Genomic DNA, 144,179 nt, shown 5'->3' with positions numbered 1-144,179 from the left:
TCTGCCTAAGTGGGAAGAAATAATTGTTCATTTAGTTCATCAGTTCTGACTCGCCAGCTTCTGTTAAAAAGTATTTACCCCAAAATGGGCTGAATCAATGTGCTGCTATATTTAAGTTATCTTTAAATGTGTTTCTCCCTGACCAGGTATTACTCCAGGCACCCAGTTAATGTTGTCTCTCTCCATGTCACCCTCCTTCTCTCCTTAGACTGTTACCACTCTTTTTTTTTCCTTTATATCATCTGATAGAAGTTCAGAGCTTTTCAAGGGGCACTGTCTGTCCCCAGGCCATGTTAGTCAGAGAAATGTCCACTGCCCTACAGAGGAACAACCAAATGTGCAAAAATGCAAGGCCTCCTTCTTGAAGTGTACCTGAGGGTCCACAGGTATATTCCTGCTTTAAAATGAAGTTAGGGTACCTGGGATAGAAGTTTGTAATTTCTTCACTGGCAGGATAGTTACTGTCCAAGCGAAGCTGGCTTACTGGCCGTTTACCCAGTGCTCTGCATTTCCTGTTCGTTGTCACATGGTTGCTAACAAAGCAAGCATTTTTTATATGGAAAACCCCAGATTTCTATTGCACTTTTTTTACCTCTTTTGATGCTACTTAGAATTAAGAAGTGTAGAATGTGTGATTTTGCCAGCCTCACAGGTAGCCTTCCTGTGGGAATTACAAAGTGCAGGCAGCTCGCACTGGAAAGGTACAAGGATAACTTTGATGAATGCAGGTCACTAGCAGCTCTTTTCAGTTCAGAATCATAGAGTCATAGAATGGTTTCGCTTGGAAGGGACCTCAAACATCCTCTGCTTCCAACCCCCTGCCATAGGCAGGGACACCGCCCACTAGAACAGGTCGCTCAAGGCCTCATCCAACCTGGCCTTGAACACCTCCAGGGAGGGAGCATCCCCAACCTCCCTGGGCAACCTGTGCCAGTGTCTCACCACCCTCACTGGAAAAAAACTTCTCCCTAACATCTAGTTTAAATCTCTCTTCTGCCAGTTTAAACCCATTACTCCTTATTCTGTCATTACAAGACCTTGTCAATAGTCCCTCCCCAGCCCTCTTGTAGCCCTCTTCAGACACTGGAAGGCCACTATAAGGTCTCCTCTCTTCTCCAGGCTGCAGAACCCCAACTCTCATAGCCTGTCCTCATAGCAGAGCTGCTGCAGCCCTCTGAGCATCTTTGTGGCCTCCTCCAGACTCACTCTAACAGTTCCATGTCCTTCTTGTGTTGGGGTCTGCTGAGAGCAGAGTAAAGGTGCAGAATCCCCTTCCTTGCAGAACTCTGCTGCAGCTCACAGAGAGGGGAAAATACTATTCTGGGAAGCCATTATGGCCTGTGATTTTTAGGGAGTGCATGTCCTTTTGCCTGTGTAAATGCAAAGAGAGGATATTTCATTGAAAGAGGGCCAGCAAATATTGAAGAACTTCTTGTGCTGAGTTGGGGCAGTTCAGGCTGGAGAAAAGAAGGCTTCAAAGAGACCTTATTGTGGCCTTCCAGTGTCTGAAGGGGGCCTACAAGAAAGCTTGTGAGGGACTTTTTAGGATGTCAGGTAGTGATAGGACTAGGGGGAATGGAGCAAAGCAGATTGGATGTTAGGAAGAAGTTCTTCAGCATGAGAGTGGTGAGACACTGGAACAGGTTGCCCAGAGAGGTGGTGGAATCCCCATCCCTGGAGATATTTAAGGCCAGACTGGATGAGGATCTAGACAGCCTAATCTAGTGTGTGGTGTCCCTGCCCATGGCAGTGAGATTTGAGCTAGATGACCTTTGAGGTCTCTTCCAGCCCTGACAATTCTATGATTCTATGATTCCAGCTTCAGAGGAGTAGGGTGAAACGTGGGGGTGATGGGAGATTTCCTGGAGTGGGAATTGTTTGAAGAAGGACCACAGACCTGTAGCTCACTTGCTTGTCAAAGCCAGTGCAGCTCCCACCCCAACAGGGAAATGGTGAAAGGCAGCCTAGCCAGGAGTTAAAATTACATTTGACACAACTTTGGGGTATAATTAACACACCAGTCACTGCCACACTGGGCAGCACCAGGTGGCGGGAACACTCCCCCCTGATCTGGGTATGGTATGGGGTATCTACTGCCATTAAGGTAATTAGATCTATCTATCTTTATGGTTTCATAAAGTAGGATTTTTGCACATCTGCCCCTTATCAGCTGCCTGCCTGGGAAAACAAAACCCAAAAAACCCCACAAAACCCAAACAGTTCACAGACCTGAACATTCTTGGGGGTGACATCGCTGTAAGTGCCGTTCAAAGAACCTAACTTACACTTCACTGGCTGGTGAGTGTATGGCACATTGTGGCAGATTTACTCACTTCATTTATGCCCCTTAATGAAGCGAATGTGATCAGATGTTTCATCTGTGCTGTTCGGAGAAAAGCTCCAAGGGAAATACTTCGAGTGTGCAATGACCTATTAAGTTGCCTGATTTGTGGCCACAGCTCTTCCCTTTGTGGGAGTGCAAGCAACAGTGATTCATACATGAGGAAAAATCACTCTTGCATTTGCTTTGGTGGAAGTTGCTCTTTTGTATCCTCTTCACTCACCATGCCATCAGCAGGTTTAGGGCACTCAGAGCACTTCGGAGCTGCAGGAGGAGGCACGGCTGTACATAAGCCTTAGAAGGGCTGTTTTGAGGCTGCAAAGGACCCCTCAGTGGTGCACAGGAGAAAAAAAGCCCAAAACAACAAAACAGCTAGTTGCTGCATTTCTACTAGTCAGGTTAAGCCAGGAGACCAGAAACATGCCTCTTCGAGGAGTATTAAGCAAATTCCTGACTTTTTAAATACAGATCTGGAAATCTCTCTCCAGAAAGGCACAGCAGAGAGCAGATTGTGCAGTCTGAGCATCACTGCCTGTACACAGCTCCCATGCTTGTGGAAGAGAGGTGGGTGTGAATGAACCTGGCCAGAATTTGGCTCTGAGGCTTGCAGAGTACCAGGCTGGTGTTTATCTGCCTCTCATAAGCTTTTGATGCAAACTGGTGAACATCATGTACTGAGACACTGTCTCTGCTGGAAACACCGTGTGTAAATCATGGGGCTGTACTCCCCTGTACTGAATGGCAGAGGACGTAGGTGACTTATAAGGACATTGACAGAATGGCAATCTTTAAATGATTTCTGGAACAAAACCTAAAAAGTGCTAAAGTACTTCAGGCAAATTATAACACCCACTTTACATTTTAATGCCACCTTAAACTGTATTCGGCATCAGTCAGCTGTGGGAGGAGATGACATAAACAGACAATTAATGTTTCTTTTCACTTGCCAGTTAAGACTGAAAAATGTGGTCACCGAGCTGTCTTCTCCTGACATTTTCTTAACAGCTTTCCACTTTGCAAAGAAGTTGCTGTCAGTGCCCATGCTGGGGCTGTGCCACAAGCAAAGGAGGGAGCCTCTCTGCTCTCTGCATCAGCACTTGTGCGCGCCACATGGATTTCTACTGACTGGAACTCTCTGCTTGTTGCCTGAGGCCACGTGTTTTACCAGGTGTGGTGGGATTGGGACTTCTGAGGGCTGGAGCAGGGTTTACTTTTCCCTGGTTGGTTCTAAGCAGGGCTTTTTTTGGGCAGTCCTGCACTTAGCGTCACCCAGAGCTGGACAGGGCCAGGAGGTGACATCTTTAGCATCAGGAATCTGTGATGGCTGTGGTTGTACTATTCTGACATACTCCTGGGGTCTATTTAAGCTGTATGTGTAAGTACAAATGACAATCTGTGATTGAATACCAGTGGGAGAAATGTTTCCTGGAATAGACTCCACTTTCCCTCTGGTGCTCATCATGGCACAGCTACCTGGAAAATCTGAGTTGTCAAAAGCAAACTGGATGCATTCCTGTGTGGCCTACCTTAGGGGAGACTCCTTTGGCAGAGGCTTGGACTAGGTGGTTTCTAGAGGTCCCTTCCAACTTCTAACATTCTGTGATTCTACAATTTACCAGTGTATGTCAGGCACCTATTTGTGAGTTACGCCAGCCATTTTAGTTTGTTTGAGCAGAGCTCCTTAAAACAGTTTTGGATTCTGTGGCTGTAATCTGCACTGTCAGCAGTGACTGTGAGTACTGACAAGCTGAGCTCAAGATACTTTGTCTTACAAGAGGTGGGTGGTGGTGATGATGGGGAAAAAGATCTGTCTTTTATAAATATATCTGGATAATTTCATTTACCCAAATCACCTTTGTGTCCTTTCCTACTTGCTTCTGAAGATGAGAGTGTTAACAAAAGGAAGTCTGCTATTTCATTGCTCTTGGGATAACCAGATTCCTGACTTTTCAATCATAATTTAGGTATTTTTTCACTTAAATGTCATCCATATTGAGTGTAATTGAATTTCTGCCAGAATTTTATTAGATAATTGGCATAGAACTTCTCCCATCAGTGAGCTACTCAGGAGAAAATGCAGCAAGGGAAAAAAAAAAAAAAAAAGAAATAGCAAGGTGGAAGAAGCAAATAGGAACAAAAAAAATGAAGGAGCAATCTAAAAGGCAAATTTTTCTTTAATAAAAGGAGTGTGAATCACAGCCTGGAATCAGCTTTGCAGCTCAGTTTCACTCGGTTAAATTATGGTCCAGATTGAAAAAAAACACCCAACAAGCTTCCAGGTGTGATTTAGATCTGATTTAGTTACCCTGCTGCAGTCTTTCTACAGCCAACCTTCTTTCTGTCTAAAGCACTCATCTCTCTGATTTTTAATAACTGCTCAAAACCTGAATCAGTGTCATTTCAACCAAACCTAAATCAGTGTCATTTCAACCAAACCTAAGTCAGCATAACTTCAACCAAACCTAAATCAGTATAATTTCAACCAAACCTAAATCAGTATCATTTCAACCAAACCTAAATCAGCATCATTTCAACCAAACCTAAATCACGGTAACTTCAACCAAACCTAAATCAGCGTAACTTCAACCAAACCTAAATCAGTGTAACTTCAAACCTAAATCAGCGTAACTTCAACCAAACCTAAATCAGCGTAACTTCAAACCCAAATCAGTGTAACTTCAACCAAACCTAAATCAGCGTAACTTCAAACCTAAATCAGTGTAACTTCAACCAAACCTAAATCAGCATAACTTCAACCAAACCTATCCACAAATCACCACATACTGGTAGCACAGGAAAGCAACTCTGTGCCTCTCTAAAATGGATTCTCCAGTGTTCCTTGGTAGAACCGGGGCAAGCTGCTCCCAATGGTTTAGGGTGATCTAGTGAAACGGGGGAAAGACGAACAGGCTGCAGGGAGGTACAGCAGGGTGTGGACTCACAGCATGTCAGCTCTCCTGCCACAATGGACCAGTGCATGTTTGTGTCTGTAGCAGGTGGGAAAGGCAGAGCAGTCTCTCAGCTGCCTTGTGTGGGTACAGACATGCCCAAAGGTGCTTATCAAGGATGCACCGAGGTCCTTAGGACACAGGAATTGTTCAGCTGCCTGTAAGTAGTGAAACATAAGCACTCTGGGAGGAATGACTCTGGTCAAGCTGTGTGAATTTTCCGGAGTTAAAGCAGGAAGGACTATGCAGCAGCTCAGGTTGTCAAAAGTGCAGTAGTCTGAGGACAACTGAATGAATCTAAACAAATAAGCTTGATAACTGCCTTTAACATTGTTGTAAACAGGTATTAAAACCCTGCAGTGAAGCAGGGATTATAGGCATCTCTGCATATATCCTTCCACTAGAGTGAACAAACACAAGATGAAATGATGCCAGAGGACTGCAAGCACAGATAACCACATACTGATCCATTTAAATGCAACCTGGAGAGAGCCTGGGTTTGGAACATAATAAAAAGAAAACAGGGCTTATCTGTGCTAATGAAGCTGTTAGTCATGCTATCAGAAAGGTGTATCAGAAAGAATGCTAGCAAACCCAGAAATCCTCTTTTGGAGGAAACTGCACTGCTTAAACCCAGCAACTTTCTTATTGTGATCATATAACTTGGCTGTGCATAGAGCTATGTAGCAACTACTGGCATTACAATTGTGCATACAGTATTATTTAGCTTTGCTCTCTGTGTGTGTATGTACAAGCCTGCCTCCCTGCCTTCCTTCCAAATTCCTTCCTTTTGAATTCCTCCTTTCCTTCCAAATTCCTATCTTCCAATTTCCTTCCTTCTTTCTGAATTCCTTTCATCCTCCTGAATTCCTTCCTTTCAAATTCCTTCCAAATTCCTTCCTTTCTTCCCTCCCTCCCTTAAACCATCCCTCCTTCCCTCCCTACCCACCTCCACTCTTTCTTCTCTCTTTTTCTCCTTCCTTCCTTTTTTCTCTCCCTTCCCTCCCTTCCTTTTTTCTGAATAGCTTCCAAATTACTTTTCTTCCTCCCTCCCCACGCCCCATCCTTCCTTCCAGATTCCTTCCTTGCTTTCTCCCCTTCCCCCTTTTGGTGTGCTCTCTTACCTTCTACTTTTTATTCTTTAGCTTAAAAAATGAGAGTTTTTTGCTCGTTGGGTTTGGTGTTGTTTTTTTCTTAGGGGAAAGGCATAGAGACTATTCATAACAAGCAGGAAAAAAATATTAATCACATTATTCTAGGAAGTTAGACCATACATCTTCATATTTTCAAAGATCACTTAATCATTGTGTTCCATTCCCCCTGAAGGGAATCAGATTGCTAAACACTTCACTGCACCCTAGGGCTGTACAGCTTTTTGTCAGTCTCTTTATGGTTAAACTCTTTGTCATAATATTGATTTTTAACAAAAATATCTTTCTGCCTTCCTTAACTTTGATACTCCACAGAGCCCTGTAACTATAGCTATCTTTAGATCATTGTCTAATCTTAGCATTTGAAATCAAGTTACTATGTCTAATCAGTTCTTCTCAGAAGTGCTTTACTAAAGCCATGCAAGGGTTCATTAAATACCCATCTGAGTGCAGATTTGCCTCCTGAGGGCTCCTCTCAACCCCAAAATTACTAACAGTATTTTGAAAAAGACTAGACATGACAGCCTCCCTTCTTGTCTCCTTGCACCACTCTGAAGAGCAAGGCAGAGCCTGTGATGTTGCAGGGCATGTGCAAATTGGGGAGGGTGGGGATGTGGGCTTGTGTGCAGTATCTGTGGGGAGTAAAGCGGGCTGCTGAGCTCCAGTGGACAAGGAGAGGAAGAAGTGGCAACATCAGGGACCTGTGATGTTGATGTGACAGCTGTCAGGAAAAGGCAGGTCCACCATAGGGACTTTGGCACCAAATTGCTGTGATCTGGCTTGGATGCAAACTTGCAGGCAACGGAATTTGGTCTTGTCTGGGAGGGACATATATCCATTTTAACCATGCCTCTTGCAATTCAGCTGCACCCTTGCACCCTTCAAACAGTTCAGCACAGGCCATAGGAACATTTCCCACCAGCCAGGTAGCTGCTTTGATCTCAGCTGCCACCAACTGCTGTGGCTTGTCCCCTCTGCTCACCTCTGTCCCTCTGAAGATTGCACCCCACCAGTTGTGGTCCTGGCCCCTTGCTTTCTGAGTGTGTGCAGAGCAGTATTGTGCCATCAGGTCAATACATCAAACTGGGGGCACAAGAGGCACTTCAGGACAGCCTTCTCCAGCCTCTGTACCACGACTTTTTGTTGAACTGCTGCATCTTCCTCCTCCTTTTCTCACACTGTGCTGTTAGGAGTTGTGCATCAGCACAAGGGTGATGTTTCTTCACCTAGTGGTGTGCCATAAACAAAGAAAGAGTGTTGCTGGATGAGATCCATGCCCTTCACAGACTGGAGCCTTTCAAATGGCACATGCCCAGGGACAGCCATGAGCCCCCAACATACTGGGAGGTATTTTCAGTGGCACCATAACCTGGTGTTTATTTCTGCTTAGTGGACATGGTTTCTCTCGAAACAATCACTTCTGGCTCAGGTCCAGCCTTGGGCTTTTTTCCCTGAGAGCCTCCTGCTACAATGCTGCACACATGACCTTCAGTTTCTGCAGACCGCTGATGTTTTTGGTGCAGAGCTGATGTTCTGCAGCATGTGTGGCTTGCATGCATGCACACACATATGCACACACTTCTCTCCCATCTAGCCCTCTGTTGGAGTGTTTATGCTGGTTGCAAGACAGCAAAAAGTGGCACAACGCTTCATAATTCTGGTTTCATAGAGGCAATTATGTCGATCCCTGTCTGCGCCTACTGTGTCATTACTATCCTGAGCTTTGCTTTTGGCATTCTATTTCAGGGGGCATCTAATGAGGAGTGACAAACCTGCACACCAGACAGAGGTATTGCATCAGTTCATCAATTTGTAAACATTTCTGATTGGAGTTTGTAGTGCTCAATGAAATGCTAGTAATTAAGCCCAGATAATAATCCCTTTAGCCCTTCAGAACAATCAAGCAAAATGTTAATTAAACAATCGGTGTCCTCCATGTAGGAAAAAAAAAAAGTAGTTCAGGTCATGGCAATTAATTAGAGTTTTCTCTATTCCCCAAGCTGTTTTTATGGCTATGGTCTGTGAATATAAACAAAAAAAAGTCTGATGATGAGCGACCAGATGGCTAAGGAGGTTTAAAATGACATGTGCTGCATTTCGCCTGAGGATTATGCATTTCATTCAGATGTTGCTGCTTTTGATAGCAGTTGAATTGTCTAAATGAGATGAGTTGGTGAACCACAAAACTGCCCCGAAACAGGCCATCATTTGGACAAGGGAAGAAAAATTTCTTACCAGACTGTGAAGGTTTTAAAGAGAATTGCAGTTGGTTTTGCTTGGCTGCAATTAAGGATTGAATCAGGAGCAGTCTGGCCAGCAGGACAAGGGAGGTTATTCTTCCCCTGTACTCAACACTGGTCAGGCCACACCTTGAGTACTGTGTCCAGTTCGGGGATCCTCAATTCACTAATGATGCTGAGGTACTGGAACGTGTCCAGAGAAGGGTGATAAAGCTGGTGAGAGGCCTGGAACACAAACTCTATGAGGAGAGGCTGAGGGAGCTGCTGTTGTTTATCCTGGAGAAGAGGAGGCCCAGGGCAGACCTCATTGCTGTCTACAACTACCTGAAGGGAGGCTGTAGCCAGGTGGGGTTAGTCTCTTCTCCCAGGCAACCAGCAATAGAACAAGGAGACACAGTCTCAAGTTGTGCCAGGAGAGGTCTAGGCTGGATGTTAGGAGGAAGTTGTTGCCAGAGAGAGTGATTGGCATTGGAATGGGCTGCCCAGGGAGGTGGTGGAGTCCCCGTCCCTGGAGATGTAGAAGAAAAGCCTGGCTGAGGCACTTAGTGCCATGGTCTAGTTGACTGGATAGGGCTGGGTGATAGGTTGGACTGGATGATCTTAGAGGAATCTTCCACCCTGGTTGATTCTATGATTCTCTCTTTTTAAGGGATTATTCTATTTATTGAATACATTATCTTTGGTGTAATGTTATTATGCCTAACTTTTTTAATGATACCAAAATGACTCATAATAGCTTTAGGTTACTCATTTTATTTACTTCCAGTTATTCTTGATTACTTTAGGAATAATAACACTTAATCTTGATTTCTGAGTTGGACTAATTTGGTGGAAAGGTTTAACTGACTTCTGTGATTTTTGCCTCAGGCCTTTAGAAAACAGTATCATTTACACAGCTTATTTCTATTATGAGCCCTTGTGCATTTCTTAACTCACAAAACATATCTAATCTCTTGCCTTTTACAGGGCTTAGATATGTTTGTGGAGCCATTACACTGTGATATCCTTGACTTCTGGGAGCTTCCATTTCTAATGCAAAAACTTCCTAAGGAAGTGTTTTAAAAAGACAGGATAAAAAGTGAAAGAAGCCACTGCCATGCAAACAGTACCAAGGCAACAAAGCTGGGTATTGTAAAGGGGGGGAATGGAGCAGTGCAGCACAATTTTTTGTCTAGATCTACCCCCTTCCGCTCCATTTTACCTCTCTGTTGCACTTAGTGGTGGAAACATCCCCAGGTGTGAGATATTTTGTGGTTTTCTGCAAGTTTCTGAAAGGCTTTTTTGTGCTGCAAATTGTCTTTAATGCTCTTCCATAATGTGGTTTTTTTGGTGTTTTTTTTTTTTTTTTTGTTTCATTTGTTTTGTTGTTGTGGGGTTCTGGGTTGGTTTGGTTTTTGTTGTTAATGTTAAGGCTTATGCCCTGAATTGAGGTTTAGGAGGAACCTGAGGCTCCTACTTCTGTATTCCACTACAATTACTCCTAATGAAAGAAAGGGATTAAATTGCTTCAACGCAATTCCTTGCCAACAGTGAGAAATACTCTTCCAGTGATCCTTTGCCACCCAGCTGCCTGCGTTAGTGAGTGGTCCCTACCTTGTCTAAGGGGATACTGTGGTATGGTCTTCTGCCTTTTCAAGGGTCATTTCCCAAAGACCTCTGCAAGGAAAAGCCTTTGAGTAGTATCACTACTGCTTGTGTCTTTGAACTTCAGTTGTTCTATGATTGTATGAATTGTGTTTAAAATATGGATGATGGTGTGTGCATGTTTTAGGGATGTCTGGAGAAAGGCTTGTTGGTCACTCCTGATGATCCTGCTATGCATGAAGAGATGTTCCCTCCTTCACTGCAGAAGTGGCAGTACCTAATCTTAGCGTATGTGACCTCTTTGTTAGAAGAAGCAGAAACGCATTGCTTCTCAGGTTTGGAAGGCAGGTTTGAAATGAGCACATCTGAAGTGTGCTGGAGGCTCATCCAAGTCCATTGCTACTTCCAAGCCAACATCCCGAAGAAGTTTCTGGACTCTTGTTTCCTCTAAGAATCCAGTGGCAAATCCTTTATAGCCAACACATTGTGAAAAACTCAGAGGCAAGTAGTAACAAAAGATGTTTAAATCATTCTTCTACTCACATGCAAGTAATGAAGAAGAAGAAAAAAGAAAGAGGAAAGAAGAAGAAAGAGGGAAGGGGAAGAAGAAGAAGAAGAAGGAAGAGGAGGAGAAGGAGGAGGAGGAAATAGAGAGGAGGAGAATTATTTGCTTTTTGTAGAAAGCAAATCACTTAAGAAGCACCATAGATCTGGCATACTGAGTTATCCTTTTCGTAGCACTGCCATGTCCTATCACTTTGAAAAGCCTATCATGTAGAGACTCACTAGGTATAATTAAGTATCAAAAGAGGATACTTAAATGAAGACCATCATCACTGAAAACCATTTTACTTAAAGCATCAGCCCCAGCTCTGGAGCTGCCTCTGTGTACACTGATCACACAGTGATCAAAGGTCAAGGAAGTGATAATTCCTGGCCTCTGTCTCTTGGAAATTGAACTGCTGTAAAACAGAGATGAGGGTTGTTTTTCTTCACATCACAGAGGTTTTTGTGAGAGTTGACATTTGTGAGGCATATCTGAGAGCCTCAGGTCATCCTATATTGATCATATGATTCTCTACTTAAGCCATGACATTTATATATAGATTGATAGATGTAGTACTACTTTTTTTTCCTCCCAGGGCTGATATTTATTATATTTAAAATAGCAATACTTGATAGGCAATTAGTATATTTATATATACTGTAATTCTGCTTTGGCTGTTTAGTTCCTTTTCCCTTTGCAGGCAAAGGGCCAGAAATGCACAGTTCTTTTGTGGTTTTACCAACTGATGGGTCAGAGGAAGGTCACCTTCTCTGCTAAAAAAAATGTTCACTCAACACAAATGCCAATTTTCTCAACAGGAATGACAATGCACATACATTTTGCAGCTTCATATATTATGTGAAGCCTGTCATTTCTCAAGCTGTTCTGCTGCTGATGTTTGATTAACAGTGAGAACTTGTTACTTGTCTGGAGCTCTGGGTAGCCAGCAATGGCTGTTACAAAAGACTCACACACACACACAGAATCACAGAAACACTTCAGTTGGAAAAGACCCCCAGAATCATCAAGTCCAGCCATTATCCCTACTCTACAAAGTTCACCCTTAAAATACATCCCCAAGCACCGCATCCAAGCAACTTTTAAACACATCCAGGGTTGGTGACTCAACCACCTGTCTGGGCAGCCCATTCCAATGCCTCACCACTCTTCTGTGAAAAAATGTTTCCTCATGTCCTGTCTAAACCCACCCAGTGGCAGCTTGAGGCCATTCCCTCTTCTTCTATCACTATTTACCTGTGAGATCAGCTGCAGCCTCCCTACAACATCCTTTGAGGTAGCTGTAGGCAGCAATGAGGTCTCCCCTCAGCCTCCTCTGTTTCAAATCCCCAGATCTTTCAGTCATTCCTTATAAGATTTATTCTCCAGGCCCTTCCCCAGCTTTGTTGCCCTCCTCTGCACTCAGTTCAGCACCTCCACATCCTTCTTGTAATGAGATGCCTAAAACTGAACACAGTACTCTAAATACGGCCTCACCAGAGCAGAGTGCAAGGGGACAATCACCTCCCCATCTGCTGGACACAGCATTTCTAATACAAGCCAGGATGCCGTTGGCTTTCTTGGCCACCTGGGAACACTGCTGGCTCATATTCACTTATTTATCTATTACAAACCCCTGGCCCCTTTCTGCCAGACAGCTTTCCAACCACACTTCCCCAGACCTGTAGCATTGCTTGGGGTTGTGGTGGGCCAAGGGCAGGACCTGGCATTTGGCCTTGTTGAAACTCGTGCCATTGTTGTTGACCCATTGATCCAACCTATCCAAGTCCCCCCTTTTGGGTAGACCAGCTTTCCAGATGAATGAAACTTTGGGTGCCAATCTGTCGGGTACATTCCTGCCGTCTGGCAGGCACCCATTGCTCAAAGATTAGTCTTCATTGCTCTTTCTCAAAATCCAGGTGATTCTGGTCACTCTAAAAGAAAAGAACAGTCCCTTGAGACCTGCACACACAGCTACTAATTGAGCAGGGGTCTTCCAGTTCATTCAGAAGGTAGAAGTCTGTCCACAAGAATCAGTCTTGCCAGCAAACAAATTCAGTGTCTAAAGTGTATCTACATAAACGAATACTGAAATATTTTTAACCAGTAAGAAATCGGGAGGCATCCAGGCTGTTCAGCTACATTTTTCCTGCAGGAAAAAAAACAGCCTCAGAAACAAGGTATTGTCAGTATCAGCTTCTCCAGCTCCATTTTCAAGACAGAAAGCAGAGCTCTATTCCTCTTGCAAAGCTGTATATCCTTTCTATAACTGTTGCTGAAGACCAGATTAGCTTTTTATTCTCACAGGACCCATAAAGATGGGTTTGTGCTTATTCTCATGCTTAGTTTGTGAGTACATAAAGCAGAATATGCCTGACATTGTCTGACAAGTGGGAAGATAAAGGCCTTTCTGTTCCTTAATGTTTCCATAAAATAAGCAGTACTATTTTTCTTTTTTATTCTACTTCACTCCTGATTCTATTGTTAATAGGATGCTCATTCTGTTGTTATTAGGACACTCTCAGGATTCTTCGGCTTGCAAGAGTGCATTTTCTTTTGTTTTCCAGAAAGTAACCTCTCACCTTGGTCAGTGGTAAGGGTTAAAATCTTTTCAATCACTGGTGACAAGGAATCTGTTGAAGATCTCTTAAAATAGACATATATCTCCCAATAATTAATCAGAAGTCAGAGGCTGTTGGGTGTTTTCCAGTACATGGTATGGAAATGCTCATCCTCTGAGGAAAGGAAGAACTAAACTTAATGCCAGGACAGAAGCCCCGAGCTAGCAGTGATCCTATAGTCTTCTTCCCACAGCTATGAAAACAACAGCAGACCTGTGGAAGAGACCACGTTTGTGTTTAGTCACCTGTGGTCATTGTTACACACAGCTATAGCTACTAATGCTAATCTGACACCACATATTTGACTCCCTCTGGGAAATGTATTTACACCTTTGCCTTTTTACAGTGACACCTGATCAATTAGCAAACTCATGCTAGTGTCAGGCCATACTGATCAACCTTGTTCCCACTAACACTAGCAAGGACACAGCATGTGTGTGGTCATAGAATCAACCAGGTTGGAAGAGACCTCCAAGTTCATCCAGTCCAACTCATCACCCAGTCCTAGCCAATCAACTAGACCATGGCACCAAGTGCCTCATCCAGGCTTTTCTTCAACACCTCCAGGGATGAGGACTCCACCACCTCCCTGGGCAGCCCATTCCAATGACAATCACTCTCTCTGGAAGAACTTCCTCCTAACATTCACCTAGGCCTCCCCTGGCACAACCTGAGACTGTGTCCCCTTGTTCTATTGCTGGTTGCCTGGGAGAAGAGACCAACCCCCACCTGGCTACAGCGTCCCTTCAGGTAGTTGTAGACAACAATGAGGTCACCCCTGATGCAGGTCAGGATGCCATTTGCTCTCCTGGACACCTGGGCACACTGCTGGCTCATGTTCAGCTACTATCTACCAGTAGCCCCAGGTCCCTTTCTGCCTGGCTGCTCTCCAGCCACTCCACTCTGTCCCCAGGCTGTAGCGCTACTTGGGGTTGTTGCAGCCAAAGTGTAGGACCCTGCACTTGACCTTGTTAAATGTCATCCCATTGGACTATGCCCACCCATCTAGCCTGCCAAGGGCTCTCCTACCTTCCAGCAGAATGACACAGGTCATGATTTATAGCGGGATATTCCCTCCCCAAGTCTTCTCCCACATTTCCCTATGGGCCGTTTCTGTTGCCAGGACCTAGAGCACCTCTGTTGTTCTGCAGGAGCCTCTGTGTCTGATTTCATGACTGGCATTGATGGGACATTCCTACTTGGGCTTGGAAGGATGGAAATCCACAAAACACCTAAGTCTGGAGGCATTGCTGTGTCTTGATGTATTCCCAAATACCAAGAGAAATTCATAATCAGAAGTGTTTGTTATGGCTCAAAAACTGTAACCAGCTCCTCAATTTCAGTCTGCTGTTAGTTGTGGTGAGCAGAACAGCACAAAACCCAGGAAAGATACCACCTAAGGAAGACTGTAATCTAATTGTCTGCATTTGCTGGCACTCCAGAGAGACAAACAGAAGCTACAAACTTTCTTTCTAACCCTCCTCTTCCCCTACATGCATCCCTCCTGAGCGGACTTTGTTCACTTCCATTCAGAAAGATGCTCCATCATTTCAAAGTGCAGAATGTCAGACACCATTGCCAGAGGCTGGCTGAATTATTCTCTATCTTTCCTGCCCTGAAATTTATCTATCATCTGCTCTGTCCTCAGAACTTTCTCTCAGATGAGCCTGGTTTGGCAGAAAGTGAACTATCTTCAGGCCTTGACTGCAGTAAAACTCATTCTCTTGCACCTCAGAGACAAAGGATGAAGTTTTATGGTTGAAAGGCGGTAATGCCCAGTGAACTGAGCAACTGGAATTGTTTCACTGGCTCAGACTCAGAATTGACATTACCCCAGCTTTTCTGATCATTCAGAGAAAATTGTGTCTCTTGGCCTTCAAAATGCCTACTACCATATATCTGTCTAGGCACCTTATCAGAAATATCTTTATTTCAAAGTAGTCTGTGTGGAATAAGCTACCCAACGAGGCTGTGAAATCTCCAGCCCTGGAGATTTTAGTGTGAGTGACAAGGCTTTGAGTAGTTTGACCTAAATTGTTCTGTGTTCAGTTGAAGCATTGGACCACGTGACCTATGGAAGTCCCTTTCAATCAAAATGATTTGGGATTTTTTATGGCTCATACCATCCTAAGCCAGCTCTGAGTTCACTGGTGCCTTCCTTCCCTGCACCAGCTATGCAGGTTTTTATTCTATGGTAGCCTCTTAGCCAGCTACTAAAATGAAGTCCTTTCTGGGGCTGTGAAATACCTACATGACAATCCAGCCCAGGTGACACCTTAAGCCTGGTCAACTGCTAAATTATATGGAAGACACTGAACAGCCACTGATGCTTTGAAAGAAAACTAATTCATGACCTGATTGCACTTGATGGTCAGTGTTGCCATTAGATAGCATGTGAGGTCTGTCCTCTGCAGAGAAGCAGCAAACAGTGTTCTCCTAAATCTGCATCTCAATTAGTGTAAAATTAAATCAGTGTAAATTAGTGTAAAAATGAAATGATTAAATGGTAATTGCCTAAATAAATGAGAAGAATTCCTAGAAAGTCACGCCACTCTAAGAGATACCTTCCCATTTGTATCCATAAACATCTATACTTTTGACAGCATGAATAAAATGCCACCAGCAGGCCATGAAGGTTCTGTTCTTAGAAATTACATCAGTAGCTGAAGTTACAAAACGTTAGTGATGCTTCCTCATCTACCTGAGGTGTTTCAAAGTGAGAAATCTTTTCCCTCTCTGTCATTTCATCCCGTGTTTCAAGGAGCAATCACAAACCAATTGTGTTCAGTTGTGTTACTGTAGCAAGCAGAGTGCCCCACTCCATTAAGTGTAAAGCAAAAGGGTTAATCTTTTCAAGTTACCCATCACCAAAGCCTACATGTACTGTAATTGTTCAATTTCCTTTGATAAAAATGGAATCACTACAGCCTTGAAAGCGTGCTAGGATTTTTCTTCATGACAGAAATATGCTGTGTACTGCACTGTCTATTAAGTTCTTATGGGTACTTTCTTGGGAGATGGGGTCTGAAACAAAATTAGATTTTGTGATATTGGAAGGTTGCACTAAAGCACTTTTGGGGGAGGGAGGAAAAAAAAGAACTATTATTTGTACTTCTCTCTGTAGACAGCTGGAAAACATAACAGTCTGGTTTTGCAGATTTTATTGTGGTACTTTAATTTTTTCCTGGTGGACACATTGGAAGAAAAAATCCACATTTCTGAATCATTATTTTTTCAGGGCTGCATACTGATAGCAATGAAGCAGTGAGAGCTAACTCTACCAGTGTCTTCTCACCAATAAACGCGGACTTGAAATGATTATGTGAGCTGAAGAGGATGGAATTGATGCTTTGCTTCGGTTACCTTTCTCCCTGAATGCTGCTTTGTGCATACAGATAAAATCCACTTAGCCTTTGCCTGGGATGGTGCCTCCTCTGCAGGGTAAGACATCATCTTTCATCTCTTGCTAGCATTCTAGATGGCACCAAGCAAAGTAAAATAGAGCCCTACTTTATGCTGTATTTTTGGGGCAATCAAAGAGTATTGTCAAAAGGAGTTGTAGGCTTCAAACTTAATTAATTACTGATTTATTTCAGCTCAACACCCAGGAAGCCCCAGTGTCCTGGTACTGTTGGAATGTTGCAGATTCGTAGTCCGGAGTTTGGGGTAGCCAAAAGGCAACAGGTAACCAAAGAAATTAGTTTCTGCTGAGTGAGTCTAAACTACATTTTAATGCCCTGCACAAAATTCTGAAGTATCTTGCTGAATCACTCATGTGCTATGAGACAATACTGTGTTGAGAAGAAGAAAATCCATTTGGAAAGCATATAATGAGGTAAGATTTCTGGTGATGTACATTGCTGAGGAACAGAAAATTGCTGAGATATAAAACATTCATGAGAAGCATGAATGAAAAGGCTCTTGTTCAAAGCTGTAAAATCAGTGTTTCTATTCTGAACTCTGGGTTTGGAAATTGTGCCTTGTTCCTGAAAAATTGCTTTGTGCTGGAATTCAGTGATAAAGATGGTAGTGCTGGAGAAGGGTTGTCTTGTTCTTCTGGTTTGGATCTGTGCTAGAGCAATGTAAGAATGCACTATTTGAAGATCCATTCTAATGCTTTTATTCAAAAAACAAGTGCTCAATTTCTGATTATATTAGTATATTATTCAACCACCTGCCCACAGGAAATTGTATTTAGGAAGCAATATGTATGGGACTATCACCCAGTTGGTGTCAGTCTGCTCTGTGACTTCAGTTTTGGAAGCCAGACACTGAGCCTTAGCAGCACTTGGACCTACGTGGCTTGGTGCACCCTCCAGATGGGTCTTGGACATCAACACTACTGCACAGCCATCAGTAATCTAAAGGATGCTGGTCATGCTCTGTGGCTGATCTCAGGGAAACCCAGGAGGAAGGAGATGTCTTTCTGCAGGCTGGTGGACAGAGTTTAAAGAGCCTCCATCACTTTAGAAAATGAGGCAAAACCACTCATGGCCACTTAGGACCAGATATTTTTCCTTAAGGCATTTAGGTGTCTTGATGTGGGAAATCAAGTTCCAAGGCCCTCATGACAAGCTTGCCAGATGCCCATCTGCAACGCTAATTTGTGAAGTAGCTGTAAAAGCAGGCCCCTTGGCAGAACTGAACAAAGTTTCTGATCTGGGGCATGCACACTGTGACAGAAGCCAAGTGTGTCTGGATTGTGGTGCTGCTCTTAGGGACAATGTTTCTTTTAGAATTAGAAGACATTTGGCTCTACTGAGAAGTTGAAGGCCTGACCCTCAATATTTTCCTCTGCTTTTTAAATCGCAGCAGCAACGTGTTGCTAACAGAAGGAAGTTTTGGAGTATGTTGTGTCAGTGCCATCCTGATAGTAGGTAGACGGCAGAGTAGTGGTGAGGGTTAAAGGTGTCTAACACAGAGGCTTCAGCTGAGAATCTGAGGGTGAGTCTGATACAGATGCCATCTCTTAGCCTGTCTCAGTGGTAGCACTGAAGAAATCTGTGTGCATTCTTTAACTTGGCAAGTCACATACATTTATTCTCATAAAAGTCTATTGTGCAGATATTAGTATCTGCACCTTGCTTTAATTTCTGCTGTAATGATGCACTTTTATTACGTTAGAGTGACCTGAAACTGTGCCCTAGTCTCATAGATCCCATTTGCACAGCTTGCACTGTAGGTTTAATTTCACAGTTTTTAGTTTCCCAGCTTAAAAATATGAACAATTTATGGAGCAAAATTAAGGGTTTATTAGAAATATCACTCACTGCAAAAGTCTTAAGGGTAATTCTCAGCTCTATAAAAGGTCATGATATAAATAATTGCTTGATGAATACAGACCATGTCTGTTTGTCATTAAACACCAGCAGAGAGCTAATGCACTTTAATAGTCCTGCTAACTGCTATCTGACGGGCCCAGAAATCACAACCAAAGACAATTAGGCTGAGCAGTTTTGTCTTACTTTTTTTTCTTCCTCCTCACACAAAAGGTAGAATGATGACATATGTTGTTTTCTTCACACTTCACTAGTGGTCACGACTCCTACTGCTGTAAAATATCATAACCAACAGCCTAAATATCACAATGCTATTCCACTGTTTATCAAACAAAATGCCACATTAGTTCCCCTCTTTTACACGTTGAAAGGGCTGCACTCACAGTGTGCAAACTTGCAGTGCGCAACAGTGAAAACTGGTTTTGCCCTTCCTATTTGTAAGGAGCATGTTCAAGGTCCCTGGTGTAATAACTGTATTAATCCATGAGTAGTGATGCCCTGATCCAGCTCTACACCACTATGCTCTTATGACCAGCACCCATCTGTGTAGCTGGGCACATAGGAGTAGAACACATGGATTTAAACCTTACTCAAAGCAAAAAAAGCCAAAAGCCAAACAAAAATCTTCAAGGGAGGTTTCTTTAATAAATGTAATGATTTTTGTTTTCCTTAAGAGTTCATTGTATTCAGTTGTGACTGAACCTAATACCAGCACACCTATACCAGCCAGTGAGAATGAGGCCACAGTCTATTGTGTTTGGGAATAGATGCAGAACTGATCAAGGATGTTGATAGAGGTGGATTCTCTTTTCCAAAATGTTTGTGTCTGTTCCAGATGAATTCAAGCTGTACTTGGCCAAAGAGACTAAAAGGTAGCTCACTCCCTCACTCTCACTTACCTCATAGCACCAGTCCCAGACTCCTGGGACGATTGATCTGTCTCCTCTCAACTGCTCTTGGAGAGGCTTTTCTCCACACCACAGACCACTTTGAGTCTGCTTCAGGCAACACTGAACCCCATCCAGGAAAGTCTTTGAGTTTTCTCCACAAGGAGGTCCCTGCTAAAGACAACCCCATCATATGAAAGTCAGTCACTTTACAACAAAAATTTCTCACAGGTGAGCTGCATACTTCAGCTGACCTGCACAACAAAATTAATTAGAAGGTAGTCTAGTTGTGTAAGAAATTATTTAGGCCAAGGGAAAATATGTGGTGCTGTGGCTCAGCCAGCAGGATACAAGGCTTTAAGACATGGTAATTTCATTAATCACCATCAGCTGGAGGTTGCTTTTGGCATCTAAATCTGATAGTGAACTGAGCCCTAAGGTATTAAGAGGACAGCACTTGTAGAAACTCCATGATAAAATGAGCAAATCCTTATTCAGTTCAGGATCTGACACTTCCCCAGTTGATTGCTGTTGGCTCAGGGCAGTAAGATGTCCAGGAGAACCACAGAAGAATTTTTCATTGAGAGCTTTTTATCCTGCCAATAAGAAGTATTGGAGCTGAGCTCATGAGGTTTCCTTAAAAGCAAGAGAGCATTCTCTTGCCACAGCTAGTGTGACCAAGACTTCTGTCAGTCTTAATAAGTGAGTTCCCATATTGTCTTTCAGAACCTCTAAAGAAGGAGTTTCTATCTTCATTAAGTAAACTCTTCAGGATATTACTGGCTTTGCTGTTTTTTACTGGTATCCATTCTAAATTCCTTTTATTTTGCACATTATTGCTTGTGTTTCTCGGCATGGTTATGAAATAGAAGTCACTCACACTCTATTTACACTTGTCTTTTGCACATTTAAGTGCTGGTATAACTTCGACCTTCTCTTCTCTGGACTACTGCAGTCTCTCCTCAGAGCATCAGTAATGCTTTCTAGCCTTCTTTTTATCCTCACTGTTCTCCTCAGGTCCAGAACTGCTGTCTGGAACTCCTGTCCAGAACGGAACCCCTACTTCCAGGTATAGGCAGAATTTTGTTCATCTAGTTCAGAGACAGAAGTCTAGCTCAGGTACACCAGGATGCCTTTTGCCTTTTTTGCAACTGTATAATCCTTTTAGAGTCATGATCAGTTTGTGATTCACTGTGAAGCTTAGTGCTTTCCTGCAGTACTGCTGTGCAGCCAGGCATTTTTCATCCTGCATTTGGAGAAATAAGTGTAGAGCTCTGCATGTCCTTATTGCATTTTTAACCTATTGCTTTCAGGTCCTTTTCCTAATCTATCAAGAATGTTTCAAATTCTAGCTCTGTCCTCCTATGTGCCTGTAGTCTTCCCAGAACTGCTACTGCTTGAAAATATATTAAAGAATGCTCATTAATTCATCATCTAAGTCATTAATGAAAATATTGAATAACATTGGATGGAGGACAGATTCATAAGAGATCTCGCTTGATATATCCTCAGTGTTGACTGTGAGCTATGAGTAGCTATGACCTAAGAATGGGTTCCACAGTCAGTTATATAGCATCGGTAACATTTCCAGCTAGATTTATTTCACTCACTCATTTATGAGTCAGTTGTATAGGCCAATGAAGAGAGAAGGTAGTGACAGTGAAGGTACTAAAGCAATGACAGTCAGTGCCTCTTTCCAATTCACACAGCCTGTTACCTTGTCATAGGAGGAAATAAACTTTTATTCTTGACAAATCTCTTTGGCTGTCACCTGTGTCCTTTAAATGGTTACAAGCTGCCTGATTATTTCCTCCAGACTCGGGAGGAAACCCAGATAAGCTGACTAGTCAAGAATTTCTTTATCCGTCTTTTTCTCCTGTTTTCAGAGATAGGAACAGCATTAACTCTCCTCTGCTCTGAAATATTTTATTATTTAAGCTCTCTGGAACTCTGACAGCTCAGAGGCTGTTCTGAAGGTTTGCTTTGAAGAGTGACTTCCCAGCATAGATTGTGCCCACAGTCATCAGCTCCTCCTCAGCAACCCCTTCCCCATTGGGCATGGCTGAGCAGGGAGCTGGACTGGCCATTGTGACTGGCCTGAAAAATAGCTCTTCCTTTCACAGGGGAATGACAGCAAGAGTGCCTGGCTTTGAGCTGGAGGGGAACTTGCAGGGGACTGTGAACACCTAATCCTGCTTGAGCAATGCTCTCTCAGCTGAAATGTGTGACTGGAGCCCAATACCTCACTGGGTATATCTGAAACACCAGGTCTGAGAGCCTCTAACTTGCATGAGCACTGGCAGTCCATCCATTCTCTGCTCTACCCTGATTTCTTATTTTCATCTGCTGGTGCTAACCACATTAACTACCCAGTCCTAAGTGGCCCTTTTAGTGCCAACTGATGACGCTTTTCACAGTGTAATCGGTAGATAATTTTCCTGCCCCATTACAAGTCTGGACAACCCTTGCTTTAGTCATTCCAATATTATTAAAGTATTAATATATTCTGTTTTCCTGTACCCCTGGGGAACTGTGTCCTCTTTTGCTTCTGAGCTTCTCTAAGTGTGTCTCTGAACAGTATTCCTTTATATCTGCCAATAATAATGTGAGGTTTCTGGGAGCTTTCTTCTTTCCTTACCTCGAGACAGCAAAAGAGCTTGTGGCTGGCAGTACTGGTCTGTGACTGTGCCACACATCCTCCTCTGCCAGGAGGGGAATTGCACTTCTGTACTTCATGTATCTTCTTTAAGGAGTTGCCAAGTACTGCAAGCTCATTTTCCTTAAAGACTTCCATTAGGATTTTACTTAACTGCAATGCCTTAACCAATGCCTGAACATGTGCTCCATGGGGTTGTACAAGGTGCTGAACACATGAGGAAGTGTTATCAAGAAAGAGAGGAGACTAGCTGAGACATAGTCAGGGAGAGACATTTTTGTATTCTGAAATGGAGTCAGAGATGATTTTAGCCTAGCACTAAAGTAGGTAGATTAGCTTCCAGGAGAGCCAGGTGAAGGCAGACTTACTTCATCTGGATGCACTGAAACTCAGCCATTGCTGTTGAGTAAAAAGTGATGGTAAGGGTCGTACTCCTTTTATTCCATCATATCTCACATATATATGTAATTCTGAACAAGTTTTCACAACTGTCTCCAGAAACAAAGCTGGTTTTAATTAGCTTCTTTCTGTGGAAGCCAGTACTGCCCTGCGCCAACAGCAGAAAGCTTTGCTCATGGGGCTAAATGACAGATTTGTAGCTTATAATAAAAATGCCTGCAGGTTTATTACTGTGCTGCCATGCATTTCAAAAGCTACAGTAGAGCGAACCTGATCAATGTCCCAGCTACTACTTGCCGTATTTACCTGATGATAAATGTCAGGTCTCTGAGTTTTGGTGACAGAGGGAGTAATGACAAGTGAAAGAGCCTGGGTGAAAGAGCACCACCAACAGTTTGACTCTCTGAGACACCATCACCTTTTTTTTCATAGCGGGAAAAGATTGTACATGACGTCTGCAATCACTCCAATAATAAGAGCTGCAGGAGAACATGTCCCTTGCATTCTTGTTATCTAGGATCTTCATGAGAGTTATAAGGATGGGGCCTGTTTGCATTTGCCTTCTACATTTAAAGACTTAATATTGCCAGTTTAAGCCTGTCTACCAGTCGTGGCTCCACAGATATTCACAAAGATTTTATTGATGATTTCAGAGGGGCTATATTTGAATGATTTTTCATGCCAAGAAACATTAACACTTCTAAGGAAACAATGTGCTGTCCCTTAAAAAAAAAAAAAAAGTGACAAAAGCAAAGCCTATTAGCATCAGGACACCCGTAGGCAAACTGCAAAAGTGACCAATCCTGCAAACCTTATCAACAGCAGCTCAAACATGCACAGTGATTGCCCAGCGTGATGGCTGCGATGGACCATTGAATCACGTAGTCAAGATTTATATTGCTAAAGCACCCTCTAGTGGGGCAACAATAGAAGAGTTGCCTTCTGCAAAGACCTGGTAATTACTCTCTAGGTCAGAGAAGGGCCAGCGTAAAAACACTGGGTACATGTGAAATTTTTAGTTCAGTCAGTGCTTTTGCTGTCCATGCAACTTGCAGCATTCGCTGTAATATGTGAAATGTGTCTCATTTGTATTGCATTTAATCACAGAATAATAGCATTGTTTCAGTCAGAGGCCTTTGGAGGTCACCTCATCTGACCTGCTGCTCAAAGGTTGAGATAGATCAGGTGACACGTGGCCATTTCACAGAATCACAGAAGGTTAGAGGCTGGAAGGGATCTCAAAAGATAACCTAGACCAAGTCCCTTGCCAGAGCAAGATCATTTATACCAGATCACACAGGAATGCGTTCAAGTGGGTTTTGAATATCTCCAGAGAGGGAGACTCCAAACCCACCCCAGGCAGCCTGTTCCAGTGTTATGTCACCCTCACAGTGAAAAAAAATCCCCTTATGTTTACATGGAACTTCTGGTGCCTCAACTTCCACCCATTGCCCCTTGTCCTGTAATTTGGCATCACCCAGCAGAGCCTGGCTCCAGCCTCCTGCCACTCACCCTGTGCATATTTATAAACATCAATGAGGTCTCCTCTCAGTCTCCTCTTCTCCAAGCTAAAACCCCCCAGCTCCCTTAGTCTCTCCTTGTAAAGAAGATGTTCCACTTCCTTAATCATTTTCATGGCTCTGTGCTGGAGTCTCTCAATCAGTTCCCTGAGGTCCTTCTTGAACTGAGTGGCCCAGAGCTGGACACACTACTCCCAATGTGGCCTCACCAGGGCAGAGCAGAGGGGGAGCAGAACCTCTCTCAACCTACTGACCACAGCCCTTCTAATACAATCCAAAATGGCACTGGCCACCAGAGCACATTGCTGGCTCATGGTCAACCTTCCACCCACTAGGACCTCCAGGTGACTTCCCCTTGGTAAAACCATGTTGGCTGCTCATAATGATGCTCTTATCTTTGATATGCCTAAGGACAGCACCAAGTAGAAGTTGCTCCATTACCTTTCAGGAGTAGCTGAATTTAGAATATCTTTCCAACAGATGTTGCACAACTGCTCTGTGAAACATATTCCAGTAGTTGACCATCACCAGGTTGGATGAAGCCTTGAGCAGCCAATTCTAGTTGAGAGGCCTTCCTGCCCATGGCGGAGAGGCTGGAGTAGCTGACCTCTAAGGTCCCTTCCAACCTAAGTCATTCTGTGATTCTAAGATTATGGTGACAACAATTCCCTTAGGCATAAACAGAATTTTTGTTGCTGCAACTTCTCTCTGCTGCCTGTCAGCCTACAGGCATGCACCTCAGAGTTACAGTGTCAACACCTTCAAACACTAGAAACAAATATTCAGTCACCTCTGCATATTGCTTGTTGGTAAATGATTTCCTAAATGACAGTGAATTGCTGGAGACAAAGCATGATATAGTTAGATGCAGTACTCATGGCACAATGAGGCAGATTCCCTTCTGGTCTCATGTTGAGGTCCTCATTCTGCAAGACATTCATCCTGCCCAAGTTATTTCCAAGTTAAGAATATACATAAAAAGTCTAAGACATACACTTACACAGTTGCTTGTGAAACCTGGACCAAATATCCTGACTTCAAAATGTTGATGTAATACTAACTCCTTGACAGTTTTTGCCACTTATCAGGTGAAAGAGACTAAACTTTATAATTCAGTTTTAGAACAACATAAGTATCAGTAAGGCTTGGTTAAGCTTGTCCTGGAGTCTGGTATACCCCAAAATCTCTCTCCCTCTGTGGTTTGAATGGGAGAGGAAAGGCATGAACAGCCTGTTTCCCTCTCCCCCCCCCCAGCCCTGCAGGTGTGAAGGGGGGGAGCAAAGGGCCCTTCCAGCACGAGGGGTGCCTGTGCAGTGCCTGCGCTGGAATCGGGCTGGGGGTTGGTTGTGCTCTTCGTGCCTAGGCAGTGGTAACTCAGCTCTTTGTCTAGGCAGAGTGTAAATACTGGGGAACTTCCTGCCTTAGAGTTCTCCCCTGCCTGGATAGTTCCTGCAGAAGGAGTCCCCTGGCACTCCGAAGGACAAGCTCCTGAGGGACAGGACCCTCCCTGCTTTGGAGGGCTCCCCACCTTAAGCGCTGCCTTTATGCAGCTTTATAGGCCTAAGGAGCCTCTGATGTCTCTTGAAAGAGAGCGAGAGGACAAGCATCTGGGCCGCCCTTTCTCTCAGCCAGCCTGACTCACCTGTGAGTAAGCTTTTAGCTCAGCCTGATTAATAGTGGGGAATGCTGTGTTTAGTAGCTTAGCCTTTTCCATCTCCTGTCTTCCAAAGTAGTCAAATTTACCTATGGTATGCTCTTCCAAAGTAGTCAAATTTACCTATGGTATGCTTGTAAGATCTTCTCAATCTAACTGAATCTGCTAATTAAGACTAAATTAATTTCTGTGTATAGTTTGGGGGCAGGATTTTGGGAAAATAGGATAATTCTGATTTTATATACATTCCTGACTCGGCTGCATTAATTCCCTGCCGCCACAACAAAGCTGTACTGAAGCTGAGGAATGCAACAGTCACTTTTCCAGAGACTTAATTTTCCTTCACTTCCCTAAGACCAGGCTTTGAAGCTGCTGACATATGGATAGATGTGTATGCTAGGTGAGCACAAATGGACCTCTTCTAGACCTATCTGGGACCATATACCGTCCCCATGGATTTGGCATCAATCCCTGCCCCTCTGTGGCCTGGTGCTTGTGCTGGGCATGCCTGCTGCCTCCCCTGTGCCAACTATGGCCTGCCAAGCTGGCACAGGATGTTTAAAGAGAGGATTAGGCAAGGAGTAATGATAGTTCTTTCAAGCTGACTGGATAAAATTAGATGTGTATAATCGGTGGTCAGATGGCTAGAGGAAAGGAGCTTTGGTTGTGAGTGGTCAGCAGCTGCTGACATCTAAACTAATGGCTTCAGTATTTGTGTGCTTGCCTTCAGCACCTCAGCATAAAAAGCATGCCAGGGCCACACACAGGGACTGAGCCTCCCCTGGAGCTGAGATCCCACCTCTGCTTTCCACTTCCACCTGCTACTGCTCACCCTAGCAAGCTACACGCTTTTGTGCCCTTGCTTGGCAGGAAGGCCAGAGTCTCTGCAGGCAGCCAGCTGCCAGGGATGTTCATTTTTTCCAGTTAGTGGAAAACAGAGTGCTACTTCTACCCATGAATTAAAAATCGCATCAGAGAAGAAACCCATAGAGGACATCTAATTTACTGGTCAATATGTTGCTGTTGGAAGCCAACAGTGCTCTCCTGTGCGCAGCAGAAGGGACTCCTTTCCTCAGAAGCTTTGGAAAAATCCTAACAATAACACCTGAAAAAAGCTGGGTAGGGAAGCATGGGGGCCCTAAAACATGATTGCCTCTGGCTGTCATTGAGCAGAAGCAGCAAAGCAATGGACACCTTGTGCAGCTGAGGGATTTAACTCGGTAGGCTTGCTGCCCTGAAGAAGTGCCCTGAGTGCTCCTAAAGCTGTAGGACCTGTGCTTCGAGTGCTCATGACTCAGGGTAAAAGTAGATCTGGAAGAGCCCATGAAACCATGACAGATCCAAAGGCACCGAGTAGGTTCTCTTTTTCTTCTCTGCTGAATTTCAATAGTCCTTTCTTGGATTTTCCTCTGATTCTAGTTCTCCCCTTTTATTTCTGTTGCACAGTTTGGCTTTTCAGAGGTTCCCTTTCAAAGTGGCAGATTGGAATTAAAGAGGGTGGCAAAAAAAAACTGAATCAGAGACCAAGCTTTCTAATGAAGACAAGTTCTTATTTCCCCTCCCCCCCCCCACTGTTTAATAATACGTTTCTCTTCTATGGTTGCAGTGCTCAGGAGGCAGAACAGCAGCATGTAGGGCTGTTGTTAATTCTGCATGTCACTATAACTCACTAACCTTGAAATGTGGAGAAATGAAAATGAACCTTACTGGAGCATTTACAGCACCGTTTGATCAAACACGGTTTAATCCCATATGCACTTTCTGACACTAGAGGGAGTACATAATTTATTTTAAGGAAATAAAGAGCAACCCTTGCTTTTTAACTAGGAAATGCATCAAAAGCAGGAAAAAAACCCAAGGAGAACTTTATTCTCTCACTTCAAGTGATATTGAAGGCTGATGCTCAGCTTTATTTTATTACATGTTGCCCTTATCTAGGTAGGTTATGTAACTGGTGCCTGTAGTAGCCAGCGTTGGGCAGATAACTAAACAGCCTGTGTTCAATTTGTGTGTCTGCGTCTATCGAGTCTGAACACATGGGGTGAGTAAGCAACCCACAGAACAACACACACAGACATCTGTGCCCACAGGTTTCTATCTCTGGTGCTGCTATATTCCCACTGGCCCCCACAACCAACATGGTGCCTGAATAGCTAGGATTGCTCCAATATGTTTATCCTCTCAGTGTGCCTGGAAGCTAGGGAAGAAGTGCTAGCCTGTCTTATGGCTGGAAAATCAAGGTGCAGGGAGGATTAAAGATGCACTCATGAGCATTAAGAGCCTATGGCAAAAAAGACCATGACCCATCAGTGCACTCTTACCCAGGCTCGCAATTTGTCTCTTGGTCAGTAAGCTAGAAGGTGCATGTATGCTTTTCCAAACTGCAGGTGCAAAGGTTGCTCAGTGCTTTCTGTGCTGTGTTTTTGTGTAATTGGAGAGACATGTCAGAGTAGTTTTGTGACCTCCTCTCCAGTCCAAATATGCAGGAGGTGAGTCAGGCTCAGGTTAATGTGAAAACCATGAACTTTGCAGGGTAGTGTGGGAAGGGAGTGGCTCCCTTGCCCCTGTGGAGGTGAGAGGTCATGCAGCGTGGCCCCCACTGGCTCTGATGGAGGTTCTCACAGGCTGAAGCAAGTCACCTTATCCTCCTATTAAAATATTGATAACATTGTAGGAAAATACAAAAGCAGTTGTCCAGAAACACCTGGATGATTTTACAGCCCAGGCATCTTGATTTTCATGGGAGGTTGGTGTGAAATGCAGCATGTGACAGCATTTGTTGTGTGCTTATTTCAGTCATAATTATCTTATATGGGGATCACATAAAAGTCTCTATCACAGAGATTTCTTTTAAATGATGGAAACAAGATCAGTTCTGAAATGCTATCACCTTGTTGACACTGTACATGCCAACAGCTTCTGAAAGTCCCTTCTGAATTCTTCTGCTGAGACATCCTCTAGCCTGTCTGTGATTGCAGTTATTAAAGCAACAACTAACTTGACTTCATCCCATTTGGAAACATGATACAGTGAAATTGCACTACTTTTAAAATATGCCCTAATACCTTTAGTGAAGGATTTGGTTTGCTACACAGTGGGTCTGGGGACAGTTGTCCTACCCAAGTATAAAATTACTGCAGTGTTTGTGGGTGGATCTTGTCTCCTGCCAATAACAGACACCAAATTCTAAAGGCATGCCAATGAAAGGTATGAAATGTCATGCTTTGGCCTACCCACAGACACACTGGTCCTAGCTAAGAGAGTTTAATTAATAAATTCCTGAAATAAACCCCCTCCCTATTGCTCCTCCAGGCTGGTTAGTAATTCCCTCCTTACTAACAGTTGCTCCCTCAGTCTCCAGGGCTTCCTGAGAGATCAGCTGCAGCAACTCTGCATTTTTGGCAAGGACCCCATTTAATGCTTGAGATTTAAGGATCTGGGTCTCATTCCCACATATTTTTTTTTTAGCACCTGGGCAATGATTTGTTGCTGAGAATATCAAGCTGTCCCTTGGGACCCTGAAGAATCCATATAATGCAGTGCAGCTGCATGTAGATTTGATTTTTCTTTGCACAAAACTTAGAGTGAGCTTTGCATTTATAAGAAAAGCAAGATCTAAGGTATGCAGAGGGCACCTGTTGTTAAGCATCATGACCTTCCTGTTTACTTCACTCAGATATGGAGCATTTCTCTTCCTTTCCAATGATGCCCACTGAAAATACTGGGTTTTTTCCTCCTCCTTGTGTGCCAATTTAAAAAGAACCACTAAAAAAAAGCATTAGAAGTTAAAACCCCAAGTGATCAAACACAGTGATTAGTGTCTACTTGAACACCAAAGTGCAGAGTCTGTCTCCTCATATATCAAAATTTCATCTGGAATAGAAATGGAAGAGGTTCTTTACAGAAGATCATACCTCAAGGCATCACAGCTCTGTTTCCCCTGTGCTTGCATCCCTTTCTGCAGTGCAACAGCAGATTTGACATAAATGGTTCCTTGATGTTCTTATTTCACCTGAGTACTAAGCACCTTTCTGCAGCACATTTACAGAGATGACAACCTTCTGGCCCATGAGGCTTGCTGCTTCTTTCCCCAGGAGAGTGTGTGTACGGTAAAGGACTATTTTGTCAAAGCTTTTGTTTATGACTATTTTATCATTTGGAGGGACATAGGATATAGGTCCCTGTGGAGCAGTCAATCCTTCTCTGTAAACTCCCACTTGAAGGGGAAAAGTTAAACAGACCAGAAATATATCTCCTTATTGTAAGTGCATAAAGGAGAACTGAAATGAAAAGGAAGGGGGTGGAAACAGCGTCTTTTTCTCTTCCTCTTTCTCATTTTTCACAAAAGGAAGCACAAAAACCATTATGAGAGACTGGGAGCTAAGAAAAAGTGAGAGAATGACAACCCTAGCACAAGACTTCAGTGATGCGACTTGTCGCAGGATGCTTTGTTAGGGCGCCAAGAAAACCACTGCAACCCAGGACCATGAAAGAACTGAGTCAGTTCCCTCCTCACTGAACTCAGATTCCTCTGCATCTGAACGCTCAAAGCTTGATACACCTGAGTTTCTCATCTGTGAAAGGGGAAATATCTCCACATGTTATGAGAACAGACTTCTTAAAAGAATGTGAGACACTTTGGCCAAGCAGAAACAGATCACAGAAACAGAACCCAAATCTTATTAAAGAAGAGACTCAGTGAGAGGGCAAAGAAATTGAAAAAAAAAAACAAAAGCAAAAAAAGAGCAGAGGAAGGGCAATGGAAGGTCACAACTAGTTTTAGAAAGAGAAAAAAAGATGGAACAAATAAAGGCCTGGCAAGAGCAAAAGCCTCAGGGACAAAATGATAAGTTTTACATAATAACTGTATGTGCAGAATGTCATAATGAAAATACAGCAGCACTATCAGGAGACCAAGCTGCTTGGGAAACAGAGGCTGAGCAGTCTGGCAACGAGGAAATAGCTCCAGCATCCTGCATTCATTAGCTGATGACAGAGATGTTTAGTTTCCACATGGGTCTAGTACCACCTAAGCAGATTTTTGCGTGCTTGATGCATTTAAATATACGATTGGGAACTATGCTGGTTTGAGGCTAATTCAAATATTTTAATGAGAGAAATTAGGTCATTGGCTATGAGAAGGAAATAATAGTGATGTCTATATCACCCATTGGTTTTGCTTACAGATATAAAACCCAAGAAACAATAACAAAGTCAGTCACTACCTGGCTGCTGCTCGCTGTATTAACTGTCTATTCTTGAATCTGTGTGACCTTATCACACAGAATTAACCAGGTTGGAAAAGACCTCTAAGATCATCGAGTCCATCATCGAGTCCAACCTATCACCTAACACTTTTAATTAACTAAACCATGGAACTAAGTGCCTCATTCAGTGTTCTTTTAACCACGTCCAGGGAATGCGACTCCATCACCTCCCTGGGCAGCCCATTGCAATGGGCAATCACTCTTGCTGTGAAGAATTTCTTCCTAACATCCAGCCTAAACCTGCCTTGGTGCAGTTTGAGACTGTGTCCTCTTGTTCTGTCACTGTGTGCCTGGGAGAAGAAACCAGCCCCTGCCTGGCTAAAACCTCCTTTCAGATAGTTGTAGACAGCAATAAGGTCTCCCCTGAGCTGCCTCCTCCTGATCTAATAATTCTCCTTCCAACCTCTTGTTGACTTTTTCTGCATCCCACCCCTGCCTGTAAGCCTTCTGAGAGAAGGAAGAGAGTGGGAAGAAGGAGGGAAATTAATTTGGAGCCCTCTTGAGTAGTTCTGCTGTTTGGGAGGGATTTTGAATTTCTGTATTACTCTTAACTTGTATATAATTATATATAGTTGTAAATATCTGTATATATTGTGTATATATGCTTGTAAGTTTGTGCTATGCTGTAAAACATAGCGTCACCCTTAACTTCCAGCTGGCTGAGTTAGCTTGGTGAATTGTGGCAAGGTGGGGGATCTCCCAAACCACCACTGGAATATGTACAAGTTTGGTGCTCTGTGACTGTGGCCCACCTTTGCTTTCCACATTGAAAGCCTCTGGGTGGGAATCCCATGTCAAAGCACTGCACCTTCCAGCTTCTCCTTGGTGCAGCAGCTCCTCCTGAAGAAGGAATGATGCAGCCCACCTCCCCCTTGCACTGCTTGCACTGACATCATCCCCTTGTGTTTAGCTATATGCAAATTCATCTGGCTATCGATACTGATGTATTTATAACTATCTCTCATGGTTCTTGATTGCATTAACTTCGTCTAGATTGTTTATTATGTTCAGTGTTTTATTCTGCTGTTGAAACTGGTCTCTTGCCTGGCTGTATGTTGTACCACTCAGGTGCACTGACCTTTGGAAAAAATCAGTTAACCAAAATGGTGGGATGTAAGGCTGCTCTAGACTGTACCACCTAGCCTCAACAAAGCTATCAGCCTGCAGTTAGAATCTGGATCAGTGAGATATTTAACTTTCACCTTTTTCCAAAGACAGGGAAAGGATGTCCAATATCCAAAGATACTCAACAGGGACTGATTAACAGCCAGTTGTGGTGACTCTTTTCTCAACCTGGAAAATGCAAACCATCAGTGCTTTTTTGGGTTTGTCACTGAATTTAGTGCTGGAGCCAGACCTACTGTGGAAAATGTAACACTAACTCCTTGGGTCCTTGCTAAAGCACTGTATCTTGAATTAGATGCAACATGTTTTGCTGTCCTTGTTTGCACCTCCTTGGAAGAAGAGTACACATAAATTCTTAGTGCTCGGAGCACTTAGCATTTAGATTGAAATGGAAGAAAACAACTTACCTTTGCCTACTATTATCACATGGTAAAATTACACTGACCTTGACTGGACCTTTTGTTTTGCCCAAATTAAGGCAAAGGGAACTCCTGTGCCTGACACTGGATTCTACAAATCAGCCTCATGAATCAAGCTTGGTATGCTTTCTTCCTGGCTTTCAGATGAAGTCATCTGAGATTTAAAGTGTCCTCTTCCTGGTCATGGGCTGCTTTTTAGACAGCACCCAGAAGGACTTTTGCTCCAGATGTAAAACTTAATGCAGATGTTTTCCAGATATAAATGTAAAATAAGCCAACATGTCCAGTGCCGTACAGAAAGTCAATTTACAGATAAGACTTTAATTTCCTGTACTCAGGAATTATTCAGCAAGAAATGTGGGTGAAAGAAATTGAAATAATTAAAATAATTGTGTTTAGCTATTTTCTTCCTCTCCAGATACCCCATTATCTAATCTCTTGCATTTCTAATAGGTAGCGATCAGGCACCTAGTTTGCCCATGATTGATATTCTGTGGAAGAGACAATTCAATAAACCTTCTATAATAAAATCTTTAAAAATATAAATTGATAGGTGAGGTTGTAGAAGACAATCTGTTTTTACAGAGATAGCTGATGAAAATTTGTTTCATGTCACTATGAAACCCACGACAGGTGAACATCTGCAGGCAAAATTCAACCCGCCCAGGTTTCCAGCCAAACACTTTCGCTGAGAGATAACATTTCTGAGTTGCCCTTCGGGTAGAAGGAACATAAAAGCCTGAAGTACCAAGAAAGAAACAGAAGAGCAAAACCAGGCAGAGACTACAGCAAATAGAACTGCTAATTTCAGGATCATCCCTGGTAGCTGTCTTGGTTTGGCAGAAGGGTGTGAGAGATTGAGATATGCAGGAGATTCATTAAGGTTGTAAAACCAAGAGTAACACACGGAGGATATGGCTGTGTATTTGATTCTTTCAGGGAAAGAGTAGAATGCACACTCTTTGCCTTCTGAAAGAGCAAAATTTTCCCCAACGTTTTAGGATTATGAATGTACCCTTAAGCAAAGGGGAAGAGGACAATTAAACCTAAGGGATGATTTTAAAAGGAGGTAACTTCCAGAAGGATGGTTTTGGTGTTACGTTGTTTGCGACGTGCTTTTAAATGTAAGAATGGTTAATGAGAAGTTTTTGCTTCTCACTTTATCAAGGGAAATAAATAAGCTGTATTTTGGAAAAAAAAAAAAAAAACAACCCAAAACCTTAGGAAGTTGTAGTCATGGCAAGCTACAACCTATAAAAACTTTTCACCATCATTTGAAGGAAAAGCATTTAGCACTGTATTGGGGAGAGGGAAATTAACTGATGTGAGATGATGTTTGCCAAACTTAATATTGTTTATTAATGTTGTTATTCAGAACTCTGCCACCCCCAACCACTCATTTTAATAATACTTTGGTTCTTACGTGGTCATGGAAACATTCTGTGCATAATATCTAGATCTAGTAATAACCAGCAAAATATATAAACATCAATTGAACTGGAAGAGAAGGTTCTGTGGTCAAATGCCGCTTGCAGTCAATATGCCGCTTGCCCAGTAGCTGGGCTCAGGCTCTTTCTGCTCTATGGCAGAAGGCAGTAGAGAATTACAAAGAGGCATTTAAGCATTTACTCACAGATTATTATTTTTATTACCCTTGTGGGGGCTTAGTCACAGCCTAGACAGTGCCCAAATGCTTTCAGGGGACTCTGTCTTGTTGGATGTTGAGACTTCAATCTTCCCAGCTTCTGGGAACAGGATGCAGACAATCTCTGACCTTGTCTCCTGGCTTCTCCTGAACCATCTGTGTATATATGTCCAGGAATTCTAGGCAGGACCTTCAGGTGCAGAAGGCAGATGTGGTGCAGTCTCAGCATGATGTCATGCTGGCCACACAGGCTGATGGCGTACAGGCATGCAGGGTCTGCTCCTGGTAACTCGTGGCAGTGGAGTTTAGCAGGCAAGCAGTAAGGCAGTGTGCAATAGCAGCAGGGCTGGGCACAGCAGAGAGAGCAGGCAAAGAGCAGAGAAGCAAAGCAGTGAAGCAAAAGCAGGTTGTTTACCTGCATATCTCCTTTGATCAATGTGGGCAGAGATTAATTGCCCTTTGGACACAAGAATAGCCAATCAGGATGGCAGTTAGCCAAACCTTACCATATCAGGCAAAGCCACAGGCTTGCTTTTCCTTAATTTAGGAAAAGCACAGGCCTTGCACTAAAGTGTGTGTGCCTTACACCACAGGACCCTGGGCAGGCCAGACTCAGTGGCTCCAGATTCTTTTGTGTCCATTTCCCATGCTTGCCTCTCTGGTGGAGCAGAAAAACATGCCTAGGCAAGGCAGGACATGTATAAGCCTATTTTGGCCCTATCAGGCCTACCACAACATACTGAAAGACTGATCAGATAACACATCTTATATACGACTGGATTTTATTTTCTATTAGAAATCTTAACTTTTCAACCAAGTAAAAACTAAAAAGAAATTAATGTTTTGTGAGTTTGGGATGTTTGTAGTTTAATTAAATAATTAACATTTCCATTTCTTACACACAAGAATATATTTATTTCAGTTAAAAAAATCAATTGCTATTGAAGTATAGTTCATGTAACATCACCACCACTTGACATAGGATAGGACTTGGTGATAGGTTGGACTGGATGATCTTGGAGATCTCTTCCAACCTGGTAGATTCTGTGGTTCATGGAATTGTAGAATGTCAGGGGCTGGAAGGGACCTCGAAAGATATCTGGTCCAGCCACCCTGCCAGAGCAGGATCACCTAGAGCATATCACACTGGAACCATCCAGATGGTTCTCCCTCCAGTGAGGGAGACCACAACCTCCCTGGGCAGCTGGCTCCAGTGCTCTGCCACCCTCACAGTGAAAAAAAGGAAGGTAAGGAGCTACCCTAGATGGACTGGACATGGAGGGATAGGAAGCTACTGTGGGCTCACAGAAGTTATTGTAACTCAGCCTGCTTGATTACTAATGTGAGTAGAGAGGGCTGCAGCAGAAGACAGCTCAAGGGTACTCAGCTCAGGAGTTGGCTGCCATAGTGGATATTATTTAGCCTTTTGCAGGATCATTGCAGTTGATCACCTGCCCACAAGTACGAGGGAACATAAATCTGGAATTTGGGAATTCATCTGCTGTGTTTTGACAGGAGAGAGGCTCTTGGCAGCCAGTTACTGGAAGCAAACTCTCTCTTCAGGGCTCAGAGCCATGCTGCAACTGCTGGAGCGTATTTATGCTCTCTCATCCACTCTTTTCAGAGAGGCTGCAGTTCAACCAGCTGCAGGGCTCTAAATCGGAAGTATTGTTTGAGCAAGAGGGAGAAGTCCTTCAGCTGAAGAGACAGGGCTGCCAATTAATTGTTTCTGAAAAGTTTGTTGGGTTTTTGTGGGGTCTTTTCCCTTTTTTTTTTTCTGTCTAATTTTCAGGTGCTTTAGGAAGATGTGGATGCAAAACCTCAGTAATTGCATTGTATCAGGTCTAATTCTTGATGTTATCAGTTGTGTTTCATGCATGGGAAGTTTTCATCTTTCTAGAGGAGAAAAAACATAAAATCCAAAGTACTTTTCAGTTTAATTAAATCTCTGATTACTGAGCTACACCTTTAGTGTTGCAGAGTGTTGTCACTGATGAGGGAACATCAAAACCTTGCCAAGCTTAGGTCAATTAGATAAGTACCTCAAGCATGGCTGCTAATCTAAACCACTTCATAACTGGTTTTAACCACTCGAGACTGAAAAAGCAGCTCCCATATTCATATGAACAGATGCTCCCCATGCTATTTGCTTCCAGGAAGAATGGAAATCCCAGAGGAACTAGTCTTGTGCATTTCAGTATCTGTTTCCATTGAAAAAGGAAGAAGACCTTAAAAAAACACCACCACCACCACCAACAACAAAAAAGCAACCCATAAACAAAAATCCCAAACCAAAAAAAAAAAAAAAAGCCAAGCAAAGCCAACCAAACAAAAGGTGACAATTAGGCTTCATTTAAGTTTGTTTTAGGTAAAACTCTGTTGAGTGTGGGGCTCTGGCATCCTCAGACTTGTTACAGTAAGGTATAAGATAGTGCCAGTAAAGAACTCCGATTGTTCTGACTGCACTCTTTATAAACACAAAGAGGAACAAAGCAGGCAGGTAGAGGGAATTCAAAAGGTTAAGCCTGGAACCGTTCTAAGCTGACCTTGTAAAAACAAAGATGCACTGTTCTAAAGATAGTTTATAACTGTGGACTTCGAGTAGTTGGTCTTGGCCCTGTAATGGGGCTTAAGTCTGTGTGCAAACATTTTCTGTTGCTCTTTTAAATCTTCCAATGATACAAGCACCCTGTGACTAGTAACTAAGTGGGCTGGCTTTCAAGGTTCAATTGTTGCCAGCAGCCTCTGGATGAGGCCAGTACAGTTTGATGCATGGTAAGGAAGGGCTTTTATATTTGGCAACAGTATGTTATTTCTGGGTATTGTTGCATGTTCATCTTCCAGGCTCAGCAATCTTTGGGTGGATTTGTCGTGTTGCTGGGTAAGAAAGACCACTCTGTAACCCGGGCAGACTCTTAGCTGCCAGCAGAAAAGAGAGACCTCTAAGTAACCATCTACCTGAAGGAGGTTGCCAGCACATAGCAGCATGGAGCAGGTGACTGGTGAAGGGAAGTGTGTAGGCAGTGTTCTCGAGACAGGCTTTAACATTTCAGCATCTCTACAAAGCTGCTTACCCCTCCTTTTTTGTGTTGCTTGCCCCATCATTTTTCCCAGAGGAGCTGGGGATGCCTCACCCCTGGAAGTATTTGAGATCAGGCTGGATGAGGCTTTGAACAACCAGGTCTAGTAAGAGGTGTGTCCCTGCCCATGGCAGGGGTGTTGGAGCTATATGATCTTTAAGGTCCCTTCCAACTCAAGCTATTCTATGATCTCTCGCTCCTTATGGCTCTACACCAAGAGCCAATGTTTCTGCATGACAGTGGGAGAGGAGATGGAAAGGAATGGAGGTGCAGCTGTGTGTGTGGGGTGCAGATTATGCTTCTCCAGGCTCAATCACTCACACAGGAAAGGCCGAACTAGGATGGGAGTAAACACTGTGTAGCTGATAGCAGAAAGTCATGTGAATGACCACACCCATTTGAACCAAAACCTCAGCTAGACCAGTTTCCTCTATCAGTGCTTGAAAGTGGGTGTCTACTGAAGAATGTGATCAGAATGAACACACATGCTATTTCCCCATGACACTCAAAACACTAGTCCCTCAGTTTCAAGATACTTTCTGTCAGAAACTTCCTAACATAGTTGTGGTCTCTCCATATTCACTAGCTTCCAAAGGCTTTCTCATCTGTGACTCAAACGTCTTCTAAGCTTACTACAACTCCTTGTAACTTTGCAGTACCACTGCTCCCACCTCCCCCCAGTCCTTGTGCTGGAGAAGACAGCAAATGAATGATTCCCATGCAACCTTACCATGCCGCTTTTCATACTCTAGACTGCTCTCATCAAGTTGTCTCTCTTTCACACTGGAGGACCCTGTCCTGGTAAAGTCCTTGCCTGTTCCGTAGTTCTCTGAGCCTGACCAGCAATGGAAGCTGATCATACTTGTTGCTTTCCTCTGAACTTTGTCTGGTTTTGCTGCACATTTTTTTTTAAGATGAGATCTGAACCACACAGACTCATGGCTCAGTCAGAAGTTTACACACTAGCATAATGTTTCCCTCTTTTGTTCTGTATTCCTGTTCTACTAAGACCTAATATTTAGTTTGATTTTTTATGACCACTACAGAGTGCTGAGCTGGTGTAGTCATGGAACTGTCAAACAGGCCCCAAGGTCTTGCTCTGGAGTGCTAGCGGTCAGCTCCCAGCATGTAATTTTAGCTGTGAAACTACGATGGGTCTTCTCCCCTATGTATCACTTTATCTACGCTGCATCTCATTTACCATTTTATTGTCTAGTCACTAAGTCTCTTAAGGTACCACTAAAGTATTACTCGTAAAGTCAGCCCTTTTCTTTAACAGCACACATATTTTGCTGTTGCAAACAGCCTGCATCTCCTTTCTCTTCACTCTCTTTTCCAGGTTGCTTATGACTACCATGAAAGCAAGCATTGTGTTGTGGAGCCCTGCAGAATTTCTCTAGTCCCCTCTGTTTACTATCTTTTAAATGTAATTGTATCATGCAATGACTTTGCTTTTCATGATGGATCTGCTTGATTCCCTTAAAAGCCTGTAGTGGCGAATCAAGGCACAAATTTGGGGGAAGCTTTTGCGAATCCAAATAGACTACATCATCTGAATTGTTCTTATGTGTGTGTTTGTTGATCTCATCAAACAACTCCAATACTGTCATGGTAGGCCTGATAGGTCACAAATGGGCTTATACATGTACTGGCATGCCCAGACATGTTTTTGTGCTCTCCATCCTTCTGTTTTGGGGAGAAGCAACCACAGGAAAGAGGACAAAGAACCTGGAGCCACTGAGTCTAAGGACTTTGGCTTGCCCAGACTTGTTTACATCCTGTGGTAAACAAGGCACACATGTTTAGCTGTTTAGCTTGCTCCTGCCTTGTGCAAGGCCTATGCTTTCCCCAAATTTGGGTAAAGCAAGCCAATGGCTTCACCTAATATAGTCAAGCTGAAAGTGTTTGGGTACTGTCTGAAGTTGCAGCTAGCCCTGCAAGCCGAGAGAGGACAATTTTGTGAGTAAATACTTAAAACCTCCTGTAGTTCACCACTGCCTTCTGCCACAAGCAGAAAGCAGCTCCTTGAGTCCATCTAGTGGACAAACGGTGTATTGACCATGAGCAGCATTTGGCCACAAGAACCTTCTCTTCCAGTTCCATGAATGCTTATATTTTTTTCTGGTTATTTCTAGATACAGTTATTATCTATATAAAATTTCCATGACCATGCAAAGACTCCATTATTATTAAAATTAGTGGTTGGGGAGAATTCTGAATATCAAAATTAAAACACAATATTAATGTTGAAAAAAATAATCTCACAGTTAATTGATTAGCCCTTCATAACAAACACATAACAATGGCAAAGGGCGTACTGCCTTCCCAAGTAAATAAAATATATTGAATTAGCAGTTCATTTTGTCCTCAGTTACATTTTCAACTGCTTTGTCTAGTGCAGATTTCAGACTTTCAGGTCTACTGTTTCTCACAGCTATCCTGGAACCTTTCTGAAATGTTGGCATGGTATTTGATAATTACTTTTTGCATATCCAAGGAGCTTTAAACTCAAAGTTATAATCTGCTATTAGTCATATAGTGATTTCATCCTTGAGGTCCATTGAAACTCCTGGGTGATATCATCTGGTTTTTGCAAACCGATTGCTGTTCACTTTGTTAGAGTGTTCCCAGACCTGGTTCCTGGGCACAGCTATTTCAGGCAGACAGGGTCGTCCCAAAGAGCTTTCTGATATGGGAATCTATTCTTCTACACTGAACAAAGTGATGCAAAGGCTTCATTTAATTTCTTTAATAGCCATATTTTCTCTGAGTGCTTCCTTTGAACTCCAGTAATCAACAGACTCAACAGATTTTCTGGCAGGCTTCCTGCTCCTGATGTGCAGGGGGAAAAAAAAAGAAAAGAGATTTATTACTAGTTTTGATTCCTTTTGCTAGAAACTCATCAAACTCCTTTTTGACTGTCTAATTGTTTTTGTACATGTAATCTTCCAGAGTGTCTGTTACTTTCTAATTTATTCATTTCAATCCAACTTCAGCTTTTTGATGGATTTGCAGTTGTTCTTCTAATAACTTCCCTTATCTTGCCATTTTGCAAAGCTACTATATCCTGTCCATTTTCAAGCCTACTTGATGAATAATGTGTACTGACCTTGTGCTTTTAGCATAGTGTCCTTTAGCAGATTCCTTGCCTGCAGGAAAAAATTAATTCCCTTTGTTGCTCCATTTTGCTTCTTTTGAGCAAAATTCCTCTTTAATGTATGTCTCTCCTCCAAGCCAACTCCAGAATTGCCTGTTTTCTGATCAATATCCCTAACCAGTTCCTCCATGAAATAATTATTGCTTTACATAACACACTTGTGTCATATCTGTCCAATGTGCATGGAAATGATCGAAGTCTGATGTTTGATACTGCCTTTCCTGACTAACACCTCAGACTTCCCCCACATCCTGCAGCTGGTGTTACTACCCTGGCCACAAAGGCAATATCATACACAATGTTCTTCCTGTGCTATGATAACACTACCATTCAGGCATATCTAGGCCTGAAATTTCAATCCATAGAGATTTTTTTTCCATAGTGATGTGGTTCATTTCTTGACTCTACTGATCCTAGCATAGTCTACTCTAAACTTGCTGGGTATTTGGTATTAGTGTCGCACATACCGTCTACTGTCTGGTGTTATTCTGATGTCAGCTATATTGATGTCTTCACTTAGACTACACATGCCTGTTCCTTCATCTTATTTCTTAGGCAGGCATCAAATGTTCTTTCTGCTTCTCTATCCCTGGTAACACAAGGGTATCAGGAGCATTTCAAAGACAGTTAGTGTGTAAATCCTGATCTTCAGCATCTCACATCTTCTGCTTTACCTCTAGCACTTTGCATTACCTCTCTCCCACTTTCCCCCCTTTTAGCCTTGTCTTTCCTATAGTATTGCTATCCACATGGACTGCAACCTCTTGTACCTCCCTAGCATTTCCTAGGAGCTCATCAAGGCTTCTTATGAAGTTCTCCCTCTTTCTGCTGGGTGCTATCTCCACATGGAGAGTGCGGTTCCCCATTCTCACCCACATGATCCCAATGACCTTAATATCTTTCCTAGGCTTTGTGCAGGCATGTGTACCTCCTGTGAGTGCTGGCTGCAGGAGGAGGACCCCTGTTCAAGCCAACACTGCAAAAGCTGCTGAATTACAAGTGGATCAGAATGCATCCCAAGTCAAAAACTAGATGCACCTGGGGCGTTTTCAAGAGCCTGCAGGTACTTCAGTATGAATCTCTGTAAGTGGGGTATCCATCCTTAGCAATGCAACCGGGTAGCTCTGGCCCCTGAGGCATTATTTGGATGCATAAGAATAAGCGGGCACGCAGGAATTTACAGGATTCAGGTCTGGGCATGTAAATTTAAGGCAGAGCCTTTCCTCCTCTTCTGTTAAGTAACAGAATGCTTAATTAAGCGGAATCGCTCCGGCAGCTCAAATAAACATGTGGGGTTTTAATAAAATGCACAGTTACAGAGCTGATGATTAGGATGCTAGCAAATGCCATGTAAAGCTTTAAAACATTTCTCTGATTCAGTGTTTTCCCCTCATTGAGTTTTCCCTGGCAGAGGGATGGGATGTCTGGGCAGACTGATCATTACAGAAACAGTAAGGACAACTGAATGCTTTATGTAACTTTTCATATGCAAACTCTGTGTAGACTGACAGAGGAGACATGTGAGGAAATAGTAGGCAGTTCTATCAACATCTTGTGCTTTATCTTATATAGAGCTGATAACATCTAAAATCAGTTTTAAAAATATGCTACAAGGAGAGTTGTTGATCCTGCAAGCTGTTGTAATTTGTGCTCGCTTAATTAGCTCAGTGTTGATGTTGTTGTCCTGTGCACGCTGCTGACCAAGCTGCATAATCTCCTCCGTGGTTGTGCCGTAGTGCTGCTAAGTCCTGTGATGTGATTCTGCAGGAAGCATTAACCTTCTTTGTCTGACCCTGACCCTTTTATTTGCACTCCCACCGGGCTTTCATTCATCTCTTCTGCCAGTTCAATTAAGAAAGCAGGAAAAAAATGCATTTTCACTTGCTGCTCTGCCAGCATATATGTGTCTAACATGAGATATCCTGAGAAAGAAATACTTATAAATGCGATGAGAACCAAAATACTATAGAGTATATTTTAAAGACAGTGTTTTGTTGTTTAGCAGACTAATTCCCACTGACATTAATGGCAGGCATGAGGCTAAATCATAGTGCATTGCTTTCAAAACTGACCTCAGAAGACACTTCCTGATGGGAAAGGGCACAACCTAAGAATCCAAAGTTTGCAAAACCAGAGAGCTGAAATAATTGGATAAAAACTAGGAGGCACAGATGCAAAACCAAACGAGATGTGGTTCTGATAAGCCTGCGTGTAAGCAATAAATCCCTACGACAGGTGAAGAAAAGGGAGAGTTTAATCACAGCGGCAACATCTACGTTTTTCACTTAGTGGAAAATGCTATAGGCTTGGCCTCATTTTTATTTGCCCAGTCTCAGGACGTTGATGTCCTATGACAGGGAGCACTGATTGACAGGCTGCAAAGCTGACAAGCTGCAGGGCACGCAACTTCCCAGCAGGTGGCTTGGGCAGAGCAAACTAGGCTTGGGCTTTGGGGAAAAAAAAGACTTAAAATAGCTACAAAAGAAGTATCAGAGAGTTCATTCATGGCTTATTGATGCAACAGATCTCAGTTACTTTTCAGAGGCTGAGGCATAAGGCAAAAGATCCTTCCTAGCCCTGAGCGCTGCATCAATATTGCATGACCGCTTGGTCTAAAGCATTAAGCTTTTTTCTGTCTTTCATGATTTTCAGTCAGCAGTGTGATACCAGTTCATGTAGCTTCACATCCAGTCTGCAAAATTTGGAAGAAGAATTTGGCCTGCACTTGGGGGGCTGGTGAGAAGGAATGGATCCTATGGAGATGGTAGGCAGAGGAGGATGGATTTTGTGGCAGCGAAATGAAAGGCATTAGCACGCACCCACCGCAGGAGATCGCATGAGCCGACGCTGGGACAGCAGCTAAAGGAGCGAGTTCTTTGAGGCTGACAGCAATGTTTTGAAACGCTTTGTAAATTAGCAGCTCAAGTTTCTAAAGTTCCTTAAGTTCTCCTCCTGAGTCACTTGGAAGGTTTTTAAAATACACGCCTTGGGTTTAAGGGAGGCAGAGCTTGACAGAACAGTGAGACAGTTAGAAGGTGGCAGGAGACTGAGTTTTTGAAACAAAAACCTTCTATTCATCCCACACACTTTTCTGAAATATTAGGTTGTTTTTATGATTTCTAATTTATGGCAAGCCACAAAAAGGGATTGCCAGCATAAAGTAAGCAAAATCCCAGGCTTCAAAATAGAACCAAGTCACCATAAAAGTGATAAAGAGCCAAGGAAAGAAAACTGGTTTTTTAGAGAAGGGATAAAAGAATAATGAAGACCAGACTCAGTCTAGCTTTGTGGCATTGGCTTACAAAGAAAAAGTATAATCATATATAAAATCGGAAGCCAACAAGATGTAGAGTGGCCATACAGAAGACTACCCAGAACTGCAGTTTCCCTCTTCCAGCCAGAATAACAAATGTGACAGTTCAGCAGTAATGGTTAAAGAGCAACACCTCATACAAACTCTGCACTGAGAAGGGTTGCATGTCACAAAGAGGAGGAAATGCCTGCTAGACCATAAAACAAACAGTTATTGCAACCTTGGATGGAATGAGTTGGAAAATGAAGTTGTTTGTTGTGCTTCCTCTTCAGCAAGAGCTCTTTCCTTCTGTAGTTATGTGCTTAGGTGGGGATGAGGGCAGAATTTATCCTCGATTCCACCTGACAGAGTACCTGAGCTTTGAGTATGTTGTTGCCTACACTCAGAGATGAATTTATCTTATAAACTATGGGAATGTTTAGTAGAACATAAAAATATCCTGTTAAGCTGCTACTACACAGGCATGATCATTATAATTATGGGTGATGAAATGGCTGTGGATCCTGCTCTATGTTTAGCAATCGGAATTGGGGCAGTAGTGTTTTAGACAAAGGTAGGATCTGACTTCTCATCCCACAGTGGCTCCTCCTATCCCTCAACTGAGTAGCCACAACATCTGTATTCATATACTGATATTTTTCTCCAAATGTGGCCTTTGGCTTGCTTATTTCCATGTGTGGACTGCTTGCAGTCTCCTAACAGCCCCATGAAATTTCTTACCCTAATTGCAAGTGTATGCTGGAAAGAAACTCTACCACAGCCAATATAAACAGGCTCAAGGCAGAGCTGAGAAGCAAGAGTGACACACCTAAGAAAAAGGGAGACCTTTCTGGTCATAAAATGTTTTGGAGGATCTGCTGAATCCAAAAGCAGTGTCTAGTTTGACCTCTTATGTTAAGAGCCTTGGCATTTTCAGCCTTTTTGTGACACTGATCTGCTACATATGCTGTAAGTGGTTATCTATTTAAATGAGCATTTTTGACTTGGAGTGGATTGCATTTAGTTCTTATTTTAAAAAAAAGAAAAAAGAAAAGAAAGGCAGCTCTTTCAAAAGAAGAAGAAAAACCTCAGGGAAAAACCCTCTGTGTGGCAGAAGTCCCAAAATTCATCTCTGAAAACACACAGAGCTGCACTCTTTTCAGAGTGCCAGTTCTGTGAAATGCTTGGCAGTCCCTGCAGGGCACCGAATGCCCTTAGTTCTCAGGATAGTGCTTGCAATTTAAAGCTGCTCAGAAGGCTGCAAGATTGAGCTACTAGCTGCTAAAAAATAGCCCCTACTTCTTGCCCGTGCACATACTCCACGTGCCAGTGCTGCAGTCATTAAAGAATTACAGGCTCTCTCAGAAGGCACGATCTTATATCCTTGGGATTAAATCTGGTGCTTAGCCTTATTTTCCAAACAGAAAGATAAGACACCTGCATAACAAAACAGATTGGCAGGGAAAATATGGAGTTACTAAAATAAGGGACAACATCAAGTGAAAACAAAGCAAGGCAGAGCTCTCTAGTGATTTTTCAACTTCTAGCTTCTACAGTAACACCAAGAGAGAAATTACATCTGGTGATGACATCTGCATATGTTCAGTAGTTATTTATTCTACTGAAAAAAAAAGATCCATACAGACATTCTGAACACTCTCTCACAGAGCATGAAGATGATGCTTTGCTTTCTGTTATGGATGAAGAACTCAATTTTGCAGGGTTTAAGCAACATCCTTCCTCGATGAGCTTACCTGGTGCCATCTAAGGATGCTTAGCACATCACAGAAACACGTTTTACTTTCAAGGAGTGAAATCCTGGCTCTTTTGAAGTTAATGGGAGTTTTGCCGTCAATCTGGCTAAGATTTCACACTAGGCCTATAAAACAGATCTGTTTGCTCTCTGCATACAGATTCTTTGACACTCTGCTGACTTTGGCCACTGTTATGGTGGATGTAAAACTACAGGTCATGTTTTGAAGCTTACTCTATTTTATAATGATTACAAGGATCCTTTTTTTTTTTTTTACTATGATCTCCTAGAAACCTCCAAAAAGCCTAAGCCCATCTTCCATTCACAACCTTCTTTGAAGCATGGAGAAACGAGGAGGAGAATGTTTGCCATGATATAGACATCTATCAGCCTGCTTTGATGTGCCTTGCAGAGGGCTTTGGCCAGTAGTAGATGAAAACATATTAATCTGAATATGTATAAACATAAACAACATTCAGAAGCTAATGCCCAGTTCCATATCCTGCCCTCTTTCCTCCACATATTAAATTAGTGCATTCATAATGACATCTCTGTTTATTTAATAAATCTAAATTTCAATTAGAGACCACTAACAATTAGTCATACAGATGAGATATGACAGATGGGCCTCATCCATGGTTGAATACACTACAAAAAATACTATGTGAATCTATTTATAAAATACTATCATTCTAATACCCTTGCTGCATGCAAATGGATGAGAAGTCCATACCATGTTAGTGGTAAAGTCAACTTACTGATAATGCTGCAGTGTGCTCAGAATGTGGGGTTTATATTCTGAAAGGGTTTATTATTCTTTCCTATTATCCTAGGCTCATTACAGATAATATGTCAGTGTTTGTGTAAAGATAATCTGGTTAGGATTATTTCTCTATATGGGCTTGATTTAAAACATCAAATCACAAAAATGATCAAGCGTAGACAAATACTTGCATGGCTCATGGCAAGGGAACACCTCTGAGTAGTGTAAGCTTCAAGGCAAGCCCAATGAGGAGAGGCTGAGGGAGCTGGGCTTGTTTAGCCTGGAAAAGAGGATGCTCAGGGGTGACCTCATTGCTGTCTACAACTACCTGAAGGGAGGCTGTAGCCAGGTGAGAGTTGGTTTCTTCTCCCAGGCAACCAGCAACAGAAGAAGGGGACACAGTCTCCAGTTGTTGCAGGGGAGTTCTTCGCAGAGAGAGTGATTGGCATTGGAATGGGCTGACCAGGGAGATGGTGGAGTCACTGTCCCCAGAGGTGTTCAAGAAAAGCCTGGATGAGGCACTTAGTGCCATGGTCTGGTTGATTGGACAGGGCTGGGTGATAGGTTGGGCTGGATGATCTTGGTGGTCTCTTCCAACCTGGTTGATATTCTTACTCTTCTAAGGGCATGCCTGAACCATGTCAGGGGTTTTGTTTGCTTTTGACTCCTTTGCATGTCTGACATCTTGAAATTCAGCCATGAACAGACAGGTATTTAAGAACAGTGTTGGTGATAAAAACAAAAGATGACTTGTTTATTTTTTATGCGTACATACACACACACACATATATGTGTGTGTGTATATATATATATTAATAGCATCTGAAACTCCCATCTAATCCAACAGAGTAGGAGAAAATTGTCACCAAAGTGTTACAGATAGCAGTAAATTTAAACAGATAGCAGTAAATTTAAACAGCAGTAAATTTAAACAGCATCGAAATTCCGGTTTCTATTCTCTTGCCCTTTCAAATCTATTCACAACTGCTTCTTTTTTTTTTGTAGTTGTCTAGCAAAACTGACTTGTAACACCATACTTTATGAAATGATTCTGACAGAAAGATATCTTTCTTTATAAAAACCCAACACTTTTATAAAGAGATTTATCTGCTTTTCTTGAAATGCTTTCAGGGGAAAAAAATACCTGCATTAAAGAACACAAAAAGGTTAGGAAAAAATCCTTTTGGGGAACATCATTGAGAAAGTCAGGACAGAGCAAATCAGATAACACAGAACTACCCCAGATAACTACTGACTTTGAAAGATTCAAGATCATAATCAGAAAAATTAAAGGGGAAAGGCCATTTTAATATAAGATGTAAAAATAACCTAATTCAATTGCACTTATGTGTTTCATCTTTATGGAACAAATCTTTGGACTTTTCATTTATTTGTGTCAGTAGCAGTAAACCTTTAATATCTGGAGAGCCAGTTTGTCATCTGATAGAGTCTCCAATGGCTATGAAAGATGAAATATATATGGAATACAAATATCAGGCCAGAATGTTAGCCTCACAATACATATAGCACTTCTGCAACTTCAGTGTAGCAGAAAGGACCATAAAACTACTTAACTGGTCTCCTGAGGAGCCTTCCCATCCCAGCAGGACTCTGTGTGACAGCTCTCACCTCAGAGCAGGCAGGCAAGGAGGAGGCAGAATTGATGTAAATGTTACCAAAGGCCAGTGACCTCTCACTGCTGTAAAAGCCCCTTAGGTTTGACCACAAGTGAGGTCATTCCTGAGGCTGGTAGCTTTGTGGTATCCCTTAAAGACACCAAAAGAAAGGAATAAAGAGATAGTGAAAGTCCTTCTCTCTTTTCTCTCTCTTGCATCTGGTGCTGTGCTGAGCACAGCTTAGCTCCAGCAGCAGTAACAGGCCAGTATGTGTAACCCTATTCAGGAAAATCATGGTTGGTAATTCTGTTAAATCACTTTATCCCCGAGTAAAGCAAACATCAGAGCAGATTTTTGTATTCTTATTTTCATAGTTTGCTTACTTGGCTAGCAAAATAAATAAGGTTTATATGCCTGTCTGTCCATCTGAGTCAATGTGGGTTTTCATGTTTAAGCTGGCTGCCTTCCCTGGAGTAAATGCCATGTTGCCATTAATCACTATGTGATGATGTACACTAAAAACAGTGTCTGTGTATGTGGCAGGGGAAGAGCTGCATACTGCTCTGGAATCACATGCTACATTCATTCATTTGCATGGCTTGCAAAAAATCTCTTTTTTTCGGGTGAGAAAAAAAAAAGCAAGCAGTGTATGAAGGGAGCTCCAGGGGTGTTTCCAGGGCAATGTCTAACCCACGATTCGCTCAGCATCCCTTGGAAGTTCTTCGCTCTGCGTCAGCAGAAGAATTTTGCTGCTGCATTATTGATTGCAAATTGTAACGTGGTAAAGCCTGGGCTCCGTGGGTGAAGGTTAACCCCTTGTAACTGCTGAGGCAGCTCTGAGCTGATGTGGGTTGATATGCTCTGGTTAACTGGACATCCGGCACTGTACTAAGTTCCTGCTGAATATCCGTCAGCTTGCTCACAAGGCAGAAAATACCTATCTCTCTGCAAAGAGGAGAAAACATCCAGCTAAGGAGACTGCTGCCTGCAGTTCCTTCACACCTCTTAGCCTCCCTGGATTCTGGGAAAGGCTCCTTTTTCTGGTCTGAAATGCTATATTCCTCATCTGATCTCAAGAAATGCCTGTCTTCCTGCGCTCTCCTCGATGACAGATGCTGTAGGACCAGCTGTCTGGGAGGAGACCCTCATGCCTGGGAAGCCAGTGAGGCTGGATTACCTTTTGTGATGTGGGTCTCCCTGAGAGGCACCTGAGGTTAGGTGATGTTGCAGAGGTGATATGGGGAAATCCCAAGGAGACCACACTACAAGCATCTTGGTGTGGAAGTCTGGAGCAATTTTGCATTATTCTCTGTGTAAAAGTACCTGTTACTGCTCTCCACTGGAGATATATGTGCACAGTAAATTAGCAAACCTATGGAACAATGCTTTGCACCTGAAATGTGAGATGTTGAAATGATTGAGAAAGAAATTGTTGTGATGCTCTTGAGTGGTGCTAAACTGTTCATAACAGATAAAACATTTTCTTCAGTTGGATTTGTAAGAGAGAGAAAGCACTGCTATATATGTGTCTGAAGTCTGAAAGGGAGACAGAACTAAAAGTTTATTTTCTAGTTCCCTTTCCACTACACCCGCATGAAAGATGATACAGAACTCCTGCTGCTTTTTGCTGCAGACCATTGTTATTCCTGTGGGCAAGATATGAGAGATATATGATATTTATACAAGTTTAAACTACAGACCTTCCCTCAGTCTGTGCCCTGTGGGGCTGCAAGACAGATCTTTTAAGGGATTTCCCTTTCAGGCTTCTCCTCCGTCTTTCTAGTCTCCCTCACAGCATGACCCTGTGGGGAGCACACAATCCAGCTCAGATTATTTTTTCCATGGCAGCTCTGCAGAAGCAAAGAGGAGGCCCTGGGAGAGTTAATTCTGTGTCAAGCAGCATTAGCCGTAGCTCTGATTTCCAGTTGGAAATCCCTGGGGTCGGCTGAGGACAGTGGTATAGACAGGAATCGGTCTCCTGATCTCTCTCTCCTGTGTAGTGATTACCCCAGGCCCACTGAAATACCTCAGGGCATCTTATTTTGTATCCAGATGATGGAGAGACAGTGTAATGGAGGAATTATGGTCCCTGGTGTTGCCCTATATTAAGTCAGGTTTTCATCCCTTCTACTCAGAGTCAGAGGGAACAGTTTGATACTGAGCCTTGTAGCACAAGTATTCACAAAAAGAAATCCAAGTGTCTTTTTCCCCCCCTTCACATATATTTATTTTTAAAAAATGTTTTATTTGGTCTTTTTTTTTTTTTTCCATAATGAATATATTGACATGTGAGCTGATCAGAATAGAAACTTTCTCTCTGTGAAGCTACAAGCACTCATGTCCCTCCTTCCCCATAAAGCTGCATTGCTGCTTTTCCTGTGAAGGAAGTACCTGAGATTTCCTACCATGACTCTCTCAAGAGAGGCATTTCTAAAGAACTATTCCAGCTGACAAAAAAACCCACAGAAGCAGCCAGGAATGTTTCTTTTCAGCATGCACTGGGGAAGATGCAGGGCTTTCCAAGCCCTTCCTCTGACCCAGCCTCCAGAAGTTTTGTCACTTCAAGAGCCTGTAGATCTGATCATGAAGCTCTTGTGAGCTGATGACAAAAGACATTTCGCAGTCACCTGGTAGCCTTGTTTATACATGTGTGTATGTATATATGTATGTATACATACACATATATATGTTGCCTTTATTAGTGATTGACAGTTCAAGCTCAATCTAGCATTTTTAACAGCAGCCTCTTGTGATTATTCTAACCACCCTGGTAAATCTCAGGCTTTTCTTAAGTCCTGGGAGCTAACAGCAATCTAAATAAATGAATATTGACCTCAGGTCGCTAGGGATTAAGTTCATGCAATGCACAGATCTCACATTAATACATCAATAATTATACTGGTAAGTGGCAGCAAAACATAATCTAATTCTATTTAATTATCATTATTATTCTTCTGATTAGATGTGGAACCTTCATAGCACCAAAAATGCACTAATTTAACCAATGTAAAGTGGAGTGCCCCTATCTCCTGAAAATAGAACATCTTAGAATCATAGAATCATAGAATAAACCAGGTTGGAAGAGACCTCCAAGATCATCCAGTCCAACCTAGCACCCAGCCCTATCCAATCAACTAGACCAGTCACTTGTGCCTTCTGTTGTGCTGAGAATGGGGGCAATGGTTTAAACCCACAGTGACCACAAGGCAAAATTAATGGAGGTTTTTAAATAGAATTTAAATGCTATCTCATTCTACCTGTTTGCCTAGAAACGTTTTCTGTCTCAGGACAGGAATACCAAAGGAATTAACTAATCATTACATTTCTGACTTAAAAATGAAATTAATTGGGAAACTGCTATTTTTCATTCCCTCTGAGCTATCTTGTTGTGTAGACAGGGAAGTTTTTAACATAATATTTCAAAGAGATCTTATTTCCTCTTGCACTAAAGTCTGTCTCTGAGTAATCTCAGTAATGCCCGGTTATAGAAAGATTTGTCACCGCATTGGTGACACAAACAGTCTTGCAGTGTTCATTTCTTGTTATCTGTTGGAAGCAGACAATTAAGTTGCCCCGACAATACCCAAGTGCTTCTTTCCTGCAGCGGAAAAATGTAATCTTTCCATGAATTACTCAATTTACCTTTTATCAAATTAGAAGGATTTTCACTTCCATTCTCTACTTTTAAATTCACACAGGACTCATCCTGCAAACGTCAGGTGCCTGATAAGAGAAGCACATATTTACTCAGAAGCCAGAAGCAGCTGAGACCTGGAATCTGGGAAAGCTGTGATTCCTCTTTGCCTGAGCTGTAAGTCAACTAGTTAGTAGTGTTTATATTTGTAAATGGTTTGATGTCTCCAGTAATTAATTTTGAACCTGGTTGTGTGTACATGAAAATTACCACTGATGTTTAGAGATAATGTGCTGGTTTTCAGATTCCTTTCTTTTGAGTGATGAGAAGAGCATGGCTAAATGTACCCTTTTGAACAGCACTTTTATTTGTGTACCTTATGCCATTGACATAATACCTTGCTAGTTGTTGATTTGGGCACCAGCTGTTGATTGGGGCACTAGCTAATGATCAGGGTACCAGCTAACATACTGATTTTGTTTGGAAAACATAGAAAATCATGAACGAAGAGTTAAAGCAAACTTTATGAAAAGCCACCTCTGACCTTGGGGTAGAGAGTAGATGAATAAGTTTGTTCAGGTGTGTGTCATTCCAGAGAAATTGACTTTTAGCCACTGGACAGGTTGGGAGGTGATCTGCTGGAGAGCAGCCCTGTGGAGAGGGACCTGGGAGTGCTGGTGGATAACAAGTTAACCATGGCACAGCAATGTGCCCTTGCAGCCAAGAAGGCCAATGGGCTCCTGAGGTGTATGAAGAAGAGTGTGTCCAGCAGATCAAAGGAGGTTCTCCTTCCCCTCTACTCTGCCCTGCTGAGACCTCATCTTGAGTACTGCCTTCAGTTTTGGGCTGCCCGTTTTAAGAGGGACAGGGATCTGCTGGAGAGCTACAAGGATGATTAGGGGACTGGAGGGCCATGGCTTATGAGGAGAGGCTGAGGGACCTGGGGCTGCTTAGTCTGGAGAAGACTGAGAGGGGATTGAGTAAATGTTTGTAAACATCTGAGGGCTGGTCAGGAGAGGGGCAACAGGCTCTGCTTACTTGCTTCCTGGAATAGGACAAGGAGCAATAGGTGTAAGTTGCAGCACAAGAAGTTCCACCTTGATACAAGGGGGAACTTCTTTACTGTAAGGGTCACAGAGCACTGGCACAGGCTCCCCAGAGAGGTTGTGGCGTCTCCTTCTCTGGAGACTTTCAAAGCCTGTCTGGATGTGTTCCTCTGTGACCTGAGCTAGATTGTGTGGTTCTGCTCTGGCAGGGGAGTTGGACTTGATGATCACTTTGGGTCCCTTCCAAGCCCTAATATCCTGTGATCTTGTGGAGCACAGGCAAGTCTCATCTCCCCATCATCCTCCTACCACCTCTGTAGGATCAGCTTGAATTGAACAATGCCTCTGTGCACTGTGATTTGTGAAAAGTAAATATTAATGAGAGCTGAACTGGCACCACATCCAGACCTGTTCAGCTGTGGCTGCCCATTCCAGAGTCTCAGTCTCAAGCTGAAAATGCCCATATGCACACTCACATACACAGTTTCTTATTAATGGAAGACAGGGCAAAATATTCCATATCGTTATATATTCAGTTGCATATAAGCTGCCCTTCAGCAACTGGCTGGCTCACTGCCTTTGTTTCAAAGTCCTTGCTTGCACTCTGCTGCTGCTATTAGAGTACTGTCAACAAACTCAATCAAAATTTCAGCTATGACATACTTGCACTTTCATTTCCTCATTAAAATACTTTCCTCAGTAGTTAAAGGAAATTCCCCAAAGATTTATAGAGTTCTTAAAGGTGTGGATTTTTTTTAACATCTCAGACTAATAACTTGTGTATCAATCTCCATTTCTCTTCAGGTAATTGCAGCTGCATGAATAAAAAAATAATAGAGCATAAATCCACTGCCAGTAGAATGAATTTCATTAGCATGCTTAATGTTTACTGGAAATTTGTTTTTCATTAACAGTAAATGATCAAAATCCTCTTGTTTACCGAAGTTAGGTCTATGTTCTTTGAGGTGCTGCTTACCTTTCTATTCAAAGTCTGAGAGCTCTGACACTCAGAAATTATTCAGCAGTAAAAGCATCCTGCCCACAATACAGTGAGTCTCTTAGTTAAAAAAATACATTTAAATATTTGAATGAAGAGCCTCCCTCAACTTTCTATTTAGAATCTGACTTGGAGCTTTTCATGGATTTGCATATTGCTGTGAATGTAGCCAAATGACTCTATTGATAAAACTAAATCTATGGTTCTTGCACATAGAAACTGGGGATTCAATGATTTATATCACTGTACACTTTCCAGTATAGGGTTATGCTTTTAAACTCCCTGAACTATCACACCAGGGAATTAGACTAGTTATACCAGCTACACAGCAAGCAATACCAGCCTGGTTCAGCTGAGAAGCATCCCAGATGAGAGCAGGATATTTATCTGCAAGCTGTGGTTCCTTTCTCCAGTAAGCAGTGAACTGTGATGCATCTAGGAATGTCTTGAAGAAGGCAACATTGTAATCTGGTGATAGTGCTAAGAGGTGTGATTGGGAAAAATGCACATCTGAAATCTCCCTAGAGAGCTCCTGGGTACCTTTTGCTTGCAAACTGTCATCATTACATAAGAGTCCAGAACAAATTCTGCACAGTGATTTTGATGACCTCTGTACAGATCACCATATCTCCTAAAGGCTTCTCTGTTCAAGAATCAAATGGTGTTATAGATATGTATGTGTGATGCCCTCTCTAGCAGAATCATTTACACTTTAGTGTTTGTAATGGTTAAAGGGTTCAACTTAGGTTTGCACTGGCATTACCTGGTGAAAGCCAGTGATGTCTACAGGTGGTAGAATATGTATAAATACCCATGTTTGGTGTGTGTGAGCAATGGGGGAATGCTGCAGCAATCAAATCAAAAGCAGATAAACCCCAGCTATATCACTGGTGAATCATGACTCCACTGAAGTCAGCAGCAAAACTCCCATTGATCTCAGCAGAGATATCACTTTACTGACCCTGCTGTAATAGCAAATTCTTGCAGCACAGGGATCAAGCATTTGAAAATAACACAGAGCATTGGGACCATCTCCTGAAGCAGACTGATTAAAATCAGGCAGATAGGAATATTCTCTGCCTCTTAAATCAGTCTGACTTTAATCAGCTGTGTTTGGGAGCCGCTCTGAGGATTTTTTTGTACGCGTGTAAGTGCTCTGCAGGCTTAGCCCCTCTGTACCAAACACCGACTTTTACGAAGAGATGGCAGAAACAAACACACAATACAGTTCCTCTGCTGACTTTGGGGGAATGAGAAATCACAATTCATTGGAAAAAGCCAAAGCATGCTTAATATCCCCTTAGCAACTCAGCTGAAAAACGTGATCCTGGCAGCACTGGATGTTTTTCAGCTTTATTTTACCACTGATTTCTGTATAAGAATTAAAGCTAATCTAAGTCTATAAACCCAAGCAGCAAAAACATGCAATTTAAATAGAATAGCCTCTACCAAGAAGACTCCTTTGTTTGAGCTTACAAAAGAGGTATGCAAGGTAGCACATTTTCAGAAATTGTCCTTTGTACTATGGAGTGGGCATGAACCTCTTAAAGGGCAGTGGTAGAGTGAAAACAAACAAGCAAATAAATACTCAAAAAGGAATCAGAGCGAGCATCCAAAATGAAAAGAGAGCTGGTGTTCTCTACAGGAGTGTTTTCACTCTTTTCCTTGCTACATAACCAACCTAAACCTCTTCAGCTAACAAACAGTCAGAGCTTTAGAGGGACTTGGATGGCTTAGAGGATTGCTTTTGGCATACAGAAGCTTTCATCTCTACGTCATTGCTTCTGGCTCTCATCCAAAGTGGGTAGTGATCAAAAGCTGTTGTATGATGAGCCCTTCAACAGTCTACATGAAACAGGCAGAGGGGCTTGTGCCTGCCTACCTACACCCACAACCCTTATCTGAGGCCCTCATCAGCCCTCGTTTCTGACACAGGCTCAGTGTTCTCAGAGGAGGCTTGGAATGCCTGTCCCCATCACCTCTCCACTAAGGATTTCTGCACCTTCTCAGAAGTGAGTTGCACTCACAGGGTTTGCAGCAAGAGGGGTACCAGAAGAGGGGGTGTACCAACACACTGCATTACTCCAAGCCCCTGTGTCTGGGAAATGCATGAGGGAAGACATTCAGAAATGTATGTCAAGATGGATGGGGCCCGAGGCAGCAACACGCAGAAGACTACAAGGCAAGTGCAAGCACTACCATCAGTTACACTTCTCATTAGGCAGAAGTCACTAACAGGGGAGGGAAGGAGAGGAAGCACAAACTGCAGCTATGGCCAAACTGCTGTCAGTCCGTAGTATAGCAAGGTTCTTGGACAAGATGTTAGGTGTCAGAGAATATTCACCTTTTCCTGTGTTAGATACAATACTCTTCACTTTTCTATCCAGTTTGAAAGAGCAGCCTTACCTGCTAGGTTCTTCAAGCTATGTGGAACCAAAGCAAAATATCTAAAGGACCAAGCTGTGCTGGAGCAGGAAACTGAGTTCCTCTGATCAAAAGAGAGGTCAAACTCATAGTGTGGTCATCCAGAAAACTTTACTGCTGGCAACCATGAAACCGCTGCTTTATCAACAGACATGTGGGACACAGAGACGTGGTTTTAAAAGAAGTGACTATTTTAAGTATGGGGAAGTCTTTGAGGAAAAAGAAATCAATGTGGGTTGACTCCACTTTATAGACCAGATTTTCAGAAAACTTCACTTTAAAACAATCAGAGCTTTCTTCATAAAAAAAGGAGGAGCTGGTTTCAGTCACGTGTCTGCAAAGCTGTAAATCACCATTGTTTAAGTGGGTCCAAAAAATGGCATTTAGAATTATGACCTTATGACAGAAATGTTTGGTATTAATTATCTCATGAAGGAGCTGGAATATATGCTAATAAATACTATTTGCCAGGTACAAATGCATTTGTTACAGGCTGTCACCCACTGAAGTGGATAAACAAGTGGAAGAGAAAAATCATCTGAAATATTGCCACTAAATTGGTACAAGAATCCCATGCAGGCCAATGATTTTAAGTCTCATATGAAATTCATACGACTGGTAAAAGTGATGTATGGGGAGAAGACAGTTCATTCTCATCTAGAAAAGTATATGAGGACACACTGCCTCTGAGGATTAAGAGATGCAGGAAAACAGAGCAGCAGTTAACCCTAAGTGCTGGAAGAGAGAGAAGCTTAGCTAGCAGGCAGTCATGTACGAAATAGCAACTTTAAGGTGGCAGATTCTTTTCTCTCCCAGATGTGGAATGGGTTTGCATCAAACACTGAACTAAAACTGGAGCATCGGGGGGGGGTGGGGGGCGGGGGAGGGGGCGGGCAGCTGTACAAACCCAGTTCCTTATTTGTATCCTTGATTCTGGTGGATGTGGCTCAGAGCTTCAGTGATGTGCTTGCAGTATACACCTGGCTTGCAAGACCCTCTACATTTTACCTGTCATAAGAGGCATTTTTATTCTCTTCCCATGACATTTTAGCTCTGCTGGAAAGGGCAGAACGATGGCAAGAACCTGGCTCTTCACCTTTACAAGCTAGTGTGCGCACATAATCACTTGACTAGAGGAGCTAAGACTTTGGGAAAAGCACCAAATGTTTCTATGCCCTGAGATAAAACTGTGAGATTTGGCAGCAGTGCTGCTTGGAGTGTCAGGAGTTGGTGGGGAGGGTACACCTAAGTTTCTGTTGATGCAGGTTGTCATACTTAAGAGGCTAAGTTTTATACAACCCCCGAATTTGAGCTTCCACTCAGAACACTCTCAAATCCTTTGTCACACCATGCCGAGCAAAGGGCGGCACAGAGCCGCTCTGCTGGCACCCAGCAGAGTTCCCCTGGGAGACGGATTTGTGGCAGAGCCAACATACACAGGGCAAGGCAGGGGGTGAAATTTGCCTTGGGGACTTTCTTATTTGCTCTTATATCTTTCTTATGGGATGAAAAGCACATTTGCTTTTCAGACCCCAGTGGCTTTTATGCTCAAGTTAAAAACTGTCTTATTAAGGGAGCAGATGGAAGTGGCTGATTGTCAGCAAACGGCACAGTCACGGGTGGGAGCCAGTCGCAGCCCTGCGGAGTGGCTTTCAGAAGTGCCTTTGCTCAGGATGAGGTTTTCAGCTGCAGGCCCTGGCCAGGGGGTTTTGGGGTGTGGAGCAGCTTAGCATCAAAGAGCCTCCGTCTGAGTGGAGCTGGATGGCTCTTGAATCATTAAAGCATTAAAAATACCAAGCGTTTTTCAGAGTCCTATTTCAAAACTTTTTAATCTATCAACAGACTAAAAGAGGTGAAGAAAGATTTTGCAAGGTGCAGGGTAAAACAGAGCAGAGCGTCATAAAATTCTACTTGTAAACGAGCCTGGTTGGAATGAGAGGCTCTTTATGACAGCTTGCTGAGGCTGCAGTGCTTTGCAAAACTGTGTGATAAACTCCAAATAGCTTCTCTGCAAATCTCTGGAGGCAGAACTGAGCTAAGGCTGGCTGCTGCTGCTGCCACAGCTTTCAATGAATGAGCTCAAAATGGACCCTCTAGTGACAGCTCTGTCAAAGAATAATCATCAGATGCTCTCAAAGACAACTTCAACATATATATTTTTGTAAGTACAGATGAACTTTAATGTGCTGGCTTCAAACAAAACAAAAAGCGCAGAGTTTTTAAGGACCATGAACAAAATAAAGGCAAATGCAGATTGTACTGCACTTTTCTCCCTGTTTAGATTGCAAAGCATGATTCTCACTAGAATTAAGATGAGAACAGAATACAAAAACAGGTGGTGAGGGTGGAGGGAGAGACAGGTTGAAGGTACCTCTGCCATCACCTTCAGAGGGGAAATGTCAGGAGAATCAGTGTTACTCAGTCGTTCAGGTGAACTGACTCCAAGAGGGGGAGCCCAAACAATGTTGCAAACTCCTAGTTTTGACATGCAGCGGAAATAAATGTGGTTTGGGGAAGACACTTCAGCCTGCAAAAATCAGTCACCTAGAAATGGGCTTAATCAGAGCCACATTATTAATTCAGCATAATATTTGTTTATCTTCAAACACCTGGTTTTATACTGCAGATAAATTTTGCCTTTGGAGACTCTGTGTCTTCTCTCCAGAGCAGAATGAACCAGAAGTGTCTGCCTGTGAAAAGCACTAGAAGCTTTTCAGCAAAGGTGTGCAGTGCAGGACAGATGAATATTCACACTTAAATATAGGTTGGCTAAGAGTGGTTGCTCTGCCAGCTACATCCAGTTTTGTCTGTGAAACTGTCAGGAGGACTTCCCAGCACTGAAGTACCAGCAGCTCCTTCACAGCCAACAGCCATGCAAGAGTTAACATTTCTGAGGTGGAAGCAGTGTCTTTTTTTGGATTCTGCTCAGGTGTAGCTGCTTGTGGAGTTTGAAGGAGCTGCTGCTATTGCTGAAGGAAAATTAAAACAAATCTGGCTTGGCTAACAAAAGGCTGTGAGTATTAATGGCTTTTCCTCCAATTGCCAGGAAGTTTCAGTCTCTGATGTAATGAAGACAGAGTATGTACAGGCTGATGTTGTCATGCTGTTTTCAAATGTTGGTATACTAGAGATTGTAGTAATTTGCCCATGTATTTTGGCAAACAAATCTGCAGGGGAGTGTAAAAAGTTGCAGTAAGAACATGATCATTATTTTCAAGAGAGGAAAGGGCAATTTTTAGGCATTAAGGCTATATCAGTTTGGACAGTTATAAAACCAACACCACTTTATGGGCCCAGGTCTCAGAAGTACTGAAAATTCACAGCCCAGTAAAATCAATAGCCTCTACTCAGGATTTCTTAAACCTAGAACACATCAATGCTCCATGCAGTGCAACAGTAGTTACCTATTAGCTTCTAATGATCTTCTATATTTTGACTAAGCTGCTAAGACATATTTTTTCCAAGTGGGAAATTCTCAACTGTGCCACACACTATAAAATAATCCACCCATACAAGGAAAATTGCGTTAGCACATGGTGTTAAGAGAAAATATATTTACAAACCAAAGCTGAGCAACAAACACATATACCAGATGTTGCTGAGGTAGAGATAGTCTGAATCGCTCAGCTCAAGGAGCTGACGTTCTACAGAGGGATCACAGGATATTAGGGCTTGGAAGGGACCCAAAGAGTTCATCAAGTCCAACTCCCCTGCCAGAGCAGAACCACACAATCTAGCACAGAAGAATGCATCCAGACAGGCCTTGAAAGTCTCCAGAGAAGGAGATTCCACAGCCTCTCTGGGGAGCCTATTCCAGTGCTCTGTGACCCTTACAGTAAAGAAATTCTCCCTTGTGTTGAGCTGGAACCCCTTGTTCTGCAACTTACACCTATTGCTCCTTGTCCTATCCCAGGAAGCAAGTGAGCAGAGCCTGTCCCCCCCCTCCTGATCATCCCTCAGATATTTATAAACATTTATTCAATCCCCTCTCAGTCTTCTCCAGACTAAGCAGCCCCAGGTCCCTCAGCCTCTCCTCATAAGCCATGGCCCTCCAGTCCCCTAATCATCCTTGTAGCTCTCCAGCAGATCCCTGTCCCTCTTAAAACGGGCAGCCCAAAACTGAAGGCAGTACTCAAGATGAGGTCTCAGCAGGGCAGAGTAGAGGGGAAGGAGAACCTCCTTTGATCTGCTGGACACACTCTTCTTCATACACCTCAGGATCCCATTGGCCTTCATGGCTGCAAGGGCACATTGCTGTGCCATGGTTAACTTGTTATCCACCAGCACTCCCAGGTCCCTCTCCACAGAGCTGCTCTCCAGCAGATCACCTCCCAACCTGCACTGGTGCAGTTTATTATTCTTTCCCAGGTGCAGGACTCTGCACTTGTCCTTGTATTTTTTCAGAGCATTTATTTCATGGTGGAGGCACTTGTTCTTGAGCAAATTGTCATGGAAGTCAGAACATGGCAGTTCTGAAGTTGTCTTAAAGATTCAGTGGTACATTTTAACAGCTTCAGATAAATTTTCCTCTTTTTGTTCCACATTTTTTTGGTAAGAAAAGTTCCTCAGCTATGCTGATGGTAACCTGTTACGAATGGAAGGTTTGGAAGGGACTTCACGCTCTCAAATAGCCACTGTCATCCAGATGCAGGATTGTCTGTGATGTGACAGAGGAACACTCTCCTTCCTTGTTGTTAAGCCCAGAGCTAGGTAGCTGTTTTCCTCACCTAAACCTCCTTATATTTTCCTCATGTCCCATGTTTCACAGTGGTTGAGGTAATCAGAAGGTGCACCCCTGCCATCATGTTATTTTGGGGATGTGGCTGCACTTCCACCTCCCACATTTCCTGCTTGTCTACAGCTGTCTGCAAATTTACCTCATGACCTGCCTCCAGCTCCAGAGACGCGTCCTAAGTTCCAAGCAGGAAAATTTAAGTGTAGAGACATGCCTTTGCTTTGCCCTCACAGTCCACATGGATCCATGAAATTCATGCCACTTGTCTCTGGAGACTCAGCACTGATTTGCAGGGGTATTTGGGTTGTCCACATCAACCAACTTCTTTTGTCTTTTACCACAAGTGCTGTGTGCTTAGGTTCCCTCTCTGCAGGCTGTTACTGGAGTTACCTTAATGTTTCCTGTGGAAGATTGTTTCAATTCCTTCAATTCTTGGGGTGCATTAGGAGGAGTGTGGCCAGCAGATGGTGAGATCTATGCTCTGGTGAGACATCACCTGGAATATTGCATTCAGTTTTGGGCTCTCCACTTCAGGGATCTACTCGAAAGAGTCCACTGGAGGGCTACAAAGATGATTAAGAGGCTGGAGCACTGCCCTGTGACATGGGGCTTTTTTGTTTGGTGAGGAGAAGACTTAGAATGGATCTAATCTATGTTTATAAATATCTAAGGTCTCAGTGCTGAGAGGGAGGGGACAAACTCTTCTCAGTTGTGCCCCGTAATATGGCAAGGGGCAATGGGTATGAACTACTGCACAGGAGGTTCCACCTCAACATGATAAAGAACTTCTTTGTTGTAAGGGACATGGAGCACTGGAACAGGTTCCCTAGAGAGATTGTGGAGTCTCCTTCTCTGGAGACTTTTAAGACCTGTCTGGGTGCATTCCTGTGCGATCTGCATTATATTCTGTGGTCCTGCTCTGGCAGAGGTGTTGGACTCAATGATCTATGGAGGTCCCTTCCAACCTCTAACTTCCTGTGATTCTGTGGTACCCAAAATGAAAACCACTAGTTTTTGTTTAAAAAAATCAGTCTAACCTCAGAAGGTGAGTCCCCAGGCACAATCCTTGTGTGGTGGCTTTCCCGAGACACAAAGTGTTACTTCAGGCCACCATAAATGCTTTGCATGTGCTCAGCAGCTGGGACCTGCACTGATCTGTCCCTTGACACTCTACGCCACACCTCTGGATGTGTAAAACTCCTTCAGTTTTTGTAGTAAACCAGGAAACAGCTAAAATGGTATTTTTTTTAATGATTACATTCCACATGAGCTGACATTGAGTCAGCAGCTGCTTGTCCAGATCAGTGATACATTCAGAGCCATTTTTTGTGCTCTAATAGTTTTTACTGTGCATCAAATGTTGTTTGTATTTAAAGGTCCCCCCAAACAAGCCGTGATATTGCTCATGGCAAAGACCTGGTATTTTACTGACAAGGGAAACATTTCTTGTTATGAAAAGGAAAGCCACAGCTTTTTCTGCTCTTTTCCCTCAACAGATCAGTGAAGTTCAGCCATTTTTCAGGATGCTCCTGGCACGAATCAAACACCATGCTAGATAAATAAGCGTCTTGGGATTCCTGGGGTTGCCCCTTCCTTGCTGAGCAGAGATTGCAGGCAAAAAGCCATTGCCCTCTGACTGCTAGGGAGCAGAGTACGGAAACAAGGAAGGTGGAAGGTACAGCAATTGCTGTGGAGCTGATACCTGTTAACCAATGGAGCTAACAACTCAGAAGGTAGACATAAAAAATGGATTAAAAAGAGCATCACTTGTAAAACCGGGGACTGGACTGTCGTTAGGAGACATGGAACACATTGATTAAGAGCAAAGCTGTCAAGGAAGTCAGTTGGTAGCTTTCACTACTGACCCTCCTGCATAATTCCAGAGGTGGTTTTGAGTGCCTTGCCAGCCAGGTTAAAAAAAGCTGTCACTAGTAAAAATACACTCTTATTTCTGCTGTAGCTTATCATATGCTCTGTCTTCGGTGATTCAGCAGATGCCAGAACAGTAACACACCAGAAGAGCAGAAATGTATCTCTAAGGTGGTTCTCAGGGTTGCCAGTGTGCCATCCTTGAGCTGCAGTGGTGTTAGGATGGAGAACTGAGGCAGCAGTGACATAGTAAGCCATGAAGAACCTGGGTTGTATCTTACCCAACCCCATCAATGTCTTCCAGTTTTAGTGGGTAGAGTGGCTCAGTGGGGAGTGGCTGAGCCATGCTGCTTGGGGTAGAAAGCATTAGGGCCCACTGTGTCAACTGGCTTCATGCAGTTGTGTCCACACTGTAGAGCCTCTTCTGCAGAGCTTGCTTCAGGCCTGCATCAGGTGGTTTCTTGGGTCCTTCCTTAAGCCCTTCTTGTGGATGAGGGTGACATTAGCCTTCTTACAGTCTTCTGAGACATCCTCCTATCTCCACAGCCTCTCAAAGATTATGCAACAATGTTAGCCAGCTGTCTTAACATCCTTGCATAAATAACATCAGGTTGTAGGGGTCAAGCTCCTGTAATAGTTCACATACCACCTCTTCCTTCACTGGTGGTGGGTCTGTGTCTGCATTAGCCTGATTTTTTGTTCCCAAGGCTTTGGGCAAAACAGTGCTGGTAAAGACAGAGGTGAAGGAAGTGTTGAGAATCTCTGCCTGTTCAGTGTTGATGGTGACTACGTCACTATCTTGTTTAACAATGAGCCAATGTTTTCCTTCTGTTTCTGTTTTATTGTTTCTGTACCTGAAGAACTCCTTCTTGTAGTTTTTGTCATCTTTGGTGAATTCCATTCTGAGATGAGCTTTTGCTTTTCTAACTACACCTCTGTATGCCACGGCAATGCCTTTGTAGTTCTCAATGGGTATTCATCTGCTTTTCCATCTCGGGTACACCTCTCTTTTGGTTTTGAGCAGACTCAAAAGCTTTAAATCAAGCTGAGGGGATCTCCTGCTCCACCTACTTCCCTTATCTTTAAAGAGGATGAATATTTTCTGTACTTCCAGGAGAGTGTTCTTGAAAAATACTATCTCCCTTGTTCTCCATGGAAGCTTCCCACAGAATCCCTCCCAACTGAGCTCTGAGCAAGCTGAAGTTTGCTCCACTAAAATCTAAACCCTTTGTCTTAGTACTAACCTCCTGTGTACTCAGCAAGGTCCCAGACTCCACAATATTGTGATCACTGCAGACACAGCTATCACTAACCAAGTCACTGCAAAGTAAATTTTCTTGGTTTGTGAGTAACATGTCCAGCAGTGCCTCATTCCTGGTTGGCTCATCCAACATTTGCGTGAGGAAGCAGTTGTCTACTCATTCCAGGAGCCTGATGGTTGACATATGAATCCTATATTTTCTTACAACAAATATTTGGGTAGTTGAAACCATCACTACATTGCATTTACTCTGCAGACATATTTCATGTTACTGGTTGTCACTGCTGCTGATAGGATGTGTGATACCTCAGCCAGAACTCAGGAGAGTTTTCTCCCTTGCCTGATAGTGCTACCAGCAAGCTGTTAAGAGTCATACAAAGAAAAAGGAGGCTGGTATGGTTTGTGTTTGTAACAGGTCATAGAATCATAGAATCTGTGAGGTTGGAAGAGACCTCCAAGATCATCCAGTCCAACCTAGCACCCAGCCCTAGCCAGTCAACCAGACCATGGCACTAAGTGCCTCATCCAGGCTTTTCTTGAACACCTTCAGGGACGGTGACTCCACCACCTCCCTGGGCAGCGCATTCCAATGGCACTGCATGCACACATTGTGATCTCTATGCTCTCAAGCACTGCTTTTTTTCAAGATGTCTCAACTATCTCTTGCCCCTGCTGCTTCTAATGTCTCAACTCAGCAGCTCTCCTGGCACTGTATCCCATGAAGTTTCCTGAAGCGTTTGTCCTCCCTTCCATGCTCTCCTGCCCAGTACAATATATTCTGGGCTTTAAAATCCCCCATATATCCCACCCTAAACCTTAAAATAGATTCCTCTGTTATGAGCAGATACTTCACTTTTGTACTTTCCTTGTGCCTGTGCCCTGCACCCAGACAGGCTTTTTTTCCCCCAATCCAAAATACCTACATAAAGCATATGCAACCTCCCTGATGTAGATGCTGCATCCAGATGTCCTCAGAATGCTCAGCAGAAGTCCACTGGAAGCAGATCACACTATACCCCAGATGGTGGCTGGGATAAATGATAAGAAAAACCTTCAAGAAATGAGAGAGCATTCAGCTCCATCAGGCCAAATATATTTGTTCCCACAGGAACACTGCAAAATATGGCAAGTCTTGTCTTGCAGTAAGAACACAAGTAATTAGAAAATCTAGAGACTGTAGGTACATTACATGCCAGCACAGAAAGTGGCAGCAGCAAGATGTGACCAGTGCAGGCTAACTAACCTCTCCCAAGAGTACAGAGAATACAATGAATCACTGTGTATTTGAGACCAATACAGATTTCCCCCTGTTATCCTGGCATACAGGAAACACAATTCATTTTTTTGCCTAATTTAGCACAATATCTATTCTGATTTGTAGGAAAACAACTTAACTAATAATTAGAATGTAACTAAAATCTCTTCCTTCTCCCCATCGACACAACCATTCAGATTGTAATCCAAAATATATTCCAGGAGGTTTCTCATCTTCAACCAGATGTCATTCTGGAATGTGCCCAGAGGAGGGTGACGAAGCTGGTGAGAGGCCTGGAGCACAGCCCTGTGAGGAGAGGCTGAGGGAGCTGGGGGTGTGCAGCCTGGAGAAGAGGAGGCTCAGGGCAGACCTCATTGCTGTCTACAACTACCTGAAGGGAGGCTGTAGCAGGTGGGGTTGGTCTCTTCTCCCAGGCAACCGGCAATAGAATAAGGGGATACAGCACCAAGTTGTGGCAGGGGAGGTCTAGGCTGGATGTTAGGAGGAAGTTCTTCACAGAGAAAGTGATTTGCCATTGGAATGGGCTGCCCAGGGAGGTGGTGGAGTCACCATCCCTGGAGGTGTTGAAGAAAAGCCTTAGTGCCATGGTCTAGTTGATTGGACAGGGCTGGGTGACAGGTTGGGCTGAATGATCTTGGAGGTCTCTTCCAACCTGGTTGATTGGATTCTATTCTATTCTGGAGTGAACTCCTTAGGCGCTCTCATCCTTCTGAGCAAAGCAAGAGATAGCTGTCACATTTATATCTCCAGGAGTTCAGCTCACAATTCAACCACCCACACAAACACACAAATGTACACCACACACCCCTCCCTCTACATTACAACATTATTGTCAGGAGGACCTGTAACCTTTTCAAGCAGTACCCACCAGAGTTGCTTCCCATAACCTCACATGTGCTTCTCCATGCATTGCCTGACTACATGAAAGCTGGGTAGAGACAGATGGGGAGATGTTTCTGTGCCTCTGCCTCCTCTGGGAGGCAGCTTAGGTGTGAGAGCATCCAGCAGGTAAGCGCAGGAGAGAGACATGGGAATACAGTTGTCAGGCTGTGGCTACAGGTGCTCCTGGGAGGCTTCCCACCCAAGTGCTAATCTGCAGCCTCCATTCCTCTGAGGTATGATGAGCTCAAAACTCGCAGCTGTATTGTTATCAGTAGCTTCCACCTGAGGAAAGTAAATTGGCATTCTCTGGAAGCACTGGTGATAAATCTGCCCCATTACTTCCATTTACTCTTCTGCCCTGATGCTCCTCAGCTGGTATGGCTCAGAAATGTCACCTCCCCAGAGCACTGCCAGCTGAAGTGGAGAGACAGGCTATAAGCACAAGCATCAAGTCTGGTAAAGAGCATACAGTGTAGCAGATGACTCTGGGTTCTTTTACTTTGTTGATCATCATAATACATTTTATATATATATGGTGCCTATTTGCATGGCAATAAGAGCAATATGTATACTTTGGTGAAATGATGGATGACAGCAAACAGATTAAAACTACCATTCATCTTCAAATGAAGGAAAACAATCAAATGAATCAAAGAAGCAAGTGTTGGCAAATCATTGTTCTAAAAACAGCATAATAGAAAAACAAATGAAAAATACATTGTGCAACACTTCTTCCTTGTCTGACAGCAAATACTGAGTGATGTTGCCAAGCATATGTAGAAACAGAGCCCAGATCAACATTTAAGCTTCACAGAAACCCTCACAAAGTTATTTGAGTGGTACTTCAGTTGTGCATTAGCTATCTGCTGACACCAAGAATACAGAGGGGGTTGTACCCCTGCAAAAACTGCTATCTCCTAATCTTTGCATTATTCATCCTGTCACAAGAAAAAGGAAATGTGTTTTCCCAAACTTTAAGCCCCTTCAAATGTAATGGATTTAAAATTGGACAATAATGGAGCAGAGCCTATTAATATTCAAACTCCATTTTCTCATATAGAATTCATCAGCTTCCTTGGCCCTAATTAGTTTTCCTGAGGCTGTCAGTTGCAGCCAATATCAATGCTCTTGTCAGCTCTTCTGCCTTCTTCTCCCTATCTTCTCACCCATATTCATTATTTTTATTATTCCTGTCCTCCCCACCTCAGTGTCAAGCCTTCTCCACATTCAGGTTTCTCCTAATCACTCATCTTCCTGTGAGACACCAGAAGAGTGATGCAATGGTCTATATACAAGTGAAAGAAACTTTGGGACATGAAAGAATGACTTTTTTTTCCTAGTAGGAGTGTTAATGCACCTGATGCCCCATCAGATGCTGGCTGGCTTGCAAGACCAGAGTAGCCTCTAGTTAATGAGACAAACACTTCATTTATCCACATTTCTAGTAATTTGACTTCAGCTAATTTGTGAAGCTGTCTTCATAAAAAAAAGCTAGGCCTTTGTCTGGAATTTACATCTTTAGACTTGTATGCTTCTGCTCATCATGGTTTTCTACTGACAAAGCTCCTCCCTACTTATTCTGCTACATAGATATTTCAAAAGTGGTGGAATACAGGGAAGAGATGTCCTCTTGGCAGGTGACAGGTTGTGCCCCACATTAAAGAGCAGCAGCAAGAGCAGCATTTCTGTCAAGTTAGAAAAAGTGCACCGTTATGCAGGTTTGCAAGGCTGCCCCTTCCTGGGCTTGTAAATGCACACATCTGGACATCATGAAAATGTATGAACACATGGACGTGTTTTTACCTTGTTAGCAGCTGGCCAGCTACCATTTAATTATGCTGCACAGAAGCTTATGGCAAAACTCTCCTTGACCTCATGTGTCAAAATGTTTAGTTCTGGTTTTAATGTGTATTTTCCCATTCCTTAGAGATAGGGGGAAAAAAAGGCAAGAAGACTCAGGATATTTTAGGAAGACAATGTAAAGTGTCTTAAAGCCCTGGGTGCCCTCTGTCTCCTGTCACTCCACTACTCTTGAATTAGGTTCTGACATGCAAGCAATAGAAAGATGTGGGAGCAAATAAATTATGTGGGTAACAGAATTGAGGTCTTGAAATGCTTATCTCTCCTGAACTTGACCCAGAGGGTGGGAGGCCACACACTGATAAGTATCTGACCTGCTCAACTTGGTGCATGGGCAGAGGACTTGCTCAGAAAGGTTTTGCAGCAGCAAACAGAGAGCACACAGACAGCTGGGACTGGCTGACAGAAAATGCTCTGGACTTGCATGAGTCTTTCACAGCACATGCTTACATCTCTCATCCAGGTGTCTTTAGATGCTTTACAGGGACATGGGCAGCACTCTGTATTTTCCATTAAATAAGAGAGAGGCACCAGGAAGAAACCAGCTTGTTGAGAGGAGTATCTCAGCTGAAAGAGCCCAACCAAAAAAAAATTGCTGGAAACTGCTGTGGATCTAAGTTTTCAGAAAGGCCACAGGAAGTATTGATATGGCAAATTTCAGCCAAGCTGAATTCAAAGAAGCCCAGGCTTGGCTGAGCTCAGGGGTGCAGGTCTAGAGCTGTCAGCTGGTACTTGGGCCCTTGGGGACACAGAATGTGAGCTGCTATACACGTCATCTGCAGATGTTTGTACAGACCAGGGACCTGCAAACTACCAAAAGTAAATAAAGGACTTCTGCAGTGCTGCTGCACACAGTTGTGGTACTTCTCACCCAGCCCTATGAGCACTGAGCTGCTGCCATCTCATCTGAGAAGAACACTCTTAATTTGATGCAGTCATATTTTGTCATTCTACTTTTTTATCAAACCCAATAGAGCCATTTCCTAACAAGTTTCATCGGATATCCAGTTTGGGAATTATTGTCAAAGAATCCAGTAGGAAATGTGATGTGACTAAAGTGTTATCTTAGTTTAAGCCGTTTCTTGTGTGTGATTTTTCATGCATTTTCCAGCACAAAAGCAATCCCCACCTGCCTGCAAGCCCCTGCTGAGCCACAAGAGACTGATAAGCCCTTCAGTAATGAGCTACCACGTTAAGTAAGAGTTAACTCTTAAAATGATCAACTTAAAGCAAGACACAATTCAAGCTAACCTAGTGACCATGCCCAGGCCAAAACCATCATACGCAGTTGGGCCAAAGAAGCAAAATGAAGAGTAGTATGGGAGCATATTTATAACTCTTTCCATGGATTTGCATTAAATCAACACACCAACAGGACAAACTCACCATGAGCCAACATCCCACAGAATTGCACTGTGTGATAGGTTGCCATGGAGTTGTTAAGCACATGTTAAAGCCTGGATGAGGCACTTAGTGCCATGGTCTAGTTGACTGGATGGGGCTGGGTGATAGGTTGGATTGGATGAGCTTGGAGGTATCTTCCAATCTGGTTGATTCTATGATTCTATGTTTATAAGATACATGATGTTGCAGCATGGAGCAGGGTGGATAAATACTCAGTGCCATCATTAAGCTTGATTTATGGAAAGGATAATATATTAACCTAAACGAAAATATATCTTTCCAAGCACTGTGCTATTATTATTGCTAAGATATCTTCCAAACTGAGTATTCCAAAAGAGGTCTCAATATGCTTCAGATTTATGTCAGAGTCCTGCAGTTCTGCTGAATTGGAAAATTTATTCTGCATTATGCACTTCTCTTCCTGCCAGTTTCTTTCTGCATCTGTCATACAGAAAAGCCTGTATCCACCTGTTCGTGGAAAGCCCCATAACTGAAGAGTAAGACTGATAGAATTACCTTGCCAATTCATTTATTTTATTAAGCCTTTGGTTATTCTTATATAGGCCACATTCTGCCTTTATTTTGAAAGACTTATTATGGCTTATTTTGAAAGACATTCTGTCTTTCAAAAAGTAATAAGGTACAGTAAAAAACACATACTGGGGAAAAAAAAATGTAAGGACACCTCGGCATATTTTATCATCACAGTAACACTATTTAGTGCTACTGAAATGTATAGAGGATAAAAACTGCTACTACTAAAATGTGGTAGTTTAGGATACCACAGTAGAGAATTAAAAGATGATTATTTTGACCACAAGAGGTGGTTTATGTTTTCCTATTAAACCAACAAATAATTTTGAACAACTAATTTGAAAGTTAACTACAGACGTTGCTAATGCTGTATTTTGCCCATTCTCTATTACCTGTCAAAATCTACACACACACTTGCTTTAATGGAACATCAGCCTTATTAGTCTCTATTTTCATTCCTGAAAGAGTCAATTGTATGTGAAGTTTCTTATTATTTTGGAATGAGCAAGATAATTGCAAGCCAATCCTCTCTTCAGTTTCCTATCATAACTCAAAAGTACTAATTCTGATTGCCATCACACAAACCAGTTTGAACAAACTAAAATCTGGAGTAAGATACTTTTTAAAGAGGAAAGGATTTAGGATTTATTATTATTATTTCTGCAGGAGCAGATGTATTTTGTATACAACTTTTCTGTTGTACATGACTTTGCTAATCCCAAGAAATGAATGGAGTTTGAATCTCCTGCTGAAGCTGAAGAAAGCTATGGTTAGGCTACTAGCAGAGCTAGAAGGGGGACAGAAGATGCCGAAGACTTTGCCTGCTGCCTGTTCCATAACCTACCCTGGACACTGCCTGCTTTCAATGCTTTGTAAGCGTGTTGTGGGAATTAGATACTTGTTTTGGCTGCCACAGTTATTGGTGAAATTTGATAAAAGAAATTTGAAATGCAGTAAAAGCTAATTCAGGTTATTAACAAAAAAGGTAAAAGCGAGATGATGTTCTTCATGTGCCATCTTCACGTCTCAAAAGCTGCTAAGTGCTCTTCTCTCCTTACAGGGTAGCTTTCAGCTCTCCAGAGTATAAAAGAAGCATTCTCTTGTTGAGGACAGTGTACTGTTTTTCTCATTTATTTAATCTGCAAACACCCACATTTAATGACAACTGCAATTAATTTTCAGCTTCAGAACAGAATTTGTGACTTTCAATGAGGACAACGATGAGAATGTGAAGAGGATGAAAACCACAGTCTGCCTTGCCCATACATCTTTAATAAATGTGGCACGTATTACAATGCACTATTTTTAAATCTTTTTGATCTGTGATGTTAAAGCATGTAGGTACAAAATCCATCAAGATAATGCATTAATGTTTAACAGTTAGCACATCAAACTCTGTTCTGAATAAACACAGGAGCTCTTTTACTAACTTTATTCTGTTCTTTCCAACATTTCTTTTGACTGTCACAGCTTATTTACTTCACTCTATTTTTGAAGCACTAATGTAATCTTTTTTTAATGCACTAGGAAACTCAAAAGCATTGCCATATTTGTAAGTTTGCTGGGCACACCAGTACAGGATCTTTTATTTTTATGTGTTTATTAAGATGTAACAAAGTACTAGGCACAAATATAGGTAACTCTCTGCTGTAGAAGTTTCAAAGATGAAAAAAAAATTCACTGAGACCACTAGAGTAGCAAGCAAATGTAGAACTTTCCTACATTAATCTAAGAGCTTTCCTCCCCTCATTTGTAGTGGCAACTCATTCCAAGCTCTGTTAACACTGCCTGATTTATAACAGGAAGAGAAAATCAAAATGTATTGAAACTCGTGTCCTGGTTAGATATCCACACATATGACATAGATAGTTGAGAAGCTTATGAGGTGTCAGTTGGCAGTTTTCCTTAGCTCACCCCTTACTGAAGAAGAGCCAAAGAGCTCACAGAGAAGGCTTTGCAGGAACTAACCTTTGAGGCAGTAAAAACTGTTGGTGAGAAATGCATCAGCTGTCTCAGCTGAGGAACTGTACTGAGAGTAACTCTGTTACCAGTTTCTTACTGCCTTGGAGGAACCAGAACATCTCAAGAGCAAAGCTCCAGGGAATGTCTAGAGAACTATATGCTTCAGAGATCTTACTTACCCATCTGTCTATCTGGATGTCTGTCTAGACACAGCAGCCCTGGTTTTGCTGGGACAGAATCACAGACCAGCCGTGGGCTGCAAGCCATTATCTGTTATGAGTCAGCCTGGACAGCTGACCTGAGCTGGCTGATAGATATATCTCAGATCATGGGTGTCACGGTCATTATAAAGGAGGAAGTTTGCTGTGTAGAGGGGAGCCTTCTGCTTGGGCTTCCTGCTTTGGTCACCCTCTCATCCCTTTCTTGAGGACTGCCTTCCTGGGTATTGTGACTGCTGCATTTTTGCTGTGATGAATATAGCTATATATCTTATACTCGTATTAATATGGTTGTCTCATTATGTTTTCATTTCAACCTGGAGGTCTTCTCTTCTCTTGACTCCACTTCTCTGCTGGGGATGTCATCAAGTGATAGAGGAAATGATGTAGTTGTGTCCCAAGTATGGGCTAAACACAAAATAGCTCATGGCTTAAATACTTATGTATGGCTCTAGCAAATTTATTATGGGAGGTGGAGGTTGTGATAGTGGTAATTCAGGTGGCAAGGAGTCCTTCCAATTACATAAGTTACAGAAGGTATCTACATAGAAGTGACAGTAAAGATGAAAAGAGATCCAGAAAAGGCTAGCATCTTCTGGAGGGGAAGTTGGACACCATGCATGCTGCCTGCAGTGTCAAAAATGTCTTGGTTTTGGCACCAGATTCTTATCCAGTATGACTCACATCTCTCCATAAAGTTGTGTCATTGGGGAGATCAGAAATGCTACAATTTTCTGTTTCTCCCAACATGTATGGAACACAGTGTTCTCATCAGGCTTTTTTTTCAGGCTAAAAGCAGCCAGGATGTTCTCAGCAAAATGCAACTTGTTTTACTCCATAATATATTGCAGTAAGACACAACATGCCATGTTTTAATGGCCTATTAAAATCTACTTTGCGTGCTTCAAGAAGCTCAGGGTTGTGTAACTTTACCTAGGTACTAATGGTCAGCTAATAGGCCTTGTTGTGTGCTACTCCCAAAATCATACTGTTGTCTACCATTTATCAATAAACATCCATTTCAATGAAATATTTCCATGAATTCATATTCCTATTTAGGGAAAACCAGACTGTAATAAAAGGAGAAGGCTTGTAGTGCACTCCATAATTATTTAAGATGGCATTTTAATCTACTATGCTGGAAACATGATAGCTCAACAGATATGATTTGTGATTAAGATTTCTACTAAATGAAAATGAAACTGAAGTGTTTAGTTTAGATGATTGTGAATTTTACACTCTGTGATCAATACACCACTGAAAATGTAGGATTTTTTAAACACTTCTTTTATGTAGTGGAAAATTGGTTATGGCATAGAAGATAGATGTACAAAACCATATGTTCCCTTCTGTTGAGCGGAAGGGAGCAGACAGCTGCACATCCCAGCAACAGGATGGAAACTCAGTAGGGATTGCTAACTCTGTGTTGGCTTTTGATTCAACACCTTAAAACTTCTCTAACTCTGGATGGAGTAATTTATGCCATTTTGCTTACAATCCCTTTTTTCTTAAGGTTGGTCTTACTCCTGAGACTGTTGCTGTGAAGGACATAGAGCAAGCAGCCCTTCACAAACAGCTAAGTGGTAGAGATCTGTCTTCACTTTTGTGAGAACAGGAACCTCAGATCCAAACTTCTAAGTACTTGTTTCAAGTTTTTTAATAACTGATACCTACATTTTAAGCCTGATTTTAATACTAACTGGTTTGCATTTGGAAGATCTCAACATTTGATGATCTATGGAGGTTCTTTCCAACCCCTAACATCCTGTGATCTTGTAATTGACATCTTGAGGAATAACATACAACCTCAGCCACCAGCCTTTCCAGTAGTAGTGTGTGCTGTACACCTGGAAATCTGGTAACAAGAGCTCTTGTGATCAACAGTCCTTGTGACTTCAAAGAGGATTCACCTCCCCTGGAAGTAGCAATAAATTGCAAGCCCTGAAGTCTTGTAGCCTGCGCTCAGTGGTTAGTGGGCTGTATTCTGTCATTTGCTGGGATAAGATCAGACGTGGCCAGCTCCAACAGGCACAAAGTCACTGTAGATAAGCAGAAACAGTGCAATGGTAGCCTCTACAGATGGCTACATTGTGCTCTTGAGATTGTACAATACAGCAACAGCACACACCTGCGTGCACCTTTGCATCTAGAGTGGTTGCACCTGGCCTTGCTGTGGGTCCCTTTTGCCTCACAGCACACACCTGCGTGTACCTTTGCATCTAGAGTGGTTGCACCTGGCCTTGCTGTGTGTCCCTTTTGCCTCGCCTTTGAGCCATGTCTTGCGTTCTTCAGACACAGACAGGGATCTAGATAAGGTATCAGTTCTGAGTCTTGATCCTTGGTTGTGATTAGAAGAATTCACACAGTCTTGGGACCTGGCCAGATTTTGTGCGCCACTTTCAGAAATTCAGCCTACAGCTGAACACTTTCTTCACTTCCTGATTTATTTCTGAAACAGCTGTGCACTGTTAAATATCAATGGCACGTCCTCTTTCCTTCTCTCTTCCCCCCTTCAGATTCCAGTATTTGACTGATAGGCTAAATAATCTCTCTACATAACATGTGTGTGAGATTATAAAGTAATTTGGTCTCTCTTAGGCTGAAGTCCAATATACTACTAGGTTGTAAGCAACTACCACTACTACCTAGCTTTCATTTCACTGGTCTCATGCCTGGGAAAGTACTGCTGCCAACTTTCAACTCTGATTGAAGACGTATTGAATTTTGTTTGCTGTTTTATTTTAATGAGAAAGGAAGGAAGTGCTATTAAATGTCACTGTGACAAGAAAAACGATTTTTAATCTTGTCTAATCAAATTTACTCATCTGTGGATTTGAGACAGTGCTGCTTCTAAATTTTAGTTTATTTTAATCCTAAACTTCATGCCATTTTTATTTTTTATTTTAGTAAAATCTTTAAGAAGTTGGAAGGAACCTCTGTGGTAGGCACACAGCTTTTAAAGGCACCAAAATGCACCAGAACACCTAGGTCCACTGAAATCTGAAGTCAAAACAAAAAATGGGCCCCTGTATATAACATTGCTAAAAACTAAGAAATGTACTCTAGCATATTTTTAGTCACTTTATTCATAGGAGTGCCTGGGGACCAATAATAGGAGAACTTTTAACAGATTAGGCACTGATCAGATGCAAAATGAAGATAATCCTTGCCCTATGGAACTTAAAATGAAGTAAGTCTGAAAAACAATAAGGAAAAGAGTTTACCATAGATAAACACTGTAAAAAAGGGACAGCTTTCTTTAGCTATTGCAGCTTCTTTAAAATATGTAATTGGTGTTATAGATCACAGATGATATTTTAATAATCCAGTGCAATGGATAAAGGTAATTTCCATTTGTTTTTATTTGACAGAAGATGTGAAGGGCCTCAAAAGTCAACCAGTTCCTGTCTTGTGGACCATACATGTGATACTCTGAAGGACCTCAAAGACTGGTGATAGAAATTCTGCCACATTTCCCAGGTAATGTGCAAAGACATTATCTTGCCTGAGAGAGTTTAACCAATAACCAGAAATTCAGCCTCGCCAACAGACTTTGTCCTGTGAGAAATGAAGTAGCCCAAACTTCCCCTTTGGCAGGTGCTGTCCCATGTTTAGTCATCTTTGTTCTCAGTTGTCTCCTCTGCCAGAAGTTTGTGAGGCAAGGAAATGAGACCTCTGTAAATGCAGACCTTTGTCTGCAGCTCTCACAGACAGACATCTATCGCACAGCTCCATACATCTGTACTGTATCTATCCCCATGTCTCAGAAGAAAGTGCACAAAGAGGTCCAGGAGACCAAATTTTCTCTGGCTTTCCAAAATGAACTTCGCAGCAAAAGTGATGTTTTACCTTGAACATAAACCTGAGAACAAAAGAACACTGTTAGTCTTACAAGCCAATTTTTATCAGCAATTTCATGAAAGAAATTAACTGCAGATTTTAGGTCTCTTTAGACCATAAAGTATAAGTAATTAGATGTTAAATGAAGTCATTGTGTTACACACACCTACAGCCCAGCTCTGTTTTTTGTTTGGTTGGAATTTTTTTGGTTTGTTTTTAAAGTCTGGTTTGTGGTAGAGGCCATAATTGAATTTCTTTCAATTACTTTTAGGACAAACAGAATCAAATCTTAAAATTACATGAAACAGCCTTAAAAGCATTTGAAAATTAAAGAGGAAAAGAAACCAGAAGTAAGAAGAGTATTGGCAGAATAGTTACTTAACTACTCTTCCCATGGTACCATGTTTACTCAAAATGAGAATTTGATCCCTAAGTCTGGTTGTAAGTAAAAACCAGTCCTTTCTAAAAAGTAAAATATCTAATCAGAATTCATCGTTCCCTTCATTTCCCTTTCCAATCCATGTACCTTTTTATTTTGTCTTTACTGGTGCCCAGCTTCACCCTTCAGACAGAAAATTGCCCTCTGATCTTGCTGTCGTCTTTGCCAGACTTACTTGTGGGCTTCTTTAAAAGAATTTGCTATGGCAGATAGTAGGGAAGAGGCAGCAATGCTTGCTACTGATGAAGATTGTCTTCTACTGGATTTTCACCAGAGATACAATTTTTTTTGCTGCCATCCCTTTGAGCTGGAGAACTGAACAGTAAAAAAAAAAATCTTGAAAAGATTTGCAACCCAAGAGTTCAGGGAAGGAGCTCTCTTTTGTAGCCAGAGCTAAAACAGCAGCCTGAGGAAGAGAGCCTTACAGTCCGAAGCTGCTAACATTGCTCATTTTTCTGTTGTCAGGGATGGTTCTTCCTGACCTTAGCTGGCTATTAATTTTGCTTTGAATTGTGAGGATACAGAGCATTCACTCTGTAAGATGGAAAGCATCGTTAGGAAATGAGCTGAGCCTACTCATAGAGGCCGCTGAGCCATGGCTTTTCTGATATGCTTAGGTTCACAAATTATTTGATTCCCTTGAGTTTATTTGAAGTTTTTAATTAAAATTCTCAGCATTGGTACCCTGACTTTATTGAATACGACAATGAATTCTTGGGACTTGGTTTCTGCATAAACTAGAGTCCCTCCACAGCTATCCCATAGTGCTAAAGATTTTTGATGTGGGTGTAAATGACATAATTTTAGCAATGTGAAGAAAACCTTCAGTTTCTGGAACTTCATCCCTGTATGTCTGGGCTGAAGACAAGATGGTGAGGGAATTCCTGGAATTTCTTTCAAGAAATTACTTTCAGATATAAGTACCTTGTCAAGAGGTCTGGCAAGTATTACCTTCAGAATTTTGCTGTGGCTTCTCTTTCACTCTGGAGGCTCCTTCTCTGGGAAGGAAGCAGGGGAAAGGCAAAAAGCTAAGAAATTTTCTAGTGGCTGAAAAGTTACTTCAGACATGCAAGCCTTTTTCCTAAAGCTGTGCAGCCAAGCATGCATGGCTGCTGAAGCCAAAAGGAGAGCAAAAAAGGGGGAGTATGGAGCTATGGCCAACTTATTACAGCACAGCTAGGCAGCTGTAGTATAATTTGAGATTTATCATTTCATTGGAGAAACCATATAAATCAGAACTATCTTCTCTCACTGCAGGCAATAGTTCTTTCCCCTCATGTTTTCTACACAAATTGTGAACTCATTGAGTCATTGAATCATTGAGTAATTTGGATAGGAAGGGACCTCAGGAGGTTTCTAGCTCAGCCTCATAGCCTAAGAAAGGACAATTATAAGAGTACACTGCATTGCTCAGGGCTTTACCCAGCTGAGTCTAGAAAACCTCCCAGGACGGATACCGTACAACTTCTCTTGGCAAATGCTTCCGCTGCCTCCCAACAGTGAAAAAGGCTTTCTTTATTTCTCTTGATTCCATCTGTCTTTTGTTTCTCAACCTTTAGTCATGCACCACTGAGAAGCCTGGCTCCATCTTCCTAATAACTCCCTCTTAAGTACTGCCAAGCTCTTATTATTTCACCCTCAAAGCCATATCTGCTCCAGATGAAGAAATCCAGTTGTCTGTCTCTTCACTGGCCAAGTGTTCTAGCCCCAAACAATCTTGGTGGCCATCTGCTGAACTTGCTTCAGTTTATTCAATGTCTTTCTTTTACTGGGGGTCTCAAAACTGAAGAGAGTATTTTAATGTGGTCTAACAAGTGTTAAGTTATACCCCAACCTGTTATCATCTGCAAATCTGAGCAACCATTGCTCTGCTGTCTCCTCCAGGTCATTGTTAAGGAAGTTAATCAGGACAAGTTCCATGACAGCCTCCTGTGGCACTTGTTACCCTTGTTACTGAGCCTCTGGGTAGATCACAGTCCATTAACCATTGTCCTCTGGGCTTGACATCCAATACATCCATATGCTAGCTCATCTGGACTGAAACACATGAACCTGGGTAAAAGGACATTGTGAGAATCAGTGTCAAAAGCCTTGTTGTGGTCTATCAGGTTTTTAAAGCCCTGCTACAGTCTTGACATCAACAGCACCCCCCTCATCCACAAACCATTTTACCATAGAAACTGCATTCAGGTTGGTAAGGCACAATTTATTCTTTGTAAATCCAAGCTGACTTTTTCCAGTCACCTTCTCCATTTGCCTGGAAATGTGTTCCAAGATAACTTGCTCCAGGAACCCAAGTGAAGCTGTCTCTCCCATAGATTCCCAAATCATCCTGTCAGGCTTTTCTGAAGATGGGTGCCTTTTTTCAGTCATTAGGGACTTCCTTTGATCTCTGTGAGTTCTCAAAGCTTGTAAGGCTACTAGCCAGCACTCTCATCTCTCTTCGATGTAATTTATCTAGTTCCATGACTTACATGAGCTGAGTTCTCACAAGTAACTTATGTCATAATTTTCATCAACTGATGGTACCTCTCCTTGAACAAAGGCCCGGTAGAGCTTGTTGGTGTAGAATGAGGAAAAGAAGACACTGAGCACCTAAACCAGCTGTGTCAGTTGTCACAAAATCACCTAATCTGTTCAGCAGCAGACCCACATTTTCACTGTTCAGCACTATGAATCTTTCGTGCCTAACTCTTTATTTAGGATGGTACTGTAGATAAGTAGATCCTTTACTAAACTTGTTATTCAAACATGAGGAGTAAACAATTTTTAATTCAACTTCATGTAACTGAACCTTCTACAGCTCATGGTCATGCAGTCTAGCAAAAGAAAGCTGAATATTCTTTATGTAAGAAAGGTTAGTACTTTTGCCCCTGTGAATAAATCTGCACCTGTGAATAAATTATCTTTATTTGAGCTCCTCTCATGTTTTTAGACTTTTTTTTCTTTTGTCATTTAACCCAAATCTCAAAATTTAGTTTTTTTTTTCCCAGATTTGAACAATTACATGGGCTAAGAGTTAAAAATGCACATAGGTTGTGAGCAAGGCAAAACACTAGGTCACCTGAAAACATACATTCAAGAGAACTAAGTTTGAGATAGGCCTCAAGGAAGCACTTTTTTCCCTGGGGTATACCTTATAGAAATAGATCTTTCATTAATACGAGTTTTGAAAGGATGATTTTCTGTTATTGTGCTTCCTCTCCCTCGTAAAGAAAAACAACAAACCAAAACGCAAACCACGTCATAAGGAATCTCACATTCATATACAGAACATAAATTTTGCAGGAAAAAATAGATAAATATTTTCAGTTGCAGCTAATATAATTTCTCTGATGCACACACTGATGGAAAATAGAATTCAAGTATATACACAGAACACCTACAACAATATGTTCAGGCAATTAAAGAAAAATAACAGTACTTCCACAACTAACTATTCCAAACACATGTCATTTCAACTCCTAGCTAAGAGCTGATCATCTTTTGGGAGTATGTCTTTCTGCCTAAAGCATTGCTGAGAAGCAAATTCTGTAGCATTACTGACCTAACCTGAGAGCACTGTGCACTTGCAACCTGCAACAGCTTAATCAGTACCATTCCTAGGTTCACCTGTGACAGCTATTTTTGAACTGGGATGTAAGTCACAGGTGTAAGGGTTTCTGATAGATTTGAGTCAGTAATGCAGCTGGGTAATCATGTTCAAAGGATTAAAAAAAATTAATTTATTTTAACAAGTCCAATTATTGACATTCTAAAGCATTGACAGAGGAGCAGAGGTGGCATAAGAAAATAATACTCCTTTACCTTTTTGGCCAAGTGCAGCCTCCGACCTGCACTTGGTAAAAGGTTGTTGCTTTAGAAGGCTGTACCCCTCTTCCCCAATAATAACCTTGCTAATTGTATAGTGTTGTATACAGTGGAAAGATTTTTCCTGACCCTGCAGGGAACTAGTGCTGTGAAGCGTGAGATTTGATTAGCCTTATTATCTTAGCTTGCCCAGTTACCAATGTTGTAAGCTGCCATGAAATTATCCACCCCTTTTAAAAATAAAGCCATAGTATTTTCCTTGATTATCTTCTCATGTGGAGTTGAATTCCACACGCAAACAGACTTCAGTGATAAAAGCAGCAGAGGAATTAGACATACAGCCTTTTAACTCTGGAGGTACTGTCTCCTTTGACTCTTTCATATTGCCTTTCCATGCAAATCAACACTCTCCTAATTATTGTGGTTTTGATTTCACCTCCCCATGAAAAAGAAAACTTTTTATTTTACTTTCAATGTTTGTAATAATTCACATGAACTTTCAATGAGTTCCTTTGGGATAGTTTGGAAAACAATGCAATTTTGCTGCCTTTGGAGCTTGCATAAAATCTTGAGTAATGCTGTGTGTAAAGATATCAAACCATATTGTATACCAAAAACCCCCAACGACATAGCTCGTTTCTTTGGCACAAATAACTTCATCACAAAGACCCTCACTGTTTTGATGATGCTGATCTTGGATGGTATGCCAGAGGATATATATTCAAATTATTGTCATAAGATTTCCAAATGGTGGTACACACAGCAAAGAAGCTGATACTTCATTGTCTGTAATTGATCAGGTGATGAAGACAGCATATTGTAGGGGTTATCAAACAGATGGAACTCTAGACTACTTTCTTGTCCAAAGACTGATCATAACCAATTATCCAAGTTATACATCAGTAAACAAAAGTACACAGGACATGAGACTTGCAAAGTATGCCAGCAATCAAGCTTAAAGTTTCATTAAAAAGCATGCACTATCTCAAAGTCCTTCACTGTAGGTACTTGACATCTGTTCCTCAGAACAATTAAATACAAAAAGAGGATCTAACCAGAAGCAGCAGCTCTTCTATGCATACGTCTGTTCACTTTGCCAGTAAAATAGACATCACAATAGTAACAGAGAATTCAGGCCCAGAATTCTGCAAGGCATAAGATAAAGAAAAAATCTTCCTAGTTGACACCAGCCAGCAGAACATTTCTGTAGCAAATGTGGCAGTGCTGGTGTGGATTACAGGGTTTGTTTTCCATTTGTACACCCAGAACTGCAGGAGGACTGAAAACAACATCATTCTCCTTTATTTTTTTATCTTCTATGTTTAGGTATAACTCTATACATCAGGAATCCTAGTAAAACCAAGACCCTGGAGCAAGACCTCTACCATGTTAGCTGCAGCACCAGCAGAGATGTATCATGTTAGCAATCCTAGTCTCTGCAGTTTTACAGAGGAGCATCAGACTTCAATAGTGAAATTTCCTTGAGTGAGAGATCTGTATCATCAGAGGCAGAGTTCAAAGCTCTGTGGAGCCATAAACTCCAGTTCGAGCGAATACTAACTGATCAGCCCCAAAGCATCAAGGGTTGAGGCTGACCTACCATACAGTCTTTATGCTCCCTGAATCCTGTAGCTAGACACTGAGATAATCCCTGACATAAAGCAACTTGGCTTTGGGACTATTCTAACTCATGCCTCACTGACCATGATCACTAGCCAGAAATTGCTGGAGCATAAGCCAGCACTGGCCAGGTGTCCAAGTTCTCTACCCTAAATTGAGAACAGGGTGAGGTTGGGCTGAAGTGCAGTAATTGACCATTAAGTGGATAAGAGACACCTGTAGGGTTTTTTTTTTCATTGCAGGAATGATGCAAAGCTATCAGATTGAACTGCACCATCAGTTGGATGACCATTCTTGGATAGGGCATTGGTGTAATGCATAGCATAAGAATGCAAGTAGTGAAGTAAAAAGAATATGATAATTCTGTTAGACAATAAGCACCAATTTCTAAATTCTTCTCTAAAACAATACATCTCTGTTTCTTCTTTGACTGTAATGGGTCACATGGATTATGTGGTGAGTAAAAAATAGTGTGTGAGCATTTGGGACACATTCCCTGAAGGGCTTTAATACATTCAAAAGGCTGTGGAGCAGCCTAAGTACTTTGTGTTTAGGTATTTCTATTACAGCCAAATTGGGACTCTCATGTTTCACAGGTTTGGATTCAAGCTTTGAGTTGGACTGTAACAAGGAACTTCTAAGTTTTGCAGTGAAGTGATTTTCTTTCATTGGCCACGAAGGTAAAGTCAGGATATCATGAAAGATTCCAGCACCAATTGCTGCAACCCTTACTCCTTAAGAGAATAATGTTCAGTCTCCTCAAATGAGGGGACTGTAAAAGAAGTCAACATGACGTGGAGTTGTGAAATACAGGATGAGATGACAGTTATGTGTCTTGCAGCTCTGGTTCAAAAGGTTTTCAATTAGAACGTCACAAGAAATAAATGAAGGATAAAGGAGAGAGAAAGACCTGGAGTTATTTTTCTGAAAGTGAGGATTTTCTGTGCCTATTTTCCCATTGTAGCTGCAGGGATGCACACACCCAAAAGGTGGTATGCTATTACTTAGCTTAGAATGCCTCGTGATGCGTTGACTTCCAGTTTAATAAGGAAAAGATAATGTCTTGTGAAGAAAATTACCAAAAATACTTTCAATTTGGTCTTTCTTTTTTTTTTTTTAGCTGAGAAATTGCAGGAGGCCTGTAAGCTCTTTGGACCTGGAAATGCATAATTCCACATGCTTGTGAAGCTCTCTCTCGGCACAGGGTGGCTACTGTAATTTCAAGAGTAAGTAAAAATGCTTCCTAAAGGAATTTTACATGCTGGTTTCCTAAACTGAGGACAGCAAGAGCTTATTTACTTGGTGTATCTTTATTGGTCAATCCGAAGAAAGTTTTTCACCTGCTGGCTGCTGCTCCACAATTTCTTTAATTATGCCCATCATGTCTGTGCTGCTTATTTTGATCTCTTGGGCTGAATGCAAATGAAGCTTGTTTGTTATCTGGTACAAAGGTACAATCTGAATTTGTGAAAATGAAAATCAATGCCTAGTGGATTTTCTGTTCAAACGCTACCCCCACACAGTTCTGCCTTTCCTTTCTCCCCAGTGGCTCTCAGTGGTCTAACGTGTTATTAGGATCAAGGGAAATTCCGCCCTCCCCCTTACCCTGTGAGAGATTCGGCTTACCCTACGCCAGTGTTTCGCGCACTTGGTGATTTAAGAGGCAGTGCCAAGTGCAACGCTGGCGCGTCCCCTCCTGCCTCGGGCCGAGGAGAGTGCAGCCGTGCTCCTGCAAACACCGATACCAGACCTCGGCAGGGAGTGCGTGTGCTGCGTGCTCCCAGCGTGGGGACACATACAGGCTGCCACGCAACCGCTCGCTCTCCCACCGCAGCCCTCTCCTGCACAAGCACGGGCGCCCTCACAACGCGCTCTTCCACGAGCACACCCGCGCCCACTCACACCCTCCGGATCCCTCCCGGGGCAGCCACACGCTCCCTCCTTCGCACGCACAGACACACGCAGGTGCTGTCACACGCGCTTCGGCTCTCTCACGTACACCGGCACGCAGCGGCTCTCGCACTCGGCAGCATCCCCCACTCACACGCCCGCCGGTGCCCGCCGCTGGGCGGGCGGGGGGCCACGGCAGGGGGCCACGGCAGGGGGCCAGGGCGCAGGCACAGGGCAGGGGGTGCGCGGGGGCCGAGGCAGGGGTGCGCCCCCTGGGCGCCCGGCCGCGTGCTCCTGGAGGCGGGGGAGGTGCTCGCGCGCCACCGCCGCGGAGCCCGCGCGCGCGCCAGGGAGGCGGGGGGGGGGGGTGTGTGTGTGTGTGTGTGTGTGTGCGGGGGGGAGGAGCGCGAGCGCGTGCTACAGCCACGCCGGCGGCGCGCGCCCAGGCGGGCGCAGAGCGGCAGGAGCGGCGGCGCGAGCGGCGGCACCTCTGGCTCGCGCTCTGCCTCCGCCAACCGCCAGCCTCGCGCGCCCGGCTTCGTCGATGGGGCCGAGCGGCGGGCGCTGAGGAGAGGCCGGGAGCAGCCGCCGGTGCCAGCCGGTAAGTTGCGGTACCGGCGAGGAGGTCGCGTGTGCGGGGCGGAGTAGGGGGGGAGGGTTCGTCCGCCTTCTGTTCCTTCACTTCGTGCCGTCGGGGAAATGGTGGTGGAGGCGGGATCCCGCAGCCATCCCGGCCGAGCCCACTTGCCCCCGAGGCCGTGCGTCCGGAGCGGGGAGCGCTGCTCCGGCAGCTGGGGCTGAGGCGCCCAGTGTTCGTGTGGCGTGAGGGGGGAAGAGCCGCCCGCCGCAGGTACCGGTGCCGAGCGGGCCTGCAGGGGAGCGAACATGGCAGCGCCGGAGTCGGGGAACTGGGATTTTTGCCCCCAGAGTGAGGGTTAACCCTCCTCCTCCCGCCTCCGGATGCGCCCCCGGGAGACTCGCTCTTCATCTGCAGCTCCGGATTACCAACCCGCCCACCCTCCTTCCCCCACCCCCTTCCCGGTATTTTCTCTCCAGGAGATTATCAGGTTTCCCGCCCCTCCCTCTCCACGATCCTCCTCTTCTCCCCCATGCCTCCTCCGAGGGGATTATCTCCCCCCTTCTCTGCTAGATTATCCCCCCCCGGTTTCGCTGCCCAGGTCCCTCCCTCCCCGATTATGCCCCTCTACAGCCTCGCCTTTCAGGGATTATCTGATCTGCCTTTGGGGTGAGTCCTCCTCTCTTGATCTCTGCTCCGGCCTTTCCCTGCTTATTTTCTTCCCGAGGAAGTCATCCCTCCCCTTCCGTCTGCCTCTGACTGGGGAAAGGGGAGAAAATGTGGTTGTAATCGGGTGGGCAGGAGTTTCCAGTAGTGCTGTCATCTCCTTGGTCTCCGTACTAGTACTACACGCAAGTAGGTGGTAGGAGAGGCACCGAGGATGTACAGAGCTTGTGGCAGAGTTCAGCCTGTGGCGTCGTGCTCCGTATGCAGGAAAATACCTGCACTCTTACTGCGATGTTACAGCTGTTGATGGAGGTGCTGGTGAAAGAGAGCCCATCTGGATCAGTGTTTTGTAAAGACGTGCACATGCATGGCTGGGTGGTGGATATTGCATGTTAACCAGAAACTGTGCTGAATAAAAGCCGACGGCCCCCTAGCTTCTTTGAGAAAGGTACAATGTACTGGAGTAGCATTATAATACAAGTGCGAAGGTGTATGGATGACATTGCTGCTGGCCAGGGGTCAAAGCTGGCTTTTAAGGCAGTTGGCTTAGGCTGTTGCTTTGTAGCTCGAAGGAGGCAGGCAAAACGTGTCTTTTTCTTAGTCTCTGATGCTTACGTGGTTCATTGCCATTAAGTGAATTTGTTCCCGGGAAAGATAAGGTTTATGCCGTGTGTTTGGCTTCTGTGTGGGTTAGACCATTCTCTTCTGGTTACTTCTGGTCTTACTGCACATGGGATTACAGGAGGAGAGTTGCAGATCTTCTGACCATCTTGTGGCACAAGGCCCAGGGTTTATATCTATTAAACTTCCCCGACTTGGCTTGGAGAGGAGGAGAGGCTGTGAGAAATTGTAGAAAGGCTGAGCAGCTATAAATAGATGTCCAACTAGAGAAGGCTTTGAACAAATCTTACCATACTGCTCCTGAACAGAAAGCGTCTGTTAAACTGGTTGAGTTGACCCTAGCATCATAGTGTTTCTTTTTATTTCGGCTTAAATTGTTGACTTTTAACACATTGACATGTGATTTGACTGTGCCACAAAATTCTTCTTGAAAGTGCCATGGAGAAAATTCTTATTTAAATGAAGTGCTGCTAATTGAAGTCTAGTTTGAGCTCATTTAAATTTGGTTTCTAAAGTACTCTTTAGGTAAATCTCTAATTTCCTTTTCCCTCCCTTGAAATGTTTGAAATTGATGATCTTGCTCTCCTTAATTTGTTCTCAAAGTATTGGTGCTGTCAAAAGTCTGCAGTACTGAGGCATGGTGTCATAATGATGGTACCATTGCTGTTTTTTCATTTAATGTTTTCTAAATGAAACATTTTATTGTATCTTTGTTGTTGAGTTTATGATACTTTTTTGGGGGGAGGTAGTTACTTTTTTTGTGAAACCCTTGGCACCTAAGCAAAAGTGTGGATATTCAGCTTCTTAGAATTCTGAATGCTTGCATTTGTTTCACATCCTATGGATCACTGCTGTTTCAGCCAGTCTTATGAAGAACTGCTACTTATGGAAATTCTTGACAAATATACTGTACCACCCATGTGCAATGATGTCTTTCCTGATGATACATCAGTGGGCTAGCTGTTCATACAAAAAGACTCTAAAATTGTTGTAGATCTGTTGCAAAACATGTACAGTAGACTTTTCCTGAGCTACCTCTTTTTTTTTTCTCTTTTTTTCTTTTTTTTTTTTTTTTAAACAGATAATGGAAACTGTTAGCTTAAATCACAACTTAATCACGTATGGTTTGTCTTTTGAAAATAAAAGAAAGGAAGTAGGGAAAACATGCCTGGCCAATATGAAGGCATATTAACAGAGGCTCATAAAGAGGATGAATTGATGTTGTGGTTTGAGGGGACTGACTGCTACTAGGTGAGGGAAGTATATTTGCTGCAAGAGAGTCATAGGATGGGCAGATGAGTTCTCAATACTACATATACCTGAACTTAATTTTTGCTGCTTATTCTTTCTTTCTTTCTTTCTTTCTCTCTCCTTTTTCCTGTCGTGGCTTGAGATGCTCATGCCTGAGGAAAAGAGGAGTTGAGGTGTAGGAAGAATCTCAACAAGCCAAAAATGTGGCTGTACCAGTAGGAATTGCACAGTATATGTTCTGTAAAATCATCGCTGAGGTAAACTGGTGTCAGTTTGGCCTTGCACATGTGGGGAAATAGAGTTTTTGGAAATACCCTGCAAGTGAAGCAACACAGACACTGCTGGAGTTATTCTACTTCATATTTACACAGAAATATGATGGCGGAGTTAAGAGTGAGTCTGTGAGGGGTGATTTTACTGTCCTCCACAATGTAAGAAACTTGTCCTGGGGAAAAGTGACTTTAGGCTGACATCCAAAGGCATGGTGAAATACAGACGTGTTAGTCACAGACACTATTAGACCAATGTAGTGGTGTGCTTTCATTGACAGGAAGGTATCAGTGTGACTTTTTAATTACAGAATAAATAGTAAATTAGGATTATTACAGAGCTTAAAACTGATCTAAGATTTTATTTAAGTGTGTGCTAGTTAGAAGGCAGTACCAAACAACAGGAACAGAAGGTGTTACTGGCTATCTCTGAACAGTTGCAACTGAAGTCTTTCTAACCTGAAATGGTTCGGGTTCTAGGAGGAGTTAAGAAACTTTTTACAAAGTGGTATCTGATTCCGTGCTCATATCTGCAGTTGTATCTGAGGTTGTACTACAACAAAACTGTTGTCTTTTGCTACAAGATAGGCAAAGTCCCATGATGTTAATGTTCTGCCCTGTGGCTTAAGAATCACTTTTTTCAAAATAAAGCAAGCCTGAATTGTTTAGTTACATATGATGTCATTCTTAAAGAGTAATGGAGACTAGAATAAAGAAAAAAAAAGAAAATGTGAAGTTAGGAGAAGAGTTTTTCCATACCAAAACATTTAAAGTCCTCTTTTGGGTTAATTAGTATCTTCAAAATTGCAACCTGCATTAAATAATAACAATACAAGTTTGAAAGTGAGACAGCATCTACTTTTAAAGTTTTTATTTTTGTTTAATTATTTTCAAGATCTCTTTTGCTTGAAAAAAAAAGAAGAGTATTACATATTGAAAATGTCACAGATATTTAAAGAGCTTGTTTTAATGTTAGTGGCCAGGTGTCATGAAAGCATAGTGAAAATCTGCAATATTCTGAAATCAGATGATATCTCAGATTTACTAACAACAAATGTTATTTAAGAAATTACTTGGATATGTTAAGACTATTGACTAGTTTTGAATTCTGACAAGCAACTGACAGCAGGAATTCTGTGAAATCTATGCTGACTGTGGGGATGTCTGTGTTTTTTGCAAACTTTTTTATAGGGGTGGAGGAAACCAAAACATTGCTCTTACAGCTTTTGCTTACCCAGATCTCAAAGAATCAAATTGCTATTTCAATTAAATTCATTTTTCCGGTAGATGGAGACACAACTCTTGATTTTGAATAGGTTTAAGCCTTTTTGATTCCAAACAGTTTGTCAAAATGCTGTTGAAATAATGAAAATTAGGAGGTAAGAAAAATAGTTAATTTTTTTATTTTAAGATGGTTCATTTTGAGTCTCTTTTGCTGGGATAGTGTCAGCATTCAAATACTATTTCTGTAGTAAGAGTGGCTACTCAAAGAGTTTGGCTTTAGTATTCAATTAGAGTCTTGTCTCCACCCACTGCTCAAATGTCCATTAAGGAAAAGCTAAAGTGATACCGTTTTAAATACCTAAACACAGGATGGAGAAAAGTAGATTGAGAGTAAATAGTCTGAGGGTAAAAAAAGAGAAGCTTTCTTAGGTAAAGCTTTTTCCTAAGAATAACAGCAGTTATGGAGGCACTCAAGTAAATTCGTAGTGGAATGAAAGAGAAATATATCAGTCATTCTTACTATGTTATTGCATTGCTTGATTGATTCCGTGTTCATTAGTTACCAGTATGATTTTCAGAAATATGCATGTGACTATTGTGAGATGTTTGGCATGTAAAATGTCACATAAAAAGTTGTTGATATTTATTTAGTTGGTTTGATGTTTTACAATTGATTTTACATAACTTATTAAAATTCCACTCCATGCCTTTCCTGATCCACTGTTGAAGTTTACAGAAGTCTTTTTTGGCAAGATGAAACTGCTTATACAGCAGAAATTCTGAAGCTGGAAGGCAAACTACAGTTTAGTGAATGAAATGAGTGAAAGTTTATTTCACTTTTCCCAGCAATTTGGGTTGTGTTGTGAACTGTGTTGTAGCAAAACACAGTTGCTGGGCAGAAATTGCTTGAATGGTACGATGCTTATTGTAACCATACTGCTTTCTACAGTTTCACTTGCATTTTTTGGGTCACTAGAAGTGCAGAAGGAGGAGGTGTAATTAACAACTGAAAGTTCAGTTTATGCATTCATTGGTAAAGAACATTCTAGCAGGGAGAAACTGTTAAGTGAAACTTAATGTTTATAGAGTGACTGTAAGACAGTCATCTCAATGCAAATCATGCACTTAGTCAAATCTACTGGTACAGTTTTGCTGCTTACACTAGATTCAGTAAGCAGTAGCAAAATGAGATGAGCAGTGCTTAATTTGATCAGTGAAGCTGTTTCATATAGATTTAATCAATGTGTTTGAGCAACTTCCAGAAGCCTGTTGGTTGACGTAACTGGCATTTGTCATATGTGATCTTTACTGTGAGGACAAATTCTTTGTGTACATTGCTATGTGCGGAATTTAAAACATTGTTCAAGTGAAGCTTATTTATGAGGTGAAACACTAGTGATATTAAGACTGGCTCTGTGATTTCATTTTTTATTTGTTTTATTTTTCCATAGCTTTCTCTGGGGTGGCCCACTTGCTGCACAGATAAAAAAGTAACAGCGCTGTGATTATCTGTAGGTATCTTGGCTCAAGAGTGGCTGCACTCGATCTTAGAGGTCATTTCCAACTCCAACGATTCTGTTATGTTTCTGTGATTCTATAAAGTAACCATACTACGTTTGAGTCACTGTTCTTTGGGAAGCATGATAAAACGGTAACCACTCTACTGGGTTTTGAACAGCATTTGTGTAACATTAGCTGGTCACACAGAGGTAGTGACCCTGCTTGAGTTGTTCTGAATGATAATTGAGAACCTTTGTCCTGCTGCTGCCTGCAGAGATCACGTCAATTTTATGTTCCCATTGCTAGAAGGCAGAAATGTTTGGGTAGTTTTGAGGACAGACAATAAATACACTAAAATAAATATTAGGAGGGGGGTAGGAGAGTAGGTAGAAGAGCTGGCAGTTGAATTGTGTCTTAAGTTCGCCATGTAGTTAGCTAGGAAAAAAAATCTATCCATCCCTCTGTGGATCCCCTGTCCCCCCAACCTTTCACCTCCAGCTCCCAAGATGTTCATCTTAGGAGGCAAGACATTGTTAGAAATCTTGCTATTGGAATGGGAGAATAACTGAATGTGTGCACTGGTGAGAAGGGCAGGAGGCTTTGAGTGTTGTTAAAAAGTGGACAAAGAAGAATTTTATTGTATTTTATTATTTTCAAATTCCGAGTGTCAAATATGAAAGGGCAAAGCAGAGCCCATCCTGTTTCGCAGTAGAAATGTAGCTCGAACACTCCCTCTAGCGGTGTCACTGTGACATCTAAGCTGGGCAAGTGCTCGGGGTCACACTTAGTGCTCCGCGTGTGTGACAGGAGCCAACTATTTTTGTATGAGTGCCTGCGTGCTGAGCAGTGTACAGTGATAAAAAAAGACAGTTCTACTTAACAAGTAACTAGCTAAATACATTAAAAAGAATCTGCTCTAGCAAAAACTTGATAAATGTACAAATCTGGGTCTAGTAATTGGATGAAAAAAGTGAATCTCCCATCCAGTAGTCTATTGCCTGGGGAAGTTGCTGTGATCTGTTTGTTGGAATCTTTTTTGCTGTGGCCTGAAAGCATGTATGATACTGCTAAATAGAGTCTGCTATCTGGGAATTGAAGCATACGTGTTTGCCAAGATTTGGCAAACAGCTCTGCAAATAGCACAGACCAACTAAACAGCAGCAGAATGAAACATGAAGTTCTTGCTAAGTTTACCATACAGTTCTTAGCCTTAGATCAGATTCAGTACCATTACAGTTCAGGAAATCTCTGGACAGCTACGATAAAACTATTGAACATGAGTCTTCAGATGGAAGTACTTCATTGATACTGATGAATAAGAAATGGAAGAAAGAAGGGTGGATTGTTCAGCAGCTGGGCTCCTAATAGAGTAGAAGATCTCAAGATATTTTGTCATAAAGAATTTGAAAGTTCCAAGAGAAGTGAGTGTTTTATACTTGATTCCAAGCCTCTGGTATTATTTCACGTGATTTCTTTTTAACTGTTCAAAACTTTAGCTTCTGGTGCCTAGAAAAGGTCTCTTTTGCAGATGAGGTTAGGCCACATTTGGTCACACATCTTATTTCTTCATAAAGTCTTTGAAACTAGTTTGTATCACAGTGAGATTGTCAGAATGATGCTCTTAGGTCTTGCTATTAATTTGAGATGTGGAATTAAAACACTTTATGTTGACTTTGAAGTGAGTTAGAGCTCGTAAGAATACAATGGAGTTTTTTTAAAAAGCAGTTTCATTTGTAAGGTTCTAGAAAACCTGTAGAGAGAAACTCCCAGTGAAAGCAACAGGCGTTTTTAAATTTAGGATTTTTTCTGAGGGTTAGAGTAGTCACAAATGTGGCAGGGAATACTTTCACAAGAAGTCTCAAAACATTCTGCTACTTACAATGTATGGACACTGTATAGAAAAGTGATACTATGTGTCTGTTCGTGCTTGACCTCTGATGTTCACAGTCTTATTGATTATACGTACCTGCTTACCACCATCACATCAGACCATTACACAGAATGTCTCCTTTTGTACACAAAATTCCTTTATCAGATTCATGCTATTATAAAGCTTTATAAATTTCAAATAAAATAATTAGATAGATAGATAGATAGATAGATAGATAGATAGATAGATAGATAGATATATAAATCAATCAATCAATCTCTTGGGTCTCCCCACCCCAGGCATAAGTGATTTTACTTTACAAATATAATTACTGTACTTCAGGAGGTATTCTCTCTGGACAACCATAGACTAGTTTGAATTTGATTACTCTGTTTTTTCCTCCAGGGTAAGTTAAGAAGTTGAGTTTTATTTTTCTGTAATTACTTCAAAATGTGTGTAAGTTTTAATGCTTGCTATTCTTCTTTATTACTAGACTGGGATAGGTAAGAATACTTGCATTTTAAATGTTAGGTTTAACTGTGGTTTTTTTTTAACCTGTAATGCATTTTGTGGTGTTTGTAGTTTTTTGGGTTTTTTATTTATTTATTTATTTTTAAATTTTTTTTAAATTCCCCTTAGGTATGTATCAGCTCTACCTTTGGAGCCTATCTTGTATTTATTTAGTCTCAGTTGTAGAATTTCTTATTTTGTAAATACTGGGAATATTTACTTAATAAGCAGAGAGTAGCACATTAAATCTTTCAGTTTTGACATTTGAATAAGTGTAGCTACGGCAATGTTTTCATCAGTTTGTATTTCCAGAGTTCTGAGTTTGCAAAACTTTCAAGTAGTTTGGCAGCAAGCTGCATGAATATAAAAAGTGACTGCATTTTACCTCTATTACAAAATCTTGAGACAGAAAACCTCTGAAATAAACAGAGGAGCAGAGTTAGTCTTGGGAGGTACTGCTATACTCCAGAAAATGTTTTTCCCATTTTTCTTTGTGAACTTCAGCAGGAAGGGTAATTTTCAGGATGGATGGTTGTGTACCATGGTAGTACATTGTCGTATATGCTTTTATATAAATGGCCTGTTTCTATTTGGATTTTGCTTGCTTTAAGAAGTAGCTATGCATGTAAGCATAGTTCAGAGAACTAGAGGTTGTAGTTCAGGTCAGATGATGATTTTGTAAGAGAAGATGAATTTGAAAGTGAACGTCATTGTTTCAGAATACAGTACTGTTTTGAAGTAGACAGAAGGAAATCTTTGATGTTTTGAGGTCTCAGGACATGACTTCCTGTTTCTGTTGAACACAAGACTAGCCAGGATACCTGTAGAGGCAATTCATTTGAATTCCATAGTTGACATCTCACATTGCAGTGTAGTAGCCTTATATACCAGTGAGACATTTGTTTGTTAAATGCAACATTAATGAGTAAAAGTTGTTACTTGCATTGTCAGTGAGTCATGCAGTCTAGCTACACTGCACTCGGATCCATTACAAACCTGAAAGTATTTGGGTGCTCTTTAATATGGTAAGTTTTCAAATTATAAGACCTATCATTGAGTCAGACCAGAGGTCCATCTAACTCCATATTTTTTCAACATTCAGTGAAACTTCTGAAACCATTCAGAACATAGCAGGAGCTCTCCTGTTAACTCTGTCTTTGAGGAGATTTTCAAGAAGACATGGCTGGGGCCAGAAAATACAGTGTCTGGATTGTTTTAAATTCAGCATCCAGAAAGGGATAAAGAAGCATGCAATGGTCTCCAAGTGCCTGGACATAATTGGCTGAAAACTGGCAGAGAATTTCATTGTGCTGATCTGCAACAGTGGCAGAGTCCAAAACTTAATATGTTGTTCACAACTGAAATAACATCTTATGTAATTGCTTTGGGCTTGCACATTAACAGATCTGATTGCTTTGCATAGTAGATTGAAAATTAAGACAGCAGAATGACTGATAGTGCCAAAAGCATGAGACTAAATTCTCCAGAAAGTCTGCCCCCTTGTAGACCACAAAGATAATGTATTTGCCATCATTTCTCTTTCTTTGCTTTTCTACAAGTCATTAGAGAGTCAACATAAGTGAAAGAGGATGATCTAGATTGTCAGGAACAGGTAAGCAGCTTCGGGTATTACTAGCTGTTCAAAAAACTTTCCTTCTCCTTCCCATCACATTGAGGAAATATTCTGCATCAGACTCCTTCTTCTGATCAATGTGATTCTTGCTGTATGTTGAAATATTACTCATTTGAACTGAATGGGGTTATTATCAGTAGTGGAGCAGAGGTGGCAGTTGATCCATTAAATGCTCTTGTTTGTATGTGTCCAAGTGGCTGCCTTCATACATACATATATATACACACATACATAGAGGGCATTTTTAGTGACATACAGTATTTTATATGCATTGAGTATATGTGCATATATACATGTATGCATGCATATATATATATATCACAGTATCATCATATCTTTAGAATTGAAATGCTTAACTGTAAACAAAAAACCCAGCATCCATAGGATGTCTAGGAAAGTATGAAACCAAAATAAACATACATTATATTTTCCCCAGGTAATCTCCCAGACTTTTTGAATGAAATGAGATTTATGGGTTATGTAATTCATATTGTGTGCTTATGCCATTCAGGGTGCTTCCATTTCAAAACAGGACTAGTATTCATATATAAATGGGTACTGTGCACTGGAGAACTGTTTGATTAAACATGAGAAACTCTTATCCTTGGACTGGGTTACTCTTTAGTTTCTTTGAATAATTGATACGGATTTTCTCTGGAGTGCCTGATAACTGAGATGTGATATGTGCATCATTGTAGCCTACTGTGAAGTTTGAGTCAGTATTAGTTCTGGTTTTGGCAATAGAGCTGGTGGTTAAGTTTGTAGTGGATTAATGATTACCCATATATGTAATTGAGGAAACATGTCAAACTAACCATGATGCCATCAGCCATCCTGTGTAAGGTCGACCTAGCCTTGGCCAAGATCTTCATGTAGCTTTAAGGCTTTGAAGCTTCTTCTGCTCTTGGTGTGAGCTTTAATGTACATAGAAAGGTAGAGTGTGATGGGGGTAAATGAAAAACATTTTAATAGTTTGAATTTTGGGTTGATTTGTCATAGAGTCCTTTGAATTTACAAGTGGTCATCTGAAGCTAAAGGAAAGACTTCTAGGTTAGCAATAAAAAAAACTCTTTCAAGCCAGACTGACAGTATGGTGTCCTTGTTCTTGGAAACAGATCTTCAACCAATTTGTGGAAATGCATAGATGATAAGGAAAGAGTGATCTGGTTTAGAATGACGTGATTCAGAAACTTTATTCCTAGAGTCCATCTTCACGTTGTCCTATATCTATACTTCAGGAGGGCAACTCTTTCTCTAACTATTGGTACTTCTTGCTCAGAGAAGTGATGTTGGTGTATAAAATTTCCATTCTCAAAACCAGCACAAGTTTGGTTTTCTGGCATCTTGAAAGTGAAGTTTGACTAGACTTTTCTCTTGCTGAAGTAACAGGTCCTTTGGAACAGAATGGACAAAAAGTGCAGCACACATATACTCCTTTTCTAGAAATAAGAGGAAAAAAAAGGAGTAAAATTTACTAGATGTATGTTGAATAGTGTCTGTTCAGGTGGTGCCCAAAAATACTGCATCTGAAGATATTGAATGCATCATAAATCTATCTAATATTATCCAGAATTACTATACGTGGCTATCTCTGACCAAAATTAGAATCCTCCAAAGGTTTTATTGCATAATTTTTGGAGTCCAGTGGCAGCTTCTGACTGAGTTAACAAAGGTGAAGAAAGGCAAAAGAATTTAAGAGTCATCAGGACTCTAGATCTTGGTCATCTTTTAAAAGAGTTTAAACACATTAGAAAGATCTCTGGATGTCTGTCAGCACAAATTGTTTTTTTTTTCAAACCACTCATCCTTTTAGTGCAGCTAAGCCACCGTTTTGGTTTTAATTTTTACTCTGTTTTTTAAGTGTTTGGATGTGATTAAGAAATAGGAAGAGTATTTTCTTGGATGAAGAGAAATACACAGTGAATGGAAGGATAGTGGAAGAAGTATATATATGAGTTTGAATAACTTTTGTGGACCAAATGGGTTAATCAGGAGTTAATATGTGACATTTCACAGTCTGTACTTAACAAAATATATGCAAATACCTCTTGTCAGTGTCTTTTGAGAGGATCTGAAGGTATAAAGCTCAGAATGAGTCTTTCATTCAAGTAGGTCACTTCCTTCTTTTTTGCTCTTTTTCTCTGGCCTAATTCCCAAACCCAGCTTTTAAGAGATGCCTTAACTTTGAAGTCACAGTGCCTACTTACCTGCTGTAGCTGAACATATACTTAAATAATTTCAGATATATTTTAGCAAGTCCCAGTTCTCTGTAATATTGTGTAATGAACTTTTTTAAAGGCAGTAGGCTTAAAACGGAGCAAAATGAGTGGCAAGTTGAACCTCTGTTAGCTTTGGAAACCTCCCTCTCTTTCCTATCAAGCAAGGTGTAGTAGTAAGCATAAGGTCAGTTTCCAGGTAGAAGTGCCAGGCTGTGTACCCGAAGATGGGGGAAGCAGTGGCAGTCCCAATCAAACACTACCCCTTCCAACATGATGAAGGCACTGTCTTTCTTTTTTTTTGTTAGACTACAAAAATGTCAAGCAGATGTGGTTCCTGTGCTGTTTGTTAGAAGATGCTGTAAGCCATACATTTTTTCTTCTTCTTCTCGAGCCACTCCTTTTGCTGTATCCAGGTTTTCTAAATTCTTCATAATGTGTTACCAACTTTTCAGACAATTTTCCCCCTTTGATTTAATACATTTCTAAAGAATTTGTTATTAAGATAGGAACTCATGATTTCTGGGCATCAAACAAAAAAAATTTACTTTTGTGTCAGTGTTGGAAGGACAACCCACTTTGCTTTGTATTGTAAGGTTTGAATTTTGGCTAAATGTTTTGAATACTGTTATTGTGGTGTGTGTGTGTTTGCACATGTGTGTTATGATGGCTGGTATAATTTGGAAATGTATGAAGCAGATGACTGCCAAAAAACCCCCACAAGACATAATCTGACACTAAAATGATCTTTAATTTTTGCATATCAGCAATGATTAAACTCATTAAATTATATTTTCTACCCTTCTCAAAACCATAATCCAACAAAAAACTTCAAAGGATTAAAATCAGCCAATTCTTGTACAGTGATATCTTTCTACAAATACTGTGCATGTAATTTTGTTTGGGTGCCCATCTGTTGTAGAATCTGACTCAAAAGTCATAGGATGCTGTGTCTTGCTCTGCAGTTAGCACTGTAGCTTCAACTAAATTTCTTTAGGGAAAGTGAGAATATCTCAGATGCAGTTGCAGAGATATTTTTGTGCTTCAGATTTATGGCAGAGTCCTGCAGTTCTGCTGAACTGGCAAATTCATGCTGTGTTATCCTCTTCTCTTCCTGCCAGTCTTTTTCTGTGTTTGTCATACAGGAAAACCTGTATCCATCTGTTCTTAGAAAGCTCCATAACTGAAGAGCAGGACTGGTAGAATTAATTTGCTGATTTATTTATTTTTTTAAGTCTTCATGAAACTTTAAATCAAGAGACATCTGACATATCTGCTTAAAAACATTCTGTGAATGTTCCTTTCTCGCAGAAAAAATACCTGTTTAGGTGTCTGCCTAGAACAAAACCTGTCTGCTGAGCGAGTGATGGACTTGGTTAGGGAAAAATAAGGAAAACTGACAGACAGTGTTTTATCTCTAAGTCTTCATGCAAATACTTTAGGAGAAAAGTTCTACATTTTTCTACTGTCAGTATTTTCTTTAGAACATATGAAAATAGTTTTTGTTTTGTACTTAAGTTTAGACTTTCTTTTCCCATGTACATTACTACTTAGTATGGGTCATTGACTGGTTTTGGCTTTAATATCAAATAACTGTCCTGGGACTTTGATTTGACATCTGTCATACACAGCAATAGTATGTGGGTAATTAAACTCAGTTGTTTGTCTTGAGGCAATTAGTGGATGTGGTAATTTTATTTGGTCTCACTACCTGTAGAAACAGAGAAGACTGACACCTCATGAATCTAGAGAGATGTAAAATCCATTGGCACAAAACTCAGTTTATTGCTGGCAGTGAACATCCAAATTGCTATTTCTGTATCACAGTTCACTCACACACTGAATCTTAAGTTTGTATTTCTGCAATGTCCACTTTATCCCTACACTTATTTACACTCTTGTTGTTTATATAGCATACATAAAAAGGAATTACATGGACTCAGTGTATGTGTTTATAATTATTGTTAGTGCAAGAGAAGTGTAACAAGCACATGAAGCCAGGAAGCTACAAGACTTGTTCAGTGTGCTAACAATTCATTTATTAAGCACAGGAAAATCACGGGTTTGAGCACATGCGAAATGTATAATTGCATTGTGAATTTCAAGTACTTAAATCTGTATTAAAACAATTACTATTACACTATTTAATTCTCTACTCATTCAGCCATAGTTTAATCCCATGTTAAGCCCAAGTGATCCATGCTTGATTGTATCTTTTTCATTTCTGGCCCTTGACATCCATTGTTTTGGACAGGGGATGGGAACTAATTTGAGAAAGTATTTTTTAAATACAGAGACCTGGCTTCTTTTTTGAACTACTGGCAGAAACTCATTCACACCAGTCTCTCTGGTATTAAAAAGCAAGTGTTGATTCCTTCTGTGTAAAAGCTGGCTTCTCCGAGTCTGAAAACTTATGCTGGGAAGTGATGTGGTATTTAAATCCTAACACTGTTTAGAAAAAGAGACTCTGCCAGAGTTCCTGCAATTGAGAGAGCTTCTTTCATAGTTCAACTGCTTCAGTCATTGAACACAGACTCCTTTTTATGGGATCAAGCATCATTGCTATTTGCTGCCATGACAAGTTTCTGTAGAGATATAATACATATAATAAATACTCAGTGCCAGCAGTAAACTTGATTTATGGAAAGGATAGTATATTAATGAAAACAAAAAGATATCTTTCCAAGCAGTGTGTTATTATTATTGCTGAAGTCTCTTCCTTATTCCAAAGGAGGTTTCAGCTTGAAGATTTGATGCTTCTAATGGATCTCTGAGTGCAGACCAATGCTAGTAGATGGACCAGCAAGTCCAGTGAGTGCTTGCCTGGCTGTGAACAGGCTGTTGGACTTACACCTTTGTTAGTTAGTGTGCCGTTGAATCTATTCAGGAACAGATGTTCTGGCAGTCTGCCTGCATGTGGTTTACTTTCTTTGTCTCCTCAAGCTATTTTGCCCCTCTCAACCTGACCAAACAGCAAGCTAAAGTCTATCATGCTAGCAGCACGGAGCTGAAGTGTAGGATGCTCGTTGCTGAGCTATCAGGATCTGTTGATTTGGGGAAGGGCAACCCTGACCTGTTTAAATATATCATCTGCTCTTTGAGGAGAAACAGCCAGCCAGATTCTATGCTGAGTATAGGACTGGTTCTTGCAGCACATGACCAGTGGAACGTGTGAAAGTATGCTGAGGACCATGTTAACAGAGAGGGTGTCTGAAAAGTTGAAACAAAATCAAGACTACATTTAGGTTTGGGGCATGTCTCTAGGAATAATGTAGTGGAAAATGAAAGAAATGTGTCTGATTGTTTGAAAAATATCTGAACAGGTTTATTTCCTTTCTATAAAGAGCAATTTGCATTTTCTGAAAATACAGATGACACCAAGTTAGGTGGAAGTGTTGATCTGCACAAGGGTAGGGAGGCTCTACAGAGGGACTTGAATAGATTGGATCAATGGGGGCCAATGTTAATGGAATGAGTTTCAACAAGGCCAAATGTCAGGTCTGGCACTTGGGTCACAGCAACCCCAGGCAGTGGTACAGGCTTGGGAAAGTGTGGCTCTTTAGAAAGCTGTCTAGCTGAAAGGAACCTGGGGACTCTAATCAACAGACAGCTTATAGAGTAAGATTATCAGTTGGACTTGGTGATCCTGAGGGTCTTTTCCAATTTGAATGATTCTTAAACGATTCTTAAACCGTAGTTTGCTGCAGACTTTTAAAATTTGTGATGAAGAATATGACCATATAACTTCAGTGCTTAGTTCGTGTGAGACAATGACTGCTCCATCTGTTTGATGCTTATTGCCTTGTATCTGCTGTGTGACATGTCTGATGCGATAGTACTTTTTTTCTCTGTTGCCAGTGGTTATGAATTTCATGAATATTTTTTGACCTTGTAACATCCAGAAAGTGTTGGATATCGTAGCATTGTGGAAAAATTGTCCTTTTAAAGTTCACTTGGGAACTTGAGGGTAACTTCATATTAAATTATTTCACAATCTTAAAGTTTATTGTGTCCTAAGAACCAGTTTATCCATTGGAAGATAAATTGTGGTCTTTTTATGTATCTCTTGGCCAAAATACTCTTCTAGTAAAGAGGAATTTAATGAGCAGAAACTACTATGGATGACACTGACCTCTCTGAGAATCTGTTTAGTGTGATGAGACAGTCCTCTCAACTGCCATGCTGATGATGGCTGGCAAAGCAATTCTCTTTTCCAGGTCAGGACCCAGGCTTCATAAAACCCTCTTGAGGAAAAGCTGAAATATGGAGTTATTTTCCTCTTGCAGTGGAGTTCCAAGGCTGGGGATGGAGGATAATCATGGTCCCAAACATGCCATTTCCAATTGTATGTGGGAGGACTTTATTAATATGTTATTTTAAGAGTCCTTTCCACTTCTTCTCTGTTGATAACATTAGTAATTCTAACTATTGATACCAGGTAACTGTCCCTTGAAATTTGTGCAAATCTGAGAGATTTCATTATCTAAAACCAGTGGAGTTCTTGTCTCAGGTAGGTACTGCTTGCACTATCATCTTCCTCTCCTCTCCTCATTCCTCCCACCTTTCTTGGAAACCCTTAAGCAGGGGATGGTAAAAGCAGAACAGAAGACTTGAGTCACAACCATGAGAGTTTATGGCTTTTATGGTTTCACAATAAATGAGGTTGCAGAGAGTTTGCATTTAAGGATATGTATGACTTGCTTTTAAGAAACAGCAATTGCAGTTTGGAGTCTAGAAAGAAATTACCCTACATTCTCTCTTTTCCCCCTCATTGTAGACTTTCTGATGTTCCAGATGCACTCAAAAAGCCAAGTTTCACTATGGCCTCATTTTTACAAGAAAACATGTTACAAAAGACATCAGGAAAGATAAGTCAAAGTTGTCATTTTAAACCTTTCTGCTTTGAGTTTTGCAGTGAACTGTCCAGGAAGAAAAGTTCATCTGACTTTGCATGTTCCAGAATTTCTCTAACAATTAAAAAAAAAAAAAAGAAGAAAATAATTGAACTGAAGAAGTGTTGAATTTGGTTTTTGCAACAGCAATTGAGGGAGTCATTTCTGTTATGTGAGTGGCTGAAGTCTGTACTTGAATAGTTACTGTGATCAAAGAAAAGAAATAAACTGAGGTGAGGTGACTGCCTTCCATGGGATTGGAAGAACAGCAGCAGATTATACCTGGGCATGTAATGTCTTTCTAACTTCCAACTTCAGTCTAGTAGTAAGCCGTACTTCGTTTAAGTACCTTCTTTGGATGCTGGGAGTGGAGCCATCAGTAGTTGTTGGAAACAAGATTTTTGCTTATATATAAAACTGATAGTTTTATTTCTGAGCATGAGCTATTACTTCCCTGTCTCTGAATTTTCAGTTATGTCTTTGAGTTTCTATCATCCAGTATCCCACTTGCCAAGGGAAAGTGTTGATGGGAAAGATGGTTTGAACTCATTGTGTTATTAGAAAACCTGTAAATACTTGGTCACAAGTTACTCACTGCAACTTAAAAGGTCACTTAAAAGTTCTCAGCTCTGCTTCAGAAGTATGTGAGTGAAAATTCAGAAGTTTTTAGGCAAAATTTAGTGACAGCAAACCTGGTATTCTAAGGACAGTAAACAATTTCAAACTTGTCACTGTGCATCGGGGGACAAGTGCAAAATACTCCTTTGAAGATAACCTTTGCATTTTCTGTGCTCCTGCTCATCTTATAAACATGGAACATTGTCCTTCAGTGCTCACAGCATCAAGTTAGAAACTGACTTGAAAATGGTTGTGATGAATGTTCAAAATGAACATTCAAAGTGATCATTTATTTAAAAATGAGTAGTTCTTAATGCAAGCTGTTCCAAGAGCACTAGAAATATTTTTCTCTATGTTTTCATGCCCAGGTAGTCTTGAATAGAGATTAAATTTTCCCACATTTAACTAAGCAGTCGTGATCCTAAATAAATCCTGACAGCATATTGTGCGGAAGTAGTCTAGAAGGTGAAATGTATGACTGAGTGCAGTGTGACTTACTCCATGGAGTTTTTCAGTTCCCTTCAAAGTCTTGAGTGTCTTGGTGATATTTTTATTTCTTTTCCAGGATTCTTGAACACACCTTTTAAAGGACTAAAGGAAAGCAACTGAGAATAATGAATAGGTACTGTGTTAAACTAAAATAAAAGTTTAGACAAGAGTGTCTTTACTGGGCATTCGTGTAGGTCAAGCATTTAACTTGCCATCGTGTTTTGCCATCCCTGTATTAAAGTACAAAGGTTTTATGCGGTATTTTTCGCCATTTAAAAGCATCAGCAGTATTGTTCTGGAAACAAATTTGGAAAAGCTGGTTTCTATTCACTACATCACCACTAAGATTCCAACTGTGTTTTGGTAAATTTTTGTTGTGGATATGGCATTATCCTGTGCTTGGAATAAACATGAACTGAATCATATGACAGGAGTAGTAAAGAAAGCTTTTTTTCTTTCTGTTGCATTTCTTTCTGAGCCATAACATTGTTCATTTAGCAACTTGATTTTACAACTTCCTCATAAGTTTGCTTTGGGCAGAGATAGGGAGTGCTTGCAAGACAGAGATTAGTTTAGTGGAAGTGGAAATGCTAGAGTTTGGGAATGAAATTCAAATTAATTCTCCTGGAAAGTGTACCGGGTGATCATGTGAAAATGAAAACCAATGTCCTGGCCCAGAAATACTTTAATTTACATTTTATTGATTTTCATTTAATGTGTCTTAAATTTACAGAGGAAAATGTTCGGTGAATTAAGTGAAAACTTCTCTGTGGAAGTTTTACGTAGTGGATCTTTTTCCTACTAGAGAAATAGATTAGATACAGTCATCAAATATATTTACTATTTTAAATTAGAATCACTGTCATTTTTGACTAAAGAATGTTTTGAAGTAGTCTAAATTGTTTCTAAAGTGCTTTAATTTAATTTGCTCTCTAAAAAGCTGTCTTGCATTTCTTTTTTCTTTGTATGAATTTATTGAGCAATTTTCAAATGCTTGGGCAGTATCCATAACAGAACCTCAACTAAAAATATTTTTATGTCTGCATTGATGCAGATCTAATTTAAGTACTCTAGTGTTTTAGATTGGAAGGGATAATTCAACAAATACTTTACAATAATAGACATCCAAACCACGACATGCGTGAAATATTAAAATATGTGTGTGATTGTTGTTACTGACGTGGCTATGTCATAATGGGGCAATCAGATTTGAATGCACTGTATTTGGGTGCTTTAATTTAAAAAAGCATTCTCCTGTTATGAAATAAGTCTGAGAATGTGTTTGTAGAGCTTTACTTATCTCATCAAAACATCATAAAATTCTTAATTGTGTGCTGCCTGCATTTAAAGCTGTAGAGGGAAATAGCATTGGAAGCAGCAGTAGTATCTGGATGAATGTTGGTTTCTGGTAAAATTAATTATCTAAGCATTTCAAATGAAGCAGAAGTGGATCAAAATCAAAATGCCAAAAACTGATTTGAAGCCTAGAATAATAGCAGTGGGACAAAATCTACATGTAGTGTTTTGCTCTTAACAAAAAGTACACTGTCCAGCTACGGAGTTAAGCACTGGGTGAGACAGAGGTTCAAAATGATCTTTTGTATTTTTTTGTGACAGACTGCTAGATTGAGCTGAAAGTATGATGTAACTGTGAGAAAGTCAAAACAGATCTCATAATCTATCTGTAGAAAGGGAAGAATTAATGGTGTTGTGCAAGGCACTCACGAAACTCTTGTCTAATACTTTTTGCACAATTCTGACTCCATATTGAAAAAAGAATAGAGGAGGTACAGGGCAGTTATGCCAGGGAAGCTTCTTTCCCAGCCCTTGTAGGAGAGGGGAAATTGTCATCTGTAGGGCAGAAAATTGCCCCTGCTTTTAGGCTAGAATAATGAAAACTGAGGTATTGTTTGCTGGATGTAAAATTTGGGTTAAGAACAGGGATAAGAAAGAATTGTTTAAGCTAGATTTCATATTAACCAAAGTTAAGAAAATGTCCAGATATCTGAAGTGTGGATTTTCTGTGTGGTATTCTGTTAACTGATCAGATGGAAGAATGCAACGTTGCTGAGATGCAATATCCAGTGGAACCAGCCAGATGTCTAGTGATCAGATTTATCATGAGTCTCTAGAAGTGCAGAGTATTGTTACTTTGCTATGCAATACAGTATTGAATTTTATGTATTAGAAGTAGCTTATCTTGTTTGCAAACGTATTCCAAACACATTAAAATTTAGCTTTTCAGACACTGTTGTGAGCCAAGATATTTGCATTGACAGTAGAGTGCTTTAAAATCCTTGTGAATTTTAGATTTTTTTCTTTGAAATTGTGCCTAGATAAAAGTACGAATAGTTGAAGAGAAATGTTCAAAGCAGAACTTGAACCTTCTGCTTCCTTGCTGCTGCCATGCCTGTTCTTAGAAGCAAAACATTAAACTCAAAAGTTCTGCCTTGCCTTTATCTACTATGACAATGTTGGCTGAAGACCAGATACAACCATGTAGCACTTAAAGTGGAATGCTTTCCATTTGGAAGGGTGTTCACTATTTTTCCTTCAGATCTAAATTTAGTACTTTTGTGAAGAAGGGATCTGATTTTGGAAGATCTCTTCAGTGATTTTCATTTGGGCTTAGGGTAAAGTTGTCATTGGGATAAAACTGTATAGGTGGTTCTGCATAACTTCACCTCAACTTTTTGACCAAGAAAAGTGGTACAGTAAACTGTATTTTGTTGTTGTTGGCTTCTGGTTTGTTTTGGGTTGTGTTACACACAGCTTCTGTTGGGAGTATGTAACTAGTCTTTACTTAATGTTAGTATTTTGTTATTGAATTGTGCTTACAGTCAGGCTTGGTCACTCTGCAAAAGATAAATTATTTCTGCAGAGGACTCAAAATTCAGAGATATAAAGCTTTGATTCATTTGGGAAGGTACATGTTAGAGCTGAAAAAGTAAGATACAGAGAAAGGCATTCTTCAGAAGCTGTACTCTCTTGTGTCTGTTATGCTGGCATTAATTACCTATGTGAATGCAGAAAGCAGAGTTTTCTTCATCCAGCTGTTTCTTGTAAAATAGCAAGGAAGGTAATTGATGTGATCCATTAAGTTCAGCCTGTTGTATGAGTAGGGTGTGATGCAGGATACATCCTGAAGCTTGGTGAATTTGTACTATAATTTTGGGTACAGAGGAGTATCTCAGACTGCACATCTGCTGAATGTGCTTGGCCTTCATTTAAAAATAAACTTAAAAATATCTTTTAGTATTTGAAATACTAAAGTAGTTGAAGAATAAGGGGAGTACAGTCTTTGTCCACCAAAACTGAAATTTCTCCAAGGGCATATACTAGTATTCATTTAAAGTACAGTAGTCTTTGTGCAACATCAGTCTGTGCTTTTCTAACGTCTACAGCTGAAATGACTACCAAAAGAGGAAAACAGTTTAACTCAGCCTTTTAAAAAGCTTTTGAATGGCTTGCTTTTACACACTTCTGTTTGTCCTGTATGGTCTTTGAAGTTTTGCATGAAATTCCTTCATGTTTTATTTCAAACAGAACTACTATTTGTAATTTGAGGCACAATACTATTTTTAAGTTCTCTGCTATTGGAACACTTCATCTGTTTTCTCTATAATGGAAGCCTTTTACAAACCCTGCTTGTCTAGGCTATAGGTAGAGGCTTTCAAAAGTATAGACTATTTCCTTTTCTTTCAGCTGATCACCACTGCCTCCCACAGATTAAGGTTCCAATATCACTTAAATGCTTTTTAATAATTTCTTTAATGTCTGGAATGTGTGGTCTTCCTATTTGTGCAACTTGAGAGGTGCAGAGAAGTGATTGTGTTTTGAAGTTTTCTCAACAGTCTCCTTAAAGACTATTTCTTCCAATTAGCAATATATGAACATTTGTAAGAGCAAGAGGAAAAGCATTGATTTCCTTTCAGCTGTTCCTTATCATAACAATTTTGAGGAGAAATAGAACTGGTTTCAAAATTTTGCTACTTAGTGCTACCTCTTAGAAGGACTAAGGGAGCTAGAGCAATGGTGTGAAGTTTTCAAAAACTGTGGAAGTAAATTTATGTGTTGGCAACTGGCAGTGGTGATGTTCAGATCTTCGGCAAAGATTACTCTAGTTACTAAGTTTCTGATGAACAGTATTTAGAAGAAACCAGAACATTAGCAATTTAGTATCAGTTCATAAAGTAATGATTTGTAGGCATTCTCTCTTTTTTTTCTTAATAATGTGAAAATTCTTATGTTTGTCTCAAAACAACCACTGATAGCATAGCTTTTTCAGTGTTACCCAAGTTGCCCTGCAGAAACGCAGGCATCCATAGCAGACCTGACCCTGTTTATGCATTTCAATTAGGGTCTTTTATATCACAGGAGAGGCATTTTCTGTCTTTCAGTTTGAATTCCCAATATTTATTTAAAAGTAGTATTTACATAGTGCGAAAGAGTATACAGCAAAGCTCAAGCTTTACATCTGGGTGGAGGATGCCAGGAAATAATTACAGAATCATTGAGGTTGGAAGAAGCTTCTTCAGATCATCTAGCCTAATTACTCTGTCCAAACAGGATGACCTGGAGCAGGTTGTCCAGGACTGTGTTCACTGGGTTTTAAATATCTTCAGATATGGAGACTCTGTTTCTGTGGGCAATCTTTTTCAGTGACGATGAGAGACAGGTGACATGAATGGAATCAAGACAAGTTCAGGCTGTAGGTGAGGAAAAGCTTTTTCAGCAGTAGGAAGTAGTGGAAGCAACTACAAAGAACAGAAGTTATCTGGTCTCCATCCTGAGAAGTTTTCAAGATTGCTGGGTAAAGCCCTGAGCAGCATCGTATGCTCCCCTAGCTGTCACTTCTTAGGGCATGAGATTGGATTAGAGACCTTGTGGGGATCCTTCCTACTTAAGCTTTCATAACTCGATCCAATTATTCTCCTGATTACCTCTGGAGAGAGAGTATTTACTTTTCAGTAATCATTTGTTTTAACTGATTACTGTCTAACCGTTGTATATGATGTAATTCAATAAGAAATGCATGGTTTATGGTGGAGCATAAGGAGAAAAATGGGAAAGTGAATGATCTTTTAAAATAATTGCATCTCCTGAACCTTCCAGAAGGCATCTTAAGCCTTCCCACCTCTTTCAGTCTGGCACAAATATAGTGAAAAAGCAAATTCATTAGGTGACTCAAACTACATTGTAGGAAACACCATGCAGGTTTCTGCTGTCCTACCATATGTTCACTTTAGAGAACTTTCAACTGTGATTTTAGACCTGTGTGATTAGACCACTACAAGAGAAGTGCCTCTGTGTCAGAAAAGACATATTCAGCATATTTTTGTATGTGTATGCTTCCTCAATCACCATCTGTGCCTGAAGCTTGCACCAGTCTTTCTCCAGTTAAAGAAAAGTCAGAAAGCATTGTAATACATAACATCTGTATAGGTGTTCAGTATTACCTTCTTCAAGGTACAGGCTTAGTTACTGAGCATCAAGTTAAGTTAATTGCCTTCCCACTTCACAATTTAAATGTTTTTCTTTACAGTCCTTCAGGAAAGAGAAGTCTAACACAATTTCCTCTGTACTGGATTTTAATGTATCTCTTATCAATAATTTATTGTCTGTCATGATATATCTAAATAACACATAGCTTTTATTTCAGCTGGTCTTGGAGAAGCGATGCTTTATTCCCTTTTTATCTTTGCTGAAATAATTTTAAAATAGTGCTTTTCTTTCAAAAGATGCAGCTGTGAGGTCCATCTGTTCATCAGACAATTTGTGCTTCATCTTTTTTTGGAAGATTTCACAGCCTGAAAGAAGTGTGGCTATGGCATTTGGGTTGGGGAAGGGTGGTTTGTTGTTCTTCATGGGTTTTGTGACCTTAAGAGTCACAAAAAATGGGCATGTGAGATGTAGTTGAGCTAGGTTTGGAAAGTATAGGGACTGCTTGAATTTCTATTCATAGTGATGCTAAAATAAGCTCAGTCTTGACTTGCCAGAAAACTTAGAGAAGATGAAGTTAAGAAGTATTAGTAAACATTACACATTGCTAAGTGTATATGTTATTTCTTTTCAACATGCAAAAAATCAGTGAGTAGAATTGAATATCCAGAGGAGCATTCATTCTTAGCAATGAATCAATCAATCCTTCCTTTACTGATTCACTGCCTTATGCTATTACAGAATCACAGAATATTACAGGTTGGAAGGGACCTCCAGAGATCGTCGAGTCCAACCCCCCTGCCAAAAAGAGGATCACCTAGGGTAGTCTGACCAGGGATGAACTCAGTTGGGTTTTGAAGGTCTCCAGAGAAAGAGACTCCACAGCCACCCTGGGCAGCCTGTTCCAGTGCTCCATCACCCTCACTGTGAAGCTTTCTCCTCATTTTGAGGCAAAAGCTTCTGTGTTCAAGCTTGCATCCATTGTCACAGATTTTGCATTTTGCAGATTCTGCAGTCAGTACAGTATGCATGCTGCAGACAACTGGTTCCTGCACTGAGCAGTCTTACTGTCTTTCTAGAGCAGAGCCACTGTATTTACTGAAGGAGGAAGGATCTTGTTTTGATTATGTGCCTACCTGATATTAGAATGGACTGCCACCCAGAAATACTTGAGTGAAGGTGACTATCAATAGGGCTATAGCTGCATTGACCTGAAAGTCCCTGCTTGGCAATTATTTGTCAAGTAGCCTGAATAAAACCTCACACTGACGTCAATGCAAAGTCTGCGGGTGCTTGCGAGCCTAAGTATCATTGTACCTTATTACAATAACCAGCATAGGCACGTCTTGTGTGGGATTCTGTAGCAAATTTGTAGCCTAGTGTAGAGGAGCACTGGGGCTAAACTGCAACTGTGTAGCACTTCTATAGTGCTTCTGCAGGAATAAGTTTTCTACAACGAGGGTGGTGCCCAGAGAAGTTGTGAACGTCTCATCCCTGGAATTAACCCTGAAGCCCTGGCTGCGTGAGACTCTGAGCAGCCTGGTCTAGTGGAAGGTGACCATGCCCATGGCAGTGGGCTTGGAACCAGATGATGTTCAGGGTCCCTTCCAACTCAAGCCATTCTCTGATTCTCTGGAGGTATTTCTAGGTGTGATATGTGTGTAGTATTTTGTGAAAATGCAAACACAATGTTGTGTGTGCCCACTGCATAGTGTTTTGCCAGAGACTTTTTATCTTTAGACCTGGCTTCTGAAGCACTCTAAGAGTAAAGGAAGGTTTGATCAGTGTTTTATATGTTCGTGATCAATAGCCTCTCAGTAAATGAACCCACTTGTACAAGCTCAAAATGTTAACTTCTTCAGAGATCCTCCTTTCCTCAGACCTAGGCTGCCAATAATGGTATAATTGTAGCTGGGGAGAGAGGTGGCTGATACAAAACAGTTTTTTTCCCCTTATATTAAAGCATAAATCAGTTGAAAAAAATAAATGGAAATGATATATACCACTGACATTGGTTAAGGGTTGTATGAGTTACAAATGGATTTTCTTTTGTCTATGCATATGAAGTGCCATGTGAAACTTCTTTTGGGTATTTCCTTCCTGAAAAGCTTTTAAACAGCACAAGAAATAATTTCCAAAGTTTAGGTATGCCACAAGACTTTAATCTTTCTAGACTTCTTGTGAAATATGACCACACCAGTAGTCCCTGAGGTATTTATTTTGCTGTCCTATCCAGATGAGTGGGTCATGTGGATATAAATATGGATGAGTTTATTTCAATATATTATACATAAATTTCTTTTAATTCTGATTAGTTTGTAAGCTTGGAGACTAATAAAATGAAATTGAGCTAAAAAAAGGTCTGTGCAAGGTATTCACTCTGGAAAGCTTTAATTTTCCCTAGTGAGTGACACATTTGTCTTCTGTCTGCAAATCTGGAAAATTTATTTAAATGTATGCTTCCTCTTTGCAGGCAAGAATTAAGCACTGAAAGAAAGAGTAAAGTCAAACTTGATAGAAGAGTCACAGTTGAGAGCTTAGTGAAAACCTATCCTTTTTACAAATACAAGAAGAGTTACCATAGTGTCTTTTACTTCTATTTGATTTGAATTTACTATTGTAAGGTAAGATGTAGATTAAACCTTTGAATCATCCTTTGGTTATCTGAAGAGCTGTATATGAATTAGGAGGAATTAATTCTGTTTAGTAATTTTTGTATTAATAAAGAGATTTTTGTATTCTTATGCCTTGGGATGCACACTGTCTGCCACAGATATCAATTGACATGGCATTCCCCCCCTGCCTTGCCTTTTTTTTTGATAAGGGGTTCCAATGACAAATTAGTTGCTCTGGAAACGGGGCTATATGCATTGCAGGATTAAATTGTTCAGTGCATTTACACAGCAGACCAGTATGATCCTGCCAAGTCTTGCTTGAGGCTTTAAGCATTCTACAGTTATAAGAAATTGACTGTGGAAATTAATTCTACATAAGTGTATGCTCCCTGTCACCAATTCTAGGGACTGGAGTAGAGGGTGGCCCATTGTAATCTCATTGTCTCATCAGAGCTGGGGCTCACACTTAGTCCTATTGTCACATTTTCCCAAGAATCCCTTTATTTCAGCACTGCCTCAATTGAGAGCATGTTTCGGCTGCTCAGTTCCTTCTGTTCTGTCTGGAGGCTGTTGTCAGGTTGTCAGTGTGTGTTTCTTGTAACGTGTGTGTTCCCAGATGTTTTTTTAGCCATTGTAGTCAACTATATCTATCTCATGCTGTCCTCACAAAAGCAAGTTCTTTTGTGTTGTGATGAGAATTTAACTTTTTTATGCAGATGGGTCTTAGAATATAGAAAAAGGCTTGTCTGCAGAGAGAGAGGGAGGTGCATGGTAGAGCTCTCCAGTTCTGTATGCTCTTACCAGTTTACAAGATGAGAGGCAAGAGGGACCAAATTAATTTTCTACTGAAGAAAACCACATATTTGCTTTTTATGGGACACCAAAGTATTCAATGATAAGGAGCACTTCCTACAATCTAGTTCATGCAGTTTGTTCACTGTAATCCTTAGTTCTTATATGCCTGACTAAGTTCTGTTTTTCTCATTTCAAGGGCACAATTGGTAGACAAGAGATGAGAGGCTCCAAAGGCAATTTTTGATAGGTTATGTAGATTTGGTAGCTTTTATGCTCCTTAGCTGCATCTGTTTCTTGCTTGATATGACCCAATCTTTTAAGTAAAACTTTGCTACATGAGTACTTACATCTTCAGCTTTTTTTGCTGCTGCTGGAATGTAAGGTATTTTACTAAGAGAGCTCTGCCAGCCTTTCCCCAGGAAAGTAAAAAGTGAAATTGTTTTAAAGACTACTGCTTAAAATTTCATGTGCATCAACATGATTTTGAAATATGCCTGGAAACAACCTATCTCCTGCTGTTTGTATTTTAATAAGATGTTTTCTTTTTCCTCCTAGAAATGAGTAAATAAATGCCCATTGAGTAGATACATTAAAAAGGGCTTATAATACATTTACCAAAGCATCTTCCTCTCCTCCTCTCCTCTTAAATTTTCTTTGAATAAATCAAGTTGTTTGTAAGTACACATATGAATATCTAAGATATATGTAGGTCACTGTGTTGCTTAGATGTTGAAAGCTGTTTCCACATGTGAGCAAATATTAGCATTTCACATTAAATGGGCACTATGTTTGAAGCTGGACCATGACTTGCATAACACATGTAAAGCACTGGGAGTGTTTAGTCTATTACGGGAAGTGCCCATGTGTTGTTACCTACTCTTTTTAAGGAAACCAACTGACATCATTCCTTTTAGAAGGTGCTCTTGATGCCTTTTGGCATGTCTTGAGGTTTTATGCCAGGTGAATATAAACCAGTGAAAGCATTGTGAAGCACAAAAAAATAGTGAAGCATATAATTGCTTGAGTTTCTAGTTACCTCTTTATTGATAACAGGTGCAAAGACTTTGTTGAAGCTTCTTAAAGCTCTCTCTTGTGCTAAAAATATTTTACTTAACCTTGTAGCTGGTTAAAGAAAGAGGTACTTAATAGTATTATTTCTTTATTTAACTACTTAGAAAGATATTCCTTTTCACACGAGGAACTAGCTAAGCTGAGACAATAGTGACCCACATTGTGTTCAAACAAAAACAATCCTGGGTGAGTAAAGGTGTATCCTAATTTGTATATGCTTGCCTATCTATTTTTTCTTTCTAATATTGAGGAAAAACTATAGATAAGAACACTCTTGCTGTGCTGTGAGAGAAGGCAACCATGAGATGAACAGCAATAGGAAAATTATTTCTGAAAAGAGCTGGGTTTGGGTTTGATCACCTGGGATGTAAATCTGCCTTTGTGAATTGCTTTCCAAGAATAAACTTGGTAAACTTACTAAAATATACCTAGGCAGTTTTGATGCTAGAATTTGTAAAAGCTTTATTAAATAAAACACTCACTTGAAAATATTCTATCTAGTGGCACAAAGCTCAAAGTCAGTCTTGTAAAGATTGACATTGCTTTTAAAAGTTTCTCCTTGGTGATAAAGTTTTTACGTAGGGATTTAATTTTTTTAATTTGATCTAATAATTCTAAGATAGGCAGAATTCTGAAAAGGTTATGTAAGATAGAGCTTATTAGCATGGAGATATATAAGGAATGTCTTTATTATGCACGCCTCTGTCAGCACTAAGTGCTGGAATTGCAACTGGTAGTTGAGATGTATGCTTTGACCTGTAGGAAGCTTTTTATTTTAACTCAGGTTATTTATAAGAGCAAGTATGCTAACCTGAAGTCCCTTAAAATCAGTTTATGTAACCATTAAAAATGTAAAGACAGATTATTGTAACACTTGCAGTATTTTGTGCAGCACCTGGAAACATCTGTCTACTTCTGCAAATACTATAGCTTGCATAACTGCTTTGAGTCATGAATCTGTAACTGGGAACTGAGAAAAAAACATAAAACAAGACAGGTGCTTCTGTAGCTGAACTGGTGGAGGTACAGGATATGCCTAGTCTGAGGAAGATGTGGACTATTTATGAGTTCAATTGGTGACTTTACATAATGTGTGACTGCTGATAGTACTTTGTTATAAAGTAGGAATAATACTGTTTCAAGATCTGAAAGTGTAAAGTAAGTGTCACTTCCCCTCCTACTTGAGGTTTCACAGAAGATTCACTTTATGAAAGCAAAAATGATTAAAGCATACTTTAAATATGCAGTCTTGATGTGAACTACTGTAGTTAAAATGTGGCACACAGGATGATTTAATTGTTGAGAATTCCACTTGACAGAATGAATGGCCAGAAATTTACTTTTCTTGGGGAGGAATTTTCTAGGAAGAATTGAAATTTGAAAGTAGGTGTTGAGAAATGCTGTCTGTTCTGCTGCTGTGCAGTGTTTCATAATAGCTTTCATTATAAAACTGTGAGGAAAGTCAAGGGTAAATTCCTGTGTGGGAGAAGGAGCATATAGGCTTTCTAATTCTCTTGATAGATGCTGCTGTGCAACGCGTGGAGTGCTGCGGTACATAGTGGTGGTTTGTAATGCTTTTAGTCTTGTTGAGCACCTCAGAAGATTTGTTTTTTACTTGTGTATGTAAGCATGCACATATAATTCTGTAGGAGCTTGAAAGAATACAGTTAAACTCAAGAACTGTATAGTTTATTCACTACTAAGGATAATAGTACAAAATAAGACTCTTTGATAATATGTTGAAAAACAGGTAAAGAATGACCATCTACCTTGTGAAGAACATCATAATTTTCTCCCTTCTGCACTCAGCCTATGATAGCATGTGTTCATCTCTGCAAGCTTGGGGCTAGCTGATGTAATCCTGCTAAGAGCTACTGTACACACAGCCCGATGTGCAAGTATGTGAACATGCTGAACCTGCTGTCTAACATAAAAGATCTGGTTTGTTCAACTTTATCTTGAATGGGAGGATTGAAGCACAGAGTTATAAAATAGATTCTCATCACTCACCTCAAATGACTTCACCCAATCACAGAATGTCAGGGGCTGGAAGGGACCTCAAAAAGTAATCTAGTCCAACCCCCTCATGGGACAAGATAGCTGGGATGGTGGGATTTTTTGACTTTTTCTTGAGCACCATTGTTCCCTGTCACCCAAGGTGCTGCAGTTCTTTTTGTGAGTCTGTAAACAGCCAGGAAAATCTCCACTGAGAATACTGGGCTAGCATGATACACTTCACATTTTAGGATATGCTTCCTCTTGCAGTGTGTTGTGGTGCCACATTATGTAACTGTCTGCACCGTCACACTTAGTACTGGAGCACAGTAAATCAGAACTCATAGTAAAAGACTGCTGGAGATGGACACAAGTGTCATCAAGGCAAGAGCTGTCTTGGAAGCAAATTGTTGGTTAGAAGTAATAGTTTTGGAACTCTGTTTATTTTTAAAACAATGACATATGCCTATCCAAGAAGTGTAATACTTGTAGTCATTTGGTGTATGTATGAGGGCTGAAAACTTGCTCTGAAAGAGGGATTAAATGAAGACACATGAATGAGTTGCTTTTATTGTATTTGGAAGATTATGCATGCTTTGGACGTAGTTTTTATTTGTTTGGCTTTTCATTCTTTAGTAGTCATGAACCTCGAATGGAATGTGCTAGGCCTGGATTTAAGTTGGTTGTGATGATTAGGATTTGGATGAAGATTTTATTTCCATATTTCCAACAAACAAAAAAAAGCTAGTTTTCCATTCTGTGCACTTGCTCTCACTAAATGTAGTTGACTGCTGAACATCTCTAAAATTGTGGTGTTTCCCAGAGCTTTTGCTATTTATGCAAAGCCTCTTTTGGTCACTGCTTAACAGTTTGCTTCTGTTTTGTCAGCAGCCATGCAGCAGGTCCTGGACAACCTTACCGATCTGCCAACATCGACAGGCGCTGAAGAAATAGACCTGATTTTTCTTAAAGGAATTATGGAAAACCCTATTGTAAGATCACTTGCTAAGGTATTTAAACTTGCAGAATCTCTTAAATTATTGTGCGAACACTGAATATGGATTGAAGTATTAATAATGGCATTTATGTATGTAGACCTTATTAAAAGATTTGATGGAGTTCTTGGAGGTGAAGATTTGGTATAATGCCATTTCTGTGCATGTTGGTTTATTGTTTTATGTCAGGTTCTAGAGGAAAAAGGAAAAGTAGAGAGTCCAGAAGTGGTGTGGTAATGTTATTTATAAAGAAAATGTCAAAATAGTTGAAATTAGAAGTGGTTAGTTTTAATATGGTCTTGTGACCACTGTTGTGTGCAAAACCCGTATGCCTTCTGACTTCCAGCATTTTTGCCAAAGATGAAAAGTGAGAGCAGTAACCTTCATCTCCTCACTGTGTAAACAAGTTTTCTTTTTGTTCTTGGCTCAAAACAACCTTCTGATCAACCCAGGGAAATCTTTCCTTCGTGCTCTTTCCTGGAGCTTAGTAATGCTGGGACTTTTTCGCTTGTTAGCTATTTGAAACATAACTATCCTTAGTTTTGCTTTTGCATTATGAAAACACTTGATTTATATATAATGGTATCAATTAAAAGTATGATGATATTTGTGAAAAAAGTCTCTGGACCCCATAATTAAAACGTAGCTGATCTTACCAGTAGGAGATGCAGTCACTATTGCATGGCACTTACATTCCTTTGTATTCATCCTTCATAAAATTGAGCTTTTCATGAGGAAAAAACAGTTAACTTAAATGTAGCTGTCTCATTAATATGAATAGACATCTGAAAGCAGTGCCCTCTGGGCAGGCATGAAATACACTAAGGATTGTTGTACAAGGATTTTGCTCAGTATGAAAATCTGGGAAGAAAAACTTCTTAAGAATTCATATAAGAATTCACTTCTGTTTAGCTGTTCAAAAAATTCATTTTAAGTAGAAGGCATTGCATAGTAATAAACTTAGAAATTATGGTAATGTCTCATCTGCTAATGAGATGACTGCAGAGGGAGAGACTTGTGTACTAAATTTTACTAAAGTAAAAGCATTTTCTTACTTAAAGTTGATTCCAACTTCAGTATCTGCTGCATAGGTCATCTTTAATATTTGTCATGAAGAAAATGTTAATTGCAAAGCATTTTCTTTTTTTTTTTTTCTCAGGAATTTGGGCTTTAATGCCCAATTACAATTACGTGGAATTTAATGACTAGCAGATGTAAAAAAATGCTTGTGATGGAAACAGATTCTTAACTATAAACTTGCTTTATCTAGAATGCTGAAAGACTTTAATTGTGTTCATATGGCATGACTGCACTCATTTCCTTTTGTAATTATTGTGGAATTAAACCCCCAAACTGTCCTAACCAGCAAAGCTAAATGAGGGCAAGGTCAAAACAACAGCACATGTTATGAAGTACATATAGTTCATATATATCTTTGTCTTTAAAAATACATAAACCTCACTTTTATGTTAGAAGAGCCAGATTTAACAGAATAGGCAGTTCTCAGAACATTGAGAAGGTCAGATTATTTCAGCAGATTTGTTTCAGACCACGTTTGAAACATAAGATTTTTCCCATTTTTCTTTATTAGTCAGCTATTAAGATGAGTTGTTATGTAAAATACCCCCCAAAAGGACAAAAACAAGTAGGGAATTGTACTTTGGGCCATAACAACTTCTGTTTCAGTCCTTAAAAACATAAAGGTAAGCAATAAATATAGTAGATAGTTTACAATACCTCACAATGCAAAATTTGTCTAATCTTTTAAAATTGGGTTAACTTCACACTTTTTCTTTCTAAAGACATTGAGGTAGAAATTACAGATGCTTTTTGGGATAGGGTTCTTCTACTGTACCCTTCCATTCTTCAGTTGGGCGTAAGGGAAAGGGGAAGTGACTCTAATCAGTGTAAGATGTGTTTTCTTGTCCTTTACTGATGTTTATAGAACATAGAGTGGTTTGGGTTGGAAGAGATCCTTAAAGGTCATCTGTTCCAATGGCCCTGCACTGAGCAGGGACATCCTTGACTTGTTCAGGTTATTCAGAATCCTGTCCAACCAGACCTTAGATGTTTCCAGGGATGGGGCTTCTACCACAACTCTGGGCAACATGTTGCAGTGTTTCACCACCTTCACCATAAGAAAGTCTTCCTTATACCTAGGGTAAATCTCCCCTCTTTTAGTTCGGAAACATTACCCTGTTTCCTGTTGCAGCAAACTGCTGAAAAGTCTGTCCCCATCTTCTTTGTAAGCCCCATTTAAGTACTGAAAGAGCACAGTGAGGTCTTCCCAGAGCCTTCTCTTCCCCAGGCTGAACAACTCCAAATCCTCAGCCTTTCTTAACAATGGAGTTATTCAGTACTTTGATAACCTTTTGTGGTCATTTTCTGGACTCATTCCAACAGCTTCATGTCCTTCTTGTGCTGAGATTTATGTTTAATCCTATCAAGCCTTTAGAATTGCTATGCTTATTTTCAAAACAGTTGATATTTGTATGTAGATTATGCTCTGTGTTGATGGTAGTATTTTAAAGAAAATGAATGAGAAAGATGGTAACCTGTATGCTCTAGTCTTATAAAGGTTTTGGTGGTGAAGTATGTTTAGAAATAGATTTGTGTTTTACATGCTGTACAAGAAGTAAACTTTAAAAAAAGAATCTTCTTTACTGCATGTATTATATACAATGTAACTCCCTTATATCAAGGAGAATGTGTGTAGGTGCCAGCTTCCTTTGACTTTGTAATCATGGTGCTTTGACTTGTGTGTGTTGGTGTTGAGGAATGTTTGAAATGTCTTTCTCTATGCTATTAGCCTTTCCAGTCTTTGATCAGTGGTCCTGCAGAAATGCCATTTAATAGACAGGACCGAGACTGTAATGTTCAGAGGATTTCAGGAAACAAAGTTTCAAAGCACTAATAAGAAAATAGATGTGTGTACATACCTTCAAATTATATATATGAGAAGTATGCGTAGATGACTCCAAATATATTTGTAATTTGTTGTGCTTTTACATGCCAAAGCAATTATTCTTTTTTTGGAACTTCTTGTTGTTGTGGTGCTCTAAATAACTCTTAACTGAGTGAACTGAGAATCTGTTCTTCTTGGCCTATTCTTACTCCCTAATTTATGATACAGCACTACCTGTAATAAGTAAGTTAGACTTTTGGATTTATGAGATGTTTCTCTTGCTACTTAAATTCATTGAGAAGTTAGAGCTTTGAGCATTCACAGTGTTTAAGAAAGAATTAGTTCTGCAGCAGTAGGTCTAGAAAGAGATTAACACAGAATAATTGTGTTTGGAAGGTACTTTAGAAAGGCACCTGGTTCAGCCCTCTACAAAAGTAGGGCCACCTGGATATGGTTGTCTCTGACCATGTCCAGACAGATTTTGAATGTATCCAAGGAGAGAGACTCCAGCCTCTTATGGCAAACTGAGCCAGTGCTCAGCCACCTTCGCAGTGGAAAAAAGGTTTCTTCATGTTAGAGCCTCCTGTGTTTCATTTGTGCCTATTGCCTGCTATTGTGTCACTATGCACTACTGAAAAGAACCTGGCTCTCTCCTGTTTGCACCATTCCTTCAGATTTTTGTGCACACTGGTGAGGTCCTCCCTGAGCCTTGTCTTCTCAAGGCTGAACAGTTCCAGCTCTCTCTGCCTAACCTCATAGGAGAGATGTCTGCTTCAGTCCATCCATCATCTTCATGGCCCTTCACTGGACTCTCTCAAGTATGTCCAGAACTGTACACAGTACCCAGGTGTGGCCTCACCAGTGCTGAGTAGAACTCAACCTTCTGACAACACTTCTTAATGCAGCCCAGGATCCTGTTAACTGCTTTTGCTGCATTTTCTTTAGTTATGCAGGCTTTCCTTTATAGTTTGCTGGTTTTACAGTGTTTGAGTGGGAGGACCCTGGAGTAAATGGTTCTTTTGCAGACTTTGTTCTGAGCAGATCTCAGAGCTCCTTTTTGTCCTTCTAGAGGGTGTACTTGTACTGGATTCTGAAACAGAATGGATTTGAGGCCCTGTACCCTCTCGAGAGGACCGTTTGGTGTCTGTAACACCTGTTTTAAGGAATAAGGGTATACAAACATTTCTGACGGGTGCTGCATGTAAAGTTTTTTGATTCATGTAATGCAAAATCCTTCAGCAGTTATATAGATAAGCAATACAGATTATTATGTAATTTTCAGGCTTTCCTGCTAAAGGCTGTGCCAAGAAATTACATAAAATATTTATAAGTTGGAACTACTCAAAAGTAATTTACAATATAGTCTCCTATATTTAATCTTACAGGCTCATGAGCGACTGGAAGATTCTAAACTTGAGGCTGTCAGTGACAACAACCTGGAGTTGGTGAATGAAATTCTTGAAGACATCAGTCCCTTAGTAAATAAAGATGAAAATATTGCAGAATTGGTTGGAATACTCAAGGAGCCTCATTTTCAGGTGCCATGTTTTTACTGTACCTTACCAACTTATTGTATCAGTGTCTACATATGGATCTAGGAGTAATAATGAAACAAAACTTCAAATAGCAAACATGAACATTTTACTCCAAATGAAAGGTAAAGCCATGTAGGGTTTAAAATGAGTATGATTTTGTTCTTTTATACCACCTCAAGAATATATTTACTCATTGTATTAAAATACACTAAAGTTTCTTGGGCAAACATTTGCTTCCTTTATGACTGAAGATTCTGTAACAATTCCAGTAAGACTTCATCCTTACAATTTGCAGGTGGTCTCAGTACCTGATACTGACCATTCTGCATTGCAGTTGAGCTGTTGGTATTTATACTTCTGTGTAAGTTTGCAGTGTGAATGGATGTGAATCTTCTCTGACGTTATCTGCACTGCAGCTAAAGTTGAGACTTTGTGCCACTCTCACTGTTGCTCTACAACAGATGGTTGTCAAACACAGATGTTTTTCCATACTGCTACTATTCTGTAGCTTTTGCATTGAAGGTTTGTAAATCCTTTGTAGACAGTGGATCTTCTAGGCAGATGACTTTAGTACTTATCTATAAGTATTCTGTAAAAGAACACGATTAAACCTTTTGCCGTAGTATAAATGTGCCTCTTTTGGCAGACAGGTATAGGGCCATAGACATACTTTTAGTTATCTGAGTTTAAATACACTTTACTTTCTAAATTTTCAGTTAAACATTATACAGACACTGCAGTAGGGTGTACTGCTGTTTAATATAGATAAACAGTGGGAATGCTGTCAAGCTGTGTTGTGGCCTGTTGAATAAGGGAGTGCTTTAAAAGTTCAGCTTTTGAGGTTGCTGTTCTGAGTGCTGGTAGTTCCTCTGCCTCTTCAGTATATTGGCCTCCTTGTGTTGTCATTTGTTCATAAAGGCACCTATCTAAGGGATCAAAGACTGTGATTTTGAGACTTACTGGTAGAGTAAATCTGCAAATCACCCTATTAGCCCTTAGCAGAAACTGGTACTAGAAAAGAAGAGGATGAGTTTGGAGGAATTGGTAGTTAGAATGCAAAGAAACTGGAATTGGGGGCCACCTGGTGCAGTGACAGATCTGACAAAAATCCATTATGTTAAAGTAGAGCTGACCAGTCAAAAGGAGTGAATCAAAAGTTGAAGAGGATTCAGGAAGTGGAGTAGACAGACTTTGAAAGGCTCTGTGTTGATTCTCTCTCTGGAGACAGATGGCAGAGACCAAAGGCCACCTGCTCAAAGACTCTACGTGGTGGAGGCTGGAAACGGCCTGTAGAAGACAGAGATCAAATAAGAAATTTAATTAGGATGAACAGCAAATATTTAAGTGTGGCACAACGTGATGCTGGTGTTAGTTATTCCCTTAGTTCGGGCTTAAGCTACTTACACATTTAATTTAGAAGTTCTAAAGTAGCTGGTGAACAAAACTGCCACTATTTAGGGTATTTCTTGTACATTTTTTATTGATTTATAAGGACCAGACCTGAAATTCCATATATGCTAACTTCACAATTTTGTTGTAATCTTTTGTTAGTTCTTCCTAATTGTATGTTAAAGGTCCATTTTAAAAGTGTATCTTCTGTTTGCCATCCCTGTGGCCAGCAGTAGCCATCTAATGAAGGCTTAGACAAGCCAACATTGATACTTCACAAAATCTTCTGTGAAGATTTAGTGATTTGTTGTTCAGGTTTCTCAGTATGAAGTAGTATCATCTTTCTGTGCTGGTGTTCTCTTCCATCAGCTTCTTCAGTTGTTTTTTGAACCTGTGTGAAGCTTTGGCATTCACAGGCATCAGGGGTGGAGACTAAATTGTTCTGGTTTTGAGGCTGCTGTCAGTGTCACTTAATATTTCCTTGTTCTTGTATAGGAAGAAAGTGAACAGTTTTTCTTGATCATGTTTTCCCATGCTACCCCTGATTTGAGAGACTTCATTGTGCATGTGTCTGACTTTGTCAAATAAATAAAAAAACAGGAAGCAAAGCTGCAGACAGCTTCCCAGAGTCATTCACAGCAGCATGGATTTATGAGGTGATGTAATAATTTCCATGGCACCTCTTAACTCATTATTTAACAATTCCTAGTGTTAAAAATGGCTAGTATAGCTGGTGAATAAAATAGTTCAGTTGGAACTACAACAATCATGTAGTTCACTTGCCTGCCCATTTGAGAGCTGATCAAAAATGAGTATGTTATTAAGGGTAATGTCCAAGTGTTGTTGAACACTTGATGGGATTTGGGCATCAATCGTTCCGGTGTTTGACTACCGTCTCAGTAAAGAGGAGCAACCTCTAGGCTCAGTAAATGTAGAGGGAGTTTGTGGTTTTGGTTTGATTTCATACTGTTGACACCTCTGAGATACCACTTCCGAGTCTGTCAGTTATGGTGTTAAATTAGGATAATGTTTTCTCTTGCAGTCTGTGTTGAATTTCATTTGCCTTGTTCTCACCCTGTTGCTCAAGAGGTGCTTCTGCAGGGTACAGTCAGTTGTTTTACTCCTTGAATAACTTAGTATCAGCAAACTTTCAAGCAATATTTTCATCCACTCAAGAGCCATACTGCTTATCCTATAGTAGCTTTGTTTGGTGTCTCATTCTATTTAACTAGATTTGAGAAGGCTGACTTCCCTTTATTAAAGCCTGTTGATGCTTTCCCGTATCTATTTGTCCAATCATTCTGTTCTTTGTGGAAGCAATTAATTTGTTTAGTGTCAACATCAGACTTACTGGCTCAGTTTGTTGACTCTTCCTTGGAACTCTGTTTAAAAATTTATCTCATGATTATTGTATGCTATGAACACAATTGCATGCTGCCTCTTTGACTATACTGTTGGGTATTCTTTCTAAGGCTAGGAGAGGCTGTATGTCTCTCTGAAAAGAGGAGAGAAAAGTGACTAAATACTCAACAAAGAGATGCTGTTGGTTTTGCCTCATAGGGTGCAAAGAGGTATATTCCAAATTCTGCAAGAAGGAACAAAATGCAGTGTAATTTGCAATTATAGAAAATGTAATTTACATCCTTTCTCCAGTTCACTAAACATGTAAACAAGCTACTTTGACTGGACTCTTAAAAATTTCATGGACTCCCTTGTATAACTGCTTTGGAGGCTGATTCTGCAGGCTACAAATGAAAGGTGCCACTTTATTATGGCATCCTCTTACATTTGTAATCTACCTTGACTTACAAGTGTCAAATGTAGCATACAAGGGATCAGAGCAATATCTTACTGACTGTATCATGTCATGCTGAAAATACTGAGTTATGTTTCTTTTACACATTGGGGAGAACATTGAAGAGAGACTGGCTTCTGGAGTACAGGTGCATGATTGGTTAGGCTGTTACATTTGTCTGCTCCGTCCCCTTTCTCATTTTTCCTTTACTTCCTTTCTTCTTTTTCCTTTTCACTTTTTATGCCTTTTACTTTGAGCTGAACTTTTCAGAGGTCGAGGTGCATAAGTTCTTAGGAATTTCAGTGTTGATGGCTGGCCATCAGGCCAGTGTGTACTGAGCAGCCAGCTGGCACACGCTGTGCATAGAGGTTAGAGCAAGCTGTACTGGACTGTAGCTGGACAGCAGAAGAGTGGTAAGAGAGGTTACCTTGAGAGAAGAGGAAGGAGTTGAAAGTATTGCACTGTTGGTGTGGTTAAGCATGCAGAAGAATCACTTCTGCTGCTTATGGAAGAACTTGTTCAGTTACTTTTACCTTTCCAAGAATTATGCAAGCCATTCATCCTGAATAGTAGATTCTGCTGGCAATAAAATACTAAATCTGAAAAGCTGCCAATATTTTTTTCTGATAGTTAGCTTTATAATGTCTAATTATATCTTTGAAATGCTTCATTTAGAAAAATTATCTTATGTCCTAGACAGATGTGAATTTATAGGGTTCTTTTTCTCACATATTCATATCTCCTTACCAGCCCCTCTGATTTCTCTAAGATCTTAAATTATTTCCTCACTTTCCAGAACAGCTGTTAAAAAACCTTGTCTTTTCATATGTGTGCCAGAGGCATGCAGTCCATTTATTAAGTTCTAATATGTAAACAGCATTATCAGAGAATACAGGCACATATTTGGTGCACGAAAGAAGAATAGAAAGATTTTAAATACTTCTGAGTATTAGGAAAGGAATCCCGAAAGCAAGACACTACACTTGTTCTACTCTTGCATTGCCCCCCACCCCAGCCACCAGTTTGTAGTCTAATGGTTCTATTGGATCACAGCTTGGAAAAGAGTTATCACAGAGGGCAGGCAGTGCTTCATAAAATTGTACTGACAGTTTTTATTTTCCAGAAAACTATTATTAACTTGGCTTCAACAATGTAGAGAGCCTTGGGTCTTTTTGTTTGTTTGTTTGTTTACTGTTTTTTTAATTACTTTTTTAACCTAATAGCTACAGCCACAAAAATGTACTGTAAAGCAGTTGATATGCTCTAAGTTTATGAATTACTTCATGACAGTATATTCCACAAAGGGGCTATAATGTCTGACACAGAGCGTTGTCTGTTGTGCAGTGTCTTTTGCAGTGCCTTATTGTGGCAACTTTGCCACTTTTCCCCTGGAAACCCTTCTGCAGTTACCCCAGTCTTAGATAGCTGACCCTGTTTACATGTGTTATGTGGAAGAAACTTTGAACCATTTTATAGTTGTTGATTATTCAGTCCATGCTGTCTTGCAGACTTTGGCAGTGTTTTTTTAAAGTGTTCCAGCAACAATATGGGAAAGTTTAGATTCCATAAGAGCTCGGGAGTTGCAGGAACACAGGATATCACTTTTTTCTGATACCCTAAGAAAGAAGCAAGTGAAGTTCTTGGAACTGTGTTTCTCAGATCACAGAATGATATTACTGAAAAAGTAACTGAATGACATAAAATGTTGAAGAGTAGTCTGGCAGTGGATACAGACACACTGCCCCTGTTACCAGGTGCCTTTGTTTAGGTGTTCTTACGGTCTTTATGCCATGACCTGCCTGGCTGGGGAAACAGTATCATAAAACTGGTATAGATTATTGAGTTTCATAACTGAGAGTTAAGTGTCTGAAGGTAACAAGTTAAGTATGGTTTATTTTGAGGAAACCAGTAATCTACTTTTCTTAAAGGAACCATTTTATAATTGTGGGCAGCAGTGTACAGTCTCTGTCTTTCTGAGGCTCTGCCATGACACAAATAGCAGGATAAAGATTCTGTGATCAAGACATGGTTAAGTAATAGCTAAGAGAATTCATGCCTATCCACAGAACCGAGTGAATAAATAGGATCAGAATGTGGAATGGGGTCAGATTTAAGAACTGGACAGTCTAATAGAGAATCCTAAATGGGTGACAAACACTATTAGCTTAGTAGTGTTTTTTGACTGTGGATCAGATTACAATCCATGAAATCTATGACCACTAAGGGCAAGAAGCTGAACAGGCATGGTTATGTGTAAGGCTCTGTGAGAACTCTTGTGGTTTGTGGCCAAAATAATTGGTAACAGTTTGTTTTAGTATGTGGACAAAAGAGAAAAGAGGCAAATATCTACCTGGTTTTGTCAGTGGTAATGTGTTACAATGTGTTGTTGCTGGTTTCATTTTGGAAATGCAGGAAGATCCAAAACTGTTGCTCACAAACTTTGGCAAAAAGAGAGATCTGTTCTCCTGGTTTCTGGACTGGATGTGTCTTGGATAATGAAGAATTAGAAATTGTTACCATCTGACAGCTGCTTGAATTAAGTAAATGATTGTTTTTCCTATTTAATTTGATTTGGTTTATGACCACAGTATCAGAGCAGTCACAATAAGCAGCTGTCTTTACAATCTTAATGGCGAGGGCAGAATCAGTGAATTAATACCTCCTTCGAATATCATCAGGGTGATCATGTAATGGTCAGATTAAAGTAACTGTTCATGTTTGTAACACATTTAGAGCTTCCATGTTGAGCTTGGCACTAAAATGGTTGAGCCATTTTTAGGTTAGAGGTGGCTTACAGAAGGATGAGGCAGAGTGCATAGCAAAATTGTTATCTTTGCTTAAATGTTGCATGCTCACCTGCTCAGATTTTGTGTAGGTTGCTGTCTTCCTCTGGTGCGTGCATGCCACTTTCAGCAGTAGTCCTTGTGGTGTCTTTACTTGTTTGACACCGGGCAGTGATGTGACTGAAGACTCATCAGGCCACTACCTGTAACAAAGCTATGTTGTTTGAAGCCTAGTGGGCATCTCTTCTGCTTGCTGCTTTTCTTTCCACCTCTGCCAGTGAGACTCTCTGGGCTATAGGCATGTTTTATCTTGCACTACCAGATATGGTGGCTATAGGGTGCCCCTTTTCCTCTTCAAGAAAGAAAGTGTCCACTGTTTACTACCAGAAGTTTTACCTGTGTATATTAAGATTTAAATAAAAGATGTGAAAGTATCTTCTGCTAGAAAATCAAGTCTAAATTGCATTGTCTTCGAAAGATGGTTGTATTTTTAGGATCTCTGTCTTCTGCTTTGTGAACCAGTGTATGTGAACTGACAGAAAGACCATTAACTGTGAAGTCCTCTAGAAAGTGACTTCTGTCATCTGGGTTTATTTGCCTTGGCTTTATGGGAGCAGAAAGCACTCCTGCAGATTACTAGAAATCCTTGCACACCTCTTATCCAGCTTATTGTTGATGGAAATTTTACTACATTAAACACAAGTGTCTAATGATTAGTTGCTTTTTTTTAATGGGTTGCTTTCATTTGGTTTGTTTGGAGATTTTTGTTTTGCTTTAGGTTGTTTAACCATTTGCTCAGGTATTTATTTTCCCATCTTCTTACCTGCAAGATCATACATCCCTGCCAAATGCATTACATTTTCCCTATACTTCCTTAAGAAGCAGCATTTGCATTTACAAGAGACTACACTTGTCAAAACAGTAGGTTTATCTATCCATGTGAAAACTTGTAGGCAAATTTTTGCATCATTCCATGTGAAGTAAAATCCTTTTGTGATCCTTTTACAATCTGGTCCCAAAGGGACAAACTCAGTAGTTATTCAACATGAAATCCTTTTGCAAATGTTTATTTTATGGTTTACATAGAGACTTTTTCTGTTCCTTTGCAGTCACTCTTGGAAGCGCATGATATTGTGGCTTCAAAATGTTATGATTCCCCTCCTTCTAGCCCAGAAGTCAACAATTCTTCAGTGAACAACCAGATAGTTCCAGTAGATGCTATTCGTATCCTTGGAATTCACAAAAGAGCAGGAGAACCACTGGTATGTCACTGAAGATGATTCTGTCTTTAAAGTGTGAGTGATAATGTTTGCATGTGCCCAGTCTCTTTCATTATGTTTTCATTGTTTTCTTCTGTAATTTAATGGGTAACAGGATCACTACTGAGGGGCTAAAATAAGTCATTTTGTGTTTTCTTTCCTGTTCTCTTTAAGAAGTTACGGGATAGGTGGGATGTCTTGCTAGCACAACTGACTAAACATCTGTTTGGTCCTGATGGAAAATGCAATCAAGAACAGTGCAGTCATTGTTCAGTCATATGAAAACCTCGTCTGAAAGTGCTTCTGTGTTCCCTGACGCTTATCTGTGTGCTAGGAACTCTTACACTGCAGTAACTATTACTGTCTGTTTTCAGTGAGGGAGATGAGTATCTCATAGCTGCATCTTTTTGCTTGAGATAGTGGCAAAACGAAACTGAAATTCAACCAGTGGTAAACTGGGTGTCACATAACCTCCTCCAGGGCGTTACCTTTAGAGTAGAGAACAACGATCTGGTAATAGCGCGGATTCTTCATGGTGGAATGATCGATCGACAAGGTCTTCTGCATGTGGGTGACATTATTAAAGAGGTGAACGGCCACGAGGTTGGAAACAATCCCAAAGAATTGCAGGAGCTGCTGAAAAACATTAGCGGCAGTGTCACTCTGAAGATTCTCCCCAGCTACAGAGACACTGTAATCCCTCAACAGGTCAGTAGCATGTTTATAACATTCTATCAGGAACTTCTGATTGGTACTTTATTGCCACAAGTAGCTGCAGTGAGCTGCATGCATTCATAATGTGGTCAGTGCCCAACTCATCTGTTTTGTGGAATTCACAAACATACTGAATTCAACAGATGAACACACTTAAGTAGGAATTTGGCTGCTGGCTATTCCTGCTGTTGCTGTAAGCTCCCGAGTTCTCTATGGACAAGTAACTCCTTGCCCTAGATCAGTGCCTTTGAAACATCTTGCAAAACACTCCTCCAGGTAGTGAGTCTTAATGCCCCTGAGTAAAATAGGCTATTCTTACATTGAGTAAATGCTGGGGGAGTGTACTGTATTTGAGGCAGGTACTCTGCTTCCTTCGCTCCCCAGCCTGGCAGGAAAAAGTCAAAGGTGTTTCCAGTCTACTGATGAAACTTATTCTTCTTCCCCTGCACCAAAATCCAGTCTCAAGCAGTCACATACCTTGTTCACTTGAGCTCATGGCAAAATTAATTCTTAAGGTTCCAGAAGCCTTGCATGCAGAACTCGCATCTGAGAAATTCTTATGGTTTTAAGTAATATAAAGCCAATACTAATTGGGTTGTATATGATGAAATGCCAAAATGAATGTTCTGTGATACATTGTCTAAATGTCTTCTTCAGCCAAAGCTTGCTCTGCTGACTGTTCTGCTCTCTTGGCTGGTGTATGCCAGTCTTTTCCATAGATTGTGTTTTGCTTGCCAAGTACAACTTTGATCAGGTCAAACTTTTTATGCAGTAGGTCAAGACATTACTTGAGTTTGATAGGTAAATTACTAAGAATGTATTGTATAATATTTAAGCTGTGTACATTTTTGCACATTGCAGGTTTTTGTGAAGTGTCATTTTGACTATAATCCATACAATGACAACCTCATCCCATGCAAAGAAGCAGGTTTGAAATTTTCCAAAGGAGAAATCCTTCAGATTGTAAACCGGGAAGATCCAAACTGGTGGCAGGTTGGTAAACATGCATGTTCACAGTCAGAGTGCTTGGCACTGTTTCAGATGTTAGCTGTTCACCCTGCTTTAAGGCTGTATTTCTAGTGTCAGTCCTTCAGTAGAAATAATGTAAGCCAATGCTTAGGCTAATTCTATTTTTTTAAGACACTATACACACAATTAAACATCATCAGTGCCCTTTGAAGTGGGACACATGAATCTTTAAGATACTCTCCTTAACTGAGATGTTCAAATTGTAAGTGGCAGTAGCAATCTAGGCAGAGTTTAACAGTCTTAATTTCCCATTCTACCCTGAATTGCTAAATTGCTTTGCTAGATAACAAGCAACAGTGAACCAGGCATTACTTGAGAGCTATGTATTTATGACTTCTTTAAAAGCAACAGAATTGAATGTACATCAACAACTGATGCTAAATTCTGTTGCTTCCAGTGACAGTAATAACAGAAAGAGAATAGAAAGTGTGGTGGAAGGCAGAAAATTTGTTACTGCCAAGTAAGTTTCAGAAGTTAGACACCCCAAAACTCCATAGCAGTTTGACATTTAGCTTACATGCTGTCTTCTGTATTGCTTTCCAAATTTTCCAGTTGTAACTTGTGGGAGTCCAGGAGACATAAAACTTTAAACACTCCATCAGTGGTGAAAATTAAATGCAATATGAGTATAGTGTGTTGCAAGCATTGCTCTGTGGATCATGCCACGGGGGGGAAAAGGGTTTTCCTTGTACTCTCTAGAAATGCCAGACTGGTGCTAAAACCTCGCTAACTGTAAAAGATAGGAGAAAGTGTACAGTTCCTGTTAGCAGGAGACAGGCCAACCAGTTAATGGAGAAGAAAGTGTAGTATTTCATAACTGTGTGCTTGTGTGTGTTAAGCTTGCTGAGAATTGAGCTTGCCATGGAATTATTTTATAGAGAATCTTAGCCAAACTTTTATTGCTAGGAATACTTAAGTTACTGAGATTTTAAATCTGTAGCTATTTAGTGCAAAAAGCCTGAAGGCATTATTTAGGCCTCTGTTAATGACATTAGCTGTTTGTGAAATTTCAGTTAATAAGTTCCACTGGAACCTCTTTGGAGCAGCTCAAGAATACAAAATAAGTGTACTGTGTACTAGAAAGTCTTGAGTTTTGTCATTTCAGAGTTCAGTGTCTGCAGCTGTAGCACTCCATTTAGGATTTTGGTGCCAATGTTTTATGGATATAGGAGCTTATGAACTTAATGGGAACCAATAATGAGTGTTTTAGCTATTTTGCTTAACTTCCCTGAATTTTAGTGCTCAGTGGCAAGACATTGTTACTGTAAGAGAATTTTTATATTCACATCTAAGTTCGAATTTCCAAAACTCAGAAATAAAAGTATCAGTACTCACCACTGAAACTCTGTCAGCCTGAAAGTCAGTCAGCACCGTGCTGATGATACAGATGCTTCTTACAAGTTACCTAGGACTGTTTTGTTTCATTATTTTTTTTTCCCCCAGGCCAGTCACGTCAAAGAAGGAGGAAGTGCAGGACTTATTCCTAGCCAGTTCCTGGAAGAGAAGAGAAAGGCCTTTGTTAGAAGGGATTGGGACAGCTCAGGTGAGATTTTAATGCATTTCAGAAATAGGTCTTGCTCTGACTCCGTGTGTTTCGTTTTTCCTGACTCATAGATACTGTGTGAGAATACACAGAGTACTGCAAAATGCTGATGATTGTGTTTTGGCTTTGACTGAGGGACAAAGTCTAAAGTCTATGCTTAGTCTTCATGGAGACATGAATCAGTTTTGCCACCTGCTGATGTAAAGCTAAATGAGGTGGGAAAGGTGTAAGAATTAGCTGTTTTTAAAAAGTACATATTCCAGTATGCACTGAAAGTTAATACATTAAACCTGTCTGATGAATTTTGCTGCTGCTTTTTACAAAAGTTTCTGAGATAATTTTTTTCTCTGTGTGGTTCTTGCTGTACCATTTGCAATCTAAGAAAAGATGTGATCTTCTGCGCTGTACTTAGTTAAGTCCTAGTAACTGTGATTAATTGGACCTTGTACATGTAAGCAAGCCTTGGAAAAAACACATTTAGCAGAAATGATGAGTTTGTCTCACTTTTTGTTTCTAGGGCCTTTCTGTGGAACTATAAGTAGCAAAAAGAAGAAAAAGATGATGTATCTCACCACAAGAAATGCAGGTATCTCTTAATATTACATGTGAGTCAAAGTTCTCTAGGCTTCTAAACTTTCAGAGTCTAGTGTATCCAAAGCTGAAAGATTTGCAGTATAGTGTGATAGGTCAGATAGTTTTTATGGTTTAGAAGCAGTAGTCACCAGTGACAGTGGTGCTGAGTACATGTCACCTATAGCAGGTAGGTGGAAGTCAGAGGAGAGTTGTGTGTTAAAAAGGAGAAAAAAAAAGCTTTGTTGCCAGCACATTAAGGGATGTGAGCCTTTCCTTCAGCTCTGGTGAGGCCACACCTGAAGTGTGCTGGACCCCTTCCCAGTGCAAGAGAGATGTGGACATACAAAGATAATAGGGTTGGACTTAATGATCTATGAGGTCTTTTCCAACCTTGGTGGTACTGTGATACTGTGATAATGAATGAACTGGAGCACCTCTCCTACAAGAAAAGGCAGAGGGAGCTGGTACTGTTCAGCCTGTGAAACAGAAGGCTCAGAGGATCCTGTCAATGTATATAAAGACCTGAAGAGAGGGTGCAGAGAGGACCAGGCTGTTTTCAGAGCACCCCAATGACAGGACCAGAGGCCACAAGCAACAGCACAGAAGTTCTCTCTGAATGTCAGGAAATGTTTTTCCACTGTAAGGGTGACAGAGCACTGGCACAGTTTGAACAGAGAGGTTGTGAAGCCTCCATCCTTGAAGATATTCAAAAGCCATCTGGATGTGGTCCTGGGCAACCATCTCCATGTGGCTCAGCTTGGGCACTGGAGCTGGATCAGGTGCTCTCCAGATGTACCTTTCAACCTGAGCCATTTTGGGATTCAGTGGAAGCTCAGTAATTGTTAATCAGTTTTCCCATTATGATTAGTGTTGCGTTTTCTCCTTGGAAATCAAGGTAATTATCTGATCTTATGCTGTCCATGAAGGGGTAACTGTTTTATTCAGTACCAATTTAAAGCAAGAAAGCTTGTAACAAACTTAATGCCCTTTGAGTGCTATTTATATTTGCATGTGGTCTGTTGATACATAGCAGGGCTGCTTCATTGCTTTATTACTGTACTGGCTGTTAACTGTTTGTTGTACATTTCTTAATGTAGAATTTGATCGTCATGAAATCCAGATTTATGAGGAAGTAGCCAAAATGCCTCCTTTTCAGAGGAAAACGCTGGTATTAATTGGAGCCCAGGGAGTGGGGCGAAGAAGTTTGAAGAACAGGTTTATAGTACTGAACCCTACTAGGTTTGGAACTACAGTGCCGTGTAAGTTGTCAGCGTTTCTGTTGTAGTATACTTTGAGTCTCTCTATCAGGGCAACATCTCATGTTTATCCCAGTGATTCAGGGTAGGAATAATTAGCTGAGAGTACAAAAACTGTATGGAGTGGGAAAAGAAAAGGTTCTTCATCTTCCCAGAAAACTGAACTGACATATGACAGCAGTGAGAATTGTTTGTAACTAGCAGTTAAATGTTACTGATGATGCTGCAGAAAGAGCTTTTCTGTGTGCCATACTGCAGTCTGATAGGCTTCTTCAGAGTCAGTCAGTGCCAGTCACTGAGAGGATTCTAGAAGCTCCTACTTCACTAATGAAGAGCCAGTGATGTTTCTCAGGTCTGCCATTTAGTTCAGACTTTCAGAAATGGTCTTTTCCCTTCAGTTTTCAGCGGGCAAGGATCAGATCTGATAACAGGGTAGGAGGGACAGGTCTGACAGATAAACCGTGCAAGATGTGAGAACTGTTCTCTCTCATTTGCTGAATCATTAACACCAAAACTGGCCAGGGCACTAAGAACTGCTGTGTGTGACTGATAACAAGGCTGACTTCCCAGTCTTGCCTTTTAAAAGAAATTTACCTGAAGGGACATTGTAACCAGGTCGGGGGTGGCCTCTTCTCCCAGGCAACCAACAATAGAACAAGGGGACACAGTCTCAAGTTGTGCCGGAGAAAGTACAGGCTGGATGTTAGGAGGAAGTTCTTCACAGAGAGAGTGATTGGCATTGGAATGGGCTGTCCAGGGAGGTGGTGGAGTCACCATCCCTGGAGGTGTTCAAGAAAAGACTGAACAAGGCACTTAGTGCCATGGTCTGGTTGACTGGATAGTGCTGGGGGATAGGTTGGACTGGATGATCTTGGAGGTCTCTTCCAACCTGGTTGATTCTATGATCTATATTGGCAAAATAGTAAAAAACTATTTAGTACTTCTAAAATTCTTTATTTCTTTTTAAGAAAGCCCTCCAAAGTTACTAGTTTTGCTAAAAGCTTAAATGCATAATTGGTACAGTACAGTTTACTTGGAGCTCTTGAACACCCTTCAAAAGCATGAAAGTTAACTTCTCCAACCTAGTGACAGTCTGATCATGCACATGCAGTACATAGTTTATTGTAAACAGAATCTCCTCACTACCGTTGGGTTTTAAATTAATAAATAATCTCAGGTGGCCTCAGTTTCTTTAATTAGAAGAAAACCAGCTGGGTTACTCATAAATGTATGTGCTGGGGGTTGATATATACATATACACATGCATATCTGTGTATACACGCATGTATATATTTCTGTTGTTAAATGGCTGAAACAGATTGATTTTGCTATGAAGAGAAGCATGGCCTTGGTGTTGAGCTCTAATCCAGCAATGGTGCTGTGGGTTTTTATTATCAGTGTGGGTAGCTGAACTGTTAAGTCATCTTCTGGCTGTGAGCTGCAAAAGCTCATTCTCCAAAACATATTTCAAAATACGATTTTTTTGGTTGTTTTTGTTGTACAAAGCATTATAATTTTCATCTGTCTGTAGAATCTTGGCTAAAACCTGATGGTCTACTAATACTTGTATTGCTAACAGCTTCAGAAGATCATTTCTCCTGGGATTTGAGTTTTCTGTAAGTGTGGAGTTGATAGGAATTACTGGGACAGTGCTTCCCACTTGGATCACCAAGTTGCACCAAGTGATGATCCAAGCATTGCTAAAGGGATCCATTCACACTGTTATGTTTAATATATTCTAGAGTTCACATTTAATTAAACACAAGTAGTGGGCAGGCAAAGAGGGTAATAATCTGATATTTTATTTTCAACTTCTTTCTTAAATAGCATCTGTACATCACAGTGTGGCAATACCCAAGACAGCTGCTGATCTTTTACTTAAACATTGGCTTTAATCTCCCTACAGTGAATTTAAGTTGCTGTACATGGTAAATTAGTCTGGAGAGCAGCATTAGGTGGCCTCCACTATGCTACAGTAGCTCGGCTTCTGATGTTTAAGCTCACTTTATAGCTGGCTCATGTGCTTTTACCCTGGATAAAAGGGCAAATACAGTGAGCAAAGTGTATGCTAAGGTTTGAGGGGCAGGGTGGGGTAGATTTTTGTTGTCTGCCCCAATTTTTATAAGTGAACAATTAAAATGATACCGTGATTGAGTGTTGTCTTTGATGTGAAGGAGTAATGTAAAAGAATTAAGGAAATGGGTGGGTGACCAACATATAGGAAGGAACAGAAATAAAGGGGACAGGAGAGGCTCTGCTCAGTTTGGAAACTTACACCAAAATAATTAATCAACATGTGGAACAGTGATAATTGTATATTAATGTGTAATACCTAACTTAATAGGCATTACAGCCTCATATTTGTATTCCAAATGTAACACTTTCAGCTGATATTGTACATTTTTCTGTCCAGTTACCTCACGAAAGCCACGGGATGATGAAAAGGATGGGCAGGCCTACAGATTCGTGTCACGGGCTGAAATGGAGATGGATATTAAAGCTGGCAGATATTTGGAGCATGGAGAATATGAAGGGAATCTTTATGGCACCAAAATTGATTCCATCCTTGAAGTTGTTCAGACAGGAAGGACCTGCATCTTGGATGTGAATCCACAGGTACAGCATTTATAACATTGCACTACAAGTGTGGGAGTATAATGCCGAGCAGGTATTGCTTTTAAATTGGAAGGCTTCTTATCCAGTTTAAAGGTCACAATATCAACTGAAGTCTTGCATTTAGGTGGAATGAGTTAGATGGAAAAAAACAACTTAGATGCTGCATGGAAGAGGAGTCTTGCAGAGTAATAAATAAGCTTTTCAGCCAAGAAAGGAGTGATGTTGAGCATTTCAAAAGGCAGTGAAGAAGTTCCTAAAATAGGAATAAGAATCTTTGCTTATGTGTTTCTGCCCATTGTAACAGACTAGTTTTGCAGTGCCCCTTAGGTAATGGGGACATGTGGTGAGTCATTCTCAAACTTGGGCTTTTTCTTTCTTTTTTTCCTTGCTCCTAGGCCTTGAAAATACTGAGGACTTCAGAATTCATGCCCTACGTAGTGTTTATTGCTGCTCCAGAGCTGGAGACTTTGCGTGCTATGCACAAGGCTGTGGTCGATGCTGGAATCACGACCAAACTTCTCACTGTAAGCAGATTACTTCATATTTGGTTTGCTTTGAACTGTTAGGGTGAGTCCAGAAGAGGGCCATGAAGATGATCAGAGGGCTGGAGCACCTCTGCTATGAGGACAGGCTATGATAGCCTGGAGAAGAGAAGGCTTCCAGGAGACCTTGTAGTAGCCTTTCAGTATCTGAAGGGGGCCTACAGGAGGGCTTGGGAGGGACTATTGACAAGGTCTGGTAGTGACAGGGCAAGGGGTAATGGGTTTAAACTGGCAGAGGAGAGATTAAAACTAGATGTTAGGAAAGGGTTCTTTCCAGTGAGGGTGGTGAGACACTGGCACAGGTTGCCCAGGGAGACTGTGGGTGCTCCCTCCCTGGAGGTGTTCAAGGCCTTGAGCGACCTGTTGTAGTGGGAGGTGTCCCTGCCCATGGCAGGGGGTTGGAACTGGATGATCCTTGAGATCCCTTCCAACCTAAACCATATCAATGTTCTTGGATCTTTAAAATTTCACTTTTCATTTTGGATGGAATTTGTTCTGAGGTTACTAAGAAAGGTTAGACAAGAATTTTGCTGGTTGCTTGGTAGGGTTTAGTCAAATACCATGTATAAAGCAGGCTGCTTCTTTCTGGAAAACAAACCTCTTACAGTGAAGTGCTGATTACCAAATGACTTGCAATGTGTTATTTGAGAAGTGTCTCTTGAATATTTGCAGCAAAGGGTAGGTATTGGATGATGGGAATTGTTCTCACACAGATGTCTTTCCTTCACTTTCCCCATCTCTCCCCAAAAGAAGGTTTGTTCAGGTTTGCCTTACAAGATAGATGTGCTTTACAAATGGTAGTTCATAGGAAAAATATTGCAGCCTGCATTAAAAACATCACCAACAAACCAAACAACCAACGGCAGAGTGAAACTGCTGCTACGGCAGCACCTGCTGCACTGAGGATGGCTGGGAGCTGTCAGAATAAGAAGTGAGGAGTCGATTTTCTTCTCCTTTAAGCTCCTTGTCATGTGAAGGGGCACATTTTATTCATGGGGTCTTCTTCCCTTTTCTGAGACACACTTTGTAGCAGAGGGCAATGAGACATGCTTCCTCCAGCACAAGCAATTAGAACCATTCTGTATGGACGTGAACCATGCCCACACCCATGTGTTGATATAAAGACAGTGTAGCAGGCAAAGCAAAATGTCCATACCCAAGTATATAAAGAGATTGATCTCCCATTTCATATTTTTCTATTTCCTGAAGAAATGAACCCCAAATTTAAAGTACTGTATTCTGCTTGCTAGTGATATATGTTATTTCTAGCACCCTAAGCCATTCCATTGCAAAAATGCTGGCTCCTAGGGTCCTACATTTGCCAGTTTCCTTCACTGACTGTGAAGGAGAGGCTATTCACAGACTTACTTTTTCATTTTGGCTTTTGTATTTACAGCTGTACCAGGACTTCAAAATATTAAAATAAATATTGTTGAGGGAACATATCTCATAACCACTTACAAAAACTGCTTTGGTGCAAACGTGGGAGAGGAATTTCCTGAGAATGTAGGACAAATGAAACACAGGGAAATGCTGAGGGGCAGCACTTCATGGGGCATTCATAACAAAGGAATGTAAATTGCCTGCATATTTTGCAGCTTTAGGAGAGCCCTGCAGAGGGACCTTGACAGGCTGGATGCGTGGACAGAGGCCAGTGGGATGAGATTTATCAAGGCCAAATGCAGGGTTCTACACTTTGGCCACAACAACCCCAAGCAGTGCTACAGGCTGGGGATATGTCAAGTGGCTGGAGAGCAGCCAGGCAGAAAGGGTCCTGGGGGTACTGGTAGATAGTAGCTGAACATGAGCCAGCAGTGTGCCCAGGTGGCCAGGAGAGCCAAAGGCATCCTGGCCTGGATCAGAACAGTGTGGCCAGCAGGACAGGGGAGGTTATTTTCCCCCTGTACTCAGCACTGGTCAGGCCACACCTTGCGTCTCTTCACATAGAGATTGGCATTGGAATGGGCTGCCCAGGGAGGTGTGGGAGTCACTGTCCCTGGAGGTGTTCAAGAAAAGATTATATGGGGCACTTAGTGTCATGGTCTAGTTGATAGGACAGGGCTGGGTGCTAGGTTGGACTGGATGATCTTGGAGTTCTCTTCCAACCTGGTTGATTCTATGAACTAAAGCAACCCAGCAATAGTTTACAAATGAGGCACTGATGTCAGGTGAGCAGGGCTGAGATGTAGCCTCTAAAAGCAGTGAAGTATTCTAGAGCTGTATTCTACTAGAGCTGTATTTTTTGTTACTAATTTAAATTCGTGGAGGTTTCCTGCTTTCCACGGAGATAAAAAAAGGGCACAAATGTATTGAAGTAACAGATTGAGTCAGGCATTCATTTCTAAAGCATCGATTTGATTCTGATTGGATGCTGAGTTGCACATACAAAGTGGTTGGCTACCCACTGCACGTACCAGCAAAGTTCTCCTGCTTCTGTTGACTTCTTACAAACTGCAAGCTCTGCAAAGATTTAGTTGCCATATTTAACATCACTGGCACAGCTCAGAACTTTCTTCAGCTCTTTCAGTGCAGTTTAGCTTGAGAAGTTCCATGTGGCTTTACTATAAATGAAAACACATTATTTTTGAGCTGTATTCAGTACATAGCTTTAAATAGCCAGCTGCAGTTCGTGGTGGAGAGATACTTCTGCATTTATGAGGACTGTCCATGTCTTGTGTTCTCAGTAACCTTTAAAATCCCTTTGCCAGGACACCGATTTGAAAAAGACCGTGGACGAGAGCGCACGGATCCAGCGAGCCTACAACCACTACTTTGACCTGACCATTGTCAATGACAACCTGGACAAAGCCTTCGAGAAGCTACAGACTGCCATCGAGAGACTGAGGCTGGAGCCCCAGTGGGTCCCAATCAGCTGGGTCTATTGAGATCTCTCAAGAGGAGCTCGAGTCAGCCACGGCAGATACCCTCCTGTGACGCCGTGTAGATAGTGACGGTAACCCCCAGCACCTGTGCATTTTTACGCTGTGTATATTCAAAGTACACTGTTCTGAATTTTTATAGAAATGCTGAAGGGAAAGTGTACTTAAATATGTAATTTATTTTAATTTTTCTAACTTTTTACAGATAACCTTTCTATTCATATCACATGAAGGAAATGCGTTTAAGCATTTTTATATGTTTTGATTTAGTACCTTTGCCTTTTTCATCTAAAAAACTTTCAGTCGTTCACTTCAACATTTACATCTTGGTCTTACATTTTCACTGTGATTTCAAAAAGAAAAAAAAGGATACTTGAAACAATTTTTATAGAACTTGTTAACATCAGTGTTTAACTGGTCAAAAGTCTATAGCTCTTATTAGGAAAGAACACTGATTTCTTTGGGTTTTTTTCCTTCCTTAAAAACCCAATAATTTCATGGGAGCAGAATTTTAAATAGGAAAAGCAGCAACCAACACAGCTCCATTGCTCCAGCTTCTTTCAGCTTAATGTTGGTGCATTCTTGATGTTTCACAAATTCTTGATGTCTCTTGATTTAGACAACTGTTGTGTAGGTTCCTTTATATGTGTCTCTTCAAATACCCTGAAGCAATACCTTGCAAGCTGTTAATGAGGCTGTTCTGGGGAGCCAGCCTGTTAGCCCAGCGTGGTTGAAGTACTCACATTAGAATCCTTATATGCAAGGTAACCGAGTGCAATTCAAGTAATGGTGAAGTAGCCCAAGAGAGAACCTGATAATGTGGAGCCTTGTAGAGTGACAGTTAATGTTTAGGACTATTTATTCACACTTGTGAAAATACATTGACTTAAAAAAAAAAACAAACAGAAAAAAAGGAAAAAACAACTTTCTTTTCTTAGGACATTGCTATTTGTGTAGTGATCTGTGGCTTCCTTTCCTGTGATATCTAGCTGGGTTCTGTATTCTCTTTTTGAATATTTGTGTGTGATCAACTGCTGTATTTTTTGAGTGTGATGTAATGGAATTTATGTGCTTTTTATTACATTGGGTTTAGTTACTTTTTCATTAGCTAGCTTGTGAATTGGAAGCTTACTGCTAAAAAGCAATGTTGTTTATACCTTTTGGTTTTACAACATACTTCCTTCTGTTCAGTGGCAGTCCTCCCCTTTGTAGGCTCATTGATACAATTCCTGTTAGGTTCAAGTTCATTGATCAGAACTTAGGCTGATGTATATTTCTGCTTCACAAGAACAAAAGGAAAGTACTGCTTGTTGCTAAGAGCAGCTCTTTAGTGGCCATACTTGATACTATAATGTCAGCTGCTGTATATAGTAACATTTGCCCTCTCTTACCAGCTTAGGTGTCTAAACTGGACTCATCGATCTGTTTGATTTCTCTTCCATCTGGTGACAGGCACCTGGCTTCTGAGTTCTTTTTCACCACCAAAGTGTGACACGCAGCGCTATCAAAAGGCAAATTCCTCAGAATTACTTCTGAAGGAAAAGAGCTTACACACTGTAAAGCAGTATTACTTCCTGGGGCTCTTAAAGACTTTCATGTGCAGGACAGGAAAAGTGTAAGCCTCAAAACCACCTGTGTGCTACAGACGACTTTTACAAAGCCTATAAAATTGGTTGTTGTAGGGGAAAAGGAGGAGGAGAGGCTGGAGATCCCTGCGTATGTGGGAAGTGTCAGTCAGAGCCGCGTATAGCACAGGTAAGCATTGTGGCTGTCAGCACTGAGATTTCAGTCTTGTAGAGGGAATCTGAAAATCTGTAAGGGAACATTTGTGTCACTACTTTGTTTTATTGCTATGATTTTCTGGTTTTAAGTTTGCCAGAGCTTTTGAAAGTGGCACCAGCATGAGACTTGTTTTCCTTTCCCCAGGAGAGATGTTCTGTGATCCTATTCCTCAGAGGCAGCTTTGAGACATGGAGGCTTGTGTGTAGCAGCAATGATGGCAGTTCCATTGCTGGTGTTAATGACTTGAGATTGGCACTGTATGCTGAACGTGACTGAGCTGTGTGTGTACTGTGTAATAGAGGACCTGCAAAGATGATGTGCTCTCTGGACAGATAAGACGATGCCTTTTCATTATGAGTTAGAAAATATTCTTGTGATGCCAAAATTGGGCTGAGCTCACTCTTCCCTGAAGAATGAAAGGGGAAGGATCTTCAGTTTCCCTACCACAGTACTTTATACTAAAAATACCACTTTCGTTTTCCCAAGTGAAACAAGGGCATGAAGGGGTTAGTCACAGAAACCTCTCTGCTCCTTCTGTTTCCATCCCAGGGAGAATACTGTCAAAAGAGCCTCCTTGATTAGTTTGCAGTCTCCAAATAGCCATGTATCTGCTGAATCTGAAAGCTTTAGCTTTTGCTACATGCTCATGTAGTGCTTTTTTTTAATGGCAGGCAGCTAGCAGAGCGGAGCCTAATAGCTGACCATTTGGGGGTGTAAATGTAGATGCTAATGAGAAGTAAAATTCTGAAGCAACAAGAAAAGATGTCTTACTTAGGTTGTACACCAAGATTGTATCGGTGTCCAGAGGTTTTAAGGGGAGGGCCTATGTGTGGATTGTAAGGGGGCAAGAAAACTCCCCAACCACCACAATCCTTGAGTTGATTTGTTACGGCTGGAAAATGCAGTTTGGATCGGCAGGTATGTAATGTTGGGGAGGTGAGCAGGGAGAGGGGTTGATGTGGTTTTTTGTGCTGGTGGGGTTGTTTTTTGGGTGTTAGCAAAATCAGCTTTTCATCAGCCACTCTGTGCTGCTTGTCACTGTCAGGTAGGATGACCAGAATGAGAATGACAGTTGGTTACTTCTTTTGAAAAGAGCATTCAGTGAGGTTCTTGGCACGGTGGTGCCACGGCAGTTACATACACAGCCACGAGTTAGGGTGTGCTAGATCAGCCGAGCCCTCTACCTTGTGCAATAAGGGGAGAAAGACACTATGAAAGGCCAGTCCTGAGCAAGTGAAACTGTTTCATAAACAGCTGTTTGGAGTATTTTGGAGTTAAAACAACCAGGATTTCATGCCTCTCATTCTGCACTAAACATTCATTTCCAGATAGTTACAGGAGAACTTTTTACACTGACTGTTAATGATAAGAATAGGTGTGTCTGAGCGAGGTGAAGATGCTGCTAAGTGTTTAAGATATGTGGTATGTATCACAAGATAAATATTTAAGTAGTTTAGAAGAGTAAATTATCAAATAGTTGTCTGTGTATATGTACGTATGTGGACGGTAAACCAGAAAATGCTCATGTCTGCTATCACCTTGCTAAGCTACCATGACTTAATCTGGAAATGTACCTGCATGTGAGACTTTAGAACTGGTACACTTCCCTCCCTGGTTTATTGTGTTTACTAATGTATATTTTTCTAAATATACAGATATTTCAATCTAAAAATTCTATATTTATCTGTAATTTCTGTTTTGGACAGTGCATGAGGTGCTGTAAAATTCTGTACATATAGAGACTTATAGGAGAAACACTGTAGTTGCCCTACAAATGGAAAGTTATACATAAAAGTACAGTCAGAATGCCAAGACCCCTAAGTTATTTCCTTAAATGCAGCAAAAATTCCCTTAAGCGTGCCCCAGGCTGAACTTTAATGTAAATACTTTGGTGCACGTATACCCAAGTGATTACCTTGCTGTCTCTAACCCTCAGACTAGCAGGAGTGATTACTTTAGGTTCTACTTCACATGACAAGATGCAGTCAATTAGAGGTTAGGGGGATACTTAGTGGGATATGCCATCCTGCATAGATTCATAAATGTAGACTCATAAGTGTTCTGCAGATACAAAATGAAGGTAAAACTGGAGGAGAATCAGACAGACACAGGCAAGGGAAATTGAATTTGTAAGTTGTGCAGTGTCCTGAACTTGTGCCGTGCTCGCAGATCAGTGCAGCTCTGTGTAGTCAGTCACATAAAAGCTCTGTGGAGCAGGATGGCAGATATGCTCATTGCTTTTGAAGTTCTGTTTATATAAACTGTCACATCTTGGATAGGCTCAAAATGTGACACTTAATTACTTCTTTCCCAATCCTCTGTAAAATTCTCATTGCACCTTCTAAAACCATACTTAACTGACTTGATGTACAAACTGCCTGCAGCTCGGTCTTCTCTAAGTGACCCAGGTTTGATTTGGTTTTGAAGAGGGTGATTCAGGTAAGAAACTGGAAACTTTTTTTATCTTTGAAATACAAAAAACTCCTGGCTAGGTACCCTTTGGAGCCAAGATTGCCTCTGCTCTGCTTAAGCACCAATGGTGAATGATCCAGTAGAGCACCACCCCAGGAAACAGGTGTAGATTACTGCCTGTCTTTACACATGAGCTGTCATGCTGAACATAAACATACTCAAACCCCATCGAGGCTTCCTCTTCCTCTGTCCCGCTGCTTAATTCAGACTCACCTTTGAAGCAGATGCTGTTTCTCCATACATCTATAGTGCCTACTGCAGTAGACTGATTCTTCATCCTCATTGTGCCTGTAGGTACAGCTTTAAGACATACAGGTGGAGGTCTGTTGTGTCTCTCATGCAAATACATGTAACACTGTTTGCCTCATGTCTCTCCCAAGTTCGGAGTTCAAGTACCACGTTGTTATTGCCAAACTTCATGATACTATTGCAAAAGCAGCGGGAACAATTTGGTGATGTCTGGGTAGTGGTTATTGGATGCCAGGACTCGCAGCCTGCTAGGCCTCTTGCCTTAAACACCCCTCCAGCTGTCAGTCTCTACACAAACCCTCTCCTAGCCCTTAGAAGGGTTTCTGCAGCTAAAGGTACTTTCATTTGCTTTCCCTGGTGGACTGACATTGCTGAAGGAGGTGAAGTCCTGGCCCAGTTGGTTTTTTCTTACCTTGTTTCTGCCTGCCCTACTTGGTTTTCATGTATATTTAACAAGCTTACTGATGGGAATTCTCTGGGATTCTCAGCTGTGTCTTGCAGAGGAAGCAGTGGTCAATATAAACATTGGTATTTCGGTCTGGTAGAACTTTACTGGGTGTAGTCCCGTGACAGATACTACCAAAAGGTTTGAAGAAGTGACAACACTTGTAAACCAACCCATTTTTAGGGGCAACTTTGGCTTCCAGACCTATTAAAAGTGCACTCACACACGTAAGTAAAACTGCAAGTAATTCAGCCAGCATCTGCTAACTTACCTGAATTCTCCCTGCTGCGACACTGTTCCACCAACTGTCCCATGGCGTCCTCAGCAGTGGGAATTCACTCTAGAGGCAGACAGACAGGCTCCAGCATAGTGAAAGCTGGTAAGCAGTTTCACCAAATAGAATTACTGGTTTTCAGCAGGGTCTCAGCAATATTTGTATTTTATAGAGTAAGTTACACTTGAAATAAATGTGACTTCTATTCTCCATATTTTTAATCCTCTCCTGTGCTAGTTGACTTCTTTTTGCTGCTAAGGCAGTGGCTTGAGGTAGAATACTTAGTAACCAACCCTGCAAGGCTGACATAGTTACATAGCCCCGGAAATACTCTCCCTGCTATCCTTTTCCTTTTCCTGTCGTTAGCTCTGTGCTAAGGTTTGTCAATGCACATCTGGCTGTCCTCATGGCCCAGCCAGGTACTACTTCCTAAGTAGCCAACACTTTTGTAGAACACAGTTTCCTCTTTGGAAAAGCCAAGTAACTTCATAACTGGAGCTCTTGCACCATAAATGGTGTAGAGCAAAAGGAATGATGCTGATTTGTGCATTTCTGGGGGTGGCAGCAAAACTGTTGGCTGACAAAAAAAATTGGTTTGACTGATTTTTGTTGGTTTAGGTTTTGTACACAATTCTATATGGAGGTAACTGTTGAAACCTTGCTAAATGCTAGCTGAGCGTTTTCCCCCCAGCTCGCTCCACATGTATTGCCTGTGTGTTAACATTTGTGTACTGTGGTATATAAGAAGGGGGACCACTTCCTTTGGTTTGAAAAGATTAAGTTTGCTGCTCTCCCACCCCAGACTGGACTAAGAACTGTAAAATCTTGGTTACATGTTTGGATTTGGGTTTAATGTGCGTTAGAAGTCTGTCACTTGCATTCCCTTACCTTGCTTCTTCTCACAACTGTTTTTGCCTCTTGGATGCTCTTGTGCTTTGTTTTTTTTTTTTCTTCTCTAGTGTATTACATCAAACTGGCTTTGACATTTGTTAAAACTTCTCAAACTGCTCTCCTGTAAGAAAATAGTCTTTCTTTAGCTGAAAACAGCCCTCCAAGTACCTTAGCTGTTACCTAAACTTTCCAGTGTAAACCTGGAGGTGATTTAGTTCCTAATTGTTTGAATACAAATCCACTAGAGCAGGCCTAGGTGGGACTCAACAGCATCCTGACTTTGTCCTGGTAGAGTCAGCTAACAGGTAGGGCATTTTGAATTCTAACCTCCCCCTCTTGTCTTTTTCACAGCTAATA

General features: G+C 41.1%; 1 protein-coding gene and 1 long non-coding RNA gene across 4 annotated transcripts; one reads left to right on the top strand and one right to left on the bottom strand.

The window, feature by feature from the left end:
- Positions 1-78,036: 78,036 nt before the first annotated feature.
- Positions 78,037-83,681, bottom strand: LOC135187979 (uncharacterized). Its single transcript, XR_010307525.1, has 2 exons — positions 83,379-83,681; positions 78,037-78,374 (listed from the first exon to the last, which is right to left on the bottom strand). It is a non-coding gene; the product is annotated as an uncharacterized LOC135187979 (long non-coding RNA).
- Positions 83,682-84,164: 483 nt separating this feature from the next.
- Positions 84,165-141,163, top strand: PALS2 (protein associated with LIN7 2, MAGUK p55 family member). 3 transcript variants are annotated; one of them, XM_064167047.1, is made up of 13 exons: positions 84,171-84,243; positions 102,055-102,111; positions 114,788-114,906; positions 119,182-119,334; positions 126,408-126,560; positions 127,038-127,265; positions 128,133-128,264; positions 129,744-129,843; positions 130,361-130,429; positions 131,514-131,675; positions 134,086-134,288; positions 134,684-134,812; positions 137,539-141,163. In XM_064167047.1, exons 3-13 carry the CDS (start codon positions 114,790-114,792, stop codon positions 137,713-137,715), a joined length of 1,623 nt encoding a protein of 540 aa, XP_064023117.1. In that variant the 5' UTR covers positions 84,171-84,243; positions 102,055-102,111; positions 114,788-114,789; the 3' UTR covers positions 137,716-141,163. The 3 variants fall into 3 exon arrangements, with proteins under 3 accessions (XP_064023115.1, XP_064023116.1, XP_064023117.1); XM_064167045.1 differs by lacking the exon at positions 102,055-102,111 and having other exon boundaries at positions 84,165-84,243; XM_064167046.1 differs by lacking the exon at positions 102,055-102,111 and having other exon boundaries at positions 84,165-84,243; positions 114,785-114,906.
- Positions 141,164-144,179: the final 3,016 nt, after the last annotated feature.

Source organism: Pogoniulus pusillus, chromosome 28 (assembly GCF_015220805.1).
Source record: "Pogoniulus pusillus isolate bPogPus1 chromosome 28, bPogPus1.pri, whole genome shotgun sequence".
Classification (NCBI taxonomy): domain Eukaryota; kingdom Metazoa; phylum Chordata; class Aves; order Piciformes; family Lybiidae; genus Pogoniulus; species Pogoniulus pusillus.
This window is presented reverse-complemented; position numbering and strand designations above follow the sequence as displayed.

Bases quoted from the DNA above. Each gene is read 5' to 3' on its own strand.
- PALS2 (XM_064167045.1), top strand. From the start codon at position 114,790: ATGCAGCAGGTCCTGGACAACCTTACCGATCTGCCAACATCGACAGGC. The intron at 130,430-131,513 runs GTATCTCTTAAT...TTCTTAATGTAG, and splicing joins TCTCACCACAAGAAATGCAG to AATTTGATCGTCATGAAATC. The intron at 131,676-134,085 runs GTAAGTTGTCAG...TTTTCTGTCCAG, and splicing joins GTTTGGAACTACAGTGCCGT to TTACCTCACGAAAGCCACGG.